Source organism: Theropithecus gelada, chromosome 4 (genome assembly GCF_003255815.1).
Source record: "Theropithecus gelada isolate Dixy chromosome 4, Tgel_1.0, whole genome shotgun sequence".
NCBI lineage: Eukaryota > Metazoa > Chordata > Mammalia > Primates > Cercopithecidae > Theropithecus > Theropithecus gelada.
In genome coordinates, this window is record NC_037671.1 from 84,397,751 (window position 1) to 84,541,929 (window position 144,179).

General features: G+C 39.3%; 2 protein-coding genes and 2 pseudogenes across 32 annotated transcripts in view; 1 reads left to right on the forward strand and 3 right to left on the reverse strand.

Annotated features, from left to right (window-relative positions):
• Positions 1-17,763: 17,763 nt before the first annotated feature.
• LOC112623601 lies at positions 17,764-18,265 on the reverse strand (annotated as a pseudogene).
• A 252-nt stretch (positions 18,266-18,517) lies between these two features.
• LOC112622616 lies at positions 18,518-22,418 on the reverse strand (annotated as a pseudogene).
• Positions 22,419-41,801: 19,383 nt separating this feature from the next.
• NT5E (5'-nucleotidase ecto) lies at positions 41,802-87,134 on the forward strand. Of its 2 annotated transcripts, XM_025382955.1 has the most exons (9): positions 41,867-42,771; positions 59,671-59,893; positions 63,844-64,032; positions 77,620-77,817; positions 78,824-78,978; positions 80,940-81,045; positions 81,940-82,089; positions 83,405-83,605; positions 85,206-87,134. In XM_025382955.1, exons 1-9 carry the CDS (start codon positions 42,433-42,435, stop codon positions 85,367-85,369), a joined length of 1,725 nt encoding a protein of 574 aa, XP_025238740.1. In that variant the 5' UTR covers positions 41,867-42,432; the 3' UTR covers positions 85,370-87,134. The 2 variants fall into 2 exon arrangements, with proteins under 2 accessions (XP_025238741.1, XP_025238740.1); XM_025382956.1 differs by lacking the exon at positions 81,940-82,089 and having other exon boundaries at positions 41,802-42,771.
• Positions 87,135-97,044: 9,910 nt separating this feature from the next.
• The window catches only part of SNX14 (sorting nexin 14), a 94,648-nt gene continuing 47,513 nt past the window's right edge, over positions 97,045-144,179 (reverse strand). For 11 of the 30 annotated variants that reach the window (XM_025382934.1, XM_025382930.1, XM_025382920.1 and 8 more), the window contains 18 exons: positions 143,992-144,106; positions 140,487-140,642; positions 140,060-140,184; positions 139,205-139,263; positions 136,137-136,163; positions 134,067-134,199; positions 127,766-127,967; positions 124,336-124,419; positions 122,455-122,555; positions 120,250-120,361; positions 112,302-112,342; positions 112,059-112,178; positions 106,529-106,652; positions 106,095-106,259; positions 105,824-105,919; positions 99,529-99,620; positions 98,793-98,849; positions 97,347-97,557 (listed from right to left, as the gene is read on the reverse strand). In XM_025382934.1, coding sequence (XP_025238719.1) covers positions 97,519-97,557; positions 98,793-98,849; positions 99,529-99,620; positions 105,824-105,919; positions 106,095-106,259; positions 106,529-106,652; positions 112,059-112,178; positions 112,302-112,342; positions 120,250-120,361; positions 122,455-122,555; positions 124,336-124,419; positions 127,766-127,967; positions 134,067-134,199; positions 136,137-136,163; positions 139,205-139,263; positions 140,060-140,184; positions 140,487-140,642; positions 143,992-144,106 — 1,848 coding nt within the window. In that variant the 3' untranslated portion in view covers positions 97,347-97,518. Of the gene's footprint in view, positions 97,558-98,792; positions 98,850-99,528; positions 99,875-105,823; positions 105,920-106,094; positions 106,260-106,528; positions 106,653-112,058; positions 112,179-112,301; positions 112,343-120,249; positions 120,362-122,454; positions 122,556-124,335; positions 124,420-127,765; positions 127,968-134,066; positions 134,200-136,136; positions 136,164-139,204; positions 139,264-140,059; positions 140,185-140,486; positions 140,643-143,964; positions 144,107-144,179 lie in introns of all 30 variants that reach the window. The other 19 variants (XR_003119047.1, XR_003119046.1, XR_003119049.1 and 16 more) reach the window with 10 other exon arrangements.

Below are 144,179 nucleotides of genomic sequence, written 5' to 3' on the forward strand. Positions count from 1 at the left end.
GCTCAAGCTAAGCCATTATATGTGCTTCCAAGTTGATGAAGGGAATGCATCCAGATGGCCTGAAGCAACTGAAGATCCACAAAAGAAGTGAAAATAGCCTTAACTGATGACATTCCACCATTGTCATTGTGATTTGTTTCTGCCCCACCCTAACTGATCAATATACTTTGTAATCTCCCCCACCCTTAAGAAGGTTTTTTGTAATTCTCCACACCCTTGAGAATGTAATTTGTGAGATCCACCCCCTGCCCGCAAAACATTGCTCCTAACTCCACCTCCTATCCCCAAACCTATAAGAACTAATGATAATCCCAGCACCCTTGGCTGACTCTCTTTTCAGACTCAGCCCGCCTGCACCCAGGTGAAATAAACAGCCTTGTTGCTCGCAGAAAGCTTGTTTGGTGGTCTCTTCACACAGACGCGCGTGACAGAGGTAACTTTAAGAGAAGGAATAGTATAATCCTTGTATGTTCAAGCTATTTGCTCCTGTGTTCCAGCCTTGATGGAAGAATCGGGCATCACTCTGGGGGAGGTGAGTCAAGCTGGCTGGCAATGCTTCAGGAAATCAGGTGTGAGGCCTGTCTATACTATGCAAATAAATAATACTCCCAGATGAAGGCAGGATTTTTATTTAATTTTCTGGAATTTGTGTGAATCTTAGACCTAAAAATGATGAGCAATGATGCTGAGTCACAGTATAATCTGAGTGAATCCTGTAAACTCAGTTACTTCACCCTGTCTTTTGTTTGTATCAGCCCAAAGAGGTCTCACTGCAAACCTAGCTGAAGGGCTCTCAGAAACCAGAACACAAGAGTTCATTTGTGCTTCCAAGTTGATGGAAGGAAATCACAGGTGTCAGTCCAGACTGGGCACAGAGAAAACTCACATCAAGTTACAAGAGGAAGTTTCATTTGTTTCTCTAAGAGAAAACAATACATCCCTCCAGACCCTAATTTATAAAATGTCGTTTTACTCAATGTTTTTTTTCAGTCCCATTCAAGCTTGTGGCTATGAATTCAAAATAAACAGAGTTGATCTGGGGAGTCACAAAGCTTTGTAGAGAAAAACAAACATCAGTTGTTATTTTTAAGGGAAAAACCACACGCATCTTTGCCTCAAATCAGAGGAAAGGTGAGGCTAAAAGCCAAGTGGTTTAACATTTGAAAACTTCCTTTTTCTAAGGGCGGATTTGTCTTAATAAGTTAATGCTTGATATGCCTGTGCAAAGTCCAGGATGGACAGCTGCCCCAAGTCTAATCAGACAACGTTTCCTCTGTGGCCCAACCTTGATTCTGACATGGGGAAATCGGGGGGCTTGGGAAGCCCTGCCCTGTGCAGGCAACCTCGAAAATCCCTCCTGCTTTCTGGCCTTTCTCTACCTAAACTGCCCACTCCAACAAAACCTTATCCACTTGTTCTCTTCAACAAGAAGCTCCTTCACAGAGAAACCACCAGTCCGTTCAACCGCTTTGTGGGAAATATGAAAATGCACCTCATAGCACCACTGACCCAGGGTGCCCCTGAGAGGCAGGGAGCACCCTGTAGTGAGCCAGGTAGGGCTCCTCTCCCCTCAGAGGGTTACAGGCTACACACACATGTCCCATGCCCCATCCTCATTCTTCCCCTACTCTAGATCGAAACCCAGCCTAGGAACCACCTTCAGCATGTCCCATGTCATCTGGAGCTTCATCACTTCCAAAGAGCCCCAGTGACAATTTCCTAATCTCATCCTGGCTAGAATGCTGATAAAAATGTGCTAAGGGGAAAAACCAAAAGCCCCGGCCCTTCTTGCTCAGACCTGTTTTTCTGTGTTGTTCCTTTATAATTCTAAAACAATGCCTGTTTATTGGGCAAAGCCTAGCCTACCTCTTTTTTATTTTTTAATTTGGGATCAAAATTAAATAGAAGCTTTGGGCTTTTTCTGTGTAATACGTCACACTTATTTTCCCATGACATTAAAAACTTTTCTGAAACATTATAATGACAGTATAATATTCCCTTGCATAGAAATACCTTAAGAGTCCCCCTGACCCTGACTGTGATATGTTCATTTATGCATTACCCATTATTGCCTGTGATTTGGGGTTTTAGCCATTGTAGGAAAAGGCAAGGAGTGATTAAACCCTTCTTAAGTTATCCTATTCTGTTTCTGTCAGGGGCCCTGACTGACCCAGCAGAAATGTGCAAATGCAAATGTCTCTTTAATTATAGCAGGACTGTGTGGTACACCTACAAGCAGGGCAAGCCCCAGGTTTCACAGACCATTTTGCTTTTTTCCAGTCCTTTGAGTCCTAGAAAAACAAGTTAGAGAATGTGTCAGCCCATGATACATGCTGTGTGGATGGGGCAAATGATGTGCTCTACAAGCACATGGGAAGGACAGGGGCAACTGATGGACTCCACAGGAGATGGACCCCCTGATGCCACATCCCTGAGGGTAGGAACAATTTCAGTGGCATGAGACACCCCCACCTGTCTGGGGTGAATTGACCTTTTTATCTTTTTGTAATCAATATGTAATGCCCCTTTTCATCTCTTTCCTCTGAAGTATACTTTGACAATAATAAAATCACTCCAGCTTCCTTTTTATTAGTTTTCACATGGCATATCTTTTCTCATTCTTTAATTTTTAACTATTTAATGACATTTGAAGTAAGTTTCTTGCAAACAGCATACGGTTAAGACATTTTTTTATTCCTTCTAACAATCTCTGTTTATTAATTAGTGTATTAAAATGACTTACATTTAGTAAAATGTTTATATGTTTGGATTTATGTTTACCATTTTATTATTGTTTTCTGTTTGTTTCTTCTGTTTTTCATTTCTCTCATTCTCTTCACCCTTTCCTGCCTTTTTGAAGGGATTATTGGCTATCTCTTGTCATCCTATTCTTTTTGCATGCTTGTGTTGTTATAACTTTTTTGGGTTGGAGGGCGGGGGTTGGAAACAGGGTCTTGCTCTGTAACCCATGCTGGAGTGTGGTGGTGTGATCATAGATCACTGCAGCGTTGACCTGCTGGGCTCAAGTGATCCTCCCACCTCAGCCTCCTGAATAGCTGGGACTACAGGTGCATGCCAACATCTAGCTATTTTATTTTATTTTATTTTATTTATTTTTTGTAGAGATGGAGTTTCACTATATTGCCCAGGCTGGTCTCAAACTCCTGGACTTTAGTGATCCACCTTGGCTTCCCAAAATGCTAAGATTACAGGCTCAAACCACCATGCCCATCCTATTCTAATATATCTATTGTGATTTTAACAGTATATGTTTACATAATTTTTTTTTAGTAGTTGCTCTAGGGATTACAAAATATATACTTAATTTTTCACATCTATCTAGAAACAGAAACCGTAACACCATAAAGTCTCACTTTCCACTCTTTATGTTAGAGTTGTCTTAACTATCACATCCACATATACTGAAAAATTCATCAGTGTTATATTTTTGCTTTCAACCATAAAACATTTTAAAGCACTAGAGAGGAAAAGAATAGTCTGTTATATTTAGTTGAACATTCCTTGTTCTGTCACTCTCTTCATTCTTGAAGTTCCCATTTCTTTCTAGAATTATTTCCCTTCTGTCTAAAGATCTCGTTTTAGCTATTCTTTTTTTTCTTTTAATAATATTGGTACCAACTTTAGCAATTCTTTTAGAGCAGGAATGCTGAGTTAAAATTCTCTTCATGTTTCTTCATCCATGTTTTCTTTAACTTTCATTTCTGAAAGCTATTTTCCCTTATATGAAATTCTGAGGTGACAATTCCTTTTTTCAGCACTTAAAAATGTTGTGTTACTTGTCATCAAATCATTGTTGTCCTGTAGATTTTGTATTGTTTCTCTCTGGATGTGTCAAGAATTTTTCCTTGTCTTTAGTGTTTCAGAAACTTGAGTATGGTGTGTTGGGCATGCATTTCCTTGATTTTATCCTGTTTGGAGTTTACTCCACTTCTTGAATATGTACATATATGTCTTCCTCAAAATGAATGAAGTTCTCAGCCACTATTTCTTCAAATCTTTTTTTCAGTTCCACATTCTTTCTTCTTTCCTTATAGAAAACTCATGACACAAATATTAGACCTTTTGTTGTTATTCCACAGGACCATGAGATTCTGTTCCTTTTTAAAATATTTTTTTCTCTCTGTTGTTGAGATTGGATAACCTTTCATTGATCTATCAAGTTCACTATTTCTTTCCTATGTTATCTTCATCTTGCTATTGAGTCTTTCCAGTGAATTTTTAATTTTAGGTACTGTGTTTTTCAGTTCTAAACTTTCCATTTGATTATTTTTATATCTTCATTTCTATTGTAACTTCATTCCAAAAGTGTTCACAATTGCTTCTTTGACCATTTGTATGATAGTCATTTTAAACTCTTTGTCAAATAAGTCCAACATTTTTATTGTCTCATCATTAGCATCTGTTGATTGTCCTTTCTTGCGCAAGTTGAGAATGTCATGGTTCTTTGTATGCCAAGTAATTTTGGATTGTATCCTGGTTCTTTTGTAAAAAGCAAAAGATTTATACAATTGGAAGAGAAACAAGAGTATATATCCTGGATATTTTGAATATTACTTTATAAGACTGTGAATCATGTTTAAATCCCAGAAGAGAATGTTGATATTTGGGTTTTAGCAGGCATTTCCCTGGCTAGGTCCCAGCCCACTTTCTGGGTGCTGTGGTTACAATGTCAGTTCCGGTTTCACAGGCTTTAAGTGCTATTAAGATCAATTTTGTGGAGTATGTTACCCAGGGGTCTGTCTGGGCCCTAGGAAGAAGTCTATCTGGTGGCTCAGTTCTCATCATTTTTGGAATGCTAATTAGGAGCAGATCCACCTCCAGGCAGGTTGGAGATCAGTGCAGATGTTAATAAACAGTTTTATGTGATCCATTTCCTGTGTATTTCCCTCTCTGCTATCTTCCTAGTAGTTTCTAGTTCCCTGGGTCTTCTTGTGTTCAGTCCATCAGCCAAAATCCACTCATTTCTGTGGTTGAGCTACATTTGGGGCCCAAATGACAAGGGAGAGAGGGGGCATTATAAAGGGGGTTGGGGTTGGAACTGCAGCTCCATCAAATGAAAAATGAAGGCTCCCCTCCCTTAGAGTTTTAATTCATGTAGTTTTCCATGATGAACACTGCCATCCCCATAAGGTTGTGTAGGGCTGGGATAAAAGAGAATGGAGAAAAAGGAGAGGGGGGAAAGAAAACTCAAGAAAATCCCTCTCTACTCTTTCCGATCTTTAGAAGTTCTTTTTTTTTTTTTTTTTTTTTGAGACAGAGTCTTGTTCTGTTGCCCAAGCTGGAGTGCAGTGGCACAGTCTTGGCTCACTGCAACTGCCACATCCTGAGTTCAAGCGATTCTCTTGCCTCAGCCTCCCAACTAGCTTGGATTATAGGCATGTGCCACCACCACGCCCAGGTAAGTTTTTGTATTTTTAGTATAGACAGGTTTCACCATATTGCCCAGTCTCATCTTCAACTCCTGGCCTCAAGTGATCCACCCACCTTGACTTCCCAAAATGCTGAGAGGATAGGCATGAACCACTGTGCCCAGCCAAGAGTTCTCTTTTCTTTAAGAGTTCTTCAAGCCAGGACTAAATGGATTTCCTTGGCTTGCTTTCTGTTCTACAGTGGTACTTCTAGATTTTGACTATGTTGAGAGCCAGCTGGACATCCTAGAGGAAAAATATTGTAAACTAACTGCTAATTTGGTGTTACTTGAAATTTTTCTATTCCTCCCCAATCTGCCTATGACTGCAGGTGGAGGGGCAGTAGCACCATCCTCCTATGAAGAAATGAACCAGCCACTTGGTAGCAGGTTGACTTTATTTCATCCTTCAACCCTCATAGGGGCAGTCATTCATCCTGACTGTTAACCTTACTTTTGTAAGCTCCAGGAACACAGATCACTAAGAATTCTAGAGGAGCTATTGCCAGAATACATACAAAGACCCCAGATCCAAATGACTCAAGAGGTGAAATATAATGTATGCTGTGGTGTACTTCTCAGATGCCTTCACCTTAGGTCTGAAATACTCATTCCCCAACAATGCCTCCATGCTAAAAGTGTTGGTAACTAATGGATCTCAGCTGAGCCCCTCTCTAGGCATTACCCTGAAGAGGCAAACCAAAGGCTACCTTACCCAAGACCACACCATATCCTTGGAGTCAGCTCAAATTCAGTGACTGTTCAAAGTGGAGCATAAAGCTGGGGCAGCATTAATGCAAGGAAGGACAACTCTGAAAGGCCAGGATTCCCTGTGGAGCTGGCTGAGTCTTTTGTTTAACTCCTTCCTTTGTCTAGTCCCACTTCCTTTATTCCTGCACAAGTGTTGATAGGAGGGTACTCGCCAATTAACCTCCCGCACACAAATTGTCCCAGAGTTTGCTTGCTGGGGACAACCTTATATACTAGGTCTAAGCATGGTATTTATGACAGGAATGGGTTCAGTAATGGACAAATAACTTGATTTAGGTAAATACAGTATGAGGAGGTTTGTTCTGGGATCTTCTGGGAAATTTCCCTGACAATAGAGAAAACCATAGGGAAAGATTATCTGTCTTTGAAGTTAAATCTGAACAAGAATTCCTGCAACTTACATTGCTGCTGACAAACATATTTGGACCCCCAAAACAACCAGTCTTAAAACAAAGATTATACTGTGATTAGCAGAATGGAGAGATGGAAAAAACCTGAGTTCTTAATGATGCTGTGTTGCAAGATCAACACACCCTGAAGGCCACCCCATTTTTAGACTTCTCATTATGTAAGTCAATAAATTTCTTTATTATTTGAAGCAACCTAGGGATCTCTTTTTTGTCTGTTTCTGCTACTTACAACCAAAACATCTGACTGATACATGTGTGCATCTCACTGACCCTTCCTATACTGCTTCTGGAGATTTTTATAAACATTCAAAAAATATTGAGAAATTCACAACCCAGACAAAAATACTGAACTGTAACTAAGAGCAGGTGGCTGATGGTAAGTTTCCTTTTCCTTTCTTCTTCCTTTCTTCCCTTTCTTTCTTCTATGGGGCACCAATAATACATTTTCTTAAAAAGGGGACCTAGCTAAACAAATATATTTTATGTACAAAAAATAATAAGACCACAATGATTTGTGTAACTGTTTGACAAAAATTATCTTAAATTCTACTTTTAGAATCAAAGTACAATCTAGGCCATAAATTTGATATATAATTGGAATTTCTGAAAGCTCCCTCTGTAATAAACAGGTCAAGTCAGACACCTGGTAATTGCAGAGGGTATTTATATGCCTGTGGAGGAGGAAGGAAGAGATTTTTACTCAAGAAGGAAAATGCCAGTAAAACATATATAGTTCAAAAAATGAACTGTTTGCAACTTAAAAGATAAACAATCCATTATGAAAAACCAAGAAAACGTTACTCATCCCCACACTTGACTCAAACTCTGAAGGTCGGAATAAACTGATTTTTGTCAGGCCAGAAAGGAAAGAGTTTTCAAGAAGCAAAGTGTTCTGCCCTTTCACAGAGGACAGCACATTGCCATTCCTCCAGATTCAAGAATATGACAATGGAGCACTCTTTGTTCTGATTTTAACTGTTTTAAGAATCTCTTGTATCTGCTGGATTGATTGCGTTCTTTTCTTCCTCAGCACTAGTCATTTCAAAACTCTTTCTTTAGGCATTTAAATACAAAATCTAAAGATTCCATCATTGTGGATCATAGACAAATCACTGGGCTGGATTTAGGACATGGGCTTTAATGTCCTGCCCACCAACAAGCTGGGTGGCATTGGACAAATCTCTCTCTCTCTCTAAGCCTCCATTTCATCATCTCCAAAATGATCTCTTCTGGCTCCATGATTATAGATTTCTTGAGAAATGAGAGGAGCTGTCTGAGTGCTGGGTGGCTTGTGGCAATGATAGCCCATTTTTCTGTCTACCGACCCCCCAACATTTCACAATTCAAAATCTTAGCCCAATTTATAGCCTGGTCAGTCTGTTATGGGGAAGCTGGAGGCTGAGGAGATTTCTTCACAAATACTCAAGACAGAAACAACGGATCCTCTTCTTCCAAGTCTACAGTCAACCTCTATTTTACTTTTGGTGCCTTGAGAGTTAGCCCACATCATCAGTGCAGAAGAAAAATGAATCAAACACTTCTGTTCCTTTTCTGCTGTGAATTTTAGAAATTATCTCAGAGGTCATTCTGTAGTGAGTCTGACTGATTTTATATAAGTTAAGGTGGTGGTGAGTAGGGACTGAATAAACCTAGAGTCCTTCAGAGGCATATTAATAAGTTTGAGTCTTCAAATCTATACAAAATTTGCTCTTTGTTCTTTAAGTCTAACATGAAATACCTAGCAAGGTCCTCAGGCCACAGCATCAAAGCCAACTCCATGACCCACAGGACCATGGATAGAAAAGCTGGCTCAGAAATGCAGTCTAACAAGGAAACAGTGACTAGAATCCATGGAGTGCTTTGCAAGATACCTGGCATGGACACTTCAAAGGCTCCATGAGAAAGAATAGAGGGAGAAGGGAAAGCTGTTCTAGACTAAAGGTTATGAAAGAAACATAGCAGGCAAATGTAACGCATTAACCTTGACTCTAATGATGTTCTGAAAACAGTTTAGGAAATTTAGTTATTGACTACGTGTTGGTATTATCAAATTAATGTTCCTTAGATGTGAAATGTTCCTATTCAATTGTGATTATTGCATAGGAAAATTATATGGGAGTGATATGTCATGATGCCTGCATACTACTTTCAGATGGCTTACGAAAGGAAGTTGTGTATGTGTGTGTGTGTGTGTGTGTTTGTGTGAAGATGCTGATAGCTTTAAATCTAGGAGAGCAGTATATGGGTGTTAATTTTTCTGGGTGGTTTTTTTTTTTTCAATTATTTTTCAAGCATTTAAAAACTTTTTTTAATTTAAAAAAACTTAAGAAAGATATGCAATTCAGCCAGGCTTGGTCAGAGAGCATGTGGGGTTCCAGGGTACCTCATGACTATACGCCCTTAGGATGTTTCTGTTTCCCAGGTGCCACTTTATTTCTAGTTCTCTGAGCAAAAATCATGACTGCATTTGTTAGGGCCAACCACAGAGACTTAAATTGAAAAAAAAAAAAAAAAGAAAAAAAGGAGGGGGTTGGGGGTGGATGCAGGTACTGCAGTAGGGACATATTTTATTCCCCATTTACAGAGGAGAAAACCAAAGCACACTTAAGTTAGCTTACTTGTCAGAGGCCCCTGAAGGAGCCACACTGATTTTCAACCCAGATTCCTCTGAGTCCCTTTGACCAGTTTTCTATAATCTTGTAGCTACTGTATCTTCACTTCCAACAGGCCTCACGGGCAGAGGACTAACCCCTGGGCTGCTGGAGCCACTTCACTCAGACTCCAAATTCAGGAGAACCAAAAGTGCTAAGGACTTAGCTCCTTCCAGAGGGACCCATAGTAATGACTGCCTCATCAGTCTCAGGAATTCCTTCCATTTCAATGCAGTCCCAGAAAATAAATCCTCCCTTCACTGTTGTCATACTTTCAAAGACCAACCGCTCATTCCCCAAATCAAACCACTACCCTCCCAAACATCCTGATATCCCACATACACGCTTGTCATCGCCTCCCACGCCATCTTCCATTGCCATGGATGAGCAGTGCTTCAAGATAAAGTTTCATAATTACAGGTTTATGTTGTATTCGGTCTCCTTCAAAGAAAAGAATTTTGTCTCTAAGTTGTCCCAGTGTCCTTCCTTATGAGGAGCATGTATGAGCACAATGCCTGGACTTTGTGAAATCTATTCGTATGGTTCTGGGATTTCTTCTGTTTTCTTCCTGAATCTTGGCTGAATTCCAGAACTAAGATTGGCTAAATAGCCATACAGTCTGGGTTAATATTGTTATTTGCAGGAGGTGAAGATCAAAATATGTGATAACTAGTACAGCACAGAGGGCACCACCTAGAGTGGGTGGGTGCAGGCAGATGGTGCATCAAAGCAGGATCCTGGAGGACACCCCTCTCACTATACCGCATGTGAGCCCTTCAGAAGCTGGACTGCGAGGAAGGCTAGGTGATCCCTTGGCATCAGAGGAGCACTCGTGGGTCTTGTGGCAACAGTTACTTGCCATCAGGTGCAGAAATACCTCTATATTTGACAGTCATGATAGCTGTGCCACTGAGACCACTTGACCATCAGTTCTGATTGTGTTTTGATGATGAAAATAACAGGAAAAAAATACTTTGAAAAGAGAGAGGATGAGAATGAATGAGTAAATGAATACAAATAGAGGATAAAAGATATTAAACACAGATACATTAGACTCTCTCACACACACACACTCACACACACACACACACACACACACACAGGAAAACAAGTGAAGTGCCACACCTTCAGCAACAAGAATTTTGTTATCAATCTCTATTTGCGCTCAACTTTGAAACTTCAGTTCCTTTTTCACTAAAAGTTTCCCTTTTAGTGAAAGGGCTGTTTTGGTGCTGTTTTCTGCTGTTGAGGTTCCTGGCCAGTCAGCCAGGAGCTGACCTCAGGAAAATGTGAAACATTTTTCAGCCAGTAGGGAGGAGCTGGTCAAAGTAGGGAGGAGTGCACTAATGAAAAGCAATAATATTTTTCAGGAAAACTCAAAAGGGGAAAAAGCAACACTAGGCACAATAAACATGGAGGAACAAAGAGGCCCGGGAGAGCAGAACGTTCGCTTCTGAGCTATCTAAAAAAATTTTCCAAGTTCTTGGGCCCTAAAATTGTCCTGGGTCAGCAGAGGATACACTGACCAACCCTGTCACCTCGGCCCTTGGTCAGCAGGTGCCATGAGCACAGCAGCACTGTGGGCCCTAAAGGAAAAACAGGCTTGATTTTGAGAGACATGTTTAATCATGTTTTCCAATTAGAATTAACAAGGATTTTTCCTTTGTTACTCACTAATGAGTAAACTAAAATCCAGACCAGTGAGAGAATAGGTTAACTAGACAGAGAATGATGTATCTGGCCAGGAGTTGAAAATATTGCTACAAATTCTAGGTAGGGACAACCAACCACAAGGTCACCACACAGAAGGCAAACCTACATAAGCAGAGACCTCCAAAACTGCACAAGTGAAAAAGTTAACTTTTGTGACTATCTTAGTCCATTCCTGCTACCATTACCAAATACCACAGACTGGGTAAGTTATAAATAATAGAAATTTATTTCTCATGGTTCTGGAGGCTAGGATGTCTACCCAAGATCAAGGCACCAGAAGATCTGGTGTGTGGTGAGGACTCACCCTTTACTTCACAGATGGCACCTTCTCTATGCATCCTCACACAGAGAAAGAGGCAAATAAACTCCCTCAAACCTCTTTCATATGAGCACTAATCCCTTATGGAGCCCTCCTGACCAAACCACCTCCTGAAGGACCTACTTCCTGATGCTATTGCATTGGAGATTAGATTTTAACATATGACTTTGGAGGTGGGGAAGGACATAAGCATTCAGATGATAGCAGTGATGCTTCATCACACCATCTGTTCCATGGCTCTAAGATTTATCTCCAACTGAACTTGTCATCAGAAAGGATTTTCCTGATTTTATTATGATGCCAGTAAAATAAGAAAAATGAAGTGACTTATAAAAGATTATTCATTCTCTTGATGATCTCAGAGACAGAAAGAATACTAAATGCAATCAAAATGTTAGAGTGATGGTATTAGTAGACATTAACCTAAACAACCACATCTAACTGTGTCAGTAGTGAGACAACCTGGGCAGAGGACAAGAACAAGAAAAACAGCTGTGAACCTAAGACAAAAGCCAGAGGGTTGGAACTTCTGGCCTTCTCTTGGGAAAGTGAAGTGAGGGCTGTAAATGCAGAAGTAAATCAATTGACAAAGAAGAAGCCATAAAAGCAAGAGTCAGAAGAAGCAAGGACAAGGAGAAGGAAGGCTTTCCAACCTGACTCCGAGTTCTAGGATACAGAGGCTGTGTCAAGACTTATGTAGAAAGGCCTAAACTGATCACTGACTTTTGGGAAAACTCTTCCCAGCTCCTACTGATAATGAAATCACTGGCCAATGTTGCACTGGTTCCCCTACAATATTCACTCGTTTTTGGAGGGTCCTTAGGGAAGAACATAATGGCTCTAATTTGACACTAGTTCCAGGTTCTAATAAGAAGATATTCAACTAAAACATAGCCATTTGCCTCCATATTTTAATGTAGCAAACAGCTCACAACTTCAGTATACTTTATTTAGATAAGAGGAAACAGTAGGGTCAATTACACATCTGGAATTTTAGAGAGGATGCTTTCTTTGTGAGCCAATATGGAAAGTTCAAATGAATTAATATGTGCTTGGAAATTTAAGTTTAGCTCTTCAATTTGCAGTGAAAATTACTAATACTTAAAAGAATTTTCATGACTATTCTATATATATTATATTGAGAAAAAATTCTAAATATAATCAAAATCTGTTCTTTGTCTGCCTTGGAAAGTTTCTTCCTCTGACCATCCAAGATAAGGGTGATCCAGCATTATGTCTGATACGTAATAGATGTCTACTGGATAATTGATTGATGCAATGCTCTGGGGATCCCAAACATAAGCCTGGCAGTGGGTAATGAAATGGAGAGAGAGGTGGAAGACAAAAGAGGAAAGGAACAGAAGAAGGGGAGAGAGGAAGAGGAGAGCTATATACAATGGGGCCTGATGCAGGATCTGAAAGGTCATCTCAGGGAGTCCACTTAGTGGCATCTGTGATACAGGAGATATAATCCAGACCAAAGCAATCCCCTGATTCCAGGAAGGTCTGATTATAAAGCAACCTAAAAAACACCTAGTTGATAAGAATTTAAAGGAGGTAAGTTAGTCAAAACCTGCTCTCAAAATGTTTCAGATGTTTGTGGAACAGGCATTGCCAATTTCTCACACACATGCCAATTGAGTAGATTGTTTATGTCAAGCTTCATCAATATGAGGATTCAGTCTCATCCAGGGTATCGGCTGGACAAAGGATTAGCATTTTTTCTGAGCTAAGTGAGCTACACGTTTGCTGAAGGTATTCCAGATCCTGGACATGATGAAGTTGCCTGCTTGGGCAACTTGATAGGCTCCACAAGAGTTTATCCACTTCTTGTTTGTTTGTATATTCTCCTCTGCCAGAGATATTTCCAGAGTTATTATGCACAAAAATGAAATGAAACAGCCAGGAATTTCAGAACACTTGCCATGTTTTTAGATGTAAGACAATTTCCTTGAGAAAGGTCATTGGTCTGGCATGATGAGAACGTAATATATTTTGATGAATTACTTCTCCAAAGCCCTAATTCCTGAGATGCATACACTAGCTTGACTTGTGCCCAATCCTATCCTCTCAAGCTTCTCTGTGGCTACCAGCCTGCTGGTCTTTCCTTGCTCTCCTTTCCTCTGGTTTCCTGGAGTTGCGGTGCTGCAAGGAAGAAAGAATGCACTGCTTGTTTCTTGCCGTTGATGTTCAGCACAAGGGCTGGCATCACTGCCTGGTGCCTTGAGCTCAAGCCAGAGCATCACAGAAAAACATACAGACAAAAACATTGTTATAACCTTGATTTTGCAGTTCAAAATCAAGTGTGACCACGTCTGCCTAGTCTGCAGAGCCAAAATCCTTGGGTCCTACTTCTAAAAGTTCCCAAGCAGTAGAAGGGAAGGGTATATGGAAGAAAGGATGACATCAGAATGTAACCACAGTTACATTCTCCCTGTAACCAGGAGCCAGTTCCAGCTGTAATTAGGTTCTCAGAAAAGTGGTGGCAATTTTACACTGTATTCAGTGTCTTAACTTTAAAAACCTGCTTTTTGCTAGATTATAATGAAAGACGGATTTCATTTTAAAAGTGCAACATTAGGAAATAACATGTGATGTGGAAGATATTCACAATCGAATTAAATGTTACGATTTAAACTATGAAATTCTCCAGAATTTTAATGTACACATGGCTCACAATTAGATCTTGCTAAATATGTGGTTGTGACTCTGTAAGTCTGGGGTGGGACCTGAGATTCTGTATCTCCAACAAGCTCCCTGGCCAGGTCAGTGCTGGTGGTCTTGGGATCACATTTTCAAGCAAGCCTCTAGACTGCATTGGTTAAGAAAGGGTACATACTTGAAAGAACATGGCCTGCTTCCCAAGCCATTCAGCTGACTTACTGTCAAAAAGGAACATCCTGGGCCAGGTGTGGTGGCTCATGCCTGTAATCCCAACACTTTGGGAGGTCGAGGAGGGTGGATCTCTTGAGCTCAGGAATTCAAAACCCGTGTGGGCAACATGACGAAACCCCAGCTCTACCAAAAATGTAAAAAATTAGCTGGGTGTTGTGGTGTAAGCCTGTAGTCCCAGCTACCTGGGAGGCTGAGGTGGGAGGATCCCTTGAGCCCGGGAGGCAGAGGTGGCAGTGACCCGAAATTGCCCCACTGCACTCCAGCCTGAGAAACAGAGGGAGACTCTGTCTCAGAAAAGAAAGAGAAGAAAAGAAGAAGAAAAGAAAAAGAAAGGAACATCCTACAGCAAATAGTTTAAATCACACTCTTTGATATCACTGTGATAAAATTCTAAAATAAAAGAACAATTAAGAATGAGAAAATGAAAATGACTACCAATAGTGAGGTAATTTAAACTCCTTATTAGTAAGTTTGAAAATCCAGAAAAAAATATATATATAGCTTTTGAGAAGGATACAAATTAAAAAAAAAAAGAAAAAAAGAAAAAAAAGAAAAAGAAAAGAAAACTTGAGTAGGCAGACAATCTACAGAAATGTGTAACCCTGGAAAATATTTTTCAAGTTACCTAAGACTAAATATCCTCCAAAGTACAAGGATTAGAGCGCTTTCCAGATGAAGTCTTTCAAATCTTCAAGGAATAAATATTTAAATGTTTGTTAAATTTTCCAGAGGAAAAAGGTGGAAAGATTTCCAATTATTTGTACAAAACCATGTAACACTGATTCTAAAACTTAACAGAAAACTATATCCCAAGTTCACTCATAATTATTGATACAAAAATCCTAAATAAAACATTGGAAAATAAAGTCAAACAATATTTTAAAAGACCACAATCCCATGATTAAAGACAGTTTAGTCTGGGAATGCAAAGTTTGTTCAATATTAGCAAAACATCAAGTTAAAATGTCAAAAAGGAAAAAAGTTAATCAACTCAATAAATGATTTTCTTAAAAAATCAAATATCAATTATTTTGGGGGTGAGGGGCAGGGACAGCATCTCACTCTGTTGTCCACACTGGAACGCAGTGGCAGGATCAAAGCTCACTGCAGCCTCCCATCTCAGCTGGGACCTTGTAGTCCCAGCTGCTCAGGAGAAGTACTCAAGAGAAGCTGAGTAGCTGAGACTATAAGCAGGCACCACAACAGACAGCAGATTTATTTATTTATTTTTAGACACAGAGTGTTACTATGTTACCCAGGCTGGTCTCAAACTCCTGGGTTCAAGTAATCCTCCTACCTCGGCCTCCCAAAGCACTAAGATTACACACCTGAGCCACAGTGCCCAGCCAATTCTTTTTTAATTTAAAAAAACAAAAAACAAAAAAAAACAGGAATCAAAAGGTACTCGCTTATCATAATCAACCTGTAACCAACTGATATTCATCAAAGTTAACAAAAATAGGCAATGGGGAAAGGACTTCTATTATCAATGGTGCTGGGAAAACTGGCTAACCATATGCAGAAAAAAACTAGGCCCATACCTATCACCATACACAAAAATTAACTCAAGATGAATGAAATAATTAAATGTTAAATCTCAAATTATAAAATTCCTAGAAGAAAACCTAGGAAATGTCCTTTTCAACATCAGCCATGGCAAATAATTTATGACCAAATCCTCAAAAGCAATTGCAAGAAAAACAAAAACTGATGAATGGGAACAAATTAAACCAAAGAGCTTCTGCACAGCAAATGGAACTCTCAACAGAGTAAATAGACAACCTACAGAATGGGAGAAAACATTTGTAAACTATGTATCCAGCAAAGGTCTAATATCCAGAATCTATAAGAAACTTAAATAAATCAACAAGAAAAAAACAAAATAACCCCATTAAAAAGTGAGCAAAGGACAGACACTTCTCAAAAAAGACGTAAAAGTGACCAACAAACATATGAAAAAATGCTTACATTACTAATCATCAGAGAAATGCAAATCAAAACCACAATAAGATACCATCTCACACTAGTCAGAATGGCTATTATTAAAAATTCAAAAAATAACAGACATTGGTGAGGCTGTGAAGAAAAGAGAACATTTATACACTGTTAGTGAAAATGTAAATTAGTTCAGCCACTATAGAAAGGACCCTGGGAATTTCTCAAGAGCTAAAACAGTGACCATTTGACCTAGAAATCCCATTCCTGTGTATATAACCAAATTGTTCTACAAAAAAGTAACATATACTTCTATGTTCCTTACAGCACTATTCAAAATAGCAAGGACATGAAAACAACCTAGGTGCCCACCAACTGTGGATTGGACAAAGAAAGTATAGTGCATATACACTATGGAATACCATGTAGCCATAAAAAAGAATGAAATCTTGTTCTTTGCAACAACATGAATGCAGCTGGAGGCCATTGTCCTAAGCAAGTTAATGTAGGAACAGAAAAGCAAGTATCGCATGTTCTCACTCATAAGTGGGAGCTAAATCTTGACATAAGAGTTTGGAACAATAAATACCAGGGACTACTCTAAGGGAGAGAGAGGTAGAATGGTGAAAATCTTCCTATTGGAAGTTGGGATCACTATCTGAGTGTTGGGATCAGTGGAAGCGCAAGCCTCAGCATCACACAATATACCCTTGTAACAAACCCACACATGTACCTCTTGAATCTAAAATAAAATGGAAATAAAAATAAATAAAAAAAATAAAAATAAAATATGACTGCATAAAGTAATAATTAGATAAGCCTATAATGTTTAAAGATGTAATTTATATAACAATGGTAACACAAAAATGGGGCAATAGAACAAACATATAGTGGCAGAGTTTTTTGTATATTATTGACATTAAATTGGTATTAATCCACAGTGCTTGTTATAATTGCTAATTATAATCTCCAGGGCACCCACTAAGAAAATAAGTCAAAAATATAGTAAAATAAAAAAAAGAAGGGGAACTAAAATGTTACAATAAAAAATATATATGTAACAAAAAAGAAGGCAATAATGAAGGGCTAGAGGAGCAAAAAAGGGCATAAGAGAAATATATAACACAAATCGTAAAGTGACAGATATAAATATTTTCATATCAGTTATGACATTAAATGTAAATGGATTAAAATTCCAATCAAAAGGCAGAGATTGGAAAATAGATTTAAAAACATGATCCAGCCATATGCTGTCTACAAAATATATAATTATTTTAAGCAAAAATTATTTATTTAATTACTTTTTTTTTGAGACGGGGTCTTTCTCTGTCACCCAGGCTGCAGTGCAGTGTCTCAATCTCTGCTCACTGCACCCCCACATCCTGGGTTCAAGCAATTCTCCTGCCTAAGCCTTCTGAGTAGCTGGGATTACAGGTACGTGCCACCACGCCTGGCTGATTTTTTTTGTTTTTAGTACACGCGGGGGTTTCAGCATGTTGGTCAGGCTGGTCTTGAACTCCTGACCTCATGATCCACTCACCTCAACTCCCAAAGTGCTGGGATTACAGGCATGAGCCACTGAGCCCGGCCTATTTTTAAGAAAAATGTATAATTTCTCATTTTCTACTCTTGGCATAAATTTTAATTATTTCCAGTGGAACCAAAACCTCCTAAACCCCTTTCAGTGTCATCCAAAGCTTGAACTTCTTCTGTTTCTAGATTTAAAAAAAAAAAAAAAAAAAAATCCATTCAGAACTGAACTGTGCAATTTGATCACTGTTTTTGACTTCAAACTTTGCCAAAATTAAACAGTACAACACCAATATTTCCTCTATAATTTTCGTCTATGACACCAGCTCCTACATCAATAAAGTGTTTTGCAGCCAAGCCAGACCATGGAACTACTCTTCCATAACACCCAGAGAAGGAAGAGCTATCTGAATGTCTGTTTTCATGAGTGCTTTCTCCATAGGTGGTATTGTCTAATCATGGGCATTGTACAGGTTGTAGCCTGCACTTCTCACAGACCCTCAGGTTGGAGCCATGGCATGCTCAGAGAGCTGGGCAAGGCACAGCTGCATGCCCCTCTCCTCCACAGGCCAGTCAATCTGCTGGGGGAAGCGGTGAGTGTTTCTTCAGAGCAGGTTATGACAGAGCAAGAAGGCAAGCAAGGAGAAAGCCCAGAGAACTAGAGAGCACAGGATTGACAGCATGGCAGTGAACCGGCCAAAAATGTCAACATATAATTTTGATTCAAAAACGTTTCTTTATTTTTTTTTCTTTTTTTTTTTTTTTTTAGTATAAATGCTTTTTTTGTAGACCACCTACATGACATGTTTTTCTTAAAAACAATGCCTCCACTCCAAATAAATCACGGTCAAAATAAATGAAGAGCTCAAGATGACATCAGTCCCATTTGTCTTAAGTCCTGGTGTTGTGTGGCTGACAAGCAGAAGCCTGTTATGATGACAGGTAATAGATCCAAAGTAATTGCCAAATTTGTTAATATTTTTTCCATCTCTAAGCCATCCTTAAAGGAAATCACATATGGGTTACGCCAACCTCACGGTAGTCCTGTGGAGCAACCATGCCATCTGGATTCATGATTTCACCCATAAAGAACCAGTAGCTTTTGAAATTAGCAAGGATGTGCTTGATTTGTTCTGCAGCCCCTGTCATAAAAGGTTTTACCCTTTCTGGTCTCTGTTCTTCAAGTCTGCCATTGGTTGATTTCATATAATCTTTGGTGTATTATACTTCTTGTAGACTTGCTTTTGTGAAGCTTGTTTCCTGCAGATGATGGTTCATGACAGTATGCATACCAGTGATTACTGTGCTTTCGGTACCTTTGCTTTCAGTGCCTTCGGTGGACGCATTTGTCCACCAATGAGCGAGTCATCAATGTTACCTTCTGTCCTACTTACCATCTTCCCCTCCACCTCCAGGCACAGCCCATCCACAGTCTCCCAGATCTTGTAAATGTGGGAGAACATCTCATCATGGCTGATGAAGTCCCAGTAGATAAATAATGATGGCGGCTGAAGGGAGACGATGGCATCTCTAGCTTAGCAGGAGCCCACAGCTCGGAGTGAGTGGGGTGCAGCTTGAGCAGCGCTCCAAGGAAGCGGGGAGCGGCAGAAAAGAAAAACCAATTTCAAAAACCAAAGCAAGAAAATAAAAGGATGGTAAAGGGGATACAATGCATAAGGTAACCAAAAGAGAGCTGAAGTTTCTATATTAATATCGAACAAAGTAGACTTTAAGAAGAAGAACATTTTGTAATGATAAAAGAATAAATTCATCAGAAATAAGAAAAACAATTATAAATGTGACAACAAATTATAAATGTACATGTGACAACAAAATCTAAAAATACACGAAGTAAAAACTGACAGAACTGCAAAGAAAATAATTCAATAACAACAATCGGAAACTTCAATACCTCACTTTTAATAATGGATATAACAAGGAGACAGAAGATCAAAAAGAAAATAAAAGGCTGAAACAACACTTGAAGTAAACCCAGCAGACATCTAAATAACACTACACTCACCAACAGAATATACAGTCTTTCCAAGTGCACATGGAACATTCTTCAGAATAGACGACATGTCGGGCCACAAAACCAGCCTCCATAAATTAAAAAGGATTTACATCATGTAAAGAATGTCCTCCGACTACAATGGAATAAAATTAGAAATTAACCAATGAACAAAATTTAGGAAATTCACAAATATGTAGAAATTAAGCAACACACTGCTAAAACAAACAAACAAACAAACAAAAACCAATGGATTAAAGAAGAAATCACAAAGGAAATTAGAAAGTACTTTGAGATGAATGAAAATGAAAAAAACAAAAAAAAAAAAACATGACTCATGGGATACATTGAAGGCAGTGTTTAGAGGGAAATTTACTCAAAATGCCCATATTTTAAAAAATAGCAAACTCAATAGCAAAAAAATAGAAATAACCCTATTAAAAATGGGCAAAGAATTTAAATAGACATTTTTCAAAAGAAGATATACGGACAGCCAACAGGAATATGAAAAAATGTTCAATATCAGAGAAATACAAATTAAAACCACAATGATACATCATCTCATACCTATTAGAATGACTATTATCAAACACACGAAAAATAACAAGTATTGATGAAATTCTCAGGAGAAAATATAGGAGTAAATATTTATGTCTTAGGACCAAGCAATGGTTTCCTGGATATGAAACCACTTTTTATAATATTAAAAGCTTTTGTGCTTAAGGGACACTATCAAGAAGGTGAAAAGACAATCCACATAATGAGAGAAAATATTAGCAAATCATGTATCTTATAAGGAGTTTGTATCCAGAATACATAAACAACTCTTACAACTCAATGACAAAAACATAAACAACTCAGTTTTAGAAATACAAAAAGGATTTAGTAGCCATTTCTCCAACTAAGATATACAAATAGCTAATAAGTACATAAAAAGATGCTCAAAATAATTAGCTGTTAGAGAAATGCAAATTATAACCAATGAGATATAACTTCATAACCACTAATACTTTGCAAAACAATTTGGCAATACCCTTTCCTTAAGATGTGGAAACATTGAGTTTCTACATAAATCAGTCATTCCACTCCTAGAGAGAATTGAAAACATATGTTCACACAGAAACCTTTCCTAGAATTTCATAATAGCATTATTCATAACAGGCAAGAAGTGAAAAGAATCCAAATGTCAATCAATTGATGGATGAATAAATACAATGTTTTATATTCATACAATGGAATATTATGCACCCATAAGAAGGAATGCAGTACTGATACACACTATAACCTGGATGAACCATGAAAATATGATGCTAAGTGAAAGGAGTTAGTCACAAAGAACTGCATATAGTATGAATCTACTTATATTCAATTTCCGGAATAGGGAAATTCATAAAGACAGAAAATAGATTGCTAATTTCCTAGGTCTGGAGAAGATGGGGAGAAATGTAGAGTGGCTGCTAATGGGGGTTTCTTTAGGGGGGTGACAAAAATGTTATAAAATTGACTTGGTGATAGTTGTACATCTTTGTGGATATAGTAAAAACAACTGAATTGTACACTTAAAAAAAGGTAAATTTTATAGTATTCGAATTACATTTCAATAAAACTATTATTTAAAAATAGAGTTACTATTGAGTGCTAAGTAACATTTCTATCTCTTTTGAAGACCCAGGTTCTCAGGCACAATGGTCTGGGACAGGTTGAAGGTTATAGGGCTGAGACAATAAAATCAGGTTAATCTTATATTAGTAATTCTCACGAAAATGAGATTATGTTGCTGGTCTATTTTAAAGCTTGTCCTTTAGCTTCTCTCAGCTAAGGGAAATCAAAGGCTCCACAATTTTGTAAAAATACACGGAAGCCTATGGAAGTGCTACAGATGGGTTCATAATTAAAGCAAGGTGATTTATTCATCTACCAGTTCTGTGAACTTTAGCAAGACATACACTCAAATCTTTGACTGTACCTTCTGTAAAATAGAGATTTAAAAAGTACTTACTGTACTTCATAGTATTGTTGAGATAATTAAATGAGATTTAATAGATAAACAATGCCAGGCACATGGAAAAGATATGATGGATGCTAGCTGCCCTTAAAGATACATGTTAATTCATGCACACATATGTTTATTGCAGCACTATTCACAATAGTAAAGGCTTGGAACCAACCCAAATGTCCATCAGTGGTAGATTGGATTAAGAAAATGTGGCACATATATGCCATGGAATACTATGCAGCCATAAAAAAGGATAAGTTCACGTCCTTTGCAGGGACATGGATGAAGCTGGAAGCTCTCATTCTCAGCAAACTATCACGAGATCAGAAAACCAAACACCATATGTTCTCACTCACAAGTAGGAGTTGAACAATGAGAACACATGGGTACAGGGAGGGGAACATCACACACCAGGGCCGGTCCATGGATTGGGGGCTAGGGGAGGGATAACATTAGGAGAAATACCTAATGTAGCTGATGGGTTGATGGGTACAACAAACCACCAGGGCACATGAATGCCTATGTAACAAAACTGTACGTTCTGCACATGTAACCCAGAACTTAAGGTATTTTTTAAAAAAGATATATGTGAATTATTCTGCAGAGGGAAGGGGGAAACTCAGGCATGGTAATGTCAGTCTTCCTTACATATCAGCTGGGTTCCCCTTAATGGGAGAGAACAGGCTGCTCAACTCCCCACAAAAATGTTCCTTGAGTGCAATTAGTACCTACCACTACTTCCAGTACTTCCCGGTCCATCATTCTACAGACAGGTGCATCAGCCTACCCAACTCCTGCCCACTGTCATTCGACGAAGCATCTTTTCCAGGCCTGCCCAATCCATCCCTGTATCACCGGAGAGCAAGCTCTTTGGAAACTGTTTTGCAAGTTTGGGAGAGCAGATTATTATATTGTCTCTTTTGACATAGAATGAGGAATTATGCCACAGAAGAACCAAGACTCTTGCCCAAGGTCTCAGATAGTGTGCTGTTTCTAATACGTGCTTCCTCCCAGTCAAAAGAGATAAAAATGTATTAAAGTTTGACTCAACGAGATTAGAGAGCCAGATGGATCCAGATATGCTGAACTAGGCAAAGGATTTTCTCTCTCTGTGCGTCCTCAACTTTGAAAAGGCTGCTGTGAGAATTAAATAAAACAATGAAAGCAAAGTGTTGACCATAGAGCTTACCTCTCCTCATATTTCCTATAGCTTAAAAAAGTATGTGTTACATGTATACTTTTTGAAACTGTCTTTGCAAACATTTTAACAGTGAGAAAATTATGACAGTGAAAGAGATCCGATCTAACCAGCCCCCATCTTGCCTTTAAGCTCCAAACTGCTCTTGGTCATTCTTGGGCTTAGACCAACCAAGCTAACTTTATAGTTTAGATGATAATAGCCCTTCCCCAAAACTAAACTGCCTTTGTAAAGCTAACGAAAGGCCACCAGGTTAGAGTGTGAGGGGTCTAAATTCTGCTAAGGAGTAGATATAAACAATTACCAGCCATTATCCGAGAGGTCACAAGACTTGTAACTTCCCCCATTACTCTTGCAGATAACATCACTATTGTAGACCCTAGGATTGGCCTTTTGAGATGTCTTTTCAGGTGTTTATATTTCTGATGACCTGTGTGTCCACTCGGACCCACCAACTCCTGCCAGCTGGTCCTGTGGCCTCACCCAGAAGCCGACTCCCTGGCCCACTAAACTATCCTTGAAAAACCGCAGCCTTCAAATTTTCTGGGAGATTGATTTGGGTAACAACTCTGTCTCCCATGTGGCATGGCCGGCCTCATGTCAATTAAACTCTATTGCAATGCCATGGTCTCGGTGAATTTGTTTTGTTTTTGCAGTGGGCAGGAAGAACTCACGGGGCAGTTACATTTTCTTCAAAATGTAGTAGATAAAAATATATAACTGTGTTTTTTCCACAAGTGGTTACATTCTTTCAAATTTCTAATTTTCTGATGGAAAAAAGGGGGGCATTACAGAATAAAAGGTAACTTGCTTCAAATGGGAATTGGACTGTTAATGATTATTAATATACAAATGTGAGAAAAAAGCTTCATCTTTGGAGCACTATACTTCTGATAATTGTTTCTGGAACAAGTGAAATCCTCATTTTTCTGCAACAGCTTTAGGGCAGGCTAACCTATAAATTTCTTTTTAAATAACTGTTGAGTCTATTACAAAGAGTTCTAAATTTGCTAGGCAGTGCAGCCCACATATATCCTTGGGATAACAAAGCACACTGTGATTCTTTGGCCTCTAACCTCTCATACAACGTACCAGAAAAATGATGTAAGGTTTCTGAAATCCCCCTATTTCTATTGGGGAAAAGGCTAGAAATGACTCTTTGCCAATATTGTGATAAGTTTAAGAAATAATATTTTTTTAACTTTTAGGTTCAGGGATACAGGTGAAGGTTTGCTATATAGGTAAGCTCATGTCATGGGGGTGTGTTATACTTGTTATTTCATCACCCAGGTATTAAGCCTAGCACCTGTTAGTTATTTTTCCTGATCATCTCCCTCCTCCCACCTTCCACCCTGAAGTAGACCCTAGTGTATGTTGTTCCCTTCTTTGTGTTCATGGGTTCATCATTTATCTCCCACTTATAAGTGAGGACATGTGGTATTTGGCTTTCTGTTCCTGTGTTAGTTTGCTAAGGATATGGTCTCAAGCTCCATCCATGTTCCCACAAAAGACATTATTTCATTCATTTTTATGGCTGCATAGTATTCCATGATGTATATATACCACATTTTCTTCATCCAGTCTGTCACTGATGGACATTTAGTTTGATTCCATGTCTTTGCTATTGGGAATGGTGCTGCAATGAACATTTGCCTACATGGATCTTTATGATAGAATGATTTATATTCCTCTGGGTATACACTCAGTAATGGAACTGGTGGGTAGAATGATAGTTCTGCTTTTAGCTCTTTGAGGAATCACCATACTGTTTTCCACAATGTTAGAACTAATTTACACTCCCACCAACAGTGTATAAGTGTTCCATTTTCTCCACAACCAAGCCAGCATCTGTTAGTTTTTGAGTTTTTAATAATGGCCATTCTGACTGGTGTGAGAGTGTATCTCATTGTGGTTTTGATTTTCATTTCTCTAATGAACAGTGATATTGAGCTTGCAATCATGTATTTGTTGGCTTCTTTTGAAAAGTGTCTGTTCATGTCCCTTGCCCACTTTTTAATAGTGTTGTTTGTTTTTATCTTGTAAATTTGTTTAAGTTCCTTATAAATGCTGGATATTAGATCTGTGTCAGATGCATAGTTTGCAAATAATTTCTCTCATTCTGTAGGTTTCTGTTTACTCTGTTGATATTTTATTTTTCTGTGCAGATGCTCTTAAGTTTAATTAGACCTCATTTGTCAATTTTTACTTTCGTTTCCATTGCTTTTGGTGTCTTTGTCATGAAATCTTTGTTCCTATGCTCAGGGTGGTATTGCCTAGGTTGTCTTCTGGGGTTTTTATAGTTTTAGGTTTTACATTTGAGTCTTTAATCCATCTTTAGTTGATTTTTATATATGGTGTAAGGAATGGGTCCCACTTCAATCTTCTGCATATGGGTAGCCAGTAATCCCAGCATCATTTATTGAAAAGGGAGTCTTTTCCCCATTGCTTGTTTTTGTCAGCTTTGTTGAATATCAGATGTGTGGCCTTATTTTTGGGCTCTCTATTCTGTTCCATTGATCTATATGCCTGTTTTTGTACTAGTACCTTCCTGTTTTGGTTACTGTAACCTTGTAATATAGTTTGAAGTTGAGTAACATGATGACTCCTGCTTTGTAATTTTTGCTTATGGTTGCTTTGTCTATTTGGGCTCTTTTTTTGGTTCCATATGAATTTTAAAATAGTTTTTTCTAGTTCTGTGAAGAATGTAGTTCAATGATAAGAATAGCATTGAATCTGTAAATTGCTTTGGGCAGTATGGCCATTTTAATGATATTGATTCTTCCTATCCATGAGCATGGGATATTTTTCCACTTGTATGTGTCTTCTCTGAAGAAATGATATTTCTTTTTAACATTTTGAAGCATATCATTGAAAAATTGGCAACGTAGAGGTTCCCCTTTACTACACAACTGATTGAAATTGCAGGCCATCTCCTTAAATAGCCAACTCCTTGTTTTTTTTCACTATGTTCTTGCTGTTGACATAAAAAAATAATTCTTATATTTTTTAGTCCTTCTTGGAAATTACAAATGCTGTCAGTATTTTGAAATTTTATTTCCTTTTTTATTGATATATACATATTTTGAGGGTACATGTCGTATTTTGATACTTGTGTACAGTTTGTAATGATCAAATCAGGGTAATTGGAACAGCCATCGCCTCAAACATTGTACTTGTGTCGAGAACACTTAAGTCTTCTCCTCTTGCTTTTTTTGAAATATACAATAAAGTATTAACTATAATTTCCCTACTGTACTATGAAATACTATAACTTATAGCTTCTGTCAAGGCATTTGAACCAAAGCAACTCCATTTTAATAGGAGCTGGGTAAAATGAGGCTGAAACTACTGGGATGCATTCCCAGACGGTTAAGGCATTCTAAGTCACAGGATGAGGTAGGAGGTCTGCACAAAATACAGGTCATAAAGACCTTGCTGGTAAAACAGGTTACAGTAAAGGAGTGAGCCAAAACCCACCAAAATCAAAATGGCAACAAGAGGGACCTCTGATGGCCCTCACTGCTACACTCCCACCAGCGCCATGACAGTTCACAAATGCTGTGGCAACATCAGGAAGTTATCCTATATGGACTCAAAAGGGGAGGCATGAATAATCCACCCCTGTTTAGCACATCATCAAAAATAACCATAAAAATGGGTAACCAGCAGCCCTTGGGGCTGCTCTGTCTATGGAGTAGCCATTCATTTATTCCTTTACTTTTTTAATAAACTTGCTTTCACTTTGCACTGTGGACTCACCCTGAATTCTTTCTTGCACAAGATCCAAGGACCCTCTCTTGGGGTATGGATTGGGAACACTGTCCTGTACCACTTCTATCTAACTGTATGTTTGTGCCCCTTAATTAAGTTGAAAATGGTTTTTAAGAAACAAAGAAGAAAAAAATGCCAAACGCAATTTTGTCTGGAAAGAAATACTTTGTGCAAATGGAGCACTTGTGAGGTTTGTCACATATCCTGTTTTGTTACTTTCATAAAAAAAATAAAACCTCCTCAGGTCGTTATCATTCATTGCTCCCTACACAGACAAGCCCTGATAAGGAAGACTCCTGGTATCCTGAAGTTTTTCCATAGCCATAGAGTCAATACCCTTATCAGAAGCAGATCTCTGAATTACTGCATTTTGAAAAAATTTTGTCAGAAAATGAGAACATCTTAGAGAGTGCTTCTCTACCACTTATAAGAGAGAAAACCTTAAAAGAGAGAAAAACTATAAGTAGAAGTTATACTTTTTCTAAGAGAAAAAGAAAACATTCTTGTTTCACTATGAAAAAAAAAATTATCCTGTCAGCTTTTTATAGTTACATGAAAAAAATTAATCTTTTATATTTTTTAAGCAAGGGGAATAATCTACCCCTTGTGTAGCATATCATCAAGAAATAACCATAAAAAAGGCAAATAGCAGCCCTCAGGACTGCTCTGTCTGTGGAATAGTCATTCTTTTATTCCTTTACTTTCCTAATAAACTTGCTTTCACTTTACAGACTCTCCCTGGATTCTTTCTTGTGTGAAATCCAAGAACCCTCTTTTGGGGTCTGGATCAGGGCTCCTTTCCTCTAACAGTATCATACAAGTAGTTTCACAGCCCTAAAAATCATCTGTGCTCCACATGTTCCTTCTTTGCTCCAAACCCCTGGCAAACACTTATCCTTTTACTGTCTCCAAGTTTGCCTTTTCCAGAATGTCATATATATCATACAGTAGGTAGCCTTTTCAGATTAGCTTCTTTCACTAGTAATATGCATTTAAGTTTCTTCCATGTCTTTTCATTTTTTGATAGCTCATTTCTTTTTAGCACTAAATAATATTTCAATATACCATTGTCTGGATGGACCACAGTTTATTCATTTACCTAATAAAGGACATCTTGTTTGCTTCCAAGTTTTGGCAATTATGAATAAAACTGCTCTAAACAGTTCATCCACAGGTTTTTGTGTGGACATAGGTTTTTAACATATTTGAGCAAATACCAGGGTGATCATTGCTGGATTGTATGGTAAGGATATGTTTATTTTTCTAAGAAATGCCAAGCTGTCTTCCAGAATGGCTATATCATTTTTTATTCCCACCAGTAATGAATGAGAGTACCTGTTGCTGTACATCCTCACCAGCATTTGGTGTTGTCAGTGTTCTGGATTTCGACCATTCTAAAAGGTATGTAGTGGTATTGTCAGAGGTGTTTGAACCAGAGCAACTCCATCGTGAATAGAGGCTGGGTAAAATAAGGCTAAGACCCGCGGGGTTGCATTGCCAAACAGTTAGGCATTGTAAGTAACAGTTTGAGATAGGAGGTAGGCACGAGATACAGGTCATAAAAACCTTTCTGATAAAACAGGTGCAGTAAAGAAGCCGGCAAATCCCACCAAAACTAAGATGGCAATGACAGTGACTTCTGGTCATCCTCACTACTACACTCCCACCAGCACCATGACAGTTTACAAATGCCATGGCAATGTCAGGAAGTTACTCTATATGGTCTAAAAAGGGGAGGCATGAATAATCCACCCCTTGTTTAGCATATAATCAAGAAATAACCATAAAAATGGGCAACCAGCAGCCCTCCCGGCTGCCTATGGAGTAGCCATTCTTTATTCTTTTACTTTCTTTTGTTTTTTTTTTTGTTTTTTGTTTTTTGTTGTTTTTTTTTTTTTTTAGACGGAGTCTCGCTCTGTCGCCCAGGCTGGAGTACAGTGGCCGGATCTCAGCTCACTGCAAGCTCCGCCTCCCGGGTTCACGCCATTCTCCCGCCTCAACCTCCCGAGTAGCTGGGACTACAGGCGCCCGCCACCTCGCCCGGCTAGCTTTTTTTTTTTTTTTGTATTTTTTTAGTAGAGATGGGGTTTCACCGCATTAGCCAGGATGGTCTCGATCTCCTCAACCTAGTGATCCGCCCCTCTCGTCCTTCCAAAGTGCTGGGATTACAGGCTTGAGCCACCGCGCCCGGCCTTGTTTTACTTTCTTAATAAACTTGCTTTCACTTTACTCTATGGACTCGCCCTGAATTCTTTCTTGTGTGGGATCCAAGAACCCTCTCTTGGGGTCTGGATCAGGACCCCTTTCCATTAACAGTATCTCATTGTTTTAATTTGCATTTCCCTGATGACATATGATGTGATGTGGGGTGTCTTTTCATATGCTTATTTGCATTGTGGATGTCTTCTTTAGTAAGGTATCTGTTAGATCTTTAGCCCATTTTTTAATCAGGTTGTTTGTTTTCTTACTGTTGAGTTTCAAGAGTTCTTTGTATATTTGGGGTAATAGTCCTTTATCAGATATGTCATTCAGAAATATCTTCTCCTAGTCTGTTTCTTGTCTACTCACTGTCTTGACAATGTACTTGGAAGAGCAGTAGTTTTAACCTTAATGAAGTCCAGTTTTCCAATCCTTTATTTAATGGTTCATGCCTTTGGCATTGTATCTAAAATGTCATCATTATACTCAAGATCATATTCTCCTATATTATTTTCTAGGAGCTGTATAGTATTATTTTTACAGTTAGGTCTATGATCAATTTTGAGTTAATCGTTGGGAAAGGTATAAAATCTGTAAGATCTGTGTCTAGATTCTTTTTTTTTAATTTTTTATTTTGCATGTGGATGTTCTAGCACCATTTGCTGAAAAAACTACCTTTTTCTCCATTGTACTGCCTTTGCTCATTTGTCAAGAATCAGTTGGCTATATTTATCTTGGTTTATTTCTGGACTCCCTATTTAATTGTATTGACCTATTTGTCTTTTCTTTTTTCAGTATCACATTGTCTTGACTACTGCAGTTCATAGTAAGTCTTGAAGTCAGGTAGTATCAGTTCTCTAACTTTGTTCTCATTCAATATTGCATTGGCTACTCTGGATCTTCTTGCCTCTCCATATAACCTTTAGAATCAGTTTGTCAACCTCCACAAAATAACTTGCTGAGAATTTTAGGGGATTGTGTTGAATTTGGGGAAGAGTGGAGAAGAATGGACATCCTCAAAATATTGTCTTCATATCCATGAATATGACATATCTATTTAGTTCATTCTTTTTTGATTTATCAGGGTTTTCTAGCTTTCTCATACAGATCTGGTACACATTTTTTCAGATTTATACCTAAGTATTTTATCTTTTGGGTGGGCCAATGTAAATGGCACTGTTTTTCATTTCAAATTCCACTTGTTCATTGCTGGTATATAAAAAAGTAATTGATATTTTGTGTATGAATTTTATATCCCATCCTACAACCCTGCTATAATTGCTTGCTAATTCCAGGAGTGTTTGCGTCAATTCTTTTGGATGTTATACATAGACAATCACGTCATCTGTGAATAAAGACAGTTTTATTTCTCGCTCCACAATCATTATACATTTTATTTCCTGTTCTTGTCTTACTGAATGAGCTAGGACTTACAGTACCTACATTCTTGTTTGTGACAATGTTGAAAAGCAATGGTGAAAGGAAATATCTTTGCCTTGTTTCTGATCTTAGTGGGGAAGCTTCAAGTTTCTCACAAGTAAGTATGATGTTAGCTGTAGGTTATTTTATAGATTTTTTTTTTTTTTTTTTTTTTTTTTACTGGAGACAAGAGTTTCGCTCTTGTTGCCCAGGCTGGAGTGCAATGGCACGATCTCAACTCACTGCAACCTCTGCCTCCCAGGTTCAAGCAATTCTCCTGCCTCAGCCTCCCGAGTATCTGGGATTACAGGCATGCGCCACCATGCCCAGCTAATTTTTGTATTTTTTAGTAGAGATGGGGTTTCACCATGTTGGTCAGGCTGGTCTCAAAATGCTGACCTCAAGTGATCCACCCGTCTCTGTCCCCCAAAGTGCTGGAATTATATATAGATAGTTTTAACAAGTTGGGGAAGTTCTCTGTTCCTAATTGACTGAGATTATTTATTATGAGTGGGTATTCAGTTTTGGCAAATGCTTTTTCTGTATCTATTGTTATGAATTTTTATTCTTTGTGCACACAGTCTCTGAAAATAAGGATAAAGGAAAAATTAATATAAATGAAATTAAAATTTGTATTCTTTAGCTTGTTGATATGATGGAGTACATTAATTGATTTTTGAATAAATGTTGAACCAGCCTTGAATACCTGTGCTAAATCTCACTTAGTCATAGAGTATGACTCTTTTTATACATTTGTTTAATTTGCTAATATTTTATTGATCCTTTTATCTAATCAATGCCAGAGAATACAGTTTATATCAGAAAGGAAATGATTATAAATCCATGGTTCAATTTTAATGTCATCTAGACAGATAGAACTTTTGATAGACTTCTGAAGTTTTCTGGGTATTTTCAGATTTTTCTTTTCTAGAAAATAAACATTATCAAAACCTCTTAGCAAGCTGGAAATAGAAGAGAACTTCCTTAATTTGGCAAATGTTATAGGACCACTACATTCAACTGCTTATTGCGCAGTGACAGAAAAATATATCAAAACAGCAGGAGTTGCAGCAAAGAGTTTAATCATCATAAAACAGCCAAATAAGGAGACAGGAGGGAACATCAAATCCACATCTCCAAAAGATTGGGAGATGGGACTTTTAAAGGACCTAAACAGGTGACAGGCTAAAATGTAGTGATTGCTAATTGGTCAAGAAGTGAGAGGTGAAGTCATGGTGTAGGTAGATTAAGAGACTACATTCCTGTCCTGAGTCAGTTCTGCTCTGGGGGTCTTCAGACCAGCTGGCATCAGCCATTCTGCTGGAATTCAGGATCTCAAAAAACACCTTAAGCAATTATTGGGTTAAAAGGTCCAGTATCGGCCAGGCGTGGTAGCTCACGCCTGTAAACTCAACACTTTGGGAGGCCAAGGTAGGCAGATCACCTGAGGTCAGGAGTTCGAGACCAGCCTGGCTGACATGGTGAAACCCTGTCGCTGTTAAAAATACAAAAAAGGAGCCGGGCATGGTGGCATGCACCTGTAATCCCAGCTACTTGGGAGGCTGAGGCAGGAGAATCGCTTGAACCCGGGAGGCAGAGATTGCAGTGAGTGGAGATTGCGCCACTGCACTCCAGCCTGGGTGACAGAGTGAGACTCCGTCTCAAAAAACCAACAAGTCCAGTGTGGGAGATTCTATCTATAGGAACAATGGGGGAGCAGGTGGTCAGTTTGGTACATGACTCTCAAGTTAGTTAGCAGCTGCAGGGAAGTGGATCAAATTGTGCCAGTGCACCATGGTCAATACCTAACTATAATTCTGCCTAAAACCTGGCTTCATTGGCTCATGGTCCTGCAGGCTATACAGGAAGCATGACATCAGCATCTGCTTAGCTTCTGGTGAGGCCTCAAGGAGTTTTTACTCAAGGCAGAAGGCAAAGTGGGAACTGACACATCACATGGTGAGAGCAGCAGCAGGTTAGGGTTCCATACACTTTTAAACAACCAAATCTATGTGAACTCATAGAGTGAAAACACACTCATTATTGCGAGGACAGCACCAACCCAATTATGAGGGATCTGCCCCCATAAGCCAATCACCTCGCACCAGACCTCACCTCCAACAACATTGGGGATTACATTTCAACATGAGACTTGTAGGGAACAAATATCCAAACCATATTAATGGTGAAAATAGTGAATAGTTTTCACGTAAGTTTGAGAATAACATAAATATATAATTTCTTTTTTATCTTTTTTTTGAGACAGAGTCTCACTGTCACCCAGGCTGTAGTGCAGTGGCGCAATCTCGGCTCACTGCAACCTCCACCTCCCAGGTTCAAGTGATTATCCTGCCTCAGCCTCCTGAGTAGCTGGGAATACAGGGGTGCACCACCACACCAGGCTAATTTTTGTATTGTTAGTAGAGACGGGGTTTCACTATGTTGGTCAGGCTGGTCTCGAACTCCTGACCTTATGATTCATCCGCCTCAGCCTCCGAAAGTGCTGGGACTACAGGCGTGAGCCACTGCACCCAGCCCTATCTTTTTTTTTTTTTTTTTTAAGATGGAGTTTTGTTCTTGTTGCCCAGGCTGGAGTGCAATAGTGCAGTCTCGGCTCACTGCAACCTCTGCCTCCCAAGTTGAAGCGATTCTCCTGCATCAGCCTCCCAAGTAGCTGGGATTACAGGCACCTGCCACCAGGCCGGGCTAATATTTTTGTATTTTTAGTACAGACAGGGTTTCACCATGTTGACCAGACTGGTCTAGAACTCCTGACCTCAGATGATCTGCTTACCTCAGCCTCCCAAAGTGCTGGGATTACAGGCGTTAGCCACTGCACCCAGCCCTATTATAATTTCTAGCCAACACTATATTGGAGATCTTCTGTTGATGAAATATTTGCAAATCCCAGGTCACCAAGACACTAAACTAAAAAGCACTAAACATTGAAATAAAATATTGGTTTTACCTATGTTAAAAATACTGACCTAGCCAAAGATGAAGTCATTGATATTTGGATAAAAATTTCACTACAACTGAAATTTAACTTAAAAATTGTGATATTCTTGGAAAGAAATATGCCAGTCTTGGCCTTGTAAAGTGAGCTGTTGAAACTTTAATTCCATTCACAACAATATAGTTTGTGACCTTGGATTATCAGCATTTGTGGCCATCCAAAAAAAAATCAAAATTCATCAGATAGCCAACATGACACATACTGCTTTGTCAAAGACCACCTCATAGTTTAATCCTCTTATTCAAGCTAAGCAACTACTGCTTTCATAATAATGTCTTTCAAAAATAAAATTTAGCTTACTTAGGCAAAATTTTAAAAGTTTTTGTTTTTTAATTTACTAATAAAGAATGCATATATTACTATATCACAAATTTTAAAAATATTTTGATAACTTTATTTCACTATACTTAGCTTTCTTTGTAATTCAACTTATTTTATTTTATGCATTTAAGACTATTATTCTAAAAAGGGCCCATAGGCTTCACTGGATTGTAAAAAGAGCCATTGCACAGAAAACCTAAGAACCTCTGAGCTCAAAAGGATGTGTTATTGTAGAAAACAGTATGGCCTGGCCACTCACAGTTTTTCTGAAAAGGAAGTTGGAATAGAGTGATTCTTTGAAAGTGACAGCAATGTGCCCTTCAAGTGTTGGAATTATCATGGGCAATCTCATGAGATTGCTTACAATCTGAGTTTCTCATCATAGCAACTGGAAGACCACTTGCTGCTTGTTTTTTAACAGATGACTTCATCTCATTAGCAGTGATTTAAATCAGGAAGCTGCCTACATTCTTTTTTGTGACCCTGATGGGAGGTAACCTCAAATATCAAATTAGCCATTTCTCTAAGGATCCTGGTTCCCATTAGTGGAAAATAATATTACCATAGTAGTGAGCATTAACATGTGTCATGGGGTCACATTGCTCTTGAGCTATTTCTTTTTTTTTTCTCTTTTTGGGATGGAGTCTCACTCTGTTGCCCAGGCTGGAGTGCAGTGGCGCGATCTCAGCTTACTGCAACCTCTGCCTCCTGGGTTCAACCAATCCCCCTACCTCAGCCTCCAAATAGCTGGGATTACAGGCGCCCACCACCATGCCCAGCTAGTTTTTGTATTTTTACTAGAGATGGGGTTTCACCATATTGGTCAGGCTGGTCTCAAACTCCTGACCTCAGGTGATCCACCTGCCTCAGCCTCTCAAAGTGCTGGGGTTACAAGCATAAGCCACTGTGCCCAGCCACTCTTGAGCTATTTCAGTGGAATAGCTAAACCATTTTTCTTATAAAGGAAGTAGTTTATATTGATATTTACAATCTAGTTGGAACAGATCCATGCTCCTACTAAAATTCTTAACTTCCTTTGAACTGAGTATATTTTACTAATCCTCTTCCTGAAGAAAATAGTATAGTTGTTTACCCTTTTCCCACAATTTAAGTTAAAAAATACAGTATCAATGGAAATATCAATTCTTAATATAGTTGAAAAACTTTAATTCCTCTTGGTTTTAGAAGGTAGCTGATTTTAGCTACTGATAAAAGAATCTCCTCTATTTTGAGATAATTTTAAAAATCCTAGCAGATCTGTTTTCACAATATGGTTTATTTGTCATCAACTTCTGGCCTATCTATAATGACTTAATAAATAGTTTTAAAAATCATCTTTTCAGCCAGGTGCAGTGACTCACACCTATAATCCCAGCACTTTGGGAGGCCAAGGTGGGCAGATCAGCTGAGGTCAGGAGTTTGAGACTAGTCTGGGCAACAAGGTGAAACTCCCTCTCTACTAAAAATACAAAAAAATTAGCCAGGCGTGGTAGTGTGCACCTGTAAACACAGCTACTAAGGAGGCTGAGGCAGGAGAATCACTTGAACCTGGGAGGCAGAGGTTTCAGTGAGCTGAGATTGTACCACTGCACTCCAGCCTGGGCTACAGAGCAAGATTTTGTCTCAAAAAATAAAAATAAAAAATCATCTTTTGAAATTTAAATGGCATTTAATACAAAATCCCTAAGTCTAGAAAAAAATATTTTTGGCAAAAAAAAAATATATATATATATCATTCAGAAATGAACATATTACTAAGAAAAGCATTGACTCATATTCTCTGCTCCTTTTCAGAATCTAGGTTTTTGCCTTTGAGAGATTTTTAAGACCCTAGTCTCCGGCCCAGTTTTTGTATCAATTCCTTGGCTTGGCTAGCTTCTTTATATCAACCCAAACATAAATTTTTCTTCTTGGCCTTAAAACACCACTAGGGGAAAAAAAAAAAAAAAAGAAAAGAAAGAAATTACTGGTATAAAAACAGTTTAATTTCTGTAACTTTTTCTCAGACATTCTGGCTAAAACTCAGCCATAACATGAAATCGACACATCCCTGTCTGTGTTCTTCTCTCCGCGGCAGTTTGGTGTGGCCTGGGGAGCATCTGGAGCAATGCAGATTGGAGGCAGGTTGCACAAGGACCTCAGTGTAAGACCCCCATAGGGGGTCACTTTCATATCCTCCTCCTTATCTTCCCTCTGCTGCCAATGATCCTGGAGCTTTGCTCCAATTCTGAGCTGTTGGGGAGAAGAGAAGTGTGTCCTCTTCTCTAGATTAAAAATATAAAAATAAAAAGTCCTTTGTGCCTTCTGCCAGCTGGCATGGCCCTTCTGTCTTGCCTTTTCAATATCTTCACTCCTTTGGCCCAGCAGCAAATCTAAGCTCCCTATGTTGGTCCACATGTCCCTGAATGGTTCGGCTTCTGCTCACCCCTGCAGCCTCACACACATGGCCCATTTAGATCACACTGTTTTGTAATTGTTTTGTTTGCCTTCATGAATTAGTTTATTAGGGCTCATAACAAAATACCAAAGACCACTTAAATGACAGAAATGTACTGTCTTAATAGTTCTGGAGGCTAGAAGACCAAGATGTTATCTCCTTCTGAGAATTGTGAAGGAGAATCTTTCATGCATCTCCCCTAGTTTCTAGTGGTCTGCTGGAAACCCTTGGCCTTGCTTTGCCTGTGGCTACGTTGCCTTGATATCTGCCTTCATGTTCACATGGCATTTTTCCTGTGTGTGTTTTCACATTTTCTTCCTTCTATATGTGTTTGTCCCTGTGTCCAAATTTCCCCCTTTTTTAAGACACCAGTCGCGTTTGATTAGAGCATAGCCTAAGGACCTCATTTTAACTTGATTTCCTCTGTATAGAACTATTTGCAAGTAAGGTCTCATTCTGGGGTTATGGCTTCAATGTGCTTGTTGGTGAGACACAGCAGAACCCGTAACACTTTGTCCTCCTCTGAACAGTAAGTCTGTCATGTTGTCCATCTAAGCTCCAGAGCTTTACAGAATGCCTGGCACATACAAATGCTCAATAAATACTTGCTGAATAAATGAGCAAAGGTCACAAATAGGTGACCCTCCTAATTCTCTTTCCTCAAATCAAATAATAGATGAACTGTGTACATCTGCAGGCAAAGCACTGAATACAACTTTTTTGTTACTCAAGCATATTAACCATTCTGTTTCCATTCTGCCCTAAGTCTAGAGCATGACAGCCTGCATACTTGGATAACAGACACTAACATATGTCACAAGAGTTTGGAACAAAAGTTAATTTTCACTTCAGCACACTGAGGATTTCATTAAAACGTAGAGTAAACATCATAAAAGTTTCTCTGACGAGCTAGTAAATAAATATCTAGGATTCATGGTCAATACAAACTCCTGGGCAAAAGCAGTTCTTAAGTTGTTTTCTGATAATCAGAAGACAAGGCTTCCAGAGTTTTTCATTTAAGAATTACAGTAGTTCTTGAATTGATCTTCTGGTGTAAAATGGTGATTTGGTGGCATCTAACAGAGTGATGTAATTTAATCCTTTGGCCTCAGGATCCAGCAATATGGAACTACACAACAGAGTGGCAGAAGCAGATTGGAAAGCAATAATGATATTTTAAAAGTCATCTACCCGGGGACAGACAGCGTCTGCCCCAGGAAACTCACAGGTCCTGCTGTCTATGGGAAAGAAGCACCCCACACTGAGGAGAGAGACTCAGACTCCATGTTGCTTCTGGGAAGCTGGTGGGAGGGAGGAAGTCCACTGCGTGAAGGGACCAAGGTCTAATGGGGAAGGGGAGAAAAATTCTGCTTCTACTTCTGCTGTGAGCAGCTGAGTAGTAGATTGTGACTGAGAAGAAGCACACTGAACCTCTGTCGTCCGAGTGCTAGAGAAAGAGGCATGTCTGAGCTTGGATGTCAGAGTCAGTGACTGTGCAAGAGGCCAGTTTCCTCATCCCCTGTGCATCCTATGTACAGCCTCTGAAAACATACATTCTGTGCCCTGGATTGACTCGAATCTAAACCACTCTATTATTTGTGGCTTATGAAAGAGGCCAATATACATTGATGGTCCTCCTATGGCCACAAAGAGACCACAGCAAAGTTGCAAGAAGGGATTCTGAGCTTTTGTAGCCTTCTCAGAAGTCCCCAGACCAAGAACTACTCCTTGGGCATAACAGGTGGCAGACAGCAGTAAGTAAACCTTTTGAGTGGACAGAGGGCCTTTATGTGAAATAGAGTTACAAATATAAAAAGAAAAAAAACCCTGTCCACTTGTGGAACTTTGAGCAATAAATTTAACATGTTGAAGTTCCATTTTATTAACCATAAAAGGAGAATGATATCGCAACATTATCACAATGGTCAAGCTTTGGAATCCACCTAACTGTCCATCAATGAATGAATGGATAAAGAAAAAATGTGGAGAGCAGAATGGTGGTTACCAGGGGCTGCCTGAAGGGTTACTGGAGAGGCTGGTCAAAGAATATAAAATTTCAGCTAGATAGGAAGAAAAAGTTCAAGAGATCTACTGTATAATGTGGTGACTATAGTTAATAACAATGTATTGTATACTTGAAAATCACTATGTGAGTAGATTTTTAAGCGTTCTCACCACAGAAAAAGTGGGGGTGGGGAGCAGATAATAATAGCTACCCTTCATGCTTTTCTGAAGACTTAACAATGTAACCTGAGTATTGGAATTCAATTGTGCTCAAAACCTGCCTGCCACTTACTTGGACGTGAATGATCTTAAGCAAATTATTCAACCAGGTTAAACGTCACATTAAGTTTTCTTACCAATAAGATGAAATATTAATAGCCCATTAACAGTATAATACAAATGTGCCAGGATGCCTATGACAAGGTCCCTCTGTTTTCTTTTCTTTTCTTTTTTTTTTGAGACGGAGTTTCACTCTTGTTGCCCAGGCTGGAGTGCAATGGCACGATCTCGGCTTACTGCAACCTCCGCCTCCAAGGGTTCAAGAGATTCTCCTGCCTCAGCCTCCCGAGTAACTAGGACTCCAGGTGCCTGCCACCACACCTGGCTAATTTTGTATATTTTTAGTAGAGATGGAGTTTCACCATACTGGCCAGGCTGGTTTCAAACTCCTGACCTCAGGTGATCCACCCGCCTCAGCCTCCCAAAGTGCTGGGATTACAGGCGTGAGCCACTGCGCCTGGCCGGTCCCTGTTTTCACCCTGCATTCATCTCAAAGCAGGTCTCGGAGTTTTAATTCAGCCCACCTAAATAAATCTATCTCAGCAAATTTAAAGAAAAATTGATATTTTATTAAAGACTTTGTGATAAGACATAAAATAGGTTCTCATTACAAAAGAAACTTAAACATATATTATCCATTAGATAGCTCTAGCGGTGTGCTGGTAAATGTTCAACAACTGACTCTTAAAGAAAAATGCATGCATTTATATACACACATATTTATTATTTATTATAAATTTTTCTGATATAAAAGATTGTTACACACAATTTACTATTTGTAAATTTTACTATTGGTTCCTACAGACTGCTTTCATTGGATTTTGCAGAACTTTTGTAATCTATAACCAACCTATGGTTCCGATTGAACTGTGATTTGACAAATGGAGTTATATACCCATTTATTTATTTATTTATTTATTTTTATTTTTTTTTTTGGGACGGAGTCTCGCTCTGTCGCCCAGGCTGGAGTGCAGTGGCGCGATCTCGGCTCACTGCAAGCTCCACCTCCCGGGTTCACGCCATTCTCCTGCCTCAGCCTCCCAAGTAGCTGGGACTACAGGCGCCCACAACCGCGCCCGGCTAATTTTTTGTATTTTTAGTAGAGACGGGGTTTCACCGTGGTCTCGATCTCCTGACCTTGTGATCCGCCCGCCTCGGCCTCCCAAAGTGCTGGGATTACAGGCGTGAGCCACCGCGCCCGGCCCTACCCATTTATTTTCTAATAAATCAATAACATATTGTCATTGGATCTAATATGTAATCTATTATTAAAGTATTTGTCACCCTATTATATAATGAGTGTATATTATATAATGAGTGTAGTACAGGCTATACTCATTAAATTAGAACCTAGTTTTAGCACTAGATATGTTGTTCATCAATGATGTGAGTGAGATTTTTCCTGAATCAGATAATAGTTTTCTAATATGTACTGAAATCATATTTCCTCAATTTAAGGGGCTATTCCCAATGAAATGGATATTAGTACCACACACTTTTAAGTTTATTCTGCATTATTTTGACATTTTCTTCATTACTTGCTTAAGGCTAATCAACTGATGAAACAATAAATAAAGCCCTGATTTGTATGTAGATTTTTGCCTGCATATTTTTTTTCCTCATGGACTTGGGAAATTTTCTATGATCCTCATGGCTTTGCTGCTACTTAGTGTATGCACCCTCACCTTGTTTGCAGCATTATCAGCTCCAGGACAGCCGAAATCCTTCTTGGTTCTTCCATACTATCGCCCACTGGGTCTACAGTAGATTTTAGGTTAGTGTTACTTGAATTCCAAGTACTACCTACCACTGAAGCAGCAACTCTGTTTCCATCACTTGGAGAGAAGACCAAAAACACACATTAAACACCTGGAGAAAAAAAAGCAAAACCACATTAAAGTGAGATTGTAAGGAACTGACCAGAAATTTAGAAAAGAGAAAAACTGACTGCCGTGTGAAGGAGTCAAAGTAATTTCATGTTGACTTGAACAAGAAATTGAAGGAACCCTGGACCTTGGCCTGAGGACAGACTGGGAATGGTGGTTTGGAGAGAAAAAAATGAGGACAGAGGGAATGTATGAGGAACAGTGGAAGGTAAAGTTGGCTGGATAAAATGAGACTTCAAAAGGCCAGTTTGTGAAGCTTGAACTTGGTGTAATAAACAATCAAAGGCCATTTTAGACCTATATGAAAACAAATGGCATGGAAATGATATTGAAGCAGAAATCTGGTAGCATCCCCAGGACAGGAATTTCAGAACCTATTGCAGTGGCTTAGGTTTAAAAGACAAGAAACAACAAATGATCAGTTCCCCAGTGATCAGTGATAGGTCATGTTGATATCATGTACCCACAGATACCAGGCAATGAGAAAGGCACATAATCTCTGTAGCATTCTTCCTAAACATCCACAGATTCAGTCTAATCATGAGAAAACATGAGACAAACCCAAACTGAGGGACAGTATAGAGAAACCAGTACTGTTCAAAAGTGTCAAGGTTTTTGAAGACAACTGACTGAGAAACTGTCACAGATTAGAGGAGGCTATGAACACATGAAAACTAACTGCAATATGGTATCCTGGATTGGATCCTGGCACAGAAAAATGACATTAGTGGAACAGTTGGTGAAATTAAAATAAAATCAGTAATGCAGTTAATAGTTTTGTATCGCTGTTAACTTTTTAGTTTCATTGGTTATATAAGCTGTTAATATAGGGCAATATGGGTGATGAGTATGTGGGAACTCTCTTTATTACCTCTGCAACTTTTCTGTAAATCTAAAATCATTTTTTTTAAGTTAAAACAGTAAAACTACCAGCTCTTTTACCTGCTTCTAGCAGGTGCTCAAAGAGGGACAGAGCAAAACCTTGCAAAGCATGACATTAGAGGGTGTCCCAGAAGCAAGGGTCTTGTGTAGCCCCAGGCTCTGCTGCTCCCAAACTGCATGGCCTTTCTTGGCAAATGATTTACAATCTCCGAGCCTCAGGCCAGTGTCTTAAAAACGGGCACAGAACGTCTTTTCAACAAATGGTACTAAAAAAACGGGATATCCACATACAAAAGAATAAATTTGGACTCTTATACCATATATGAAAATTAACACAAAATGGATTAAAGGTCTAAGAGTTTAAATTATAAAACTCTTAAGAGAAAACATAGAGGGAAATCTTCCTAACATTGTATTTGGCTATGACTTCACTAGGACACCGAAAGCACACGCGACGAAAGAAAGAAAGAAAAAAAGATAAGTCAAATAGAAAAAAAAGACCAGAAAAGCAACGAAGGGCAGCATCCCTTCCCGTCCCGATAGCTGTCGGATTTTACCCCAACGGTGTTTTTGCTTCCAGGAGCTGTCCACGCGTCGCCACTGTTTTATCACCAAGGTTTTAGTCGTGAATAAACGAGGAACTGGATTCGAATGATTTCTTAGTTTCTGAGATTTTTTTGTCTAAGCATCGTAGACCTCGTGAGTTCTCAACCCAATAGGAAGCGTCACATCTCAGTGAGCCCGAAACTCTCACAGCTCAAAACTGCAAGAAGCTTCTCTGCCCTGCCTTTCTGTACTCCTCCTGTCTGCCCCTCAGCTCGCTCATCTTTCTTCCCGTCCCCTCTCTCTTCCCTCTTTGGTTCTTTGAAGTGATGAGCTCGCTCAACCACAAACCCAACACAATCCATAACATTTCTCTTGTAGAAAAACCCGTGCCTCGAATGAGGCCAGACTCAGCGAGGACCCACGCGCGGGGTGGAACCCTCCAATTCCTTCCTCTCGCCTCCGAACGAGCAGCGCACCAGGCCGAACTGCCCGCGCCCAGGCTCCCTGGTTCGGCCGGGATGCGGCCGGCGCCCGCTCGCCGCCGGGAACAACCTCCCCACTCTTCCTGCTGGGAGCGGGTGCCAGCCGACAGCCGCGCCAGGGCCTCTCCGGGTGCCAGGGTCGGATCGGGTGACGTCGCGAGTTTGCGCCTGGCAGCCAAGCCGGCCTCCAGGCTGAAGAAGGACACGCCCCGGCCCTGACCCGCGCCCCGCCCCTCCGGCCAGGGCGCAGAACCCCGGCCCTAGCTGCTCGCCCCTACTCGCCGGCACTCGCCCCGCTCGCCCGCTTTTGCACCCAGTTCACGCGCCACAGCTATGTGTCCCCGAGCCGGGCGGGCGCCCGCGACGCTACTCCTCGCCGTCGGCGCGCTGCTGTGGTCTGCGGCCGGCGCCTGGGAGCTCACGATTCTGCACACCAACGACGTGCACAGCCGGCTGGAGCAGACCAGCGAGGACTCCAGCAAGTGCGTCAACGCCAGCCGCTGCATGGGTGGTGTGGCTCGGCTCTTCACAAAGGTGCAGCAGATCCGACGCGCCGAACCCAACGTGCTGCTGCTGGACGCCGGCGACCAGTACCAGGGCACCATCTGGTTCACCGTGTACAAGGGTGCCGAGGTGGCGCACTTCATGAACGCACTGCGCTACGATGCCATGGTAAGACCCGAGCCCGCGCCCGGGGTAAGAGTCCCGGACTGAGAGAGGAGCCGGGCTGGAGAAGCAGCGGATGGCAGAGTGTGGCAAGCCTAGGACCAGGGCGCGGAGAGATGTGGGGATAAAGTGAGACTCCGGCCAGTGTGCCAGCTGGATGCATAGAAGTCCCTTGGACGATTCTTCTTAAACGGATGTTATTGCGCCCCCACTATGAGATGGGAATATTTAGAGGAGCAGGACCCTCTCCTGCCTGCGAGGGTCTTCAGGTGGGGTGCATAGAAGCACTGACAGTTATCCAGTGCTAGGGACCGAATCAGGTCCCTCACGCAGTTCTCATTTACTGCTAGGTCTTTATAAGAATGCTTTATCTCAATCTAGATCTTTCAAAAAATGCTTTATCTCAATCTTACTGAAAAGGAAACAGCGTCAAAGAAGCTGAATAAATTATCAGGCACCATCCCCCCAAAAAGGGAGACGTGATAAGAATGGACACCAGATCCCTTTGACCCTGGAGCTTGAGCATAATTAAGCTCACAGCTTTGGGGTAGATTCTCTGTTTGACTACCTTCTATGTGACCTTGAGCAAGTTATTTACTCTTTCTTGCCTCAGTTCTATCCTGTATAAAAGTAAGGATCATAATTGTACATAGTGCACATAGTGTGGTCTCTATATTATTACCAGACACATAGTGTGGTGTCTATAAATGTTATTATTACCAGACATGATAATATAGGGTTAAGAAAAGGAAAGAAAGAAAGAAAAAAGAAAGAAAAGAAAGAAACTTCAGAGAGAGCCAAAATGTGGAAACACTTGGGTTTCAAAGGATTTCAATAAAGTAGGTTTGACAGCAGAGATTTAGGAAGAGTCTAGCTTAAGAGATAATAGGCTCTTAAAACATGTGTAAAAGTTTAGTTCAAAGTCCCCAATGTTCTGCTAAAGGTAATGCCTTTTTTTTGCACTAAATTCTAGAAAAGGAGCAGAGGGGATTGCATAGTAATAAATAAGTACAACCGAGATGTATATATGGTGGTTAAAAAAAAAAAAAATCAAACCACCACCCAAATTTAACCCTGTGTAAAAGCCTTGAGTAAAGGGATTCAGCAAGACTGTGGAGAAACTTGGGAGAAGAAAACTTAAGAGCTTTGGAAGAGGAAGAACAGAGAAATCTCCAGAGAAAGGTCCAGAGAAATCTGTGAAGTCCACAAGTGTGGAAGGGAAAGGGAAGTGTGATCAGGCTGGGATACAGAAAGCTAACAGCACACTTCATATGCGAAGAGCTTAGGGGTCAGGAGAGCACAATGCTGAGGGGTTTGTTTGGTTTTATTTTCCCCTCTGGAAGCTTGGAGAAACGAGGACAGGAAAAGATATGAGAGGGCACCACTGTATGCTTTTAAAGGTCCCTCCCCCACCTGCCACAACCAGAAAGCTCATTTTCATGAGATGAGAGAAGGGGAGGAAGCTCCCTCCATTCTGATGCTTCTGAGCTTATCAGGGACATTCAGCAGCAGAAATTCCCGCTGATCCTTCAGCCTTCAGAGTTCATGAGGTGGGGCTTACCCGCATCTGGATTTGAACAAGAATTGTGGGTTTCAAGAACTCTGTGGTCTCTTAAGCATTGGTATTCCACAGCTATGCTTCCCTGATACTTTGCACTCAGTAATGACAAAATAAATATTTATAGAATTGAATTTTTGCTACCCTGTGTCTCCACTTCCTCCCAGAAGGGTAGAATAAACTTACATGTGTTTGTTTTATTTTGCACATAAACCACGACTTTGTAGATTTTACTTTTTGTGACACTCTTTTCTCCACAATTGTGTGAACCCTTTTCAGTGGAAAAAAAAAATGAAGAATTTCTAGTTTTCCCTAATAATATTTCCCTCTTGTAAGTCCAGTTGAGCTCCCAATATTAATCATGGTATCAAATGTTTATGACAGGACATCTACGTGAGGCCTGAATAAACTGCTGTAAGTTACAGCCTATCTCTTCTGTGGATGTTCAAAATCCTTTTTGTTGCATGAAATTACTTTCTTTCAAATTTTGCTCAAGATAATTGAATTGGGTTCTGAGGAAAAATAGGCTACTTACATAATGTTGGCAGGGGGTAAAGATTGGGAGCAGATCAAATGGCAAGGTTAGATGGCTGTGTCCTCAGGACTTACTCTGTGCAGTTTGGGGGTTTGTCAGACATGATTTGACCGGCATAAAATCCTAGTTCTGTAGTGCTGAAGCATGTGCTAAAGCTCTGCTGTCCTCCTGTATTGCACAGACATTTCACTGTCCATTGTTTATATTATACTAACCCTCAGAGAATTTATTGCTATTGTGGTATAAACGTTCCTACACCATAACCACTCACCGCATATTGATTCCTAGGACACTGGGGATTCAAATCAGGGTGGAAAACAGTTGTGGAGGGGCATCTCCAGTTTCCTGGAGACTGGACCTAGTTCAAAGGAGCCACATAAAAGGACTGAAGCATATGGAGGACAAAGAGGAATTTCCTAGAATCCAGCTAAAACACAGGAGTCCCCTCGAGCAGGAACGTCCAAGGAGGTGTACACTTTCTAGAACTACTGGAGTAATCCTGATTGCTGTAGAGGCCCCAGGGCAATCCTGGAGACCCCCTGGACCCACTACTAGGCAGAAAACTGGGAAGAGGATAGCAAAACTCGCCAGTTAGTGTAGCTGTCTCAGTGGAAGGACTGTTGTCCCCTGAGGCACGAGGAAGACAGCGTGGAAGCACTGACAGTATGTGCTTGGCCTGGTTACTTTCTCTGAACTTCATGTTCCTTAGCTGTAAAACAGCAGTGATAACCCCCAACTTGCAGAGGTTTGTGAGGAATGCATGAGATAACCCCTGCTGATTTATATTAATAGTAAGTGCTCACTGAAAGTTAGTTTCATGTGCCCTGGATGGGGAGGAGGGGAATTGTGAGGAAGGGAAGGTTTGGGTTGTGCATCAGCTTATCTGGTTCTCACAGCCTGGCACAGTCTACCGCCTGCCTCCCCTCTACCATCTTACCTAAGTATCATTACCTAAACTATTTTTGTTATATTTACTCATTGAACAGACTTATGAAATCTCCCCACAGCACAAAACTGAAGGTATCCACCTGCAGAGGTGAGATTCTCACCATCAAGGCAGGCTGTGGGGAAGGTTGCTTTGAGCAGGTCTCTAGGGTCCCCTAGAAGTGTGCCTTTTCTCCACTTGGCTCCTGCTTCTGAGGCCCTGGCTGCTGAACCCGCTTCCTGCCCATAAGACTGCAGCCTTAACCCTAGCCAATTGCTCCTAAATGGGGGAGGCAACAGCCAGGGTGGGAACCATGGCCCCTGGCTTTAACTCACCCAGGGGACAGGTTAGTCAGACAGAATGGCCCTTTGTTCGCTACCCTCCACCTCCCACATAGACAACATTCTAATGTGTTTGATGACTGCATATAGTTTTGTTTCTACATGCACTTGCAAAACCTTTATGTGCTTATATTTTATAATTGCATACCTAGTCCTGTTATTTAACCCTTCCTGTTTCTTACTTTTGTCCTGAACTTGTTGTTTTTATGATTTGTCCATGTTGCCCTAGATGCACTTGTACCTACACACCACTGTGAATTGTGCTCTGTGTATTTTACTCATCTCCACGTATTTTACACATGTGCTCCCTCGCCGATGGGTTTGGAGATGGCACCTAACACCCTGCCTCCACAAATAATGCTGCTCCAAATATCTTCCTGGGTGGTCTCACCAGAGGATTTCTACCCAGGAGCAGAATTGCTGGCCACAGGGCATACTTTGAGTACTACCAGACTGCTTTCCTCAATGACTGGCACCCTTCATTCTCTTCCACCTGCTCCCATTCCCAAACAGGACATGTAAATTTCCGTATTTTTCCTATATGTCATGGCAGTATCCAGCTTTATTGTAGGTGTAAAATACACATTGCTGCTTTATTATGTACTTTTCTAATAACTAGTGAGTTTGGACATTTTTTTTACATGTTTGTTAACTTTTTAAGTTTCTTCTTCCCTAATTGCTTATTCATATTCTTTGGTATTTTTAAAATTGGGTTAGTTTTATATTTTTTGACTTTCAGGAGTTATAGGTTTTGATCTGTGATCAATTTTCAAGATTGCAAACATATTATGATGATGTTAGGTCTATTAATTTTGTCCATGGTATCTTTCATTGAATAGAAATTCTTCATTTGTTGTAATTGAATTAATCTTTTTTTCCTTGTGATTTGTGTTTTGAAAGTTCACTTAATAGTTTGCTAATTTAAAGCTTATCACCTTTAACCCTCCTCACTGGAAATTCAGAGATCACTACGGTTCTTTCTGCATTTTAAGAGATAAATCTACAATCTGTGGCTATGCAATTCACTTCTCAGCATCACCAGTTCCTCATCTATAAAGTAGAAGTTTGAACCAGTTTACCTCTGAGGTCCCATACATATCTGAACAACTGGAGCCCTACAGTGAAATGTTTTGATTCAGTGAAGGGACAGGAGGATGGGGCAAAGGTGTAGAGGCAGGAATCTACACAATGGACCAGGTCGGACCAAAGTAAGGTAGCAGGAATCATGGCAGAAGAGGTCGTGTAAACTCTAACGACCACCTGAGAAGTTTGAGCTATGTTGCCACGGGCAACCATGTGGTTTCTGAGTAGAAGACAACTGTGGTATAATAAAAAATAAATATTTGGTCCTTGTCCCCAGTACCTGTCGCAGAGCTCCTAAAACCCTAGAAATTTCCTAAGTAATAGAAATGTCCTTTGTGATTCATAATAACCCCCATGGTAGTATTTGGCTTTATACTCCTGCAGACTTAGGGTGAGGTCCCTAGATAGCTTCAAGATGGAGCCACTCACCAGCAAGTTCAAGGGATTAGGGGATCAAATAGTTGGAACTTTCAGTACCACCCACCAAAGTCCAGGAAAGGAGGGTGGGACAGGAGATTCAGCTCTACAAAGACTCTTGAACAAGATGTGAGGAGCTTTTTGGTTGCTGAGCACGTGGAGGTTCCTGGAGGGTGCACACCCAGGGAGGGCATGAAAGCTCCACGTTGCCCCCATACCTTGGTCTATCCATTCTTCACTTGGCTGTTCATCTATATCTTTTGTAGTAGCCTTTATAATAAACTAATGAGTGAGTTCTGTGAGCTGTCCTAGCAAGTTAATTGAAGCCACGGAGGGAGTAATGGAAATCCCCGATTTATAGCCATTCAGCCAGAAGCACAACCTCAGGATGTGATCAGCCTGAAGTCAGGACAGTCTTGTAGAATTGAGCCCTTAACCTATGGGATCTGACAGTGTCTTGAGACAGTATCAGAATTGAATTCAATTATAGGACTCTCAGTTTGTGTTTTCTGGAGAATTTCTTGGTGTGTGGGGGAAATCCCACACACATCTGGTCACAGAAGTGTTCTGTGTTAAGTGTGACAGTAGAAAAAGCAGTTTGTGTGTGTGTGTGTGTGCGCGCGATTTTGTATGCTAATGAGATGATCGATGACTGGGGACCCCTAGATAGCTTCAGGAAGGGAGCTGGTCACTAGAAAGACTAATTTATGACTAGAGGGTTAGAACTTTCAGCCCGGCCTCCCTGACCTCTAGAGGGAGGAGATGGGCTAGAGATTGAGTTCAGTCTCCAATGGTCAATGAATTAATCAATCATGCCTTCATGATAAACTTTCATGAAGACTCCTAAACAACCAGATTCAGAGAGCTTCCAAGTTGGTGAACATATTGAGGTGCTGGGAAGGTGATGCGCACGAGTGGGCATGGAAGCTCCACCCATCCACTCCCATGTCTTGCCCTGTGCATCTCTTCACTTGCTTGTTCCCTAGTCGTATGCTTTGTAATAAGCCAGTAATGGTGAGTAAAGTGCTTTCCAAGTTCTGTGAATTGTTCTAGCCAATTATCAATCCTAAGGATAGGGTCATGGCAACCTCCAATTTATAACTAGTCGGTTGGGAATACAGGTGGCCCAGGACTCTCGACTGGTGTCTGAAGTGGGGGCAGTCTTGTGCATTTGAGCCTTCTCACTTGTGGGATCTGATGCTAAGTCCAGGTAGAGAGTGTCAGAATCCATTTGAATTGTTGGACACCAAGCTGGTGTCCACACAGAACTAGGGAATTGGTTGATGTGAGGAAAAACCCTCCCAGCTATGCAGGCAAATCACAGTTTTGGAAGATGAGTAGAAATGGATGGGAGGGAGAAGACAGGAGAGAAGAGGGTGAGGAAAAAGGCCAGGCAGCAGTCCAAGTGTGAGATGATAACGCCTGAACTCTGGTAATTGGGGAGGCCAAATCCACAGGAACCAGTTGCAAAAGGCAGGCTGTCTGGTAGGTATAGGGCTAAGGATTAAACGTGGGGGTGAGACTGGGATCAAGTCCCCTTCCTACCACTTAGAATCTATGGACTGGGAGCAGGTTATTTAATCTCATGAAGCCTCCATTTCCACATGTGTGAGGTATGTGATTGATGTCTCCACACCTAGGGTGCTGTGGGGTTTAGAAGAGATAGTAGTGCATATAATGTGCTTAGCACAGGGCCAGTCCACAGTAAGTGCTGGCTGTACTCACCTTCTCTTGGCAGGGGTGGCTCAAGAGAGGGTGTAATCAAAAGATGATTATGAGGGTTCAAGCACCAGGCAGTGGGACAGTCAGCAGGTTTTAATGCTCCTACACAGGGGCTGGATTCTTCTACTTCGGCTTGCCACTGACAGCTAAGGCTTGCTATCGCAAGCCCTGAAATGCAATCTGAAGACTTTTCCTGGACTTACTGGGCACCATTGGACTGTATAAGGCTGCAGCAGACAGGAGCAGTGGAAAGAGATTTGTATGGGACGTCAGAACACCCAGGTTTTACTTCTTGGCTCTTCCACTTATTAGCTGTGTGAGTTTGGCAGTGGTTTCCTTATCTATAAAGTGGGGGAATTGGAGAGGGTGGTCTATCACATGTTACTTCTCAGCATCTCAGCTCCTCCCCACTCCTCTCTCTTGCTTCTAATCTGCCCACATTACTTGGTTGTCTCTGGACAAGTCTAAGTTTGCATGACAACTCTCTAATTTCTCCTTCACAGTTATTTATTTATTGGCAGCTATTTCCTTGTGGAGAGATAGCATAGGTCTTTCAGGTGCTTCCAGTTGGCCACCGTTTTACAAGTGAAGAGGTTTCCAGGATGCTCGCAGGATGTTACTCTGGTAGTAACAGAAATGATGGCCTGGGGAATGGGAGGAGCATGAGCCCAGTTTTGAGCCTGAGTCTTCGGGGCTCATTTATTCATTCAATCCGCAAATCTTCATTCAGCATTACCACATGCCAGGCTCTCTGCTAAGTGCTGAGGATAGCAGTCAGGACCTGCCAGGGTGAAAATTACTGTTCAGAAGATAGCAGAGTGGGTAATGGCTATTCAAGTTCCTCTTAACCACATAGAGGGGCTGGGTAAGATCTATAAAGGAGAGAGGTTAAACAGAGAAAAGCAAAAATGACTGAAATTCTAACACCCATGCATGGGAATTCTTGAGCTAAAGATCTGGTCTATAGAAGAAGACACATCAGACCCTCATATTTAGCATCTATGCCTAAATCAGCAGTGAGCATGTTTCTTCTCCTCCCCTAAAAACTTGTCTCTAAGGAGAAAGGCAAGTGCTTACAAGGACTCTCATGTTAAAGGAAACTGTCAGAACTACTTTATCTTCGATCAGGAAGCCTTTCTTGGGAAAGACAAATTAGCAATACTAGTTTGGGAAGCTTGAAAAAGAGATCCTGTTTGCAATGACACTTTTAAAAAGGCAACAACAACAACAAAAGTAATTATTCCTAAAGCTCAAGTGTCAGAAATTGTGAATGTCTAGGGGGTTGTGGATCCCCAAGCCTCAGAGACAGGAACAGCCCCACTCCCATCCTGGGGATGTGGCCTCAGGCCTCTGCTTCCTCTTTTCCAGCCTAAACTCCAGAGCAGAGAGGGGCTGGATGACCAGCCTCAGGCACGGGAGGGAGGAAGCAAAGGTAGTTTCTCAGCTCATCTTGTCCTTGTACTATTAATAGCATTTGTTGTTTTCTTAACTGAAAATTGGAGAGAACCAAATGAATCAACATCATATTGGCAGCTTTCTGTACATCACTCACAAATACATCTGAATGCTCTGTACTCTCCAGTGTTTATTTTCCTCAGTCACATAACCAGAATTTGAATATTCTTTTGACACTTCTTTTCCCTCACTTGAATAATTAGTCCTATATATAATCCAAATATTAGCTGGAGCCCTCTAGCCCCTCAGAAATATAGTTGAACCTTCCTGGACCTCAATTAGTCGGGCAGTTAATTCTGAATGTTGATGTGCCTATTTTGCATGTATGGAGAGTTTATACATCCCCCCTCCCCATACAAGTAGAGTGCTGTCTATTCGGTACTTGCTTATTCATACATTCTTTCAACAACCAAAGCTAGGTGCAGCTGGGTTGAGCCCCAAGGTGTTTCCTGCCATTCAGTGGGATGCCGCATTCACCTGCTGTGGCCAACATTCCCTGGCCCAGGACTGCAGGGATGGAAGCCAATCCAACAGCAGAAGTGAGCAACAATGCCAGAAACCTATCAACCAAACCAAATGTAATTTGTAATCCTCCCTGGATGATGCTGGTGATTGGCAACTGAGCCCCGTCGTATAATAAATCAGGTGTGTCTCATTAAAAAAAAAATAAGAGAGAGAGAGAGAGAGAGTCTCCCAATGTTGCCTAGGCTGGTCTCAAACTCCTGGGCTCAAGTGATCATCCCTTCTCAGTCTCCCAAAACGCTGGGATTACAGGCATGAACCACCATGCCTAGCTCAGGCTGTCTCTTTAGCTCTTCAATTATAGGGCTTCCTGCAACTTTAGCCCTTAACAAATGAGCCAGTGTGTAAGTGATTAGCTAAATAAATGTGCTGCACACCTCTGACAAATGGCTTTTTGACATTATTAAAATGTATTTATGTGGATTAAAAAACATTATTTTCTTCTGCATCATGCATCCTGCACTGCTTTTACAGAAACTCCCCTTTCCTTTGTTTTTACCGTCTAACATTTCTTTGTTTCCCTTCTGACATGTTTCAGCCTCTTGTCATCACTCGGAACATTTTTACTGCCTCATCCCTCTGGTTTCCATTCCCTAGCCTAGCCCAGCCCAGTATTTTTGACTCCCAAATACCTGGAATTTTGCCTGATGTTTAAAGCCAAAACCAAATGAAAATGTGACGAACCAAAGGAGATTTTATTCTTCTGTGACTCAAAATCCTGTTGTTATTGTTAAATGAACCCTGTGGGATATAGTCTGGTATTTTTAACACCTTCTGGGGGTATTTGTCAATATTTACATTTGATGTGGATAGCTTATAAAAGTCTAGTGGCTTTGGGTAAACCGTGTTCACTAAGAATAAGACCCAGAAGGTCATATGAATCAAAGATCGAAGAATGAAGATATTCTGAATCCAAGTTTCTTGTTTTGATTATTAAAAATACCTTGCAATTAGTTAGGCATGAGAGAAAGTTTGTGTATAAAGTCTGGCTTGTAATTCACATGAATTCTCTATACAAGCCAAAAACTACCTTCCCTTTGGGGATATATGATGACCTTATTTGGAAATTACTTCAGGTAATTATGAAGTAATAATATCTCTATTCATATGCTAAAAAGAATTCAAAATAACATTCAATTATCATCTCTTGGAAACTAAATTAAATGGGTACTCACCCAAGTTGAAATGCAAACAAATGCATGATATCATTATGTGACCCTCCCCTACCCCTTACCCTGTCCATGGCAGATGCTAAGAAAAACTTGTCCCTAAGAAGAAAGAAGACAATTGATTTAGTCAGCCTTTCCCACTGTGTTTGGACTGAGCCTCAGAGTCCTCCTTATCCCCATACTGCAAGGACTTACTGTCAATCAACTAGAGATGGCACTCAAGATAAAATTATTTTCCAGGCTGAGGCAAGTGGATCACGAGGTCAGGAGATTGAGACCATCCTGGCTAACACGGTGAAACTCCATCTCTACTAAAAAGACAAAAAATTAGCCAGGCGTGGTGGCGGGCCCCTGTAGTCCCAGCTGCTTGGGAGGCTGAGGCAGGAGAATGGCGTGAACCCGGGAGGCAGAGCTTGCAGTGAGCCGAGATTATGCCACTGCACTCCAGTCTGGGCGACAGAGCAAGACTTCGTCTCAAAAAAAAAAAAATTATTTTCCATCCTTGTACTAATGATAAGCATGGAATTTGTTTATTGGTTTTTTCACAACAGTAAAATGTATCTTTAACAAATAACAAATGGTACAGGTAATACTTTTAAATAAAGAGGGAAGAATCCTTCTGACTTTTCTCTTTATCACATTTCACCCACACACAATGTGGATGGAATCTGCAACGGAATTTAGCAGCCACACTGAAACTCCGCTGCCTGACCACACTGTCCTGAGGCCATGTGCCAACTTCTATGTTTTTTTCCCAAAGCTCTTCCAAGGAAGAGCTGCCACTTCTCCGTTTACTCTTTTCACCTGTAAATGAATGCTCCCGTTGGTATTGAGTAAATAGGTGAATGAAAGAAATAATGAGAACACTCCTGGGGTGAGAGCAAGAGGAATGAAAACACACAGTGTGAGAGCAGGTCAGAGATGTTGGCTAACACAGGAACCAGGATGGAGGCCTCAGACTTGATCCTGGCCTGCAGGACCTTGGTCTATATTGTCTGCAGGAGGAAACACAGAGGTCAGTGGACATCCAGCAGTCTTCCATGAAGGCCTCTTATTATTCTGGAACAGTTTATTTTTATAGAGAAATCTCCCACTTCCTGATCTCCCCAGTTAGAATTGATTGATCAAAGCAGTCCCTCTCCCTGTTATTAAATAATTAAATAATATGCGTTAATTGATCCCTATAACCATTTAAAATGTGTCTAACACAGGAGAAATCTTTGGTAAATATTTACTGAATGAATGAACAAATAAATAATTGGGGGAAGGGGGAAAGAGACAGAGTTAAATCCTGAGGCTGGAGTTTTTGGTCCTTCAGCCCGTTGTCCAGTTGTCCCTGGTAGCCCCATCCATGTGACCTTGAATTCTGTACAAGTCTCATCATTTTCTATGTGTGTTGTAATGGAAAAAAAAGGTTTCAAAACACAGTCTTTCTGTCCTGGGGTACCAAAATAGTAAAGACCTCTGTTTTGAAAGCCTCAGACAAATGAACACAACAGCCACAGTGAAAACTTTAGCAGGAAATTGAGCCACAAAAAGCAAGCAAGCCACAAAGCCCTGAAGGCTGAAAAAACCTGACAGGCCAAGAGGCAGTTAGGTTGCACCTGAGACAGAGGCTGCTTTCTTAACTGGGAAATGAGTGTCTCCAGATATATAAAGCTGTGAGATCACCATGACCCAGCTCTGACGAGCCCCTGGTACAGCATCGTTGGTTAGTTTGCCTCAACCTGCAGCAGAATTTTTATTCCAAGAGTAACAGTTAGTTAGGCTTTTTCCAAAGCCTATCCCCATTTCGGTCCCACCCAGCTTGAAACCAGGCAAAGTGGGTTAAGACACTGGGAGATGGGAGGGGACAGGTGGGGTAGAGGCCTGGCACCCCTCTCTCTTCTCTTGTTTCAAGAGACGCTTTGTGGAGTGGTCTAGACAGATTTGGGGGTAACTGCTTTTTCTGCCCCCAATCGCCCCTTAGTTCCCCACTCCTCCCTATCCTGCCAGGCCAACCACCAGCAGAGAAGGGCGCTTAGCTCCAGTGACATTGTGAGTGAGACGCTTGGGAGGATGCATATGGTTCCTGTTGGAAATGCACGGAGGAACAGTGAAACACCAGAAGCCCCATCCTCTCTCCTGCCCATGCCCTCATGCCTAGTCAGCTGAAAATTCCTGTGGCTTCCACTCCTGCACTGTCCCCTCAGTGTCACCTCCCCACCACATTCCCACTGTCCCACTTGCTGTGTCACCTCACCCCTGCGGGAGAGGTGTCTTCCTGCCAGTCTCTTGACCACCAGGCTCACACAGCTCCCGTCCATTCACTGCAGGCCGCCAGACTGAGCTTTCCAAGAACCCCGGACTGCCTCCAGCCCTACTTTCTCTTCAAGGCTTCCCACTTCCCTCAAAATGAGAGCCCTGACTCCTTGGACACCATACAGACCCTCCCAGATCTCCCAGAGATGCTCTTAGCTGCATCATTTTTTTTTTTCTGCCGGATTTTCAGGTGCCCTCAGTTCCAGGAGCACCAAATCAGCCAGATGCCATGAGCTGCTTATGACACAGTTCAAGGTGTGACATCTTTGAGGTCTCTCCATAACACTTCTACTGCAGACGTCTGTCTCTGGTGTATCACCTGTACGTACCTTGCACACACATCTCTAACCATCTGTCCACTGTGGCTGTCTGTTCACACATCAGATTGACTCTATGTTCTCTGTGACACCAGGTGAGCTCTGGCACCAGTACCCAGCAGATGTTTACTGAATGATTAATAAAACTACTCACTCTACCTGCTTCTTTTAAATGGGCTCCATTTTGGTATGATTTGGTGTGTGAACCATTAAAACTTTTTGGAAGTCAGGATTTGAAACAAACTTGGTAAAAAGTAGTTAAGCAATGTCTTCGTTGTAAAGTGAGCGAAACCAAATTGCTTGGAAACAGGTGAAAAGCTTAGCCAAACAGCTTCACAATTCACAGCCTGGCACTCCAGTAGCCCTCTCTGGACAATTGCCCAGGTTTTCTTGTTTTCATTTCTGTGTTTTAATTTATAAGTTACCTTTATATTTCTACTAATATCTTACTGGCACTTGTTTGTGAATGAAACAATTTTTTTGAGGGTTTGTTAATTGTTCTGTGTGAGTGTGGAGAGTTTCTTTGATGTAAGACCATCAATTCTTTTTTTAAAAATAGTGTTTTAGGCTTTCTTCTACATAAAGGAAGTGGTGGGGGTGAGAAGCTGGGGGTGGGCCAGATGCTCACATTATGTTTCTATGATTTTGCTGTTGGAGATACTAAAGATCACTTCGCTGGGCTTTGCTCTCTTAAATTACAGAAAAGTGCATTTGGTGAAGTTTAATGTTTTTAGTAAACACGTACAAGATGTCATAGGGCTAGAATTAAGGAAGGACTAGGGTTCATGAATGAATGAGCTCAATCTTAGTAATGAAATGTTTGGAAGGCAACAGAACAAGAGAGAAAGAGCATCAGAACATGATTTAGACCAAAAAAAGATATGATTTATACAAATACATTTATACAAATAAAAAAAAGATATGATTTAGGGTCATGGAAATCAAATGCCTAAACTGATGGTTAAACAATAAGTGGCAAGTAACAGTTTAGCTACAAAAAATGGAAATATGGAAAGTTACATGGGAATGTTCAAGAGGACCAAAGAAAGCGGCGTAAGATTATCTGCTCTGTTATGATCCCCTATATTTCACTGCTCTACGTTCTTCTCTTAGGCAGTCTTTTCCTGAGATGTTTTCATGTTATTAATCAAAAATAACAGAAATGAATTAACTAGATCAATGTATTTACAAGATTTTTTGAGTGCCTGCAGTATACCTCGATGTGGTGAGAACTTGGTGTACTGAGGTGAGTAGTATGATCCTGAAGAGCTTAGGAATTACTGAGTTCTCATAAGTGCAATAGAAGAAAAACTGGTAGAAGGAAGTCAAGGTGGGAAATGAAAATACGAGTTTCTAAAGAAAATAAGTATTTACAAAGGAATTTGTCTGCATTAATTTCTGTGGAAAAGTTAGCTATGTATAGAAGAAAGAAACTTGTTAGTGATTCTTTCGTTCATTCATTTATTCATTCAACAGTGAATCCCTGCCGTGGTGGTACTAACTACTTGCACTGTGGTAGTGCGAGGGATACATTCGCTGTGCAAGTAGTTAGGAATTTTTTTTTTTTTTTTTTTTTTTTTTAGTGTTTTGTATGTGCTAAGCTTTATGCAAATGTACAACCAAGCACAGAGGTTAAGAACTTTGGAATCAAACAGAAGTGGTTCTAGTCCCAGCTCCCTCTTACAAATTGTGTGATCTGCAACAATTCATTTAACTTCTCTAGATCTCAGATTTTCTCATCAGTAAAATGAGCGCAATAAGAGTACCACCCTCACAGCATGAAATCAGATTTTCTGTACTCTGTACATATTCACTTTCCATGACGCTGGCATGTGGCAAGTGCTGACTCAATACTGGCTCATTTCCTTAACTGCTTTTATTTTATTCATTCACTGCCCTTCCAGAGGAAACTGCGGTTCTGAGATGTGCCCTGGGTCACTGCTGAGGAGCGGGAGGAGCCTGGGAGGGAGCTACCCCTGCCTTGTTTCCTCATACTTTATGGGGTAGGTATCAGGAATGAGGCTGGAGGGGAAGGCAAAACCAGATCCCTAAGAGCCCCATGGGCCCTGCTTAGGGTGTTTACTTCTATCATAAAGGCTGTGCCTCTGTGGAGACCTAAGGTGGAGATTGCCAAGGTCAGGTTTGCGCTTGAGAAAGATTTTTCTGGCAGCAATATAAAGAACAGTTTAGCGAAAGAAACAAGAATAGCTGGAAACCCAACTACCCAACTAGGAGACTGTGGTAGTCCAGGAGCACAGTAAGGCAGCAACAATAGGTGAATGGAAACTGGAGCATTTAGGTAAGGGAGAGGGATGCCAGAGGAAGTGACGGTGAAGGAGAGGGGAGAGGGCAGGACTCCACCGCCCCAGGGTTTCTGGCTTTTTTGACTGGGTATATGGTAGCATCTTGGGCCAAGACAGTGAGTCACAGGGAAGTGGCTTTGAGCCTGGTAAGCTTGGGGCACATTTGAGACATTGGGAGGAAATGACACATGGCAGTTGACATACAGATCTAGACATCAGGAGAAAAGTCAGGGCTGGAGATTTTCAGTTTACAGTTGAAGGTATGAGTAGGAATGAGATCATTTACTCAGTCCATCCCACCACATTGAGCACCATGAATCAGGGACTCCTCTCCCCATGGGGCAAGAGAGATGAAAAGACAGTCAAAGTCACTACTTTCAGGGGGATTAGGCTCAAGTTAGGATGGAGAGGTGGAGAAGGCATCAAACAAATAAAGGAAAACTATAACTTCAGCTATTGCCGAGTGCTGGGAATATAATGTTGCGGTTAAACTACAAGGTGGCTAACAAGTTGGATAGTCTTTCTTGAAGAACTGTAGAAACATTCATTAAAAACAAAATAATTTTATAGTTAAGCCAGAGAGTTATTGTACTGTAACAAGGGAGACTTATTTCACCATAGGAAAAAATCATAACATTCTGAGAATAGAAGGAAAAAATAACAATTACCCAAGCCTGCAAGAAGGTGTAAGACCGGATCAGCTTTTAAGAGGAAAATTAATTACATAACAGGAAGAGGTAAAAATGGGTAGATCATCAGAGATGGGGGAAAAGGCAAATTTCAAACTTCTGAATTTAATAGGGGAGACAAGAATGTAGGAATGTAAAGACATTGTGCTGCTTTCTCTGCATAAGCACATTCACGTGAGGATATATACATAACCCTTGGAGGCACAGGTACTCAGTGAATGCCTGTGTGCCAAAGAGGGGGACAGCACTGAGCAGGAAAGGTGGCAGGGCCCAGTGGCTCAGGAGCACTCATATAGTCAGGAGACTGATACAAAAGAAAGACCCTGCTAATATGCCATTACAGAGTGTGGAATGAGCAAGGAAGGAAGAGGGTGAGGCTGTAAGAGAGCGCACGGGGCCCTCATTTAAATGGATGGGTCACCAGCCAGCACTTCATGCCTGTTCCTAGACGACCCACAAAGTGAAATGAAACTGGATGTGGTATTTAGAAAGTTTGAGATCTGCTGGTTTAAGTACTAAGTCAGCAAACCAGCCTTGGCAGCCCAAGCAGGTAGGTAGGGGGCCAGAGGAGATGGGTGTATCCAGGAGGCCAATGGAGGAAGGACAGGAAGGTTTTCTGGGAAGCCAGCTGACATGTCATGCTTTGTCATTGGGGCCACTGCATGGATTCCCCCCAGTCCCCCCACCCCAGCCCCCGACTCACTATGGGGAGCTGCACAGTGACAGACAATGGGTGGTTTTGCACCCAGCAGCCACTCTTCAACCAGTGAGGAATGGGAGAGAGCTAAGAAGGATTGCTTGTCACCATCCCTGCTCCTCCTGAAGTCCTCCGCTGGAAACAGGTTCAGAACCCGCTGAAGGTTGCATAATCATTTCACCATGGAGTTCTTCCCCAAATATGAAACTGCTAGGACTGGAGCAAATGGTGCCCAGAGCTGACTGGAGGAGGAAGCCAGAGCCACACTGGAATATATGGAGACGCTAGCTCCTGCCAGCTATTGAGGATCTTCATCTTCCCACAAGTGTGCTTGGGAAGAAGCAATTGTGGGAACCTAGGTGAATGATGACCAAGGAGATGAAATGAGGAAGGAGGCCTTTGGTCTCTGCCAAGCGTACCTTTCAGGTTGCCTTTTGCTAACGTCCTGCTGATGTTAATCATTCTCTCCAGCAGATAGCAGCTTAAATGATGGGGTCTGAAATGTGGGTTTATAAAAGAAAAACGACATGGAAAAATTGGGCCGAGGCTGGTAAATGTGAACATTGGAACCTGCCCCCGATCTGAGATGGTGGGACAGTGGACCCCTGGCCAGCTCTCCAGGTGTTGTGTATGCGCATTGGCAAACCACCTTTCCTAGGTGGTGTGACACCTGGGTAGCAGTTCTCAACCAATATGATGATCTGAATGTCCCTGGGCCTGACCCAAGTGAGGAGGACACAAAATCATGGAATGTGTCTCGTAGAGCTTAGTCAGTTTTGGGAGATACTGGGCTAATGTAATGTTTTTAAAGTATTCTCTCATTGAAAATTCCAAAGTACCTAACTCTTTTTCTCTTTTCCATTTTACCTAGGCACTGGGAAATCATGAATTTGATAATGGTGTAGAAGGACTGATTGAGCCACTCCTCAAAGAGGCCAAATTTCCAATTCTGAGTGCAAACATTAAAGCAAAGGGGCCACTAGCATCTCAAATATCAGGACTTTATTTGCCATATAAAGTTCTTCCTGTTGGTGATGAAGTTGTGGGAATCGTTGGATACACTTCCAAAGAAACCCCTTTTCTCTCAAATCCAGGTATTTTCTACTTTTATAGCACTCATTGCTTGAAAACAGATGCCCTAAATCACAGCTTGGCATTATATTTATGGACTGTAGATAAAAGTAGGAACAACTGGGTAAATAGTGCGCTTAGAATAATACTGATAAAAGCAATCTGGTAAATTCTATGCTGTTGTTCCAAGGTACTTCTTAAAGAGATGTCCTCTTCTGCTCAGTGAACTTCTTTGTTGACAAAAACAGTATCTTTGTCTAATTCAGTGCTTTCAAAATGGAAAGAGGAGACAATTTATAGCCAGTGCTAAACAGTACAGATTCATTTACTAGAGAATGAGAGCCTCAAAACTCACTGCCCTTCTCCTGTGGAGCCATGAGCCCAGAGCTGGGGTTTTACCTCAATTTACCTTATCACTCCTTTTCTAGGATGATTATTACATGTCTAGCTAACTCACTTTTCTCACTTTTCATTATTTATCTCGTTTTAATGACATTCTTGTATCTGACTTTCCCAGAAATATATATAGTGATCTTATGATATACATGTACATATATAAGTGTATGTATATACATTTATAGACATATATACACACATGTACATATATATATAATCTTAAGACATACGCACACATACATATATGATACATACACATAAGACACACACACACACACATATATAATCTTAAGACCCTTCAAGAAACTATTTTGAGGCACTTTTATAAGAACACTTTTTGAAACACTTTGGCAATGAGCACAAAAATGACATTTTCTTTAAATTATCCAAATTAAATGTCTTTCCATATTTGAAGAAGAAAAGGGAAACTAGGAGCTAGGGTTATCTAGAAACATGAGTTTTCATTAAGAAATAACTGATAAAGGACATATAATTGACAATTCAAAATATATATTTATTGTTGTTATTATAAAATAAGTCCAGGCCATTGGAAACAACAACAGAAAAGTTAGCTGTGTTTGCTGAGAGCAGCGAGCGGGTCCTGCAGCTGGCAGAGAGGCAGAGATGGAGGCAGAGATGGAGACAGAATGGAGCGCCTGGGGCTGGAGTGGTCAGTGAGAAGAGTGAGAGGACTTGCTAAAGAACCCCCCAACCCCACCCTGAGGTCAGGTTCACTTGACCTCCTTGGTCCCCTTGAGAGCTGTGTAAAACATCCCTGGGGCACAGGACATTCCAGAAGTGAGGTCAGGGTCATATGCTAGGATGCAGGCTCCATGAGGGTAGCAACCTCTGCTGTCTCACTATTGCCCAGTGGACTGTGTACAATGCCTGGCATATGGTAAGTCCTCAGGAAGCATTGCTGGGATGAATACATGAGAGCAGGAAGGTATAGGGGCCACAGTCACAGAATAGCAGGTAGTTCCATTTCTTGGAGCATGGGTTCTGACTAGGAAAAGCTAGAAATTTGGGTCAGGGCTTGATTGTAGGGCTGAGGAGTTCAGGTGTGATTCAGAGGAAAGCATTGTCTCTTCTTTAAAAGGCACCCATAAGGAGGTAGGAGGTGGGGGTCTTGGTGGAAAGGCACAGCGCCTCCAGAAATCAAACTGCCCCAGCTGGGACTCTGGCCAGCCCTTTACCAGGCTGTAACAGAGAGGGGATCCAAAGGGACAATGCTGTTTCCAGCAGCTTCTGGAAGAGAGGGCTGCATTTTATAGGGCCCAATGTGCAAGAAAGGGATGGCGTGGAATAGAATGTTTCCAGGAGCACTGCTTCTTCCAAGACCACAGGCCTAGCAGCCTGGTGTGGATTCTTCCTATAGTTCTTTGGCCCTAATCAAGCCCAGTTCTCCCAGTCCTAGCGGACTGGGCACCCACAGGGGTATAACTTGTATTTCTAGCACATTTAATCTAATTTATTTTAGCTAGATCATGAAATACCTGTAATACAACTCTTCTCGTGACATCTTGAAATATAACCCATGCTTTGTATATAGGGGATGCCTGGTCCTGTGAGATTTCTGATACAATAGAAGAATACATTCCTTTGTCTTCAGAGGCATTTCTCTGAATTTTTTTTTTCCTTCTTGGCAGCCAAACCTTAAGCAAAAGATGGTAGCATACTCTTGACATTCAGTCATTCCCCTGGGCACCTATGTGCCAGGCACTGTTTTAGGCACCAGGGACACTGACCAAAAAAAAAAAAAAAGTTGCCCACTGGAGCTTACATGTTTAGCAGGGGAATCAATAAATGAGTAAATGGTTTGGTGTGTCAGAAGGTGGTAAGGCTGTGGAGAAGAATTAAGCAGGAGGGGAATGACAAGTGCAGCATGGGGGAAGGTGCACTTTGTTGTTTCAAAGAGATGCTCAAGGAAAGGCTCACATAGAAGGCAACATAGCACTGAGGGGCAACGGGGAGCCCTGGGTTTCTCGGGGCGACCAACAGGAGGCTGATTGTCCTTGATGTTCTCATGATAGACAATGGTGGCAAAACTACAACTCTTGATTTGTCAAGATTGCCTATGAGTTACTGGCAGCCTTGCCAGTCCAACACATCTGTGAGCTGCTAATTATTAGGCTGTAATTCTGGGGCCTCCCTGGCTATGATGTCAGCCACGAATTATCTTCCATGATAACTTGCACTTGCGGAGTTGGCTAATCTTAAGGACTCAGGAGTTCCCCTGCTGAAGCACACAGACATTCCTAAACATCACAGTGGAACAAGGGATGCATTTCTAATAATCTTGTTACTCTTTGGATTAGTACTTTTCAAACTGGAGATTGCAGACTCCTGCATTTTGAAAGTTTTTAATGAGATGTCATTCTCCCACCCTCCCCTCCTTGTTTAGTGCTGGTTCTTAGAAATCAGCATAAGAGAGTCTGGATCTACTGGAGGACTCCCTTGTCACAGAGTACCAGATATGACTTCAGGGCAGTATGTCTGTATTTGCAGTCACCTTCATGCCAGTCATAGCCATAAAACCTCAAAGCTTGCTCAAGTGTGGCTGCAGAGCCAGTGGGAGGAACCAGTTGTCTTGCTGCACACACAGCACCTGGGTTGCGCAATGAGAGCCATGCTTGACAGTGGGTACCAAAAGGCTATCGTTTGTTACCACTATGCGCAGTAATAAGCACCCAGAGAAGAATGTACACAATCCCAGTGCCAGCAACATTTAGATGAGGCCCCCATTATTAACGCAGAGCTCAATAATGCTCCAATGCTGGCATTATTTATTTATTTATATATTTTTTGAGACAGAGTCTCACTCTTGTTGCCCAGGCTGGAGTGAAGTGATATGGTCTCTGCTCATTGCAGCCTCCGCCTGGTAGGTTCAAGACATTCTCCTGCCTCAGCCTCCCAAGTAGCTGGCATGTGCCTCCACACCTGGTTAATTTTTGTATTTTTAGTAGAGACAGGGTTTTGCCATTTTGCCTGGGCTGGTCTCAAACTCCTGGCATCAAGTGATCTGCCTGCTTCAGCCTCCCAAAGTACTGAGATTACAAGTGTGAGCCGCTGTGCCTGGCCTGCTGGCATTAAAGAGAACAAGACAAACTTATCAACTGCCATATTAAAATAGGCATTCAAGGACTACCTTCTTGACAGTTTTAAATTTGAACACTGATTATTCCAAGTTTCCAACCAACATCTTGGAGTTGCTAATACTATTTTGTATATCATGCTTACATGCTCAGGCATTTTCTGCATTGGTATTGTGGAAGTTGAGATGTACAAACATATAAAACAATATCTGAAGCCTCCTCACAGTTTGCAACCAAGTTCGAGCAAAACAATATCCATAACCTTAAACTAATACAACATCAAGTGAATGTAACAAGGATATTGATTTGAATTTTTATTTACTTCTTAGGGGTTTTGTATTTAATGAATAAATATGTTTTGGTTTTACTAACTTTTGAACTTTAGTAAATTAAGGTGTTTAACCTTTGCATGTTAATATGTATAATAAGTAATATAATAAAAATTGTTAATAGATATCCATTTTATTTATTTTGTTCCTTAGGAACAAATTTAGTGTTTGAAGATGAAATCACTGCATTACAACCTGAAGTAGATAAGTTAAAAACTCTAAATGTGAACAAAATTATTGCACTGGGACATTCGGGTTTTGAAACGGATAAACTCATCGCTCAGAAAGTGAGGGGTGTGGACGTCGTGGTGGGAGGACACTCCAACACATTTCTTTACACAGGTAATTGTTTCAAAAGGATTGCACGAGCCAGGATGTCCAGATAAGTATTTTGTCTCTTTTGCCTTTGTAACTGTTATTATTCCTTTTACTGCTATTTAATATGTAATGTATATTATATGATCTATAATATATTATGTATGTAATATACATTAAATGGGAATGTGTAAATCTTACTCACAAACATTACTAAGAAATTTATTGATTTCATGATAAGTCAATTCCATATATTTATGTATATAATAAATATGACATAAAATATGTATAAAACATATATATACCATACATATGTAAAACAAAAAGACTATTGAGCCCCAACCAAGTCATTTATGATAGATTCTTATCAAAAAGCAACATGTCATATAAAAAACTTTAAGCATAAACAAAATAATGTAAATAAGGGCCTTTATAACTCAAGGTGGATTTGATTTGTAAGTTGCACAGGTAGCAGAAGCTGGAACTCTGAGTGTGAGTCCTAACTCTGCTTGCAGACTAGGAATATAAGTATCCTGGAAGCCACATGACCCTGGGTCCTCAGGAGAGCATGCACTCTTCCTACCCACTATCTGACTACCCCCACCACTCTCTTTTTTTCTCTCTCAGATTGTTGTTAAGTACTTTTCATTAGAATAACTCTTTTATGAGTTTTCCACTTTAAACTTATAATGTCCCAAAACTTTTGAATCTGGTTCCACCTTTCCCACTTCCCCCACCTTGCACTGCATAGATCTTTGAAGTATGCCCAAGGGAAGGAAGAAGAGGCTGATAAACAGCTCTTCTGTCTATCAGCATTCGCAAGAAAGGCTTTGGTGTGGGAACAGCCCTCCCTTTGAAGAGGCTCCTGCTTCTACCATCCTTATGTGGGTTGTCAAAGGCCATGCTATTTTGATAAAAAGCAAAACTCAAAGTACCCCAAACAATAAGTAGGAAATACCCAAAAACATTAAAAGGAATTATCACTAAGAAAGTAATTTTTATTTTCTTTCTAGTACTTTGGAGTATTTTCCAATAATGAATGCATGTTACTTTTGCAATCAGAAAGCAAGACATAAATTATAAAAAGGAAAGAAACACAGTATTGGGTGAAAAGTCCCCATTCCTAATTCACTTGAACGACTTTGAGCAGGTCACTTAGCCTCTCTGAATCTGCTAGCTTAGCTTCAAAATAGGGGATGATCATGCTCAAAGTTCCATGTTACTATGAAAATTATATGAGATGTAAAAATATATGAGAGCAGTTTATAAACTATAAACAGCTATATTCTGGTATGCAGTGTCGTGGAGGTTGCTTGCTCATAAAAATATGTCCATCAAAATCATAACTCACAAACTAAAGTTGGCCTTCACTTAAGAAAATACCAGTATGAATGTGTGCTAACTGAATTCCTTCACAGATATTTTACTTCTTGGTAAACACAGGCTAAGGAATAATTTCAAATTGAGTTAAACTGAGAGGTGATGAAATCAATTTATGGGTTATGACCAGTAATAGGGCTTTTTTGTTTTTGACAGATAAGACTAAAAAGGATTAGGCACTTACATTACTCATAAGAATGGTAAATATTGTTCCATGGGAAAAGATGTCCATAAGATGTCGAGAACAGCCCCAGGCACATAGCAGACAATCCATAAATGTGATGAGGATGACGCCTAGCACTGGACATCGTTAGCATGAATAACATTGCAATCAAACAGCTTCAACAACTCCATGAGGGTTAAATGAACTAAGAGAGTCAAGACTAGGAAATAATTGCAGCAGGTCATTGGGAAGCACCGGGTAGGGGTGAAGACTCAGTGAAGTCCTTCTGACTCTACCACTAATGATGGGGTCCTTTCAATGCCTGATTACCCTCATCTGTGGAATGAAGGTGGTAACAAGAGTACCTATTATAAAGGATCACTGTGATTTAATATGTGTAACGAATATATAGGTAAATGGCCTTAGCACAGGGCCTAGTATGTTAGCTGTTCTTGTTTTACTTATGTGCTGGCTCACTGGATAAGACCTGTGAAAACCCAAACCTTAGCTTTTCTCTGAGGCAGTGTCCGCACCCTTGGACACACAGTGGGAGCTAGATATGTCTCCTCCCCCTTCTTCCTTTAGAATAATGGTTTCAGAATGTTTAAACTCTGACCCATAGTAAGAAGAACATTTTAGACAGGGAGCCAAAACACACAAACATATATGTGTGTGTGCATTCACATACAAATGCACAAAAGTACACACACATACAAGTGAAAGAAAACTTTCACAAAGCACCTGGAATGCACCCCGACTTTTCTGTTTTACTGTTTTATTCATTTAATGCCAGTTATCACTCATTAAATTGATTTTCTTGTACTGTAGCTAATCCATGTTTCTAAAACCTCAGCTTTAAATGAGACATGACTAAAATAACGTATGAACACTCAAAGGAGTTTCACCCCTTCATTCAGATGTGAACATTTCCTGTGTTCCCCTTGACTTGTCTTTACTCCATCTTAATCAGTGCTGTCTTACAGCAACAACTGATCATTCATGGCCTGTAGTGTGTGTCCATCAATGAGTGTGCCCTGAGAGACCTGAAAAGATTGGGTGACAATGCGCAGATTCCCATCATTTCTGTAGCCTATCCTTTGTTCCCATAACAGTACAGTCATGCCTTAGTATCTGTGGGGGATTGATTCTAGGACTCCCTGTGGATACCAAAATCCATGGATGCTCAAGTCACTTACATAAATGGTGTAGTATTTGCATATGACCTGTGCACATCTTCGCATACACTTTAAGTCATCTCTAGGTTACTTATAATACTTGATACAATGAAAATGATATGAAAATAGTTGTTATAGTGTATTGTTTAGGGAGTAATGACAATAAAAAATATCTGTATATGTTCAGTACAGATAAAACCATCCTTTTTTAGAAAACATTTTTTGTTCATGGTTGGCTGAATCCAACGATGCAGAACCCACAGAAAGACAGGCAACTGTATGTGCCTTTGCTAAGTAGATAAATTTAGTTAATGATGAAGGACTGGATGAAAGAAAGATTTGAGGATAAAAATTAGAGTTTGCTTATCTGTAAATCTTGAAGTAAATAATTACAGTCTCTGAGAAAACTGAGATAACCAAGACTTAGTCATTTACTTCACATTTCATGATTGCTTACCAAGATTAAACTTGTTCTGATGAAAATCTCCACTTTCATACTCATCGTTTTGATGAGTGAACATAACAATTAAAGGTGGCTAGGCACAGCAGCTCATGCCTACAATCCCAGAATTTTGGGAGGCTGAAGCAGAAGAATTGCTTGAGCCCAGGAGTTCGAGACCAGCCTGGGCAAAATAGGGAGACCTCATATCTACAAAAAAAATTTTAAAAAATTAGCCAAGTGTGGGGGTATACGCCTGTAGTCCCACCTACTCAGGAGGTCGAGGTGGGAGAATTGCTTGAATCTGGGAGGTTGAGGATGCAATGAGCTATGATTGCTCCACTGAACTCCAGTCTGAATGACAGAGTGAAACCCTGTTTCAACAACAGCAACAACAAAAACATTAAAGGTAATTCCAGGACACAATAGGGATGAGGCATGTTTGCCTGTTTAAATAAACTTTCCTGGCCTTAAGAAAACAACTCTGCTGAATAATTTTATGAAATTAGAATGACATTAAAATAATGAATATGGTAAATATGATTAGTTAATAAAAATACAGTTAAAATAATACATCCCTTGAAATTTTAAATCTTACTGAGAACCATTTCTGCACACACCGTATCCAATATAGAAACACACATGGAAGTAAACCTTTCCAAAGCTCGTGGATTGCACCCTCATATTTTCTGTTCTGTTATTTGATTTTTTAAATGCTGGTTACCACCCATTACATTAATTTTATTGTATTGTAGCTTGCTCATATTTTTTTAAAACTCAGCTTCAAATAAGGCATGACTAAAACAGTGCATGAATGGATCCCTCCCAAATGTTGAAAGTTATTCCAGTTTCTTTCCTTTCCAACTACCATGCATATACAGGTAACCCTAGCACTGGCTGACCAGTCTAACATCAGAGTGAAGAGAAGTGAACTTCCCTCTAGGAGGCTTACAAAATGATAAAGCTACAAAGATAAGAGCTAAAATGCAAATGCTTTCTCTAAAGAAGTTAAATCCTAGAGTCACTAACTAGTCCATGTTACTTCCTTCAGAGAAAAAAGGAGTAAAAAGTACCTGCAGCAGGTACACCAGGGCACTCTATTCTCTGTGCTGTCCTTGAAGGGACTCCAAAGATGCTGTTTCTCTCTTTGCCTCCCAATATTTTAACTGAGTTTTGGATTCTGCAAATCAATCTGGCTAGCTGTGGCCTTGGGTGAATATAAGCACCAGTTTCCATAGCCTCCAGGTAAAGGGATTCGAATCGTTAATTCTGTCATCCTTCCCATTCTAACATCCTGTTATATAGAAAGTCATCCATACATACAGCCTGAAAGCTTACTTTTCAGGATTTGGGGAAATAAAAAAAATTTGGTAGAATACCTTATACTGTTGTTAGGCTACTGATATGAACTTTATTCCTCTAACTCCTTTGAGGCTCAGACCATCTATCCCCCTTATCACTCTCATCTAATCACCTCCAAGCAATGTCCCGCATCACTGAGAATTTAGTACCCAATTTCCTATCTTCTTCTCCACTCCAGCTCCTGCCTTCACCTGGCAGAGTATCCATGTGGGTAGTTGATCCGATACCCAAAGTTCAGAGTCCCTTGATCTCCTCAACCCATGACTGACAGCTCCACTCCATTTCAGCAACTTCACTTCTGGGGCCACAGGCCGAGACTTGATTATCTCCGCAATTTCTCCATGTCCAAAACTGAAATGGGATCGTTCCCTTGATCCCTTCGTGGGACTCATGAAAGGGCTGTCTTGTTTACTCATCCTGCAGCTCTCAACTCCTCACGGGAGGGAGAGCACGTAGGTGAGCGGGTGCAGAGGCTGGGACAAGTGCTTCTGGGTGCTGGCAGGAGTAGAACTCTGTGTAGCCCTGCGGCAGCATCTAAGTGAGTATCTGTGACCCCTGGAGCCCCAGAGGGCGTGTGTTACAGTGTGCCCTTTTAGCTTTGCTGTCTGTGGACAGTTTAAGTGTTTAACAGTTAAGTGTGACAGCCCTCTGTATCCTGAACTCTTGTTCAGCATCCAGGAAGAATCAGCTTGCAAGAACAAATTGAAGATAGTGAATGTGGAGAATTTTATTGATGATGAAAATGGCTCTCAGTGGGATGGGGAACTGGAAAGGGTATGGTGTGGGAAGTTGTCTCCTCCTGGCTAGGCCATCCCTGGCTGAACTCTTCTCCAAGGTCCTACCATCAAGCCATCCCTCTGAAGTCAAGCTGCTTTTCACCAATGTCAAGCTGCTTCTTCTCTTATCTCCTTCTCTGCCGTTCCACTGCCAGTGAAGCCTGGGGTTTTTATGAGGACAGGATGGGGGACAGGGCAGGCCAGGGTGATTTGGAAAAGGCAACATTCGGGCAGAAAAATGGGGATATAAAGTTCTCACTTTGGGCCATGGGTCCAGGCTTGAGGGTGGAGCCATTGCCAGGGACCCCACCCTTTTCTACCTAATATTTCCCTGCCTCCACTCTCCAACTCTCTTATCACAGGCCTCCTATCCATAAAGCTTTCTCACTCCCTTAGTTTTTTAGAGCTCACCTTCAACCTTATGAAACCTCAAGTCTTTTGAATTAGTCTTTCCCTCCCAGTCCAGCAGGCTTCGCTTCTCTCCTTGCTAGCCTGGAAGTGTCCATTATACCCTTGACTGTGTCGAGGCTGACACTGGAAGGCAGGTGTCCAGTACTGTTAAATGGATGTTAACAAGTGCAACTTCTTTAAAAAGTAAGATTTCTTTATTTGATTGATCAGGTTTTTAAAAATTATCTAATTTCCGTTGCTTCTGGATTTAGGCACACATATTGAATATAAAATTCAAAACTTTTCATGTATCTAAAGAAATAATTTTAATGACCACAGAATTTTGCTCTTAAAACAAATGGAGCCTATAGTGTAATTATAACTAAGACAGATGACAAGCACCTGCTGCGTTTTCTTTATGCTGCCATCAGGCTGGTGCATAGTCTGATGGGATGGATGCATCCCTGTTGTAATAAGAATAAGTAAAGAGGGTGGAAGACTGTTGTTGGTGTTTACAATCATTATTCATCTCTCCATTAATTTTCATCCTTGCAGTTTAGATAATCTTGCCTTTTAGAACAAGAAAACAATGTTATTACTTACAACATTCACAAGACAGGGAAACACTCATCGACAAGGAACCATGTCCTTTGGGCATTTGATAAGAACTGCTGACATCTGTGTTTATTAAGTGATGGGGGAGAATCAGCGAAGGAGCAGAGGTGTGGGTGGTAGCTTCAGAGATAATTTCGTGACTGAGTGTGGTTGGGCATGTTGGCAATCCCAGTGTTTGCAATTCCAGTGCTTTGGGAGGCTGAGGCAGGAGCGTCACTTGAACCCAGGATTTTGAGGCTGCAGTGAGCTGTGATTATGCCACTGCACTCCAGCCTGGGTGACAGAGAGAGACCTTGTCTAAAAAAAAAAAAAAAAAAAAAAAGGACTTTGCTTTCCTGGTCTTTTTGAATGTGGTAAGCACAAGGACTTACTTGTACTGGTGGTCACCCTCTTGGGTCCTTTCAGTAAACTTCTGGCCATGGCCCAGCCTGAGCACCTGCTTCCTTTACAGAGCAAAGCCAGAACCTTCTGGTTTGTAATTTTTGCAGCCACATAACACTGATCCATTTTAGCTATCTCAGGAAACTGCTTTCCAAGATGAAGTGAGACTATCCAAAACCAAAATCTAAAAAGAATGACTACAGAACAAATGGCAGTCCAAGGTCATTTGGCAAGGTTGAATTATAAGGAAAGGTGATGGCCAGCTACTGTGAAGTCTTAAGCCTACTCATAGGTACGAATCTCTTACCAGGACTGAAGTTTGTGTTTCCTTAACTTTGCTGCTTGATGGTCTTCTGCAAAGGATATAATTTCTCCAACTTTCACTGGAAGTGGCATGGGGTTTTGGAAAGTGCTTTAAACTCTAAGAACTGGTTTCCTCTCAGGCTCAGCCACCACTAGCTGTCTGACTTTGGACAAGTTACTCAACCATTCTGAGCATCAGCTTTCTTTTTTTAAAATGGTGACAGTGATATGGCTACCTTAGAGAGTTGTGGGGATTAAGTGAGATAATATATGAACAGAATATATAAATATGTCTATAATAGACATATTTGATCTGTTAAATATATATTTTATATATATATAGAGAGAGAGAATATTAGAAAACTGACATATTTATCTTAGACCTACTATGTTCTAGGGCCCAGTTTTGCTCATGTATTATCTCTCTATATATATAGTATTGAGAGAGAGCTAGAGAAATAGAAACCAGTAGGATATATCCTATCTGAAGAATTCTAATATAGGTATTTCACTGAACAAAATGGTTTCTCCTTAAAACACATTCTGACACCAATTTCCCCCTCCTTGCTTCTCATACATATTAATTCACAGAAATTATATTAGTCATAAGGCGGAAGGACTATGAATAATTTTTTTCTTCTGCATTTGCCAAATATTCTGTGATGCTAGTTTTACTTTTATAACAAATTTTTAAAGTCCCTCTAAACCCTATAAAATTAGCCACTAGTCCTAAACTTGAACTGTAATACATATTTTTGTTAAATAAAAAAAAAAGATATCCTAAATTTGAGAATCTAAGCTAAATTCACAAATGACTAAATGTATCTTCTTACTTTTAGAAGATAAGTAACCAGAAATTCAGTGGTTTAACCCAAGCAGCGTAGGTATTCTTCACTCATTTCTCTTGTCCTCAGTATATGTTTCCCCCAGGCCAAGAAACATTTATGTCTAGGAATTCATGACTGTTCATCCGTAAGACACTCTCCAAGTACTCTGTCATGATTTGGAACCAGAGCTTTGGCCATCCATTCCAGATGACCTCCAGGTTCTAAGCTTTATCTGAAGTACTCCACACTGCATTGCACACCAGCATGATGGGAAGGAATGACTCAAGGGAACTGTTCATTCAGACCACTCACCAACTACACACAGCCTTTCACACAGCAGCTGACAACCACTGTAGGAAGACCTCTGGCCAAATGCTTATATATCAGGACTATATCAATGTTGGTCACAGTTACCTCCTTTTTAACCTCAAGACACAAAGTTGTTACTTCTGAAAAGAACACCGTTAGTAAATGGAACTACACGGGCATGCCAAAATGAAAATTAATCTCTCTCTCCACCCCATTCTTTTGGCCACTGCATTTTTACAGGCCATAATGATAGAACCAGAAGGTAGCTGTGTTTCAATAATTTTTGTTTTCTTATTTTTAAACATTGTTGTATAGAAGCCTGTTTTATAATGGAAGAAGTGAATGGGAATCCTAGTATCTGGAATGATGCTGAGCCATGGAGATGGCCAGATTCCATGTGAAGAGAAGAGACTAGCAGAAAGCTAAGGATTTGCTCAGTTTCCCTACTCCATATTCATGGAGCAGCCATTCCAAAAGATGACGCACCAGACCATGGGCCTGGCCCTGCTAGGCAGTGGAGATCCAAAACAATGGGCACTCACTGGAGCTCTGTGAAGATCTGTTGAATGAGTGACGAAATGTGTGGTGAACTGTTCCCTACCTACAGGGTTCCCTGCTTTGCCTAGCCTGTCAGGCTTGGGTATGAGCAGATAGCCTGGATTGGATTTCATGAGGGCTTTGTGCCCACTCTGGATACTACCGGAAGATGCATAATCTCTTTTAGACTTCCTGGGTCATCACTGAAAGGCCAGAGGAAAGAATTTGAGCAGTAAATCGAAGCATGTGCAGAGTGACATAGTCTGGGCATAGATAACAGTACCTGACCCCTCAAATTCCCTAAAGTTGACATGACAGCTTGTGCATCATGGTTTGGTATAGAGATGACTGAAGAGACAGTGGTTGCTCCTCTGGTTGCTGGACACCTCTTGAATGGGCTGTGATGACTAGAGAGCACGCTCTGTCCTGTTCACCTGAAGGTGCTCCTAGACTAGCAGAAGCAGAGACAGCAGCTTGGCCTGACTGGAATGCTGGAGGGACTGGGTGCAGGGGACTTCTAGGCCAGCAGTCTCTGTGCTGTGCTCTGAGGGGCTCTGGTGGCAGGAACCTAGTCCTGGGTTCCAGCTCTACCAGGGTGCAGCCTGAGGAACTCAGCTTTCCTGCTTTATTGGCTTGCCTTGCCACAAAGGATTTCTTGTGTGTTAAAGATACTAATAGCTTAAAAACAAAAAACTACTAATTTAAACCACTAAGCAAATCTTTTGTTTTACAAATTTAGAAAATAAAATTAGGCCCCAGGGACTAAATGTCTCTCCCATAGTCCAGAAACCAGACTGAAACTGAGCTAGTAGCAAAACCCATTCTCCTGTATCCCAACTCCCAGTTCAGGTTCCTCTTCACTAGCTGCCACCCAGCTACATAGTTGAGGACATTGAATTGAGGGAACCTGGGGTAGAGGGCTGGCACTCAGGCATCGCTGGCTTCTACATGATTCCACCACAGGGAAAGCATCTTAACCATGTATGATCCATAGAAAAGTGATTGCTAAACTCCTTAAGTTGTCATTCAACAAACATCTATCTAGCACCTACCACATGCTAGACAAATCCTAGAGACACAGCTGCCTCTGCCCTCATAGAACTAAATGTCTTGAAAGAGATACTGACCCTGATCTGATTTTTTAAAAATACATAATTATGCAAATAAATCATATTATATATAATTACAAAGCATGGTATAAAAGGAAAAGTACGAGATGCTGTGAGAGCATATAAAAGGAGGACTTGGCCAAGTCTAGAGGATCATCAGTGAGTGTTTCCCTAATGGACTAACATTACGGCCAAGATCAGAAAGATGTCCAGGAGTTAGCTTGGTCAATAATCATTGTTAATCTTTATTAAGAATTTCCCTTGAGTCGAGTCAGGCTTCACTTGCTGCATTAACTTGCTTAATCCCCACAATAACTCTGTAAGATAGGTGCTTTTACTTTTTTTCCACTTTACAGATGAATAAACAAGAAGTAAAAAGATGTAGCTAATTCACATGTAGCCCTCTGGCTTCAGAAGCTCTTTACCCCATAAGGTTCCTGGGCACATGGGTGTGATCTAGGAATGGGAAGAGGCTAAGAATGCTGAAGGGCAGGCTGAATGTTCTAGATGAAGCTGGTGCGATAGGGCCACATGATGTAGGTCTTACAGGTTAGGATATTCATGTTAAAACTGTTAATGTTTTTGAAATATCTAAAACCAGGAAGTGCACGATCATATTTATGTTTGGAGGGTGCACTTCCGAGTAATTTAAAAGAGTCAAGTCCCTTAGAAGCAATCATGTTAAATAACCTAATAATCAATCCTTTTTATCCAGTTCCCTTATGTGGTCCCAGTTCAGGAATTCTTAAACCAGTTCTTGTGTTAAAATCATAGCATGACTGCCTTACAACATTCTATACTTCAGTCCATTGAAAACCACATCAGGCCAGGTGGGTGGCTCATGCCTATAAACCCAACACTTTTGGAGGCCAAGGCGAGAGGATTGCTTGAGCCCAGGAATTGGAGACCACTGAACTAGCCTGGCAACAGAATGAGACCCTGTTGAAAGAAAGAAAAGGAAGAGAGAAAAAAGAGGAAGGGAGGAGGGAGAAAAGGAAAAGAGGGAGGGAGGGAAGGTGGAAGAAAGAAAAAAAAGAGAGAGAGAAAGAGAAAGAAAAGGCTGCTCCCTGGCCCTTCTGTTTATTACCATGTGACACCAGGAGGGCAATTGTCCAGACCCACACTTAGGTTCACCACATTCCTTGGCTCCCAGGACAGAGTCCTTTGAGGCTCTTTCAAGCACCCACACCATGCTGAGAAATGAAGCCTTTATAAACTCCAGATGTCAGTCCACAACTCCACATCCCTTTTGGATTTGCTTCCTGGATGAATTCTCGGCTAGATGACTGGAACAGAGTTCTGGTGAACATCTTCCTTCCTACCAAGATGACAAGTCAGGTTTCTAAAGACAGATGTGTAGCTCTTTGTGGAAAAAATATTCTGGGCACGAATATCTTCAGCTGAACAGCACGGAATGGCGTAGAAAATGTGAAACCCTGGACTGGTTTCTGTGTCAGTGGTTTCCTGGGATTGCTGAGTTGAAGGGGAGCAGAAAGAGCTCAGCTGTGGAGGAGGCAGAGATTAGCCAAACCAGACCAGCTGCATGGTTAGCATCTTCCTTGTTCCTTGTTCCTGATTAAGCCCATTTAATATGCCAATGACAAAAGGATCATGAAGGTCTTTCCAAATGAATGAATGTTTTCTGGAGCAGAGATTGCTGGCTCCTATTTGCAGAGTGCATGCTGAGGCATCTAACCGGCTTACTGGATTCCTAACTTTTACATTCTTTCTAAGCTCAGATATGTCTACGAAAGGCAGAAAGATAAAGGCCAAAAAAGATCAGGCTTTCCTAGCTCTTGGGTTTCCAGGAAACTGACAGACTCCTGATACCTGCAACTAGTGCCTTCTCTCCCTGGGCGGGTTGTTCTCCGCCACCTTGTGGACATTTGGGGAACTGCACAGTCCCAAGCATCTATGATCAGAGGACGAACTGACAGAGGCTGCCATAACCACCTGGTCCCCTGAAGTAAAGACCAGGCACCAGGCTTGCCCAAAGGAGGACCAGCACAGAGCAGAATGAGGCTGAGTAGGATGTTAACCTTCCATGCTGGTCTTCCATGCATCACGTTATCTGCCACTGTCACAGACAACATCTACATCCACTACAGATGGAGATGGAACAAAGGCTTTCACTGGATCTCAAGTTGGGTGCTTCTGTAAAAGTAAAGTTCCAAGACCTTATTCTTTTTTTTCCCAGTGAGAGCAAGAAAACTGGACGTTAATATTGGCAACAACTATTTCCTGCTTGTGAAGCATTAGTATTTGCAGTGCTTCTGCCCTGTGGTTATTGAGCTGAAAGGGGGGCCGCTCTTGGCACAGGAGCATGGCAGGATTGGGTTCTTCATAACATGTTACCCAGCTTGTCTTATGTGAAAAGAGAAGCCCAGAAAGAGCTTGGAACACAAAGATGCAAATCCTGGGTTTGCATTTGATTTGGTAAGTGGGCTTTCACAACCAGCTTGCAGACTTTAGGAAAAAAAAAAAATACATGGTAGGCTTGTGGGTAGTGGAGAAAACGTAAGCTCCAATACCTCACAGCCTGGGTTTTCAGTCTGCCTCCTCCGAACCCTCATCACGTACCAGCTGTGTGACCTTGGGTACTCTGTCTAGGACAATCAATTTTCTTGTCTGCAGTGTACAGATAATAGAGGACCTGTCCCATGGGAAGCTTGGAGGACTAAATGAGATTAAGCCCAGGGCCTGACTCATGGCTGATTCTCATAACAGGTCCTTGTGTGTAATCAACATTTGCTGAAGTTCTCTGGACCCTCTGTGAATATCTAATAGGAATGACTAGCCATGGGTATGAAGAGGGAGATGATAGAAACAGTAATGTGGTCAACTGAATCCATCCCATAGTCTCTAATTTGAAACAGCTGAACTGTGCCATAGTCTCCCTGGAGGTAAGATGTAAGCCACAGAGTTCCTGAAGCATGTCTACAGTTAAGGAACTTAAATGTGCCAAGTGATTAAAGGCTGGGCTGCCTGCTCCCTGTATGGTGACACTCTCCACCCTCCTGCATACTCTCCACTACTCCAGGCAGTGGTGGGCCTTCTAGCCTCTGGGTGATGAGCAGCTCCCACATCTCCCCTTTGAGACAGAGGCCTGCAGAACCTGACCAGTGTGATGGCTGGCTGGGGTCAGAAGTGTGCATGCTGGTTGGCCCTCAGGGTGAATGTGGCTCTTCTAAAAGACACCTGAAGGGATGCAAAATTTAGCGGCAAATCCCAAAAACAGCTCTTTGTCATCTCTGCATCTTCTACTAAAGATTTTAAGCTCTGAAGTATATGTCTGGGGTTTCTAGAGATTGCTATTTCCTTATAAGGGAAAAAAATGCACTCTTATTGTATATTTATTGAGCACCTACAATATGCCAGGCACCCAGCTAGGGAGTTTAGATATTTAATCCTCTCAACGGCCCTGTAAAATAGGGATTGTTTAAAATGGATTTCATTTCAAATGAATTTCTCCCACTTTATAGGCAAGGAAACTGAAGTACAGTATGGTAAAGCGGCTTGGCTAATCCACCTGGCTAGTGAGAATGGAGCCACAGTGAGCCTGGAGGATACTCTTAACAGTGTTTCATCTTTGTGTGCCCCACAGCACAGGCACAATGCCCGAGTCTGAGGAAGAGCTTGCTGAGTTGAGAATGGTAGGATTCATATACCAAAAGGGCATTCGGAAATGGGCAAATGCCCAGACAGGGCTCTGAAAGACTAGCTATGTAGAACAACAGATGGCGAATCATCAGTTTAAAACTCTGTCATCCAGCCAGTGGCCTGCTGGCCTACAGCCAGCCATGTATGTACAAAGGCTGACTTGATCAGCTGTGGCTCTTTTATTTCAGGCAATCCACCTTCCAAAGAGGTGCCTGCTGGGAAGTACCCATTCATAGTCACTTCTGATGATGGGCGGAAGGTTCCTGTAGTCCAGGCCTATGCTTTTGGCAAATACCTAGGCTATCTGAAGATCGAGTTTGATGAAAGAGGAAACGTCATCTCTTCCCATGGAAATCCCATTCTTCTAAACAGCAGCATTCCTGAAGGTAAGTGAAGTTCAGGGGAATGTTCCACCAATCTAAAATTTAGATAGCGGACATTTTTGTCCTTCTCATTCTTTCCTTTAATGTTTCAGGAAAAGACTATAATACTGTTGAAGAATTTATCTTCTTCCTTGAGTTTGCCCTCTTCATGGATAGATTTAAAACACACCCAAATGCCAAAAGCCCCACTTGCTTCTTCAAGTCTTCTCAGCATCAGATTACATGCATCACTGCTTCCTCTGCCTTTTAAAATCTTGATCCTGACATGCAAAAGCCACTCTCAGCTTGTGTTTACAGGAGAGATGATAACTGAAGTAAAGGGGTTCAAATTGGGCAGAGCAGAGCTCAAGTCCTGGCCCCCCAACTAGAGGCAGTGTGCCTTGGGCAAGTTGCCCAATCTCATGGGCATCAGTTTCTTTATCAAATGAGGGAGTACCTTATTTTTATGTCTGCGTCTCAGAAAAAAGTACATTTTTCTATCATTGATTTTCGTATGTATCCAGAACACACTTCTGTGCTTGTTTCTCACCTTCCCTTTTCTGTTGACTATGATCACATCAGGAAGGTGAGGTGCATAGCACCCAGGGGAGCCTGTAGTCACAACACAAGCCTCTCAGTAGCCAGATGGGAAAGGGGCCCAGGACGACGCTGACAGCGATAGCCCAGCTGCACCTCAGCAGGCCCTTTATAACTGCCCCTGGGCCTTTCAGAGCTCCTACCACCACCACTAACGCTGTCCCAGGTGGGCCAATGGGTAGCTCATACAGCTGTGGTGAGTTGGTAGATGTTCAGCATATTCTTAAATTAAGATGCATTCCAGGTCTTATTACCAGGAAACAAAATGAAGTTTCTAAGGAAATTTCATGGTCAAAACCAAAATGCACACAAATATGGTAAAGAAATATGTTCTCACAGCAAGTAACATAGATGATGTTTCATTCCTTTTCCAGAATTTAGCCCAGTGTGAGATTTGCTTTAATTGTAGGCTACCTTCTTTTCTTTCTTCTAGATCCAAGCATAAAAGCAGACATTAACAAATGGAGAATAAAATTGGACAATTATTCTACCCAGGAATTGGGGAAAACAATTGTCTATCTGGATGGCTCCTCTCAATCGTGCCGCTTTAGAGAATGCAACATGGGCAACCTGATTTGTGATGCTATGGTAAGTCATCTGCAGGAGTGGACATATGCTAGGAAGGAAGAGGGAAGAGGAAGGAAGGATGTGAGAAGGGATAGACTGATAGCTACAGAATGAGGGATTTCAAAACATTTTTGGCCAGGGTGGTGGCATGTGCCTATAGTCCCAGCTACTCAGGAGGCTTAGGTGGGAGGATGGCTTGAGCCCAGGAGGCTGCAGTGAGCTATAATTGCACCACTGCACTCCAGCCTGGACAACAGAGCGAGACTCTGTCTCTAAAATTAAATAAATATGAAAAATATATAAAACATTAGTGCCTAAACAAAGGTCTGCTGTTTGTAGCTTCATACTCAGTACCTTCTTAAGGTGTTGGAAGGAGATCAGGTAACCACCAACATACTGCTTTACAAGAACTAAAACCTTTATTTTAAGGTGTTCTTAGATGTCTGAATTTTGGATGTTGCTTTCCTTTTGTAAGAGGATGCAAATGCACAAACTCTGCTACCCTGGAGATATCAACATAATAGATAAAAGCATATCTGCTTGGATCCAACTTGGCCAGACTGTTTTTCCCTCATCAGTTCACTTGACTCCAGAGAACCCTGGCCTTGTGTGACAGGAACTTCTTTCACAGGCACAGAAAGACAACACACAGTTTTAATGGTAATAACAAGTCCCATGGCTGAGCAAGATCACCTATGAAGAACAAGCCCCTGTCTACTTGTCTGCAGGCAGAATGGCCATGGTAGCTCTCTGGGGGCCTTACTGAGCCAAGGTCTCCTATGTCGGACTACCACTTTCACGGGATCACAGCCTGGACCCAGGGAAGTCATTTCTGTCAGTGCTTGGCATGCATTGCCCAGTGCCCAGGATACAACTGCACTCAATAAATGTTTGCCATGTAAATGACAACAATCATGCTCATGCCAAGACCAGACTGCTGGTGTCTCCTCAGCATCATGCAGTCAATGCCAGAGAAGTAGTTAAGGAGAAGCTGGTATATAAATGTTAAGAGAAGTCTGAAGGGAAACAACCCAGGCTGTTGGCAGTGCTTATCCCTCTGTTAAAGAGGCTAGAACAAAGGAGAGCTTTTGCTATTTATTTATTTATTTATTGAGACAGAGTCTTGCTCTGTCGCCCAGGCTGGAGTGCAGTGATATGATCTCAGCTCACTGCAACCTCCTTCTCTCGGGTTCAAGCAATTCTTCTGCTTCAGCCTCCCAACTTGCTGGGATTAGAGGTGTCCACTACCATGCCCAGCTAATTTTTGTATTTTTAGTAGAGATGGGGTTTCACCATGTTGGCTAGCTGGTCTCGAACTCCTGACCTTAGGTGATCCACCTGCCTCAGCCTCCCAAAGTGCTGGGATTACAGGTGTGAGCCACCACGCCTGGCTTTTTTTTTTTTTTTTCCTCCTAAATGAGAATCTATTCATTTTATTTCTAATAGCTAAACATATATTTTATAAAAGAATGGATGTGATTCTCCCCAGTTTTAAAAGGCTGTCCCTGTCTTTCCAAAATTGCCAACTTGGGAATCAGCTAGAGACATGGACATGGAGGCCAGGTTCTATTTGGCATGAGATCTGGTGTTGAGCAGGCTCTAGGCCAAGCCCTCAGAATCAGGCAGAGGGCATGGCCTGCCCTGGAGAAGCCTGTGCAGGAGTGGCTCTGAGGGCCAACTTGCATGGGAGGCCCAGTCCCGACACCAGGACTACAACCGAGAGACCATTTTGCTAAGGCCACCTGGCCTGACAGTATGGGAGTTTCAGGAGGGAGAACTAAGAGTTTGACATGGACTGGTAACAGTGTATTTTTATTTTTGGGAGTGTAAAACTAATTCTAATTATAGTTGAGAAATTCCTGGGAACACAGTAGCAGGGGAAAAGTAGCTTTATTTCCTCAGGAGAGCTAACCAGATTCCTGGAGCTGATCCTAAGGAAGAAGAACCAGAGTAACTAGTGTACATCTGTGCTATTGTTTCAGATTAACAACAATCTCAGACACGCTGATGAAATGTTCTGGAACCATGTATCCATGTGCATTTTAAATGGAGGTGGTATCCGGTCGCCCATTGATGAGCGCAACAATGGTATGCTCCCAGGCCCAGCTCCTCAGTGTGTCATGTTTTCTCTCTGATCTTTTTCTGCTGTGGTTCTTGCCTTGAACACACCCATGTGCAGCCTCAGTTCATCTCTGCTGCCAGCCATGTACCAGAATGTCATTCCTTTAAGTTAGGGTTAGCCATTATTAAAGTCTAAGACCTAGCCCGAAGGACACATACAAGCTTACATGTATTCACACACAGAAGCTGCAGCTGTTGGTGGAACTCAAGCTTGGTCTGAATTTCTGATTTACAAAGCTATACTAATTGTTTCTGATTTATGCAAAATATCAACAGTCTCCACCTTGGCATCTGAAAAGAGACAAAAATCACCAGTCTTCTGTCCTGAAAAAGACATACCAGTGGATTAAAATGTTACCTTAGTATATTTACAGATATCCAAGATTATATCATATGGCAAAACAAATCAACTACACAAATAAGACACCCTTGTAGTCCTCCCTGATTTACTGAAAACCAATCGGTTATCAGTATAAGGCCCCAAACGCATCCATCCCATTGTCAGACAACAGGGACAGGTTGCAGGGACACACTGTTTGTCTGGAGGAACTGAACTATGCAAAACAAACTACTGGAGATCCAGCCCCAAGCTAGCAGATCTAAGACTGAGCATGGTGACCTTCTGAGACACAGTCATTTGTGAGCTCCTGCCACCTTGCCCAGTGGTGGAGTGCAGGGTCAGAGGCCTCCTAAACTCATTCCCTCCCTAAGTGTCAGGAACCACTTAGACATAGCTGATGATGCTCTATAAGCCTCCCCATGTCCCCTTCATTTCTTCCCCCAGTGCTGAGGGAAACTGGTCATGGTGTTAGCATTTTCTCAAGCTATTTTCCTTCTTGCCTCATCTGTGACTACCCTCAGGCACAATTACCTGGGAGAACCTGGCTGCTGTATTGCCCTTTGGAGGTACATTTGACCTGGTCCAGTTAAAAGGTTCCACCCTGAAGAAGGCCTTTGAGCACAGCGTGCACCGCTATGGCCAGTCCACTGGAGAGTTCCTGCAGGTGGGCGGTAAGTCACCCATCCTGTAGGGCTGGCCCATCCAAAGTGACATGGGGTTTCCTGCTGGTTGGCTCAGCTTCCCCCTCACCAAAATTCATGTAGTCAGGTTGGTTTAGATTTTTCCAACACCAATACCTCATCCCTTAATGGCTGTGGACTCTCAGAGCCACTGAGATTAGATTGGGGTCAAAGCCCCAAAGCCCTGACAATAAGCAGTATTTGCCAAGTCTGATTTGGACATCAGATGGGTCCTCTAAGCAGGTCAGCTGCTTTGAGGTCTAGTTTCTAATAAAATCTTAGTTATTTAAGCATTCAATATTCTTTAAAAAAAAAAAAAAGTCCTCTCCTTTGTTCTACTCATTGTTGCCTGGAACTATGCCAAGATTTAAAGGAATGCTGTCCAATCTGTATTAACCAGGATGATTCCTGGAAGGAGCAGCCTACTGCACAGACACACCTTAACGCCTGGTTCTAGTCCCACTGTGACCTGGGGCAAGTTCTCAACCCCTCTGGGCACAGGGAGAAAACTTTTCCTGTTTATCTCATGGGCTGTAGTGAAAGTTGAACGGAAATAAGTGTTTCCTAAATTGCCAAGGGCTTCTGAAACACTTTTGTTAATAATTCCACAGTCCAGTGAATTACTCCTTTAAAAGTAATCTTAGTTTACCTGGAAACCATAATCTGGCTTCATTTTTTTAACCTTAGGTTGTGGTCCCGCTTGATAGACAGAATTGCTTTGCTGAGTTCTCCCTCTGCAGAACACATTGCTGTTGAGATTGAAGGGCTACAGAAGGCAGTGGGGGCCTATCCTACTGCCTATGGGGCAACCCAAACATCCTCCATTTTCCCAGAAGGGAGTTGAGGGAAAAGCAGTTTTCTGATGCTCTAGCAAAGCACTGCATAGCTCTATGCCTTGTGAAAGTCACCCAATCCCAAGTGATTACCATTTAATGGTCTACAAAATTGTAAAATGCTCTATGCCTCTGATCTGTTTTTCACTTTCTAAGGCCATTGAATCAATTTAGTAGGCCAATTCAGCATTTTAAGGGAAAAACAGAAAAAGATGTGGTTTCTCCATGCAGAGTCACCCTTTACCCATTCTGGTCCAAAGCTGGTTTTCCTTCCAGTGGTCCTCCTATGTCCTGGAAGGACTCATGATAAAGGGTAGCTGCAATGTCACAATTCTCTTGATAAAATTTCACTCAAGTTTAAACCAAAGGAAAAACCACAGCCCCATGCCCCAATTCTAGAGTTTGACCAAAATTCCTTAGGAAACAGAAATCTCCCTTTGGATCTGGTGAAAACAGACTAATTTCTTTTCTAGGAATCCATGTGGTATATGATCTTTCCCGAAAACCTGGAGACAGAGTAGTCAAATTAGATGTTCTTTGCACCAAGTGTCGAGTGCCCAGTTATGACCCTCTCAAAATGGATGAGATATATAAGGTGATCCTCCCAAACTTCCTGGCCAATGGTGGAGATGGATTCCAGATGATAAAAGATGAATTATTAAGACATGACTCTGGTAAGCATGAGTGTCTCTTCCTTTCTCTAAAGAACAACAAAATTGGGCCACGAAGGGGAGCTACTAGTGGTGCCAGGAGGGCAAAGTGACTCCCTGTTTTGCTGACTCCCTCCTGCTTTGCTTGTTGGAAAGCAGCAGCACAGCACAGCAGAGAGGAATATGTACCCTGTCACTCCCCGAGCACAAACATGCCTTCATCCAACCCCAGAGAGAAACCATTTGTAAATCAAAAATGTTTTCAAATCCTTTTAACTACATCTAAGCACCTATTTAAATTGTGAAATATAAATGAGTTTTGCATTTACAGAAAAATCACACCTCTGGAATTTTAGAATACGGAAAACCATCACATTCAATCATTTAAATTTTCTTTCTTGAAGAAGCTTTCTGTGTGAATCGGTCAGGTAGAAATGGATGGGGTAAGCGCCTCCCTTTCAGCACAGTGGGTTGGTGGTACAAATCATAGGAATAACCATACTTGATGTCAGTTGGTATTTCTGGCAGCATTGAGGGACATTATATGCCAGTCTCACTTTTAGAAATCCTGTTGAGTCACATTATGTGCATACAGACCACTGACATAGAACACACTTCCCCTTCCTCTTCCTAGGGTAGAGACCAGCATGCTTACAAGACACACAGGTAGCTTCTTGGCATTTCTGGGAAGTTCCACCAGGATCTTCTTCAGTCTTATCATGCTGGACCTGTCATTTTAGCTACTTATTCCAAGGAGGGTGGAGGGCAGGACCAGACCAAAGGAGGCAGCCCTTTCTGGGAGGGAAGGTGCTGGCTTCTTCTGTCCCTTCCGTGACAGAAGATGGAAGGGCAAGCGTAAAAGCCCTATGAGACAAAGAGGTTGATAGTCATCAGCTGTCCACCACTCAAGCCTAGACTGATGGATGTTAGAAAGAGGAGCTCATGCAGAAGGATAAGGAAGCCCTGGACCTAAGGGTTCTCAACACTGGTTATACATTAGAATCACTTCAGGAGCATTTTAAATTAAATACCAATGGCTCAGCCGCATCTCTTAAGAGATTCCAAGTTAATTGGATTGGGGCTAAACTCTTTTTCAGTGATTCTAGTGTATACCCAGAGGTGAAAATCACTGAAGAGAGAAGGGTTCTTAAGTACCGGAGTGATATTTTTAAAATTAAATTCTGTTGGGTCCCCCATGGGTTTGTTGTAGCTATAGGCAATTAGCATTTATCCTCTCCTCTCTTTGGTAAAGGAAACCCCCCTAAGTCCCATCATCATCATCAATTACGTGAAAATAATTATTGGGGAGGCAAACAAAAGGAAGCCACCCTTGTTCTGGAGTGGTTCAAAGGCTAAGATGTCAATGACCTCTTTCTAGTAATCTCAGAGCTGAGGCAACTCTACTTCCCCCAATTACCCAATATTGAACAACAGACACATTTTACATCGGGAGCATAAAAAAGCAATCAAATTCTTTGTACTTATGATCACCAGCATTCCTGTCTTCTGTGACACTTTACCCCTGCTTATGAAATAGCTTCCCTTTTATAATTACAAAGGACTACCTTACTATTGATTGACAATTACCTTTTCTGTAGTTAAAATAATGTATATGTTTTTCTAGGTGATCAAGATATCAATGTGGTTTCTACATATATCTCAAAAATGAAAGTAATTTACCCAGCAGTTGAAGGTCGGATCAAGTTTTCCACAGGAAGTCATTGCCATGGAAGCTTTTCTTTAATATTTCTTTCATTTTGTGCAGTGATCTTTGTTTTATACCAATAGCCAAAAATTCTCCTTGCCTTTAATGTGTGAAACTGCATTTTTTCAAGTGAGATTCAAATCTGCCTTTTAGGACCTGGCTTTGTGACAGCAAAAACCATCTTTACAGGCTCCTAGAAGCTGGAGGTTAGAGCATTATAAAATGAACAGACTGACATGATTACTCAGGGTCAGCAACCTAGTGAGTTAGAAAAAAAATTAACATAGGGCCCTATAAGGAGAAAGCCAACTATATTTAGTTTATATGTCCAAATTTTAATAAAATTGTACTAACAATTTTAAACCGTATTTTTCTTCCTCAGATCCACTTCTAATCCATCAAAAAGCTTATGTTTACATAAAATTTTATCATTCACAAGGAGTTTTAAGTACATTGTCTCATTTGATATCCACAACTTGCTTTTGGTAGGAAAGAGAGATGTTTTTCCCACCTATCAGATGAAAAAACTGAAGCTCAGAAACGGTTGACTTGGCCATACAGCTAATGCTGACAGATCCAAGACCTAAACCTAGGTCTTTTGAACTCAAGTCCAGCACTCTCAACTATATCAAGTTACTGTTCAGAATGATACTTAATATCTGCTCTCTTCATAATTATCAATAGCCCCAAGCTCATGGATGACAAATTTCTGCTTTATTTCTTGTGTCTATTTTTTCACTTTTTAGCTCCTGTTGTAATAGCAAGTTTAATAATATAAACACAGGATACCATTCTGTCTTGCAACACCCATGTGCCTTTGATGAGTCAGGTAGCAAGCTGTAGTAGATAATGAGAAAGGCCAGAGGCTGCAAAAGACAGTCAAAGGACGGGGAGAAAGGAAAGGGAAAAACAGGACACCAGGACTTGTTTATATTATAAAAGAGCAAGAGATAAAGAGAATTTACACGTTAAACAGGTATTTTGTTAAGCAAAGTGCCCGACACATGGCATTAACTGTTATTTTATGAGATTCCATCAGCTCTGCCTCTGTCCCCTTTCTTCTTCCTAACATGAAGGTATCATGAGAAGAACCTTCTAAGATAAGCTATAATTCTAAACCTGCAGCTTTCCCTCTCCAGCAAGATGCCAGCACTGCACTCATTCTATTCATACCACACACACCTAGTTATGGAATGTCCAGAGTTCTCGAAGAAATGACTTTAGGAAGAGGTATACATTTTTGAAGTCACTCTGCCTCCAAATCTGAACAGTCACTGTAAATCATTCTTAAGTCCAGATATGAGAACTCCTCTGAGTGGGTGGTCAGCAAATACCCATGCTGATGAAATGACTTAGGCCCAAAGAACAAATACTTAAGATGGGAGTGGAACAATATGAGCCTGCTCAGCTCTGCATTAAGTAATTCAAGAAACGGGAAGCTTCACCTTAAAGTGTGCAAATGGCAGCTAGAGGTTTGGATAGGGAGTATGTTTGTTTCTTAGTGTTTACAAATATTAAGTACTCTTGATACAAAACATACTTTTAAACCTCATAACCTTTTTATAAAAGTTGTTGCAGTAAAATAATAGCCTCGGTTCTATGCATATATGGATTAGCTATAAAAAATGTCAGTAAGATTGTACAAGGAAAATTAGAGAAAGGTACATTTAGGGTTTACTTTTTATGCTTGGCCAGTAAAAAAAGGTAAATCTTATCAGAATTTTTTAAATAACTTTTTTTAAGTTCCCTAAATGTGTGTGTGTATTGTGCAGTGGTATAAGAAATGACTTTGAACCACTTTGCAATTGTAGATTCCCAACAATAAAATTGAAGATATGCTCTTTAGTCTTTGATAGTTATTTCTTCTCTCATTCAAACACCTGCAACTCAAGACAATATGACTGAAGGAAAACTCTGACAGATTTTCACAGGTATCATTTCTTTTGATCATAAGCCACTTACCATCTGATAACCCTCCATCCCCCCTCACACCCCTAAAATGAGAAGAAAAATGTATCCAATTTTTAAGTAGGAGAGAAAAGTGAGTGGTATTTTAAGGAAGACTACTAAATTTGGTGGCTTTGACATACAGAATCTGATATAAAAATGGTTTTGAGGCCAGTACTGATTCCTACAAATAAAAACTTCCAAGTTAATGTTGAGGATTTTAATTTACCTGTACTGGCTGTGTGCCCAAGAATCTTCCTCAAGTATACTAATAACACAATGAGTTGGTTTCATTATACCTCAATTAGTCAGACACATAAAAACCATGTTAGCTGTCTTTGTTTGGGCTATTAGTCCATTCTCATGCTGCTAACAAAGACATACCTGAGACTGGGTAATTTATAAAGAAAAAGAGGTTTAATGGAGTTACAGTTCCACATGGCTGGCAAGGCCTCACAATCATGGCAGAAGGCAGAGAAGGAACAAAGACACATCTTACATGGAGGCAGGCAAGAGAGTGCGTGGAGGGTAACTGCCCTTTATGAAACCATCTCACTATCAAGAGAACAGCATGGGAAACATCTGCCCCCATGATTCAATTACTTCACACCGGGTCCCTCCCATGACACATGGGGATTATGGGAGCTACAATTCAAGATGAGATTTGGGTGGGGACACAGCCAAACCATATCATTCTGCCCCTGGCCCCTCCCACATATCATGTCCTCACATTTCAAAACCAATCATGCCTTCCCAACAGTTCCCCAAAGTCTTAACTCATTCCAGCATTAACTCAAAAGCCCACAGTCCAAAGTCTCATCTGAGACAAGGCAAATCCCTTCCACCTATGAGCCTGTAAAATCAAAAGCAAGCTAGTTATTTCCTAGATACAATGGCAGTACAGGCATTGGGTAAATACAGCCATTCTAAATGGGAGAAATTGGCCAAAACAAAGGGGCTACAGGCCCCATACAAGTCCAAAATCCAGCAGGGCAGTCAAATCTTAAAGCTACAAAATGACCTCCTTTGACTCCACGTCTCACATCCAGGTCATGCTGATGCAAGAGGTGGGTTCCCATAGTCTTGAGCAGCTATGTCCCTGTGGCTTTTCAGGGTATAGCCACCCCCACCCCACTCCCGGCCTCCTAGTTACTTTCATGAACTGGCGTTGAGTGCCTGTGGCTTTTCCAGGTACATGGTACAAGCTGTTGGTGAATCTACCATTCTCACAGCCCCCTTCTCACAGCTCCTCTTCTCATGGCTCCATTAGGCAGTGCCCCAGTGGGCCCTCTTCACACAGCTCCATTAGGCAGTGCCCCAGTGGGAACTCTGCGTGTGGGGTCCAACCCCACACTTCCTATTCAGCACTGCCCAAGCAGAGGCTCTCTCTGAGGGCCCTGCGCCTGCAGTAAACTTCTGCCTGGACATCCAGGTGTTTCCATACATCCTCTGAAATCTAGGAGGAGGTTCCCAAATCTCAATTCTTGATTTCTGTGCACCTGCAGGCTCAACACCACATGGAAGCTGCCAAGGCTTGGGGTTTGCACCCTCTGAAGGCATAGCCCAAGCTGTACCTTGGCCCCCTTTAGCCACGGTTGGAGCTAAAGCAGCTGGGATGCAGGGCACCAAGTCCCTAGTCAGGACACAGCAGGGGGTGCCTGGACCTGGCCCAGGGAGCTATTTTTCCTTGTAGGCCTCTGGGCCTGTGATGGGAGGGGCTGCCATGAAGGTCTCCCACCTGCCCTGGAGACCTTTTCCCCATTGTCGTGATGATCAGCATTTGGCTCCTCCTTACTTATGTGCATTTCAGCAGCAGGCCTGAATTTTCCCCCATAAAATGGGTTTTTCTTTTCTATTGCGTCATCAGGCTACACATCTTCCAACTTTTTTTTTTGTATATGTGCTGCTGAAGTGAGCACAAATCTTCCAAACTTTTATGTTCTGCTTCTTCCTGAATGCTTTGCCATCTAGAAATTTCTTTTATCAGATAACCTAAATCTTCTCTCTCAAGTCCAAAGTTCCACAGATCTTTAGGGCAGAGGCAAAATGCCACCAGTCTCTTTGCTAAAGCATAGCTAAAATAACCTTTGCTCCAGTTCCCAGTAAGTTCCTCATCTCCATCTGAGACCTCCTCAGCCTGGACTTTTTGGACAAAACCATTCAACAAGTTTCTAAAAAGCTCCAAACTTTCCTGTATCTTCCAGTCTTCTTCTGAGCCCTCCAGACTGTTCCAACCTCTGCCTGTTACCCAGTTCCAAAGTCACTTCCACATTTTCGGGGATCTTAATAGCAGTAACCCACTCTACTGGTACCAATTTACTATATTAGTCCATTCTAACAGTGCTAATAAAGACATAACCAAGACTGAGTAATTTATAAAGAAAAAGAGGTTTAATGGACCCACAGTTCCAAATGGCTGAGAAGGCCTCACTACCATGGCAGGAGGTGAAGGAGGGGCAGAAGCACATCTTACATACCAGCAGGCAAGAGAGCATGTGCAGGTGAACTGCCTTTTATTTAACCGTCAGGTCTCATGAGACTTCCACTATCCAAAGAACAGCACAGGAAAAACCCACCCCCATGATTCAATTACCTCCCACCGGGTCCATCCCACGACACATGGGGATCACAGGAGCTACAATTCAATATGAGATTTGGGTGTGGATACAGCCAAATGATATCAGGCTGCTATAGCAAAATACAATAGAATGGGTGGCTTATAAACAACAGAAAATTTATTTCTCACAGTTGTGGAGGCTGCAGAATCCCAAAGCAAGGCACTAGCAGATTTGGTGTCTGGTGAGGGCCTGCCTCCTGATTCATAGACGGCACCAACTGACTGTGTCACCAGAAGATGGAAGAGGGCAGGTGACTTTGGGGCCTCATTTATTGGAAGCACTAATCCCATTCAGCACCCTCATTACACAATCACCTACCAAAGGCCCAAACTCCAACATCATCACACTGATGATCAGGTTTCAACATTCAGAGTTTGGGGGAAAACAAACATTCAGATCACAGCAGTAGCTGCCTTCAGCAGTCTGCCACAAGAGTAGGCTGGGTTTCTTAGAGGAAAGTTTAGGCTGCTAATAGGTGTCCTTCAGAAGAAGTTGCTACCTCTGTGAGTAAGTAGTCCCATGGATGTTTGGTTTGGCAAGAAGCCATAGCTGCTTGCCAAGATTAGGCAAAGGTTCCTGTACACAAACTGGTTGGCTTAAATTACAGAAATGTATCATCTAACACTTCTGGAGGCTAGAAGTCTGTGGTCAAGCTGGCAGTGTTGGTTTCTTCTGAGGGCAGTGGGAGAGAATCTGTTCCATGCCTCTTTCCTAGCACCAGGTAGCCTCTAGCCTAAGGCATCCTTGGCTTATATATGGTATTCTCTCCATGTCTTTACATCCTTTTCTTTTTTTACTTGATTATATTTGTGCCCAAATTTCCCTTTTATAAGGCTGTCAATAATACCGGATTAGTGCTCGCTCTATAATGACTTCATCTTAATCGTCTACAAAAACCTCTTTCCAGGTAAGATCACATTCATAGTTACTGGGGGGTTAGGACGGAAGTCCCGCCACAGGACTTCAAGATCTTTTTGGAGGATACAATTCAACTGATTGCCAGTCCTCAGTACAACTCCATAATCAGCTGCAGCAGCCCTGGGGCAACCTGCAGCTCTATGTCCCATATACTTTGTAAATGAGAGGTTATAATTTATGGTGTTTTTTTGTTTTTTGGGTTTTTTCCCCTGACAAAATCGAAGACATTTTGAGCTCCTTTAGCTCCTATACAGCAAAAGGAACCAGTTTTCTTACCCAATGCAATCAAGGAAGGAGCTTTGGAGTTTTACAATAAATTGGGAGGATCTCAAATTTCTAGTGAGTAGTGCCTCTGAGGCCTCTAAGAACCTAAATTAAATACTTCATGAAAGACACTGTTAACAAATAAGCTAGCTAGAATATAAAAACAATTAACTCTAATCCATGACAAGCATGGCTGGCATATTAGTTACAACAGTGAAAATTATACTAGGCTCATTATTCATTAGGATACTTGGTTGGAGAAAAATATATTCTGTAAACACAGACATTATCAGAAGGGTATTAGCTTGCTCCCCAAATCAAGCAACTTGGAAAGCTATCCTAGAAAATGGACAGCAAGGTAAGTGAGGCATGGCTAAAATGCCACGGCAAGAACAGTCTTAGTACACAGCCCTGGTGCTGCAGGTCCCAGACTAAGGCCTGGAGAGCTGCTGGGATCATCTTTGTCAGCTAAAACCCAGAAAGACATTTGACTATTCTTGTGCCTTGGTATGTTGCCTACATAGAGATGGGAACATCTAAATTGCTGAGCCTGGTTCAAGCCCAAGTTCATAAAGATAGAAGGCTGACTGAGGAATGAACTCCAGCCTTTTGGTTTCTGATACAGTTTGGATATGTGTCCCCACCCAAGTCTCATGTTGAATTATAATCCCGAGCATTGGAGGTGGGGCCTAGTAGAAGGTGACTAGATTATGGAAGTGGATTTCTCATAAATGGTTTAGTACCATCCCCTTGGTACTGTTCTTTGACAGTAAGTTCTCATAAAAACTGGTCATTTCAAAGTGTGTGGCAACTCCCTGCTCTCTCTCCTGCTCCTGCTCTGGCCATGTGATGTGTCTGCTCCCCCTTTGCCTTCTGTCCTAAGTTTCTTGAGACCTCCCCAGAAGCAAAGCAGATGCCACCACCATACTTCCTATACCGCCTGCATAACCATGAGCCAACTAAACCCGGTTTTCTTTAAAAATTACCCAGAAATGGCCCCTATGAAAATGAATATGAATTCATGTACAAAACATATTAAAAAAAAAGTTAAAAACAAAAAAAATCACCTTCTAAGTCTTCCTTAAAAACTACACTTTTAACTTTCCCTCCAATAATGTATATTCACATGTGAGATATGCAGATTTTCATGAAAGTCAAAAATGCCAGAGAAGTAAACAAAATAACCTTTTTTTGGCAAGACAAATCATTAAATAATCTGTAAGCATGTGAGTAATGATATCGGCCCCTAAGATATTTCAAAGTATTATTTTATAGGAATAAATAAATACAACTAATCAAATTTTTAACTGAGCTGGATGTTCTTAATTGGATGTTGATTCTTTGTTCAGCTCTAAACTCCACAGATGAAGTAGGGAAGGCTATACATTTGAAGGATAAACATATGTTTTATTTTACTGGTAAAATCACAATGCACAGACTTTATATTAGCATTAATACAAACAGTGCTGCTGAAAATTTCACTAACTCGTCACATTGTGAAACTGTGATTATGTGATCACAAATTTTGTGTTAGCACTAAGAAATACAAATAGCATCATTCCTACCCATTTACAACATAGATGTATCATTAATCTCCTTAAGTCTTCTTCATCTAGCCTTGCCTCATTCCTCAATGAAAATCTATCTCTGAGGCCGGGCAGGGTGGCTCATGCCTACAATCCCGCACTTTGGGAGGCCAAGGTGGGCGGATCACAAGGTCAGGAATTCGAGACCAGCCTGATCAACATGGCGAAACCCCGTCTCTACTAAAAATACAAAAATTAGCCAGGGGTGGTAGCAGGTGTCTGTAGTCCCAGCTACTCAGAGGGCTGAGGCAGGAGAATCACTTGAACCTGGGAGGTGGAGGTTGCAGTGAGCCGAGATCGCATCACTGCACTCCAGCCTAGGTGATATAGTAAGACTCTGTCTCAAAAGAAAAAAAAAAATCTATCTCTGGATAAAACTGAAAAGAGATCCCATCTACTACTGTAGAATAAAAGACATAATGAACAAACTAGTAATGTAACTTCAGTAACTGCTGTTCTCTAGAACTACAGCACTGTTAACACAGGCTGCTGGTCCCTTGATTATCTGATCACTGCTTAAAATTCTACCCATCCCCATCCTATTCAGGAAAGCCCACAACATGCAAATGAGTGAGAGTAGCATTAACTTTTTGACACTTTTCTAATACCTAGCCTGAAACACAAACATATTGTACAGATGTACAGAAGTATTTTCTTTTACTATATTTTATTCTATAAGCTTTTTTTCTATTTTTATTTTTCTTTAATTTCTTTAGAGAAAGGGTCTCACTCTGTTGCCCAGGGTAGAGTGCAATGGCACAATCACTGCTCACTGAAGCCTCAACCTCCCAGGCTCAAGTAATCCTCTCACCTCAGCCTCATGAGTGGCTGGGACTATAGGGATGTGCCACCATGTCCGGTTAATTTTCCTTTTTTTTTTTTTTTTTTTTGCAGAGAAAGGATGTCACTCTGTTGCCCTGGCTGTTCTCAAACTCCTGGGCTCAAGGGATCCTCCCGCCTCAGCCTCACGCCTGGGAATACACCTACTTGGTAGGCTGAGGCAGGAGGATCCCTTGAGCCCAGGAGTTTGAGGCTGCAGTGAGCTGTAATCACGCCTCTGCACTCCAGCCTGGATAACAAAGTGAGACCCTGTCTCACAGAAGTTTAAAAAAACAAAAAACTAAGACACATACACACTAGTGTAAGCCTACACAGGGACAGGATCATCAACATCACTATCTTCCACCTCCACATCTTATGCCACTGAAGGTACTCAGGGGCAGTAGCATGCATGGGGCTGTCCTCTCTTTCTTCTGGAATTCGTCCTGAAAAACCTGTCTTGAGCTTTTTTATAGTCAACTCTTTTTTTTATAAGCAGAAGGAGTACACCTTAAAGTAATGCTAAAAAGTATACTATAGTAAATATATAAGCCAGTAATACAGTGGTTTATTACCAATTTTATGTGACTGGAAATACAGGTTTGCACTAGCATCACCACAAATGTTGTCCTATGACATTAAGTTGGCTATATCACCAAGCGACAGGAATTTTTCAGCTCCATTACAATCTTATGGGGCCACTGTCATATATGCAATCCATCATTGACTAAAACATCATTATGAAGCACATGACTGTACTGTTTTTCTTATACATACATACCTATAAAATTTAATGTAAAATTAGGCACAGTAAGAGATTAACAAAATAGAATGATTATAATGACATACTATAACAAAAGTTATGTGAGTGCGGTCTTTCAAAATATCTTATTATACCGTACTTGCCTATTTTCAGACCTTGGTTGACCTTGGGTAACTGAAACCTTGGAAAGCAAAACTGCAGATAAAGGAGTACTACTGTATAGTGGACTAAGAAGACATACTCATTTGTTTCTTCATTCAGTCAGTCATTTTTTATTCTCATGTTGATTATATCTGAAATTATAACTTGTACATATGTTATTATACAGTCTGCTAAGAACAACAGTGGGCAAATTAGACTTCTGTTTATACTTCTATTGTAAAAATATAACATTTTTTAGGAAGTCAATAAATGGTAATTTAAATGCTTTCAATCAGAATCTTCTAATATGTAACTATTATCCTTAGCAAACTAATGCAGGAACAGAAAACTAAATACTGCATGTTTTCACAAGTGGAAGCTGAACAAGGAAAACACATGGACACATGGTGGGGAGCAACACACACTGGGGCCTGTGGTGGGGGTCCAGGAGGTGGCAGGGGGAGGGAGAGCATCAGGAAGAATAGCTAATGGATGCTGGGCTTAATACCTAGGTGATGGGTTGATCTGTGCTGCAAACCACCATGGCACACGTTTACTTACGTAACAAACCCACAGGGCCTGCACATGTACCCCGGAACTTAAAAGTTGAAGAAAAAAAATTTAATACTTTTAACACAATCTTACATGTTCTTTATAAATTTCAAAGTGTTTTCACATCTATTTAACTTCATTGTATCTCCCCCAACCAGAAAAACTGACAGCTCTGTTTATGTAAACACATTTAAAAATGTGTTCTTCATGAAGCTCATACACTAGAGGACACACACAAACATGAATAGAAAGGAATGTGCAAAGTAAATTTTTGAAATAAAACAGGGAGCATACTTTTTAAAGGGATCCAGAGAGTGACTACATCTGAAAACAAGTTCCTTTCACGGTGCAACAGTGACAAGAACGTGAAGACTAGAGAGATACTAATTCAAATTCTAATTTTACCACTCGTTCAGGCCTCCATATCCTCATCTATAAAATAGAAGAAACACCACCTCAGAGTTGCTGTGATGATGTGTATAAAGTGCCCTGGCAAATTAAATAGGGATTGCATTTTAGTTCCTTTCACCTTTCATAATGTGGTTTATTAACTGTATATGTTCAGACATTTATACATAACATCTTCTTTAAATAGAGCTCACCTATTGTTATGGATTGAACTATATCCTCCTAAAATTCATATGCTGAAACCATAAATCCCAATGTGACTATATTTGAAGATAGAACCTTTAGGAGATAATTTAGGTTAAATGAAGTCCAAAGAGTCAGACCGTAATTCAACAGGATTGGTGGCCTTTTAAGAAGAGGAAGAAAGAATGAGATTTCTTTTTACCTCTCCACATGTGTACAAGAGGTCATGTGAGCACACGGCGAGAAGCCAGCCACCTACAAGCCAAGAGAACAGGCCTCAGAATGGAACCTAATTTGCTGGCACCTTGATCTTGGAATTCCCAGCCTCCATAATTGTGAGAAGTACACGTCTGTGGTAAGCCACCCAGTGTCTAGTGTTTTGTTAAGGCAACTCAAGTAGACATGATACACCCACAAATTTTTTCTTATCTAAATAAAGAGAATATCACAATTTAAAGAAGAATAGTTAGTAAGGATGACATAAAAAAGGCTGTAAAATATTTTATTTTTCCAGTTTACCTATGACATTTTAAATAATAATATTCAAAATGCCATGGATTTAAATGTGAATGGTTTGATCAATTTTCCACCTGTCCCTGAGAAATCAGTAACTGTTCATTAAGGCTTGGTATTAAACCACTGATTCGGGCCAGGCGTGGTGGCTCAAGCCTGTAATCCCAGCACTTTGGGAGGCTGAGACGGGCGGATCATGAGGTCAGGAGATCGAGACCATCCTGGCTAACCCGGTGAAACCCCGTCTCTACTAAAAAAATACAAAAAACTAGCCGGGCGAGGTGGTGGCACCTGTAGTCCCAGCAGCTCGGGAGGCTGAGGCAGGAGAATGGCATAAACTCCGGAGACGGAGTTTGCAGTGAGCTGAGATCCCGCCACGGCACTCCAGCCTGGGCAACAGAGCGAGACTCCGTTTCAAAAAAAAAAAAGAAAAAAAACCCACTGATTCACGGAAACTCATACATATCCTAGAACTTTCAAGTATTTAAAAGTATAACAGAACTGCTAAGAAAACCTTTTAAAAAATTTGTAACACCTAACAACCATTTTTTGAAATCTTGAGAAAAATGAATGGTATAATTAAATTTGTTAATTTTCTAAATTATATTCAGTGTTCTCACATTACCCAGCTTAGTGTCTAATACATGGATGAAGCTCAATAAATATTCTGAATAAACACTACAGCCAATAACCTAATGCAAAATGCTCAATCGTGACAAATTTGTTTCAAGGGTAACTGCGAGACATGGTAAGGAATTGCAAAAATTCTGAAACACTGATTCTTTAAAAATAATCTTTTAAGTTAACTTTCAAGAAGTATAAGTAATTCTACATTTTTCTTTTGAAGAGATAACAGACAACATAAACTAAAAATCTACTTGCCTAAATTGTTTATATGAGCTTTGGGAATATATTGATAGTTACAGACAATTCAGTGAAACTTAGAGGCAACCACACAATCACGAGTATCTGTAAGTATTCAGTTTTCACACTGAACAGGGCTACGGCCTGTCAGACACCCAGCAAGAGTAAGGAGAAGTCTCTTGTTTATTATGAAAAACTCATATAGGATGTTTTATTTATAGATACACAGTTAACTATGTACAAAATAAAAAAAGGAAAACCAATCTACTAAAATATATTAACTCTAAATAAGAAAATCAGATCTTACTCCTGTTTCTCCATACTAGGCATAATTATTTTCAAAGTTATACAATACGAAGTTTATCAGTCTTATCTGTTTGCCCTATCATTACGAATTTTCTCTTTTAAAAATGGCAGTAACAAGTGACGTATGTTCTAATAAAATTTGGATCATAGCTAGCAAATGAAAGGCTATGAGACTCAATCACTTTTAATCATTATTAAGTTTATGTTAGTCTTTATTAAAAACAAAAAATAATTAAAATTTCAGACAGCAATGTACATAATATATATAAGAATATACCCAAAAAAGTACACTTATACCACCCTAGCACAGCAGAAATTTCAATGGGTTATTCTATACCAAATCCAAGTGTTTACATCCAAGATGTCACAGAGGTAACTTCCTTTTGTACCTAAAGTAAAAATAAATCCATTTAACATAAGACAAGAAGACACAGGTTCATTTGTAAATTGCCTAACAGCCCTAGTTAGAATTAAAATTCTAACCTAAGACATATATATATTGTAAACCAAAATAAATTGGTTGGCGTATGGAGCAAGTAATATCTATGTTCTAGATATGAGAAAAAAAGGCAATATTTAATGACAGACCTTATGAAGTCTCAAACATAGCTAAAGGTTTCCTGTTGTTGATTCCCATGAAAATTAAAGATATAAAGTCTGTAACTGCCACTCTGTTGTAACATGCACTTAATATCACAACTTGAAATTTTTTTTTTTTTTTTTTTTTTTTTTTTGAGATGGAGTCTCGCTCTGTCACCCAGGCTGGAGTCCAATGGCGCGATCTCGGCTCACTGCAACCTCCGCCTCCCGGGTTCAAGCAATTCTCCCGCGTCAGCCTCCCGAGTAGCTGGGATTACAGGCACCTGCCACCATGCCCGGCTAATTTTTTGTATTTTTAGTAGAGACGGGGTTTCACTGTGTTAGCCAGGATGGTCTTGATCTTCTGACCTCATGATCCCCCTGCCTCAGCCTCCCAAAGTGCTGGGATTACAAGCGTAAGACACGCGCCTGGCCAACTTGAAAGTTTATAATAAGTAAATAGCACAAATCTGGTTTCCTCTACTCTGCAAAAGTGACACTTCATTGCAATACCACAGCACTGAACAATAGTTGTTTCATCCAACCAAAAGGATTAGTCAAAAAATAAGACAGAAAATAATGACTTGAAACTTTGCTCAAAACTCAAAATCCTCAAGATTCAACATAATAATAATATGATCGTGCTCTAATTTTAGTTCATTTTGTGCTTGGGTTTATATAAAAATTGCTTCAAAAATACTCCAGTTTCTTACACAGCATACAATGGTGCAGATGACAACACTGAGCTTGGCCTATTCTAGTGCTAGGACTTAAACTCACTTCTCCTGGAAAGACTGTATAGAGTCCCTATCTGCTTGTAATTAAAAAGGGATGAAGTCAAAGCAGACGCTATTCAATAGCTGTCCCCCACATTTGTTTGGGCATGTTTAATAAAGAAAACATAAAAGGCAACTTGCTGAGGTTAATTTTTTAAAGAATCACAGAGAACAGAGACAAGGGTTTTCTTACATTTATGTCCCTAATTAAAATAAATGTCAGCATACCATTAAGAAAATAATGAATAAAATTACTGCTTTTCAGTTACCTTATTGAGCTCTGGAAACAGTTCCTGTATCACAATGTCCAATAAAACATAAGTCAGCTAAAGCACCAAAAAAAGAATAATAATAAATGTTAAGGCACTAAACATAAAAACCATAAAAATGATAAGCACAAAATTAAAGATTGTGGTTACTTCTAAGTGGGAAGGCAAGGAATGGGACTGATAATATAAAACAAGCACAAAAATAGCCTCGGTAGTATCAATATTGTTCTATTTCCAAAATAGGTAATAAGTACACATGTGTTTCCGTAAGGACACTCCATTATGCCTCATTAATTCATTTTTATGTTAAATATTTTAATTTTTAGAAAAACAAAAACACAAAATTACAATGTATCAAGATCTCAACAGAATATATAAAGCTTATATATAGTTTACATAAACCATACACATAAAAATATTAACTGGTTATTCTATGTGACTTGAACAATGGAATTATCAATTTTTAATTTTTTACTGTATTTCACGAATTTTCTATTCCAAATTTTCTACAATTACTATATATTAATTTTAAATCAAAATAATTCATCTTATTAAGAAAAAAAACTGACATAAAAAGAGTAACATACATAAAACTTCTTTTCTATCTGAACTTTTAAAATTATATTGCCTTGGTTTAGTATAGTGTCATTTATACAGCTAATAAGTTACCAGACACCTTACTATGTCATTCACCAAACCTAGCCAACACGAGTTTATCAGCTTTAATGTGCTTTACCTGCTTGTTGAGTACTGGCTGCTGTAAGCCATCAAACAGAAGTCTGATGCTTTCATACTTGGTTTCTTCACCAATACACTTGACTAACAGATCTAAACAAAAAGGCCACATGTGAAATAATTTTATATTATAAAATGACTCACCATTAACTGGATCATAAAGCAAAATCACCACCCTGTTTCCCAGATATTAGGCAAAAACTGCAAATCAGTACTCCCCAAACCAGCGTGTCTATAAGAGGCTCCTGGACAAGAGGTTTTTAGGGTCACGTTGACACATGCAGTATCATGTATCCCACTTTTGGAGATTCACAATGCACAATGCATAATGCAAGCTCCAAGAAATGCTGGAGTTAAAAAAAAAAACTGCTAGTTGGAAAATAATACTTACTGTATTACCCCACTAAGGGCAAACAAAACAAATTAAACCCAAAAATGATGTTTGCACATCTGTACACACATGTATAGAAATGCATGGAAAAATGTAAAGATTAACACCCAGTGGAGGATAAGCCGACTTCTACACAGTGGGCAGAGGATAGCTTCTACTTTTTATTCTATATATTTTCATAGTGCTCTTAATATCAGAAAAAAGAAGTTTAATTTTTAAGGCAGACTTTTCTCAGTGAATATGAACACCTAATTTCTGGACTTTTGCATAAGTTACTATTAACTATCTTACAGACCAATCATTTTAGGAAATATAACAAATATTTAAACACTTATTTAGGGTCCAACAAGTACAGATTTGTGTCTGGCTGTATAGATGTCATCCACCACTAATATCCATTCTGTTACCAAGTCAATCCTTATTAAGATCTCCACTGAATGTTTTCCCCAAGCAGAAAAAAAAAGAAGTTATTCTTATATAAACAAGGTACTCAAATATTTATCCTTTTCCCCTATCATAACTAAACGCCTAGTGTTAGTCATAAAATATTCTAATGCTAGGAGACAAGGCCAAATTTAATTTACAATAGGCATAGTATATCCTTGGTATTTTCAAGATATGTGGCCCAATACAAATCTTTGTTAATCCTCAAACTCACCAATACTACATGGAATTTCCCAATTAATATGCATGAAACTAATGAACACAGACACGTGATTCCTTCAGATACTTCAGGTGTCACTAAGCAAGAGATGAGGAGCAGAGAATCTTATAGAAAGGAATGTTAAGCTTACTTAAGAGCTAAGTTACTCTCCCAAACAGGAGTCTTAAAGTGAATGTGGTTTGAATTTGTGCCTCAGCAAAATAACAAATTACTATATTCTCTGGTTCTCCATGTTGTTTCTGAGTATCAAAGCCGAGACTGTTAAAAGTATGAACACTAAGGGTCACTATATCAGAAAACAGGTAAAAAAAAAATTATTTCATCATTTGCCTACAGAAAATTTACTAAAAACAGCTTACTTTCACTTTTATATTCAGAGCAGACATTTAAGTTAATTATTTTCACAAGGAACAGCAGAACTATTCTAAGGCTAGTTCTTCAATATTAAGAATTCTCTAAGGTTCTGTCCTAAGCCCTCTTCTCTTTTTAAAATAGACTTTTTTTTAAAGTCGTTTTGTGTTCACAGTGAAACTGAGCAGAAGGAAGAGATTTCGCATATGTTCCCCGTCCCAAAACATGCTGTCTCCCACACTATCGACATCCCCAACAAGAGTGCACATTTGTTACAACTGATGAACACACATTGGTACATCATTATTACCCAGAGTCCATAATTTACATCGGAGTTCGTTCCTGATGTTGGACATTCTGTGGGTTTGGACAAATAGATAATGATATGTAATCACCATTATAGTTTCATTGCCCTAAAAAATCCTCTGCTCTGCCTATTCATCCCTCCCTCCCCTCCAATCCACTGTCTTCTTAGTTTTGCCTTTTCCAAAATATCAGAGAGCTGAAATTATACAGTATGCAGTCTTTTCAGATTGGCTTCTTTCTCTTAGTAAGATGAATTTCAGGCTCCTCCATGACTTTTCATGATGTGACAGCTCATTTCTTTATAGCACTGAATAATATCCCATTGTCTAGAAGTATGAGTTTATTTATCCACTCACCTAAATAAAGAACACCTTGGTTGCTTCCAAATTCTGGCAATGTTGAAGTTGCTATAAACAATCATGTGCAGGTTTCTGGGTGGACATGTTTTCAACTGCTTTGGGTAAATATCAAGAAAGATAATTGCCAGATCTCATGGTAAGAGTGTGCTTAGTTTTGTAAGAAACTGCTCACCTGTCTTCCAAAGTGGCTGTACCATTTTGCATGTCCACCAGCAATGAATGAGAATTCCACATCTTCACCAGCAAATGGTGGTGTTGGTGTTCTGGATCTGGGCCATTCTAACAGGTATGTGGTGGTATCTCATGGTTTTAAATGTGCATTTCCTTGATGACATATGATGTAGAGCATCTTTTCAAATGCTTATGTGTAATCTTCTTTGGTGAGGTGTCAAGATATTTGGCCAATTTTAAAATCAGGTTGTGTTCTTATTGTTGAGTTTCAGGATTTCTTTGTACATTTTTGGTAACAGTCCTTTATCTGATATGTCTTTTGCAAGTATTTTCTCCCAGTCTGTGGCTTCTCTTTTCATTCTCTTTATAGTGTCTTTCACAAAGCAAAATTTTTAATTTTAATGAAGTAAAGATTATCAATTATTTCTTCCACGGTTCATGTCTTTGGTGTTGCAACTAAGAAGTCATTGCCAAACAGAAGGTCATCTACATTTTCTCCCTTGTTATCCTCTAAGTTTTACAGTTTTGCTTTTTACAGTTAGGTCTAAAATTGATTTGTTTGTTTTTGAGACGGAGTTACGCTGTCACCCAGGCTGGAGTGCAATGGTGCTATCTCAGCTCACTACAACCCCTGCCTCCCAAGTTCAAGCAATTCTCCTGCCTCAGCTTCCTGAGTGGCTGGGATTACAGGTGCCCGCCACCATGCCTGGCTAATTTTTGTAGTTTTAGTAGAGATGGCGTTTCACCATCCTGGCCAGACTGGTCTCGAACTCCTGACCTCTGGTGATCCACACGCCTCAGACTCCCAAAGTGCTGGGATTACAGGCGTGAGCCACCGTGCCCAGCCTATAATTGATTTTGAGTTTAGTTTTTGTGAAGGGTGTAAGGTCTGTGTTTAGATTTTTTTTTTTCTTGCATGTGGATGTCCAGTTGTTCCAGCACCATTTGTTGAAAAGACTAACTTTTCTTCATTACTTTTCTTCATTGTATTGCCTTTGCAACTTTGTCAAAGATCAGTTAACATTATTTATGTGGGTCTGTATCTGGGCTCTCTATTCAGTTCCATCCATCCATTTGTCTGTTCTTTTGCTAATATCACACTTTCTTGATCACTGTAGCTTTATAGTATGTCTTGAAGAAAAGTAGTGTCAATCCTGTGACTTTGTTGTTCTCAATCAAAATTGAGTTGGCTATTCTGGGTCTTTTTGCCTCTCCATATAAACTTTAAAATGTTTGTCAATACCCACAAAACAACTTCCTGGGATTTGGATTGGGACTGCATTGAATCTACAGATGAAGTTCAAAGAACCGACATCTTGAAAAAAAGAGTCTTCCTATCCACAAACATAAAGTATCTCTCCATTTAGTTCTTTGATTTAATTAAAGTTTTACAATTTTTCTCATATAAATCTTGTGCATGTTTTGTTAGATTATTACCCAAGTATTTCACTTTTCGGGGTGCTAATGCAAATGGTATTTTTTTTTAAATTTCAAATACCATTTGCTCATTGATGATATACAGGAAAAGTAATTGAATTTTGTGTATTATTACTTATTATTTGCAGAAGTGTTTTGGTCAATTTTTGGATATTCTACATAGACAATCATGTCATCTGTGAACAAAGATAGTTTTATTTCTTTCTTCCCAATCAGTATGCTATTTCCTTTTCTTGTCTTACTGCACTAACTAGGACTTCCAGTACAATGTTGAAAAGCAGTAGTCAGAGCATGCCTTGCTCCTCATCTTAGTGAGATAGCTTTTAAGTTTTTCATCAAGTGTGATGTTAGCTATAGGTGTTTTTGTAGATATTCTTTATCAAGTTGAGGATGTTCCCCTCTATTCGTAGTTTGCTGATATCATAAGTGGGTGTTAGATTTTGTCAAATGCTTTTTCTGCATCTACTGTTATGATCATGATTTTTCTTCTTTAGCCTGCTGATGTGATGGACTACCTTAATTGACTTTTGAATGAATGCTAAACCAGCCTTGAATACCTGGGATAAATCCTACTTGGTATATAATTCTAACATCACTGCCATATCTGACTCTGGTTTTGATACTTGCTCTTTCTCGTCAAACTGTATTTTCTTGCCTTTAATATGTCTGGTAACTTTTTTATGATAGCTGGACATGACGCACAAGTTAAGCGGAACTGCTGCAAACAGGCCTTTAGTAATGTGGTGATAAAATATAGAGGGAGATGAAGGGTTCTATAGTCCTAAGAAGGGGTCTCAATCTTTTAATGAACCTGTACCACTGAACTGTGAACTTCACACATGCTTCTCAGGCCTCCCGGTTCCCCTTGCATAGGACAAGATGGCTAGAGTGGATTGGAGTTGGGTATTTCCCTTCTTCCATGTGGAAGGCCAGGGCTAGAGTTGGTTATTTCCCTTCCCTCAGGTCAGTCAGGCTCTGGTTAAATAGCTTCTCCTGAGGGTAGGGCCTTGTCAAGAACAGAGTGCCCTGACTAATGTATTTCAAAATGGTTCCCTTCTAGCCCCCCTGCCAGAAGCACCTGGGGATTTTTCTCCAATATTCACTGTGGGATCTTGGTCAAGGCCCTGGAGGTAAAACTCACAAAAAAAGTGTGGATGGGCTGGGCACGGTGGCTCACGCCTGTAATCCCAGCACTTTGGAAGGCCGAGGCAGGTAGATCACCTGAGGTTAGAGTTCAAGACCAGCCTGATCAACAAGGTGAAACCCCATCTCTACTAAAAATACAAAAATTAGCTAGGCGTGGTGGCGTGGGACTCTAGTCCCAGCTACTCAGGAGGCTGAGACAGGAGAATTGCTTGAACCCAGGAGGCGGAGGTTGCAGTGAGCCAAGATCATGCCACTTCACTCTAGCCTTAGCAACAGAGCGGGACTCCGTATCAAAAAAAAAAATTAAAAAATGTGGATGGGTAATCCCATGACATGATCCCCTGGAGTTTTTAATCTCTTAAAAAGAGATTTAAAAGGCTGTAGCAATTTGTCAGTTATACTTCAAGTTTCCCTAGCTCAGCACTGGCTTCTCCAGGGGTTTTGAGTTCACGGGTTTCTCTGCTCCAGCTAGCTATGATTCTCTCCAATCTGGGGGGCAGTGGTTTCCCATATGACCTCACTCTCTGGTGAATCTAAAAGCTGTTTAGTTTTTTTAGTGCATTCAGGTTTTTGCTTGTTACTAGGATGGAGTGATGACGGCCAGGTTCTTATGTGCCAGACCAGAAACTGGAAATCACCCTTTTCTCTTCTTACTCCATACTTTCTCCCTGTGCTTTATTATCTAATCACACATGGCTCCCATATCTCTACTAATCTATCCTATACCACCTTTTCTCCAACTTTTGAACCTCGATGTCTAAGTGCTTAACAGACACTTCCTCCTGAGTAATTTATAGGCACCTCTTATTCAAAATGTTCTAAACTAAGAATCATCTACTTTGACCCCTTGACATTTCTTCCTTGTTATTTCCCATCACAGTAAGAGGTTACTACCATTCATTTCCTTAGTGTCCCAAACCTACCAACTTTACAGAAGAGGTGGCCATCCTCCTCCTTTGTGATATCTCTGTAACTTGAAAATGCCTCTATTATCACATGTATGTTTTGTCTATATGCCTGTCTTCCTCTAGACTGAGCTACTCAAGTACATTTTTTATATCCCTTGCATTTTGCATAATGCCTGGAATATGGTAGGTGCTCAATAAATTCATAATGCATGAATTCTGATCTTTTAGTCATACACACTAGTGAGCTATTCTTATGGTGTAGTGGACACAGGCTTTCAATGGTCCCACAACATGTCACTTTGACCAGTCTGACTATAAGTTATTTTTGAATGAATCTGGCTATTATGTGAGTAGCAACAGCCTTGCCTTAAAGTCCTAACATCTCAGTCTCAGTGATAACATCTGAAAGAATTATTTAACTAGTGTGTTAAGTTTAACTGATCTTTGCAACTATTTGTAAAATGAAAACTCACAGTAAAAATTAGCTTCAATAATTACTATACATTGTGACCTCAAAAGACGGCTTATCTATATGAAATTAAGTTACTTCTTAAATATTACACCTGGAATGTAATTCATCATTTCTTCAAAAGTCTGTTTTGCTCCTTTTTGCTTATCTTGGAGAGAACGAGGTTCAGTGTTTTCACAGAATATAGCATCTAAAAAAGAGTAAAAAGAAGTATTTCTGGAATTTTCATCTACTTATACAAAAAGGATTTCCTCATAGTAGAAGTACTAATAAACCAAAGCAAAACAAGATTTCTTCCCCTTTTAGATTCAATTAAAATTACAGAGTACACAAAATATGAAACAAACACATGAGAAAATACAAACCTCTGAGAAGTGTTATGAGTGAGACCAAACGGTGCTCCTGAAATAGCTGTTCTAGTTTACACTGAAGATAGTAGTCAGTATACATTTCCAGGGTGTTTTTAAAGAGGATTCGAGTTCCCATTAAGAGATGATGAAGCCAGTCAGGAACCTGGAAAACTACCCGTCCTGAGAAAGGATCAAATGGGATACCTCATTGTTCCAGATAAATTGGTATTTTTGAAAATTTGCCAATGTAGAAAACACAGATGACCATGGTCTATCTTTTATGTGTAAACACTAGCAACTTTAATATGATCAAGGACAATTGTATTGAATTATTATGAAAGGTATTTTCAATTAAAAAAACAGTTATGACAGGGCAATACTCAAGAACATTATTTGCATCACAGAAGTAAGATGAATGAAAAACAAGTCTTAAACCACTTAGATCTTACCTACATACATCAGGTAATCATAGACTCCTTCTACAGTCATCACCTCCATAAAATAATTCTGATTTTGCTTTCTCTCTGTATTTTCAGCACGGTTTGCATTATTTTTAAACAGATCATTGAAAAGCTAAAATAAAAGTTGGAATAATAAAAAGATATGTAGTTTATTACATCTGCTGACAATAATCAATAAGGATGAAGTGACACACAGCAAAGGCATTTAAACCTTTTCCAATCAAAACAGAATATTAGATAGGTTAATATATGTTTCTAAAATTCCCCATTTATGCCCCAAATTGCAATAAAAAATACATGTTCCCCAAAAAATTACATAAAAACTAAAATATTCGTTTTAGTTACAGTCCATAATTCATCATCCATAAAAGACCCCTCCTTTGTTTTTATATACCACAAAAGTTAACATAAAAAGATGTACAAATATATTATTGATAGCTAACTTTAAAACTAATGATTTAGGCCAGGCGCAGTGGCTCACATCTATAATCTCAGCACTTTGGAAGGCCGAGGCAGGCAGATCACCTGAGGACATGAGTTTGAGATCAGCCTGGCCAACATAGTGAAACCCCATCTCTACTAAAAATACAAAAAAATTAGCCAGGTGTAGTGGTGCGTGCCTGTAGTCCCAGCTACTTGGGAGGCTGAGGCAGGAGAATAGCTTGAACCTGGGAAGCAGAGGTTACAGTGAGCCAAAATCATGCCACTGCACTCCAGCCTGGGTGAAAGAGCAAGACCGAAAAAAAAAAAAAAAAAAAAAAAAAACCACTAACATGATTTAAAGATTATAAATCACTATGAGTAGAGGTAAAAATCCAGCTTCAGATGAAATTTATCTGGACAATATTCAAAGCCCAGAAAGGTCTAATCAATGTGTGGCAGCGCGGGAACCAAGATATTAAGAATTAATGGTTGCAGTGAGCCAGAAATTGCACCACTGCACTCCAGCCTGGGTGACAGAGTGAGGCTCTGTGGGAAAAAAAAAAAAAAAGTGGGGAGGGGAGCAGAAGGGAGGGGAGAGGAGAGGTAAGGAGACTGTGGAGGAAAGTGTATTCACTTTTACCTGAAGATGAATTTTTTTTAAAAGCCTCCTAGAAAAGTATCCTGAGAACAAAGACCATATATTCTATTGGCTCTTATGTCAGATATTATTAACGCTGAGGCGTAAACTTAAAACATTTTTCCACAACCCCAAAAATAGGAAAAGGGCTCTCTCTTCTGATAAATTATTCCCTCTACTCTTTTAAATTTTCAGTTTAATTTTTTTCATTGAAAAACAGTGATATTATACAGTAAGTCTGGAAAAGAGAGGAGAAAAACAACTCAATTTTGTTTTCCCTCTGTATTTTCAGCACGGTTTGCATTATTTTTAAACAGAAATCTAAAATAAAAGCTGGAATAATAAAGAGATATATAGTTTATTACATCTGTTGACAATAATCACTAAGGTTAAATAAAGTGACACAGAGCAAAGAGGAATTTAAACCTTTAAATTAAAACTCAACCACCTAATAGCATTACTATTAAACTTTTGTATATTAACTTGTACTCTCTATGTACATAGCCACAAATCAATGAGGTTCAAAAAATAGAACATCCTACTTTTTCACTTAGCACCGTATCAAATGTCTTTATGTTACTTTATAGTTTTCATAAGCACAATTTCATCTGTTGCAAAACATTCCTTGAATGGATTTTCCTTAAAATAATCATTCCTACAATGTTAGAATTTCATGTTGTTTCCAATTTTTCACTTACGTAAATGATATTTTAATAAACACCTTTACATGTTATAAGCTCTTCTCTTATTTTTCTCCCTGACAAATTCCTAGCATTCAGGTCAGGAGGTCAAAGAACATAAACACCTGATTTATTCTGTTACATAGTATCGATTTATTTCCCAAAAGATTGGGCCCATTTATTAGTCACCAGGAAAGCAAATATCCAGTTTGACCAAACTCATAAATCATTTTGCAAACATATTCCCTATGTACTAAAATTCACACTCCAATATAATTCTTCTTTCCCTATGTTCAGCCTGGTTAATCCTCTGAAATCATACCCATTAGGTCTTTCATATTTCATCTTTCACAAAAGTATGCATATATAGTGAAGGCCATCTAAAAAAGAATTTCATAAGAACCTCTCACATCTTTTCAAGCAGTTTTGAATATCAATCTCAATAATCCTGAGGGAGAAGACAAATATTACTAAGACTGATGAACTACACTATGTCTGTTTCTTAGGAGACAGAGCTATTACTGAGGAGGGCTGAAGACTTTCTCTAAGAGACACTTAAGATGCCTGAGCAGAGGAGAGGAAAGAATTAGGGCTCATATCTCAATTTCTCCTCTTGAACATTTTAACATTTTTATTTTATAATGACATCTAATTGAATTTTCATGCTCAATAAAGATAAACGTAACGATCAAGGAAAGCAAAATGGGCATTAATATTGACAAACCACAAACAAAATCAACGTAAGCCAAGTTTTCAGCCACTATATTCTTCAGAGCACTAGATAGGTTATCTTCTCCTGCTCTTCCCGATCTGCGTGTGCATTTACTATTCAAGAATCTTAAGTACCAACCAGGGTTTTATAATGCAATGAATCTGTTTTGCTGGAAAACATCTGCAGCTAATAGTAAACCATTATTTAAAATCATAGTAGACCTGGGGGGAATATCAAACAAATTCTAAAAATATGAAACACAGTAACAATATTTTTTAGGTTTAGATATGTTTATGCAGAAGATCAGACAACACTGAAGAGGCAGAGATGGAAGACAGATCAGAAAAAGTTAACATAGACCACCAAAAAGTAGTGAAAATGAAGACAGAAAATATGGAGGAAGGCTTAAGAGATATGGAAAACAGAATGATAACTAAATGAAAACAGAACAACTAAAACAGAAGGAGATAAGAGAGGGAATAGAGAGAAGGCAATATCTAAAGAACAATAGCTGAGAATTTTTCAAAACTGGTAAACTGAAGTAGACTGTTAAAGTAACAGCCCCCAGTGATCAAGCTTCTCTATAGCCAAACTCTTATACAGTCCCCTCCCACATCAACTCTGGGCTTGGCTACATGAGTTGCTTTGGGACAAATGTTGAGCAAAATGTTCAACGGAGTCCTGGAAAGTTGTGTGTTGGGGTGAGCCCTGTTAGAATGCTGGTACCATGAGAGTCCAGAATTGCTTGCTGAAGACACATTGCCCAGTCAACAGGAAACATACACAGTCAGACATGTGCATGAGGCCACCTTTGGCCATCCAATTCAAGAAGCTCTAAGACTGCAGCCCAAGTGAGACCAGAAGTACAATGCAGCTAAGCTAAGTCCAAACTGCTGACCCACAGAATCATGAGCAAATAAGAGAGTCATTTTAAACCATTCACTTTTGGAGTGGTTTGTAACACAACAATGTTTAAGTAATTTGTACCTAAAAGTAGTGTGTTGCCATAACATAAACCTAAAATACATGGTATTAGCTTTGGAAGCTAGGAGTAGGTGGAGGCTGGATAAATGGCAGGAGTCTGTAGTAAAACTTGGAAAAAATGACAAGCTGTTAGTCAAATCAGAAAGCAATGAGGTCGCTGTTCTTGGAAATGGAAACTTACATCACATGGAATGTATTCTTTGACCACAATGTAATTAAACTAGGATCAATAACAACAATAAAGGAACAATCTGAAAATTCAAGAATGTTTGTAAACAAAAAAAAAAAAAAAAATTATAAATAACCCAGAGGTCAAAGAAGGGATCATAATAAAACATTCTGAACTGAATAACAAAAATACCACACATTAAAATTTACAAGTCAGTGTTTAAACAGATTTAAAGAAAAATGTACACATTTTAGTGCTTACATTAGAAAAGAAAGGCTAAGTTAAGCATTAGTTTCACCACAAGAAGTTAAAACTGTAATATAAACAAAAGCCCAAAGAAATACAAAGAATTTTTCAAAATAACAGAAATAAAGGTAATTTTAAAAGTCTGACAGAAAAGCTCAATAAAGCCAAAAGATAAAATGTCGAGAACAAAGAGACATAGCTACAGATGTCAGAAACAATGACAAGACAAAATTATTGACAACTTCACACCAATAACCTTACAAACTTAAAGTACAAAATTTGTCAAAAAATATAACCTATTGACACTGACTCATGAGGTAATAAACCTGAAGAATTTTATAATTGTTAAAGAAATTAAATTGGTTATAAAAAATTTTCCTACAAACAAAACTGCAGGCCTAGATGACTTTACCAACTCTTATCAAATATTTATAAAAAGTCTACCAAAAATAAAAAACGCTAATAAAACTTTGATACCAAAACCTAACAAGGACAGAATGAGAAAGAAAAATTATAAGCTATTTCTACCCATAAACATGAATGTAAACTTCCTTAATTTTTTTTTTTTTTTTTGAGACAGTCTTGCTCTGTCACCCAGACTGGAGTGCAGTGGTGCGATCTCGGCCCACTGTAACCTCCACCTCCTGGGTTCAAGCGACTCTCCTGCCTCAGCCTCCCGAGTAGCTAGGATTACAGGCACCCACCACCACATCTGGCTAATTTTTGTATTTTCAGTAGAGGCAGGGTTTCACCATGGTGGCCAGGCTGGTCTCGAACTCCTGACCTCAAGTGATCCATCCACCTCGGCTCCCAAAGTGCTAGGATTACAGGTGTGAGCCACAGCACCCGGTAGCTTCCTTAATCTTATAAAGGTTATCTATTAATACAAAAAGAGCTACACTATACTATTCAATGGTGAAATAATTAAACAATTTCCTTTGTATAGAGCAGTCCTAGTCAGGAATCAAAGCAATCATTTGTGACAATTGTGTAAATATAAAAGAATTACCAGATATTACTAAAACTAATGTTAAGTCTAGCAAGATTATGAAACAAAAATATTTCCATCTATATATACAAGAAAGTTATAAAAATGAAAATATTAATAATATTAAAGATACTATTCAAAGTATCAACAAAAATAAGGATGGAGGTCCTCTGAGCTCCCATAGCTCCCCATGCTGGCACTACACCTTGGCATTAAACAGCTTCTTGAGGACAAGGAATGTATCTTTATATTCCCAGTGCCTAGCACTCAATAGTAGGCATGTAATAAAATGTTTGTTTAATGAATGGATAAAATACCTTATAAGCCATGAAAATTAGGTAATGCCATCCAATAAACATAAACACAGTATAGCAATTAATTTATTATTATTGAAAGTTGGTGACATATAACCTAAGAAAACCACTTTTAAAAAGCCCCAAACACAGAAGTAGCATAAGTTTGCAAATACAGTATCCAAAGAAACATTTACCATATTAAAGCAAAGAACCAAGTAAGTATACACAATACCTTCTGTTTACTGTGCAACTGATTTCCACATAAAGGAAATGTATAGCTCAATCTATTTCATTAACAAAGTATTCATTCTCCTGATAATGAAAAAGTCATCTCTAGTAGGGCAATTTAAAACTTAATGGTTCTTTAATGCAATGTGCAGTACCTTCTTGTTGTTTTCTGAAGTAGGGCTGAGAATGGTCAGTTCTGGTCTACTTGGTTTAGGCTTTGGAGATTCACATGAATTAATAAAATTCATGATAAAAGGTTCCAAATGCTGACCTTTCTGTGGTGACAGATTATTGTAAGAAAATAAAAAATAATTTTTAGTATATAATCCATCAAAATTTATCAATATTTAAATATGTTTATGATTATGTTATAGAACACACATAAATCAGTTATTCACCTCTTTCATTAGTTTTCCAGGAACAGATTTTATAATTTTCCCTGCAATTAAAAGTAAAACATTATTTTAGGAAGGCATAAAACTCTTCATAATTGCTCATATGAATACTTTACCAGGTAATTTTAAATACGAAATAGCCAAATTAAAACTGTAAAAAGTATTTATGATTGACCATTTCACACTCTATGGGAATTTCAATAAATATGGTATTCTGAAATATTTATAGATACAATATTTGGGATTTACTCTAAAATGATCCAGTGAGGTAGGTGGTAGGAGAAGGGATGGAATAAGCCAAGGGTTGATAACAAAATTGACTGAGAAGTTTATTACATAATTTTGTCTACTTTTGTGAAAATTTCCATAAGAAATATTTTCAAAGGATTTTCAGTAACAGTGAATATATAATGGTATCTAAAGATATGCAAAGGCCAGTCAAAAAAAAGTTTTAAGAATTGCCTCAATATTTAAAACTATTTCAGTAGTTTATATTCTGAATTTTAGATTAAAAATTCCTATTCTAAATCTTATATTTGCCAAAATTACTTCTTGATCTCCAGGTTCCCTTACTGTAAAACATCAAATATCTTGAGATTTTCTCCAGCATTTAGAAATGACTGTTAAAAATCAATCAAAACTGATAAATACAACTTAAACTGCTTTCCAAATAAATTGGAAAAAAGTAGATTTATTACAAAAAATGAGCCGGGCGCGTTGGCGGGCGCCTGTAGTCCCAGCTACTCGGGAGGCTGAGGCAGGAGAATGGCGTGAACCCAGGAGGCGGAGCTTTCAGTGAGCCAGGATCGCGCCACTGCACTCCAGCTTGGGTGACAGAGCGAGACTCCGTCTCAAAAAAAAAAAAAAAAAAAAAAAAAGTAGATTTATGGCAACAGAAAGGGACATTAATAATAAAGAATAAAAATACTGTTTTGTGACAGGCAAACCACCCAACCTTCCCACTTGGCTATTTCTAGTATTTCTGATTCTCATAACACCTCCTCCTTAGAATGTTCCCAAGTTCCTTAAATTATATGATTTCATCCTATGCTTTTTTGTCTTCTATGTGTTCTTACTGAGCCAAATTATTTGCTCAATCTGATTTCAAATAAAATTCAAATCTTTAATCCCTGCCTGTCTCCTGGACTCTCCTACTTTATAAAACTTCAACTGGATTCTATAAACTCAGTAAGTTCAAAGCTACTGTTAATGTAGCCCCTATTCCAACAAGTAACAGCATTTATCCAGTTATTTAAATAGAAACTTGGATCATCCTTGATCATTTCTTCTTCAATCAAACCTAGTCAGTAATCAGGAATATCCAAATCTCCTAGACACCATATATAACCAAATATTTTGTCCTCACTTTTTTCCCCTAATAAAAAGATACACACACACTAAATATTTTGACTTAAATAAATGTATTGATTTGGGGTGGGGGGGGGGGGGTATAGACAGAAGCCAAATGTCCCCCTGTACTATTTAATTCACTGATTTAGTTCCACATACATTACTTCAGATTACATCATATAAAATATATTTAGAGGCTAGGCAAGGTGGCTCCATGCCTGTAAGCCCAGCAATTGGGGAACCCAAGGTGGGAGGATCAATTGAGGAGTTCAAGATCAGCTTGGGCAACATAGCGAGATCCCACCTCTACAGATATTTAAAAATTAGCCAGGTGTGCTGGTGTGTACCTGTAGTCTTAGCTACTTTGGGAGGCTGAGGCAGGAAGGATCACTTGAGCCCAGGATTTGAGGTTGCAGTGAACTAGGATTGTGCCACTGCACTCCAGCCTGGGCAACAGTGTGCAACTCTGTCTCAAAAAAACATAATGAATAAAAAATAAAATATATTTAGAAATATTGTTTTTATACTGTAGCAGTAGTAGTAGCAGTAGTATTAGAGACGTAGTCTCACTCTGTCACCCAGGCTGGAGTGCAAGTGGCATGATCTCGGCTCCCTCCACTTGCCAGTTTCAAGCAGTTTTCCTGCCTAGACCACCCAAGTAGCTGGGATTATAGGTGCACGCCACCAAGCCCAGTCAATTTTTGTATTTTTAGTAGAGACAGGGCTTCACCATGTTGGCCAGGCTGGTCTTGAACTCCTGACCTCAAGTGATCCACCCACCTCGGCCTCCTAAAGTGCTGGGGTTACAGGTGTGAGCCACTGCACCTAGCCAATGCTATATTATTTTTTAACTTTTTTTGTTTTTGTTTTTTGTTTTGCTCTGTTGCCCAGGCTGGAGTGCAGTGGTGCGATCTCAGCTCACTGCAACCTCCACCTCCCGGGTTCAAACAATTCTCCTGCCTCAGTCTCCTGAGTAGCTGGGACTACAGGCGCCCGCCACCATGCCCAGCTAATTTTTGCCTTTTTAGTACAGACAGGGTTTCACCATATTGGTCAGGCTGGTCTAAAACTCCTGACCTCAGGTGATTCACCCCTCTCAGCCTCCCAAAGTGCTGGGACTACAGGTGTGAGCCACCATGCCCAACCATTTTTTTAACAGTTTTATTCAGATTTGTCCAGCTTACATTAGTTTGGTCTGTTTTGATGTTTATGTAAAAAGAATCAGGCTGTACGTATTCTTTCATGTTTTGTTTCTTTCATTCAACATTTTTAAAATTCATCCACATTGTTGCTAGTAGCCTCATGATATGGGTATTCAATGTTATGACTTTACCACAGTTTACCTGTCCATTCAATTGCTGATGAGCATTTGTGCCGTTTCTAGTTTGGGCTATACAAACAATTCTTCTACGAACGTTCTTAAACATGGATAGATTCTCCAAAGTATATATCTGAGAAAGGAACCGCTGGGTCCTTCAGTTTTTATACCAAACAATTTTTCCAAGTAGTTTTTCAATTTATAGTCCTACTAATAGTGTATAAGAGTTCCTGTTGCTTTACATCTGCACCAATACTTAGCACTTAGTATAATCAGACTTTTAAAAACTTTGGTGAATGTGGTGTTTCCCAAATATGATTCTAATTTGAATTTCCCTATTAATGAAATTAGGCATCTTTCTATATATTTATTGACCATCTGATTTCCTCTTTTGTGAAGTGTTTTTTCTTTTGTTTTTAGAGAAAGGGTCTCACTCTGTCACCTAGGCTGCAGAGCAGTGGTGTGCTCATAGCTCACTGTAACCTCGAACTTTCTGGGCTCAAGTGATCCTCCCGCCTCAGTTTCTGGAACAACCAGGACTACACATGCATGCCACCATACCCAGCTAATTTTTTGTTGTTGTTTTTTGTAGAGTCAGGGTCTCACTTACGTTGCCCAGGCTGGTGAAATTATTTTTCTTCTGTCCATTTTTCTACTGTATTGTCTTCTAATTGAATTTGCAATATTTGCAAATATTTTCTCCCATTGTACAGGCTAAATAGTTGCAAAACATACAGGTAAAATATCCATAAATATTTCCTCACATTCTACAGTTGTCTCTTCACTCTGCTGCTTGTTTCCTTTGCTGTATAGAAGCTTTTTATTAGGTTGGTGCAAAAGTGAGATTTTTGCTGTTTAAAAGAAAAAAAAAAGGCAAAAGCCACAATTACTTTTGCACCAACCTAATAGTTTAATCTAGCCCCATTTGTCTATTTTTGTTTTGCTACCTATGCTTTTGAACTCTCAGCCATAAGATCTTTGCCTAAAGTCGTGAAGCATCCTCCCGTCATTTTCTTCTAGCAGTTTTATAATCTGGGGTCTTACATTTAAGTCTAATCCACTATGAGTTTGATTTTTTAATTATGATTGATAGGGGTCTAGTTTCATTCTTCTGCATATGGATATCCAGTTTTCCCAGCACTATTTACTGAAAAGGGTATCCATTCCCCCATGTCTTGACACCTCTGTCAAATTTAGTTGATTGTAAATATATGAATTTATCTCTGCAATCTTCTAATATCTTTACAGGTTTCTATGTAGGACTCTAGTCTACTTAAATATGGCTACTTCGTAAGAGTTCAAATGTATACCCAATGTCCCAGTAGCATTTCTTGAAAAGTTGACTCCTTCCCCATTCTGCAGAGCCATGCTCACAAATCAAGTGTCCACAGATGTACAGATAGGTTTGGGGTTCTCTGTTCTGTTCCAGGGTCTACTGATTAATTTAGTGTTATAAGACATATGATAGAGCTCTCCAACCTTGTTCTTCTTCTAAAATGTGTTATCTACTTGGTCCTATGCATGTTTATATAAATTACAGATTCAGTTTCAAGGTATATACACATACGCAACTTGTTTGATTTTGATTGGGACTGTATTATAGCTAGAAATCAACTTGGGGAAAAATTTACATCTTTACAATATTGTGGTTTCTAAACAATGAATATGATTTCTATTTTCTTGGGTCTTCTTTAACATCTCTCAATAAAAGTTTGCAATTTTCTCTATAATGGTCATGCACACACATACTCTACTAGGTTTATTCCCAGATACGATTCTAAGTACCTTTAGTATCATCCTTCAAACTGCTGCCAGAGTTGGATTTCTGAAACCTAAATCCGATTAGATTTCATTGCTTAAAAATCTATCAATATCTCCTTCTCCCTGCCTAGATGATCAAGTACAAATTCCTTACCATGACATATGTGGCCATAACTTATCTTTCTAGTCTCACTCTCTTACATGTACTCTACGTTCAAGATACTCCAAACATTACCAGCTGATTCCCTCTTTCATGCTTCTTGTACATGCCCGTCTCTCCAAGTGGAATGATCTCCTCATCTATCTCCTGCTGATTTATATTACTCTTTCAAGATTAGACAAATTATACCTTCCTAAGAAAGGCTTCCCTGTTTCCCTATGAAGAACCAGCCATTCCTTTCTCTCAGCTGGATCTTCAAAGATGGGTAATATGGAAGAGCATTTAAAGTAGAAGACAAGAGTATAAATAAAAGCACTGGAGCAAAAGAATATAGGGGATTCAATTTTATAAAAGTATGAAAGGAAGTAGTAAGAAATAATACTGGTAAGATATATTGGTATCAAAGCACATAGTGATTTTCAGAGGGTTCCATATTAAACAATAAAGATTTCCTAAGTTAATAAAGAGAGAAAAACCAAAGGATTTTAGATATGGTCAAACATGTACTTTAGGAAGATTAATCTGGCTGTGTTATATACGATAAACTGATAGAGGGCAGGAGGAGGATGGGAATCCAGGAGACTAGATAGGAAACTTAGTACAATTCAAATAAGAGGCAATGAAAACTGAACTAAGGAAAGAGTAAAGGGAATGAAGAGGAAGACATGAGTTAGACACCAAATAGGAAAAACTTACAGAATCTGGGAACTAAAAAGATGTGTAAGGCAGGGCATGGTGACTCACACCTGTAATCCCAGCACTTTGGGAGGCTGAGGCAGGTGGATCACTTGAACTCAGAAGTTCAAGACCAGTATAAGCAACATGGTGAAACCCCATCTCTACTAAAAATACAAAAATTATCTGGGTATGGTGGTGCGCACCTGTAGTTCTCAGGAGACTGAGGTGGGAGGAATGCCTGAGCCCAGGAGGCAGAAGTTGCGTGAGCTGAGATCACACCACCACACTCCAACCTGGGTGACAGACAGAGACTCCATCTCCAAAAAAAAAGATGTGTAGTGAGAGCATGGGAGAGAAAATCCAAGAGGTAATGGTAAAAATTCAAGCATGACTGAAATGACTGTAGCATCATTAACAAAATTACACATTGGTTCTGAAAAGATGATAGGAGATCAGATGGCGACATTCAACTGGGTATCAGAAAGGTATAACTAAAGGTCAGACTACATTTAGGTGGGCAGATCACGAGATCAAGAGATCAAGACCATTCTGGCCAACATGGCAAAACCCCGTCTCTACTAAAAATATAAAAATTAGCTGGGCGTGGTGGTGTGCGCCTGTAGTCCCAGCTACTAGGGAGGCTGAGGCAGGAGAATTGCTTGAACCCAGGAGGCAGAGGTTGCAGTGAGCCAAGATGGTGCCACTGCACTCCAGCCTGGATGACATTTCAAGACTCTGTCTCAAAAAAAAAAAAAGAAAGAAAGAAAAATAAACATTTACATATAGGTAAAAATTAAAATAATAGGTTCTGTGGAGACTGGCAAGAGGAAAGTTGAGGACAGAGCTTGGAAAACACCTATATTTACGTGTACAGAGATAAGGGAGGATTGTGTAGAACGGATATGTAGTGATGGGACTGAAACAGTTAAGAGAATAACATGCAATAATGAACGCCAAAGGCAAAGAATTTCTAAAGGAAAGAATGCTGCAAAGGAGGTCAAGAAGACTGAGGAGTGAGAAGATGTCTCTGTTAACAACGAGATCACTGGCCGGGCATGGTGGCTCACTCACGCCTGTAATCTCAGCACTTTGGGAGGCCAAGGCAGATGGATCACCTGAGGTCAGGGGTTCGAGACCAGTCTGGCCAATGTGGTGAAACTCCGTCTGTATTAAAACTACAAAAAATTAGCTGGGTGTGGTGGTGGGCACCTGTAATCTCAGCTACTTGGGAGGCTGAGGCAGGAGAATCGCTTGAACCTGAGAGGTGGAGGCTGCAGTGAGCCAAAATCACACCACTGCACTCCAGCCTGGGTGACAGAGCAAGACTCCACCACAGAAAAAAAAAAAAAAAAAAAATCCAATCACTGATTACCAGCAGGTGGAATAGTAATTAAGGAAGAGTTTTTAAAACAGAATGGAGGCATGCCAGGGGTTTATGAGATGATTCTTTGGAAAATTTCAGACTACATTTAATTGAATCCTTTTTTTATATTTCTATTTTTTATACATGTGCTTATAACGTATGTACTATATTAGTGGTTAGAGAAGATGATCTATCTGGATTTCTGTTGAACTCGTTGCTATTTAGACAAACTATAATAAATAATTCATCCAAAAGTGATAGCTGAAATTAAGTGCTCGAGTATTACAACACAAAAACACTTTCTGAAACATTATCTTCAGGAAACACTAACTTCCATCTCTAATAGTAAAAATATAATAATGTCTTCAGTAACCTAGCAGACTGTGCTTTGACTACAGATTCTACATCTGTCATAATAAAAATCAGTATTTTAAAAAATAGAGCAAATATAAGCTTTCTGACACATCTTAATTTCCTTTACAATAGTACTAGTAGAAATAAGGCAATTACTAACTGCAAAATGGTTTTACTAATTATAAAGTTACTTTGAAATTAAAGATCAAAAACCTAAATTATTTTTCTAAGTTACTAATGAAAACTTCAAAACAAATTAACAATGATATTCAAAGCAGAAATGTTACCACAATCTCATGTGTACATTCCATGCCAGTTTTATAGCCAACATTTAAACTTTAAATAAAATTCATGTACAGAAGTACACGAAATGAAATTTGCTCAGAATGACATTAAGATTAATTCAAGTTAACTAAAAGTCAGTTTATACAAAGTTTACTTACCTAAATCACTACTACAAGTGACCCAAAAATTAGGTTTTAAGGAATATTTATAATGCTTTATAATACAAAAAAGGAAGAGCATGATATAACTTAAAGATGTGGAAAAATGCAACAGTCTTAAACCAAGTTAAATGTGAACAGATCTAGTCTTTTTGAGATATTTAATGAGAAATTTCAAATACCACAGCTATTCATATACTGTACGATGAAAACACTGATTCACCTATGCTAAAAATACCATCTCTACTTCTCTTATATTTAAATTTAAGAAAAAAAATTTATAAATACATCGACTAATATAATTTTCTGTGATGAGGACAAATGGGTAGAAGTGACTGCTTAAATAATTAGAACTCCAAATGGACAGATTAAGGTCAGCATCTGACAATTTCTCTCTAAATGCAGAAATAAGGGCCCTCGGAGTTTACCATAGGCTATAGTATATAAATATTTTTCTAAATTAATCTGAAAATGCTGATTCTTTTCAGCTTATTCTCTTATAATGATTCCTTAAATTGACTTACCAAGATTTACATCTGGTAGTATCTTATCAAGAAATTGTGTTTCCCCACCATTAGGGGAAAGAAAGTCTGCCAGAAGTTGACTATTACTTAGTTCTGGATGCTGCAGAAGTTTCTTGAATGAACAAAACAAAAAGGGAAAAAACAGTTTAGAAATCTAGAAGAGTAATCAAAACTGTATTTTAATTTTTTTTAGATTTTAAATCCCCAAAAGCTACTTTATATTTAAAATAATAACAAAGCAACTGCATTTTTAGAGGGAAGAGTATAGGATAGTAGGTAAGACCTTGGCCTTTATAGTCAAATATGAATGGGTTCGAATTCTGGCTCTTCCACATGCTAGATTCTTGGAAAATACCTAAATCCTAAACACTTGGAAAACACCTAAGTGACACTAGAAAAGTTCCTAAAGTGCCCAAGAGTCAGTTTCCTAACTTATAAAACGGAAATAATGACACTACCGACTTTATTGTATTGTTATATAAAGCATTGAGCACAGTATCTGACACACAGGAAGTAAAACTAAACATCAGCTACTATTATTTCCCAGTTTCTAAACTATAGAAAAATATGATAGTATGATACAATTGTCTCGATAAATTTTTAGAAGTCGGCATAAAGGGTTTTGCAGAAAACTAGATGTGGAAATGTGAAATAACTTGAAAAATCTGTTGTCTGTTCTTCCTGCAACACTATTTTCTAATAAGATAACACGGGCCGGGCACAGTGGCTCACTCCTGTAATCCCAGCACTTTGGGAGTCTGAGACAGGTGGATCACCTGAGGTCAGGAGTTCGAGACCAGCCTAGCCAACACGGCGAAATCCCATCTGTACTAAAAACACAAAAAGTAGCCAGGAGTGGCGGTGGGGGCCTGTAATGCCAGCTACTTGGGAGGCCGAGGCAGGATAATCGGTTGAACTCAGGAGGCGGAGGTTGCAATGAGCTGAGATCGCACTGTTGCACTCCAGCCTGGATGACAAGAGCAAAACCCCGTCTCAAAAAAAAAAAAAAAAAAAGACTTTTAAAAGTCAAAATTAACCCAGAATTACCTAATAGTTTCCTAACTATGAGACAGTTACAAAACTTTATAAGCAGAAATCTATATTAAAAAACCAGTACAGCTATCTCTAATTTAAATCCATATTATGAGAAAATATTTCTTCTAGAGTGAGGTACTCTAGTTTGTAGAAATAATTAGCTGGTTCAAATAAAGAGTTAACAGTATCAACAAAAACATGGCTTTATGTTTTATCCAAACACATCCTTGCAGTAGCTAATTATTTCATATTTCAATATTCACATCACCAAAAATTTATGTAGAATATATATATATATATATATACATATATATACATATATTTTTTCAACTTGGAGTTGAAAGCATTCAACAGTTCAGAGAGAGGAAATAAAGTGTAAATATTCCTTGACAATGCTGAGTATTTTTAATTTTAAAGTATTTCTTTTCAGCTAGGAAGCATCCAAATTTAACTGAATCGACAATTTTTTTAAAATATAAAATTCCATGCCCAAATAAAATATTTTTTGAATAAATAAAAGTATCCTCCCTTGTAAGCACTAGAAGAAAGATGGTTATTAATCCTGGAGAGCCTGATGTCTCAAGTAACTTTTATGATGACTGTATCATATATTTAAATAATATACCCATACATTTAACATAATGTAACGTGCACACACTGAGAAAAATGGAATTCAATTCCACGTAGCAAATGGTAGAGTTGATCCCAGGAAATTGGAAAAACATCTATGAACCCAAAAGAAAAGGGACTAAGGAATAACACAGAAGACTCCAACGTTCAGAAAAAGCTAAACACAAAAATCAAACAGAAAACAGAACAGTAACAAATAGTCTAAGAATACTATCCAATATTCTTCAAATGCATCTAATCTTTAACACCAAAAGTTTCGTTTTTTAATGTCCTATACAAAGTTTTAACTAGCCTAAAATTAAGTAAAGATTTTCCTCACCCTAAGAAAATATCTTGTATTTCATTCAATTTGGAGAGGGGGGAAGGAATATACTTTTGACAAAAATTCGTTCTAAAATTCACATGGAAAAATGTTTTTTAAATTGAAATCCACATGGACAGGTATTTATAAACCGAAGCACATATGTACAAGAGAAAAAGAGACAAATTAGAGAATGCTATGATTAGCAACGTTTGGAATTAATACAGTTGATGCTATACCTGTAGATATTCTTGAAACTCTTCCCGCTTAGACTTCAAGAATTCATAATTTTTGGGGCCAATGATCCTCTTAGAAGGAAGCTGGGCATCAGGAAATGTACCTGAAATTAGCATATATTATAGTTATTACTGTGTTCTGCTACTATTTTTAAAACCTTAAATTAGGATTTAAAATTTACTATGGCACATTCAGATTAGCAATACTGCCTTGTAGAGATGTGACATTATTCTTTGAATAATCTTCACAAAACCAGAGAGCTTCAAGTCAGAAGTCCAGATCAAAGAACTTGAGTCTACTGATAAACAAAAATATCACTCTTGTAACAATCACTGTTTGACGTAGATTTTTTAGCTTTCTATCCTAGTAAAACAGCTTCAAAAAATTATTATGAGATTGTTTTGAAATTGGTGAGATTCTATTAGACAAAACCTTACTAAAGAAATAACTAATTTCTCATAGGGAAAAAAGCATTTTGTCAATGCTATATAAATGGCTTAAAATCAAAATGTAGGCTGGGTACAGTGGTTCACACCTGTAATCCCAGCATTTTGGGAGGCCAAGGTGAGCAGATCACTTGAGGTCAGAAGTTTGAGACCAACGTGGTAAAACCCCATCTCTATTAAAAATACAAAAAAATTAGCCAGGCGTGGTGGGAAATGCCCGTAATCCCAGCTACTTGGGATGCTGAGGCAGGGGAATCACTGGAACCTGGGAGGCGGAGGTTGCTGTGAGTTGAGAGCGCACCACTGCGCTCCAGCCTGGGTGACAGAGCCAGACTCATCTCAAAAAAAAAAAAAAAGGCCACCAACATGGTGAAACCCTATCTCTACTAAAAATACAAAATTAGCTGGGCGTGGTGGCACATGCCTGTAATCCCAGCTACTCAGAAGTCTGAGGCATGAGAATCATTTGAACCCAGGAGGCAGAGGTTGCAGTGAGCCAAGATCGTGCCATTGCACTCCAGCCTGAGCAACAAGACGGAAATGAGGAAATGAAGGAAGGAAGAAAACGAGGGAGGGAGGGAGGGAGGGAGGGAGGGAAGGAAGGAAGGAAGGAAGGGAGGGAGGGAGGGAGGGAGGGAGGGAGGAAGGAAGGAAGGAAGGAGAATGTGCTTTCTCAGATAGGGCTGGCTTTAGAAATTTTAGTATCAAAAAAGAAAAGCATGGAGATAAATTGTCTTCTCTCAGCCTTAAACAAAAAAAGTAGTTTTCAGAGAAAGAATGACGATGGTCCTGCACCAGATTGGTAGAGAGAAAGATAAAACCATTTGAACACAAGTAGAAACTCAAAATCTAGGCAAAAATATGGAGTGGGACCTTGTATTCTTTATCTTCCTATAATAATCACCCTTATCACAGTCTTTGCTCTTACATCAGAGAAAGGAATGTTCCTTACCCTTCTCAATTAAAAACCACCCTGAATTTGGATCAGGGGACACTCTACAGAGCTTTTCTAAAATAAAAAGATTTAGAACACACAAATAAAATTCACCAAGCTACACACAAGGAAAAAAAAAAGCTGGAAATTCTTTGTAACTATATCCCTGATATTAACTAAAATAAATACATTGATGAGACAGGAAGAAAAAAAAAGAGTAAATAGAGAGCCCTTTCTAAAATATAGTTTTAAAATAGCTATTTTAAAATTTTGATTTTACTTAAAAAAAAGCATAAATGTGCATTGCAAGAACTTTAAATATACAGATAAATAAAAATAAGAAGATAAACAGTACATTTCCGTTATCAATAAAAGTGTACACAAGCGTCAATGTTGTATTTCTTGTATTTCAATTACTTAAAATAAAAAAATTAATCTGGTATCACTGCTTTAAAGAATGCTAATGCTGAAATGTAATGTTTTATCCAAAAAGAATAACATACCATGAAATTCTGTTAGTTTTGATTCAAGTACATAGAATTCAAGGTATCTTCTATAGACAGACCAATGTTCAGGTTCGTGTCCAACTGTAAATTGAGTACACACACACTGAGTAACAAATAATTTCAAAACCCTAGAAGAATGTTGTATTTAATACATTAAGAATACAAAGCTGGCTGGACACGGTGCCTCATGCCTATAATCCCAGCACTTTGGGAGGCCAAGGTGAGTGGATCATTTGAGGTCCAGAGTTCGAGGCCAGTCTGGCCAACATGGTGAAACCCCGTCTCTACTAAAAATACAAAAATTAGCCAGGCGTGGTGGCAGGCGTCTGTAGTCCCAGTTATTCAGGAGGTTGAGACAGGAGAATCGCTTGAACCCAAGAGGCAGAGGTTGCAGTGAGCTGAGATCGCGCTGTTACACTCCAGCCTGGGCAACAGAGCGAGACTCTGTCTCAAAAAAAAAAAAAAAAAAAAAAAAAGAATACAAAGCTGGACATTATTCCACAGTCGTAATTTGTTATTTTTGGCATAACATTATTAACACATTTTATCCCATATTTTAGTTACCTACAAGTGACTGATAAATTTCATCTATGAAGTTATCTCAAATATACTTTTTCTATAACAGAATCAGAGCTGACAGAAACTTTAAAATATCATGCGATTATGATTATTTTTAAACTGTCACCAAAAGATGTATTTCTAAGAGTTTTTTATTGATTTGGGGTTTCTCAAACATTTACCATATTGTCCTAATTTAATATAGTATAAAGCAGTACTATCCAATAGAACTATCTGCAGTTAGGAAGATGCTCCATGGATCTGCATTAATATACTAGCTACTAGCCACATGTTGCCACTGAGTACTTGAAAGGTGGCTAATGCAACTAAAGAACTGAAATTTTAATACAATTTAATTTGAGTTTAATTACCACATGCAGCTAGTGGCTACTAAATTGGGCAGCACATAGTAATGGTTTAAAGAGTAAATCTGGAATCAGACTGCCTATTCTAATCCCAGTTCACCTTGCACCCATTTACTATGTGGCCTTGAACAAATAACACCACTGTGTACCTTGCAGTGTGTAGATGTAGAATAACAATAATTGTGTCTATCACCTAAAATAATCCACACAAAGCACTTCTGTACAGTGCATAGCACAGCACAGCACAGAGTAAATACCTCATAAATGTTAACTGTTATTGTTAACATCTAACATCATTCTACCATAGGTTTCAGAATGCAGTAGATCGAGTGAAGCAATACCACAACCATCCAAAACAACACGTCTATTTAGAAAAAAATCAACCTGATCACAACATATAAAGCAAATCCTACTTTTCTTCTTCAACACTGGTCTTAAAAGATCCATAGTATATTTAGGCTAGGTTTTTAATGCTGAAATTGTTATTTTGTTACCCACATAAAATCAATACACTAATTGATATACTTTTTTCTCCCTGATAGATCATGGTTTCTAAGAGCACATTTCATTGACAGTAGAAGTCTGCAGCACTGGTGACAAAAAAATTATCTTTAAAATACAAGCTTTTGGCCCAGCACAGTGGCTCACACCTGTAATCCCAGTACTTTGGGAGGCCAAGGCGGGAAGACCACTTTGAGCCCAGGAGTTCAAGACCAGACTCAGCAACATAGTGAGATCCTTTCTCTACGAAAAAGTTTTAAAATTAGCTGGGCATGGTGACATGCACCTATAGTCCCAGCTACTCAGGAGGCTGAGGTGGGAGGATTGCTTGAACCTGGGAAGTCGAGGCTGTAGTGAGCCACAGTCACGTCACTGCACACCAGCTTGGGCAACAAAGCAAGACCCCCTCTCAAAAAGAAAAAAAATTAAATTAAATTAAAAAATAAAATAAAATACAAGTTTTAAGATTTTTTGGTTTTTATTTTCGAATTACTGAGCCATGAATTTATAATTTATGTTAAATTAATTAACCTTTTAAGATAAAGCATAAAAATTAAAAATAGTTGTCCTAAAACAAAAACAAAAGTATATTCCAAACAAAACTAAGTTTGAAATGGAAATCTGACTCAGTTTAACAACAGTTTAGCTGTCCACCTGTCAGAATTAACAACAGTTTAGCTGTCCACCTGTCAGAATGCTGAAAGAACAGCAACTAGTAAGACTGAACAGTAACTCCAGCAAAATCAGGCAGTATGGTGTAAGACCTGGACAGAGTAAGACTCTGCCTGATATTTAGTTATGATAGGAAAAATTGTAACTAGCTACTCTGGGCATTCTTCCCTCCCAATTCCTATGTCTCATGTTCTTGAAACAGGATCAACTTCTGAGGAAAATCAGAAAACCTAATACTTTTTGAAAAATAAAAATAATTAGCACTGATCTTCACCCTACCACTTATCCTCTCAAAACCATTTTCTAACATTGCCACTTTTTTTCCTTCTTTCCTCATAACTCCCTCTTCCTGAGCTCAACTTTATTTTCTGCTCATCATTCTCAAAATGTGGTGTTTTCGTTATACTCACTGCCCCACTTCTTAGAAAAAGTGCACAGTGGTCACTGTTTTATTTTTTAATTGGATTTCTTTTTATCATGTTACAAGTAGGACTTTAAAGTGGTGACTGTTTATCCTGCTACAGATGCTGTTAACCCCGGTCTCTATTACAGTTTATACCTGAAATAACCGAAAGAAAAAGTATAGCAAAACATGAAGAAAATCTGTAGTTTTAACCATATTTTCATCAGTCCTTTTTTTTTGGGAACAGGGTTTCACTCTGTCTCCCAGGCTAGAGTGCAGTCACATAATCTCGGCTCACTGCAACCTCCGCCTCCCAGGTTGAAGCAATCTTCATGCCTCAGCCTCCAGAGTAGCTGGGACTACAGGCACGCACCACCACGCATGGCTAATTTTTGTATTTTTAGTAGATACAGGGTTTCGCCATGTGGGCCAGGTGGGTCTCAAAACTCCTGACCTCAGGTAATCCACCCACCTTGGCCTCCCAAAGTACTGCAATTAAAGGCGTGAGCCACCATGTTTGGCCATATTTTCATCAATTCTAATTAGCCCACAAAATGGGTGAGAGAAAACGCTGTCTTAATTAAACTAGAATAATACCTGATATATTGCTATATGGATTAATGATAATTAAGTACAATCGCTAATGACGGCAACAAAACCATTAAAAGAACATTACATTGAATGCCTGATGGACTGTCAGGTGTCTAGCAGGCATCACTCAATAAGTGCTGATTGAATGAGTTAGTTAACTGCTATGAAGATAACTTAGGACATCCTAAGCTTTCTTTCAATTTTCTGTTCTGGACACTTCTTTTCTGGATATGCAGCCATATTTGCTAGCTAGAAGTGGCAAAATGTTTATCACACTTGCTAACAACAGACTCATTCACGGGTATCTTTTAAGAAAGGTGCTCAGAAAGCTTCCTACCTGCTCTTCTATCATTTCTTTCAACATCAATACAAAACACAGGAATTCTTTCTTTTTTCTCCTTCCTTTCAGAGGAGGGATCCTCAAAAAAGTCTACATATGGAATGCTAATTTTCCATGCAGCAAGGTTTCGGGGAGTATTAGGTGTGCTCACAGCCTCCACTGGAGAATCATCTTCCATTACAACAATACCTTCTTCAATCTGGAAAAAAATTACCAGGATGAATTTAATATTCCCAATACCTTTAGAACTACAGCATATGAGATACAAATATAAAGTAATATGCCCATATCAACTGATAATTTTTAAGACTCTAAAAGCTAGGTGATATTAAATTTTCTACTGAAAAAGTATAGGTAAAAAGCTAAAAACAAGTTACTAGCATCAACTCCAAGTTTTCTTACATCATCTGTATATGAAAATATAATAGGCTGGGGACAGCACCTATAAGCCCAACACTTTCACAGAGGCTGAGGTGGAAGGATTGCTTGGGCCTAGGAGTTTGAGACTAGCCTGGGAAACACAGTGAGACCTCATCACTACAGAATATTTTTAAAACATTAGTTGGGCATGGTGGCCCGCCTCTGTAGTCTCAGCTACTCAGGAAACTGAGGTGGGAGCATTGCTTGAGTCCAGGAGGCTGAGATTGCAGTGAGCCAGGTTCGTGCTACTGTACTCCATCCTGGGTGACAGAGTGAGACCCTGTCTCAAAAAAAAAGAAAGAAAGAAAATATAATAGAAGATAAAGAATATACACCTCAGAGATTAGGGAAAAATATGTAAAATACACAAATATAGAAACTGTTCAACCTTTGTGATAAGAAATAAAAAGTAAAGTTCTGGTATTTTTCTCATTTCGAGAAGTAAAATTTTATAAATGATAGCAGTCATTCATGGAGACTGCAGAGATAAACTAGATCCGTGGCACACTACCGGTTACAAGGTATACCAGCACAACCCTTCTGGAAAGTGTTTTGGCAATATGTATCTATAAAGAGTCATAAAATGATTTCAAACAAGTAATTCCATTTTTGGAAATTTATTTTAATAAAAATATCTACTCCAAAAATTTTTTAACCATAAAAAAGACCCAAGTAAAAACTGTAACATAAGTAACAAAAAATTGGAAAAAAACATCTGGAAGAAACCCACCTCTACAGAATTAAGAGTTTTTTTTATTTCATCACTTCTTAAACTTTAACAACATAAATGTTTAAAATGCTAAATATTTTTAAATACTGAAAAAATAAAATAACAATTATTTTTAAAAACAAAACCACATGTTCTAGAAATAGATACATAGGAAGAAGGAAATAACTGTCTCCATTTTTTAAATTGGAAGAGATTATTTGAATCTGGCATATTATAAACACTGACTCACCTAGACATCTCTTATTCATGTTAGAAAGGGCAAAATATTATAAATGAAATGGATTCATCTGGAACACACCTTTTTAAAGGCAATGAGTCAAAGTCTGTAGCACTTAAAAGAATTCTGAATAGCCTAGTCAGAGCAAATCAGTAGTACAGAGGAATTTACTTCCAGAATTCTAGCCTTACCCTCACTCTCAGTTCTTTCCTCTTACCCCGGGTACTTACCTCTCTTCTAAGGAAATTCTTTCCTCCCCGACAAACCCCCTTTGCTTTTTCTTTTTTTTTTTTTCTGAGACAGAGTCTCGCTCTGTCGCCCAGGCTGGAGTGCAGTGGTGCAGTCTCTGCTCACTGCAAGCTCTCCCTCCCAGATTCATGCCATTCTCCTGCCTCAGCCTCCCAAGTAGCTGAGACTAGAGGCGCCCGCCACCACGCTCAGCTAATTTTTTGTATTTTTAGTAGAGACGCGGTTTCATCATGTTAGCCAGGATGGTCTCAATCTCCTGACCTCATAATCCACCCGCCTCAGCCTCCCAAAGTGTTGGGATTACAGGCGTGAGCCACCATGTCTGACTCCCGCTTTGCTTTTTTCTGTTCTCATCCTAAACTGGCTTTCCAAAATCTCTAATAAGACTCTCACTGATCTTAGGAAGACTTCTTAATGCTCTGTTGAAAACAACTTCAAGACCTTAAAAAACAAAACTATAAAAACAGATGACAGATGTTGGGTTTTGCCTTTTAAAAGGCAAGGTTACCTTCTTACAATCTTGGAAGAAACACAGAGATGTGTGAGGGAAACACCCAATGCTTAAAACCTGAGGTTCAAGGTAGCATTTTCCATGGTTAATACAAGTATATTTTTGTTAATGGATCTAGCTTCTGAGGAGAGGGGAAAGTGAATCATACAATAACAGAGAATTTGTTGAAAATGCTGACTAAAAGCCAAAAAAAAAGGGGGGGAGGCATTCTTAAATTAAAAGAAGCTCCTCAGAATTAATCTAAGAAACAAAATGGGAGAACAAAATTTTTAGCAATGTAAAGGGACAAAGTTTTGCAATTTATTACTGTTACTACTTAAATGGTATTTTTATCAAAGCCTAAAGAAAAATCTCTAGGGAAATATTTCTCTAAGAATTTTCAGGGCATCCTTTAATGCTATTTGAAAATAAGTGGCCAGGCGCGGTGGCTCAAGCCTGTAATCCCAGCACTTTGGGAGGCCGAGACGGGCGGATCACGAGGTCAGGAGATCGAGACCATCTTGGCTAACCTGGTGAAACCCCGTCTCTACTAAAAAATACAAAAACCTAGCCGGGCGAGGTGGCGGGCGCCTGTAGTCTCAGCTACTCGGGAGGCTGAGGCAGGAGAATGGCATGAACCTGGGAGGCGGAGCTTGCAGTGAGCTGAGATCCAGCCACTGCACTCCAGCCTGGGCGACAGAGCAAGACTTCGTCTCAAAAAAAAAAAAAAAAAAAGAAAATAAGTAAATATTGTAATCAAAATGTTAATAAAGGAAAATCAAGTACTTTAAATACTTTTTCGTTTCCAAATACCCGTTATCTCTACCAAGAGGATGGGGATTATGGAAGATGGAAATAAAATTTCCTCAAGAAATGTTAATATTTCTGACTATTCTTTTCCTGTACAGAGATATCTGCCAAGTTACCAACAGGCATATTATATTCCATAAGTATATTTGTAAGCCAGTTCTGAACTTGGACAGAAATACATTTTCTGATACACCAACCCAATTTTTCAACCCAATTTTTTTTTTTGAGACAGGGTCTCACTTTGTTGCCAGGCTCACTGCAAACTCCTCCTCCCGGGCTCAAGTGATCCTCCCTCAGCCTCCTGAGTAGACCACATCCAGCTAATTTTTCTATTTTTGTAGAGACAGGATTTCACCATGTTGCCCAGGCTGGTCTCGAATTCCTAAACTCAAGTGATCCTCCAGCCTCAGTCTCCCAAAGTGCTGGGATTACAGGTATGAGCCACCATACCCAGCCCTGACCCAATCTTATATACTAGGCTTTGGTTCCCAGGCCAGCATATGGACGGATGCTAATTTAATCCCTAACTTGAGATCACACAGCTATGAGAATTGATGTGCTTACAGGACTCACTATGTGCAAGGCACTGTTCTCAGTGCTTCGTATATATTACTTGCTTAATACTCCTTATAACATCCCTATGAAAGATAAAATTACCTCCATTTCAAGGTGATGAAACAAATCATAATAAAATTAACGAATGTGCCCAAGACCACACAGCAAGCAGGCACTACCGCCAAATGATCACAACGAGGGTTCTGAAAGATAATGTCAGGCTGGGCATGTTGGCTCACGCCTGTAATCCCAGCACTTTGGGAGGCCAAGGTAGGTGGATCACCTGAGGTCAGGAGTTTGAGATAATGTCTCCTAAGTCTCCAATTAGTCATCCTAAATGTCCAACTTAGGATCACAAACCAATTTAGGATCACCCGGCAATGAAACTGGAAACTTTTCTTTTCCCTCAACTTCCAAACAAGACAAAGAGGATTCCCCAAGGTCCCACAAGTTAGAACTAACATAGTGTCTTCTAAATCCTAAATGGCATCATCTTAGTCTGCGTTAGCACCTCACTGTCCCTGAGTTTTCCTTTGATAGTATTAAACATTAGTTTGCCTGCTTCTCCAACTTTCTGTTACTACTATCTTTAATCCCAATCAAGAATTTTCTTCTTCTTGGGTCACTACAAAACAAAGCAAATTCTCTCAGCTTTTTAAAGATAGCCTCCTATTCCTGAAGCTAAAGTACAGCTTGTGTATCAAGCAGTTGGGAAGGCAAAAAATAAAAAACACATCTTCCTCCACAAAAAATTATGTTTTAAAAGTTCGTAATAACACGGTTAAATACTTTTGTTATAATACTGAATAAAGAGAAAAGATAGCAAACTATATATATAAAATGTAGTCTAGTCTACCGGGGTGAAAAGGGAAAGTTTTTTTGTTTGTTTGTTTTTAAAGAAAATCACCAAACTATTAATAGAAGTGGTTACTGGGTGGTAAGATTATGCATGTACATGGCATTTAATTTTTTTCCACTGTTCTATATTATTTAAAAACTAAAAATATGCTTAAAATTAGAAAACAAACATTATTTTGAAAAAGATTTTCTCTGATCTACTTTCTTCTATCCATACTTTTTTTTTGAGACAGTCTCTTACTCTGTTACCCAGGCTGGAGTACAGTGACACAAACATGGTTCACTGCAGCCTTAACCCCCTGAGCTCAAGTGATCCTTCCAAGTAGCTACAACTACAGTTGTGCACCATCACACCCAGCTAATTTTTTAACTTTTTGTAAAGACAGGGTCTCGCCATGTTGCCTCGGCTGGTCTTGAACTCCTTGGCTCAAGCAATCCTCCCACCTCAGCTTCCCAAAGTACTGAGATTACAAATGTGAGCCACCACACCTAGCATAAAAATACTACCCACACCAAGGCCGGGTGCGGTGGCTCATGCCTGTAGTCCCAGCACTTTGGGACTACAGGTGGGTGGATCACAAGGTCAGGAGTTTGAGGCCAGCCTGGTCAACATGGTGAAACCCCATCTTTACCAAAAAAAAATACAAAAATTAGCTGGGCATGGTGGTGGGCGCCTGTAATCCCAGCTACTCGGGAGGCTGAGGCAGGAGCCCGGGAGGCGGAGGTTGCAGTGAGCTGAGATCGTGCCATTGCACTCCAGCTTGGGTGACAGAGCAAGTCTCTATCTCAAAAAAATAATAATAATACCCACACTTATAGGGAAAAAATAAAGGCATAAAAAAACTGCTTTATTTGAATTAACAAAAAAGGTTTAAATAACATTTTATTCCATTTAAATTATTATGAAGAATCAGTGACCCTTACATCAAGGCAATGGGACAAAGGTCAAAAGGAAGGGGTAAAAGAAAAGGGTTTACTGCTGTCTCCCCACCTTTCCTCCTTCTTGGTCATCATCAATCCAATCAGTACTAAACATCCCTTTTACACCCAAGTTAAGTGAATTTCTTAAAGTCAAGGTCTACATTTTAATCTTGTTTTCATCCCCAGTGCCCAGGGTCATTAAAAGACAAAATGAGAATCCAAGATCTCTATTCAATAAAAATAAAAAGTACAAATGAGACAATACTTGCCTTTATGGCACTATGTGATACAAAAGACAATCATAAACATATAACTTCAAATACATTATGGTATAAGTTTTAACATATGATATAACGGGGACACAAAAGGAGGAAATGTTCAGTTCAACTTGGGGATTTGGGTAAAGGTTTATGGGGAACAGCTGCATTTTGAAGGATGCACATGAATTTTCCAGGTCAATAAACAAATGAAGGGCATTTCAAGCAGGACAAAGACACAGAGAAATCAAATAGCATGGTAAGTAAAATGTGCACATAAGTCAACCGGAAATCTTGTTAAAATGCAAATTGATTCAGTAAGTCTAGGAGAGTGCCTAAGATTCTGTATTTATACAAGCTCCCAGGTAATGCCAATGCTGCTTGTCAACAGACCGCAGTTTAAGTAAGCAAGGAGCTAGAGCATCTATTAGCAGCTCTGTATACCTGGAGCACATGGTAGGAAAAAGGTAACATCAGAATTTGAAGCTTAACCAAAAGATGGTAAACTGTTTGAATATTAGAAGTGTCTCAGCTTAACAGGAACCATTCTGCCTTAATAAGCAATAACATAGTTCCTAGGAATTTTAAAAATTAGATTCACGTCATGAAACTATCACAACTAATTAAAGAATGAGAAATACAAAGGAAGTCTGAAGTAAGAAGATAAACGGAAAGTATGAGAATACAGATTCTCCAAAAAAAAAAAAAAAGGAAAATAATGAGTATCTCTAATTTTTATGTTATAGTAAGTGTGAAGTTATAAATAAATCAAATTGATACATTTTACTTACAAAATCATCTTCACCTTCAGCTACACCATAATTAGGCAACATAGCTCCCTCCATTGTGGTACTTTTGAATACTCCTTTAATTTTGCTACCTATTCTGCTGATTCCAAATGATTCTCCCCTTTTCTGTGTGTTCCTGAATATTAAACAAACATGTATCAAGTACATAGCAAATTATCACAACAGTCTGGTTTATTGAAAACCATTATTTAGAAAAAAAGAAAAACAGTTTTGAAAATGATAAACTAAAGGTATAGCTAACATAACTTTTGGAGTTTTCATCCATGGATTAAGTAACATCTCAGAAGCCAAAAATGACATAGTATTTAAAGTTTAAATTTGGTGGATGAATAAACAGGACAATATTTATTTATAAACACTCAAAATTTACCTACTATTAACTTCAAAATATTAACCGGATTAAAATTTTTAAAAGATGAGAGCCCCCTAGTGGAATATAGTTCTTATTGCGATATTTTGAAATAGATAAAAAAATGCTTAAGATCTGTTCAAAATGGAAAACATCCCTTTAGAGTAACTGTACTAAAATTATGCAACAGAAAAAAATGCCAACTATTGTTTTCTCACTACTTCATTTTCAGAAGGAACTTTAAGAAAAATAATAGTGCCAAAGGGAAAGGTTAGCAATGAGCATAGGGATAAAAGCAAATGTAGCCCTAGGAAGCAGTCTGCTCTGCCATAAACATTAAATGTTGGTTTTGCAATTTTTTTAAGTTGAATTTCTGAAAGCAGAAATAGCTGAAAAGCAACAAAATAAATAAGCTAAAAGTAGCAAAAATGTCCGTTAGCCTACTGCCCAATGTTTCAGCAACTAAAACCATAACTTTTATCCAATTTAAAAGTTATGCTCAAGGCCAGGCACAGTGGCTCACACTTGTAATCTCAGCACTTTGGGAGGCCAAGGCTGGCAGATCACCTGAGGTCCGGAGTTCGAGACCAGCCTGGCCAATATGGCGAAACCGCACCTGTACTAAAAATACAAAAATTAGCCAAGCGAGGTGGCAGGCAAAGGCTAACACAGGAGAATCACTTGGACCCGAAAGGCAGAGGTTGCAGTGAGCCGAGATGGCACCACTGCACTCCAGCCTGGGCAACAGAGTGAGGCTCTATCTTGAAAAAATATATAAAATAAAATAAAGTCATGTTCACTATGTAATGCTGCTCTTACAACAGATATCCAAATAAAAATGACTACTTTAAAATCATCTGAGAAAGTTTGTTTTGAATGCTCAAGTGTATAGCTATTACTCCTGTGAGGAAAATTAAGTTATCTACTAAAATAATATAATTACAGAAAGAAAATTAATCAAGTTTCAAATACACCAATATGTAGTAATGTGTATTTTACACACATCCAAGAAGTAAATCAAACTTCTGGAAAAACACTAATAGTAAGTAGTAAGCAGTAAAAGGGGTACTTAAACTAGATTATTTTATCTAAACAAACATACAATTAGGGTTTTTTTAAACAAGAATTGTAGACACAACTGTCCTTGATTTAAAAAAAAAAAAATGCTTCCCAAGACATAAAAATGTTAACAAAACATTTTTAAAATCTCTAGACTCCAAATGGTTTATTATAGTCTCTACAACATGGATATTACAAAACAATGGGGGTTGTTGAAATATGAAATTTAAAAACTCTCACTTGTGATTATGCCCAGAAATACAGAAACATGATACTTCTTAAAAAAAAAAAAAAAAAAAGATTATTTAAACATAAATAATTCTAAAATTAATTTAGCAAAATTAACAAGAACAAAAATGAGTCAACAGCCTTAAAAAACAAGATACTGACAAATTAAATAACGAAAATATCTTTGAAGTATCAGGACATTTTTATTTTATGATGACATATCATGCTATTTCAAAGAGGACATATCTAGACTAAAAGTAGGTATTCCTTTTAAAAGATTATCCTAAATAACTAGGATATAATGGCAGTTAATACTATAGTGTTTCATTTTTTTCCTTTTTATTTCTATTAGGTTGTTCCCAATGTACTTTCTAAAAACATTTAATACTGAAAAGAATCACATGCTCAAGACTTACCGAAAATCATCCAAACTTAGGCTACCTCTGCAATAACAGGTATGTGAAATTATACAAGGAGAGGAAAGAAAGAAAGCCCAGATATTATATAAACTTCTAGAACACAAAACAAAATTTAAAAGCTTCAGAAGTTACACAGGTGTATAACATTCATCTATGCAAAGGGAAGAAATCCTCATGAATAAGGTGATAAAGATAAGATAAATGCACATAGCTGTCTTGTGTGTTTGGATGAAGTCTACATTACTAAAAACCGTTCTTAAATATGTTATCTCTTGGGTGACATGGAAAAAAATTAAATATATCAGGAAATAACTGACTTTTTTCTACATCATTAAAAAAGGTTCTTAGAAATTAAATATCCAGAAATAATTCTGTCTTTTCTTTGTCCTCAGGCATACCATTTCTTTCATACAGCGGAAAGTATGCAGAGACTGAACCACTAAAAATCTGGCACAAAAAACAAACCCATATTTTCCAACATTAAATTTGTGTCCATGTTAGATAGAATCATTTATGCTTCACATGTTTTTAGCTTGAGTAAAAAAATGTTTTAAGCTAAGAAGCACAGTTAACAAAAGATCTCTAAATACTAAAAAACAAAAGTTGTACTTTAAGTGTAGAATGAAACAGAGAACATGATAAATAATATGCATTAGAATTTTACTTCAAAAATATAAAATGTGGACATCAAATATATGAATACATATTTTATGTAATTTAAGTCATTTAATAGCAAATTAACAAAGCTATTCTAAATCTCCAATGAAAGAATGTTAAAAAACTTTTATTGTATATAGGTAAATAAATCATTAACTATCACAGAAGCAGAGTCCTGACAAGACTGATAGTTAACTATTAAAATCAGATCACCATAAAGAAAAACATACTTTAAAAAGTCATAATCAGTATCCAGAATGAAAAGAACCCCTATAATCTGTCTTTTTTTATATTTTAAAGCCAACAAAATTAGTACTTTAATATGCTGAAAATAATCAAGTGTTCTCAAAGTAGCAAAGAAGGCTTTTTTCATCTCTGAAGTTATGACCTTGACTTAGATTTTAACTACGAAGCAAGCTTTTTATTTTATTTTATTTTATTTTTAATTGAGATGGAGTCTTAGTTGCTCAGGCTGGAGTGCAGTGGTGCAATCTCAGCTCACTGTAACCTCTGCCTCCTGGGTTCAAGTGATTCTCCTGTCTCAGCCTCCCAAGTAGCTGGGATCACAAGTGTGTTCCACCGCACTTGACTAATTTTTGTATTTTTAGCAGAGACAGGGTTTCACCATGTTGGCCAGGCTGGTGTTGAACTCCTGACCTCAGGTGATCCGCCTGCCTCAGCCTCCCAAATTGCTGGGATTACAGGCGTGAGCCACCACGCCCAGCCATCTACCAAGCAGGCTTTTAAGGTCACAGAACCACTTCCCCTTAAATGGTCCTAGAAAAGGGCATTTCATTAGCTCCGTGCCCTGGTATGAAACTCCAAACATCTTATGTCTATAAACAAGGATAAATTCTACCTGCTTCTCAAGTATGCCAGTAAATTTGAGGAAACTCCCTGGAAAAGAATTCAAATGCAAGAAAAGGCATGTGGCCTGGGCAAAGAATGTTATATTAAATAGTATGAATATGATTTTTGTTAAATAAAATCTAAGCTTCATGGCTATAACATATAAATTTTTAGGAAAAAGTTAAAAAGTAGCATTTTTGCAAATAATCCTAAATGTATTTTCTACCTTTCAGAAAAGTTATTACATGTATGCTACTTCTACTGAGGCATTAAATCAGAATTAATATTCAACGTTCAAAGAAACACCTATTCCCATAACACTTGGTTATGTCAAGAAATACAATATATTCCCCTCATGGCTAAGGTTTTCACATTTTTCCTTCTACTAACTATCTAAAACACTGCCCCATTTCTTGACTATCTACTTCTCTCTTTGTAGTACATATCCAATTTATTTATATGTTTATTAGAGGCTTGCTCAAATTGGAAGGTGTTGAGATGTTTGTGTCAATTTTGTACATATATAAGGTAAATGAAATGATTAGAAATGAAAATGAAAAGTAAGTGAAATGATTCATTTACTTTATATATAAGAAGTCAAAAGAGTTTCTTAACTTTTTTTTTTTTTTGAGACAGTCTCGCTCTGTCACCCAGGCTGGAGTGCAGTGGCATGATCTCGGCTCACCGCAACCTCCACCTCCTGGGCTCGAACAATTCTCCTGCTTCGCCTCCCAAGTAGCTGGAATTACAGGCATGTGCCACCATGCCCGGCTAATTTTCATATTTTTAGTAAAGACGGGGTTTCACCACGTTGGCCAGGCTGGTCTCAAACTCCTGACCTCAAATGATTCACCCGTCTCGGCCTCACAAAGTGCTGGAATTACAGGTGTAAGCCACCGTGCCCAGCCATTAATATTCTTTCATTGGAAATTCAGAATAGGTTTGTTGATTTGCTATTATGTGACTTAAAATAAATATTTATTCATATATTTTATTTATAAATCTATTCTGTAGATTTATACATTTAGTATCTGTGTCAATTTTGTACATGTAACCTTGCAAAGACAAATCAGAATATTACTTATCCAGTTTACAAATAGATAAAGCTTTTCTCTTCTATTACCTTTCTTTAGATATCTTAACTGTACACTTAGGTTTCCAGAGAGCCAAAAAAAGAAATAAACATTCCTCCACTTTTGTACCCAGTAAGCACTCTTAAAAAAAAGTTTTCTCTAAAACATTTAATTCTGAGTTATCTGTGGACGCCACTTATGCATTCAGTCCCTAGTCTCCAATAAAGCCGGTAATCAAAACTAACATATATTAATTATGAGATTAACAAGGCCACATTATGTATCTTGTTAAATTTTTCTAAAAGAATTTCAGGCATTTTCAGATCACTATATAGAAGACAGTTCTACAATTCACTAGTAAAATGCCTTGTCTACTCATATAACAATGGAACCACATATTCATTCAGAAAAATAGCTAATAAAGACAATGATGCTATCATAGAATGATTGGCATCAGCAAGTTCAAAAACAAAACATACAACCTACCTGTTGAATTTTGAATTGCGTGTTGGTGATTCTGCACCTCTTAAAAGTTGTCTGAAATACTTTAAAATAACAAATACTAATTATCATTTATTACACTTACAATTAATATTAAAACATGTTACCTTAGTTTACTACTTTCCAGTTTTGGGGGGAAAAAAAAAGCTATCTCAATGAAGTGAATACAGACATTGTCAAATAGGGCAAGGATGAAAATATTGCAAACGCAGATGATTTCCACAGGTTTGTAAATAACGTGTATACAATGAGATTTCTGCATCACTGCAATACTACAAAGCTGCTCAGGCATACGGCAAACCAGGCAGACCTATTTGGTCCCAATCTATCTACTTACATAAATATAAACAGGTTTTGGTATTGATAATTGTTTTTGCAATTATTTTTTAATCTTCACTTAATTACATAGAGGAAAAGACTTGGTCTTTTTGTTCTGTTTTCTACTGAGACAGAGTCTTGCTCTATCGCCCAGGCTTGAGTGCAGTGGTGTGATCTCAGCTCACTGCAACCTTGGCCTTCTGGGTTCAAGCTATTCTCCTGCCACAGCCTCCCGAGTAACTGAGATTACAGGCATGTGCCACCACACTCAGCTAACTTTTTGTATTTAGTAGAGATGGAGTTTCACCATGTTGGCCAGGTTGGTCTTGAATGCCTGAACTCAAGTGATTCACCCATCTCAGCCTTCCAAAGTGCTGGGATTATAGGCATGAGCAACCGTGCCCAGCAATCTTGTTTTATTTTACTATTTATTTTGTTATTTGAATCACTCATCTAATGAAATCAGAGCTACTACTAAATTATGTATAAAAATCCTCAAACAAGCTTAATATTTTGACTTACCTCATCACTATGGCAGAACATAGGAGTAAATACATTCTCCAAAAGAGAAAGGACATGTTCATATGCTTCAAAAAGACATCTCATAGTTTGAAGTTTCACAACATCTATGTATGGGCCTTCAGCAACTATTAAAAAAATTCTACTGTAGAAATTATTTATAAATAGCATAAACATATACAGTTCTAAAACTACGTTTTACTGAAACTCCACTGTAAGAAACACACTAGATTGAGAAATTAGACCAACCAAGCTCTAGCTCTGACAAATACGTAAAGTATAAACAAGTCTCTTCTTTAAAGCTTTCATCTCATTAGTAAAATAGAATAGCTGCCCATGTACTGCAGATAGCCACTGCAATAGTAAGCAGAGAATAAATGGGAAAACTGTAAGAATGCTAAATAAGTCATTCTTATCGTCTTTGACTTACTTCTTTGAATCTCTTCTACAATGAAGGGATCAAATCTAATTTTGTCAATACTTTCATCCAAACAGTATGTTTTATAAATCTTCTGCAACTCTTCATGAAGAGATAGCATTTCATCATTTGATAATTCTGGTCGTAAAATTCTATCATTAAATTCCTCTAACAAATGAGGGAAAGAATAAGAAAAAATAATTTTAACATAAAACTATTCATAAACACTTAATAGTCCCATTCTAATTGTAGCCAACACTAACAGCAGCAATTAGAAGCAATCTAATTCATCTAAGTTATTTAAAAAATATTTGAGAATAAGATAACTACTCAATAAAAGAGAAATGCAATCAACCAGTTTTTATACATTAACAGAAAATACGTAAATACATAAATAGCAATACAAATTTGCTAAAATTCAGGACACTAAACACACTTCTAATAGTTTCCTTAAAGAACAATATTGGATTAATTTATTATACCACAAGTCTTTCATTATTCTGAAATCTGATTTACTAAATAAAAATAAATATGAATACTGTTTTTAGTTCCAATCAATGTTTTTAAACAATATTTCTCTCCATCATGAACGCTGCAAATTAGTGGCAGAACTGACAGTTTGAACAAATGAATGTTTATTCCAAAATAAAAGATGGTTGTATTAGGACAGCCAAAATACCAATTGTTTTTTCATTTTATTTCAAGATGTGTTAATAAGGAGTTTACCATTTACTTTTTAATCATTCAAACCAAAATATAAAGGGGGAAAAAGGGAGTTAAAAAAAAAAAAAAAAAAAAGCTGAAGACTTGTGAGGCCACAGAATATAACTGCCATTCCTGTATGACTTAACAAGCATATAAGGGAGCAGGATATTTGAAAAGACAGCCAGGAATTGTCAAAACTGATTAAAGGTCAGGTGTGATGGCTCATGCCTGTAATCCCAGCACTTTGGGAGGCTGAGGCAGGAGGATCACCTGAGCCCAGGAGTTCAAGACCAGCCTAGGCAACATAGTGAGACTCAGTCTCTATAAAGAATTAGCCAGGCATGGTGGTGTTCACCTGTAGTCCCAGCTACTTCGGAGGCTGAGGCAAGAGGATGACTTGAGCTCAGGAAGTTGAGGTTGTATTTCGTGAGCCATGATCATGCCATCTTTTCAGACAGACAACAAGCTAAGAAAATTTATCTCCAGCATATTTGTATTATAAGAACTGTGAATATTATTTCTTTCAGCAGAAAGAAATGATATTAGAAGCCTGGTTCTGCAGAAAGAAATGAAGAGCACCGGGACAGTAAATATGCCAATAATTATAAGAACCTTTAAAAATAAATGTGTATGTGCATTCCACACATGTAGAAGCCTGATGACTATTTAGTGAAGAAATAATGTACTGTGGGTTTATAGCCTATGAATAATTAAAATACATAACAACAGGAGCACAATAGACAGGAGGGGAAGCTCTGAGGTACACTGAGGTTTTTACATTGCTCCTGAAGTAGTAAAATATTTTTAAATTAGGACTATGATAAATGAAAAAAAAAACCATAATATCTGATCAATCAAAAAAATAACAGAACAGACTCAAAAAGTCAATAGGAAAGATAAAACAAAATATTAAAAAATACTCAACCTCAAGAAAGGCAGCAAAGGAGTAAAAGAAAGGCAAGGAATATACAGGACAAATATAAAACAAACACCAAGATGGAAGGCCTAACAATAAACATGTAATAAATATATCAAGTGTAAAGGTACTACAGATACCAATTAAAAAACAAAGATTACTAAATTAGTTTTTTAAAGCAAGAGCAACTATGTGCTGCTTACTAGAAATACATTAAACATTTCAATCAGATAGAAAAAGATATACAAATGCATACTCAAACATAAGGAAAGATGATGTGGCTACATTAACATCAGACACAGTGGACTTCAAGACTGAACATTACCAAAGACAAAAGAGGAGCATTTTATAATGATAAAAGGATAAATTCATTAAGAAGATATAACAATCTCAAATGTGTCTACACCTAGTAATATTTATAAAGTAATAAAAGATATATGTATTTACACAATGGAATACCACTCAGCAAAGAACAAACTATGTATTTATTTATTTTTGAGACAGAGTCTCACTCTGTCACCCAGACTAGAGTGCAGTGGCATGATCTCAGCTCACTGCAACCTCCACCACTCGAGTTCAAACAATTCTCCTGCCTCAGCCTCCTGAGTAGCTGCTATTACAGGCATGAGTCAACATGACTGGCTAATTTTTGTATTTTTGTCAAGACAGGGTTTCACTATGTTGCCCAGGTTGGTCTCGAACTCCTGACCTCAACTGATCCACCTGTCTCGGCCTCCCGAAGTGCCAGGATTATAGGCATGAGCCACCGCGCCTTGCCCAAACTACTTATTTAGACAAAAACATAGACGAACTTTAAAAAGCATTATCCTGAGTGAAGGAAGCCAGGCACAAAGGAATACATATTATGTGATTCAATCTATATAAAAAAAATTATGCAGGCAAAACTAATCTGTGGTGAGAGAAATGAGACTAGCGATTGCTTTGGCAGGAGTAGGGGAAAGAGTGGATCTCTTGGGAAGGATCCTAAGGGAATTTTCTGGGCTGACAGAAATAAATGTTCTAGATTTTGATAAAGATGCAGGTTACATGGATGCACACATATGCAAAACTGATCAAACTATGCATTTAAATTCTGAGTTTCACTGTATAAATTATACCTCAATTTTTTAAGTTATATTTTAAAAAGAAATGCATTAAAAATAATTTTTTCATAGTCTATAAAGTTTCTTATAAATCTAATAATCTATAGAGCTAGAGAGCTTATAATCAAACTGAGGTATTTTTATATTTGATAATTTAATCAAAACAACCCTTTACAAAAACTGTGAAGTGATATTGACATGGGTTACAGTTTGGGTCTTTAAAATATTTTCATTATACTGTACTTTTGTAGCTTTTATTTTTCTGCTACTAGGATTTGAATGAAGTTAGTGACAGATTATTTCCCAATCTGGAAAGGAGTGGGCACTTGGAAGAAACTCACAGATGCTGTTAGAAAATCAAGTAGATGGCCGGGTGTGGTGGTGCATGCCTGTAACCCCAGCACTTTGGGAGGCCGAGGTGGGCGGGTCACCTGAGGTCGGGAATTCAAGACCAGCCTGACCAACATGGAGAAACCCCGTCTCTACTAAAAATACAAAATTAGCTGGGGTGGTGGCACATGCCTGTAATCCCAGCTACTCGGGAGACTGAGGCAGGAGAATCGCTTGAACCCGGGAGGTGGAGGTTGCGGTAAGCTGAGATCGCACCATTGCACTCCGGCCTGGGTGGGCAACAAGAGCAAAACTCCATCTCAAACAACAAAAAAAAGAAAATCGAGCATATGAAATTTAGTACAATGATAGATGGGTACCACAACATCAGATCTGATTTAAAATATTCAAATACATTAAAAAGTTTAAAAATTACTTCTTAAAATACACAGGTAAGCCTCACCCACAGTCAAACAAAACTGCAACACGTGCACCGCTCCTTCTTGTTTCAGAAAGTTCATAAAACGAAATAAAAGATCTTGTTGCTCTCTGATTTGCTTCAACTCTAACTTCAGCACCTTGACATAAGAGAAAGATTAAGTTTAAGCTACATAAATGAGTTCTAAAATTGTTTATATCAAAAAGGTGTTA

Bases quoted from the DNA above. Each gene is read 5' to 3' on its own strand.
- NT5E (XM_025382955.1), top strand. From the start codon at position 42,433: ATGTGTCCCCGAGCCGGGCGGGCGCCCGCGACGCTACTCCTCGCCGTC. The intron at 42,772-59,670 runs GTAAGACCCGAG...CATTTTACCTAG, and splicing joins CACTGCGCTACGATGCCATG to GCACTGGGAAATCATGAATT. The intron at 59,894-63,843 runs GTATTTTCTACT...TTTGTTCCTTAG, and splicing joins CCCTTTTCTCTCAAATCCAG to GAACAAATTTAGTGTTTGAA.